The sequence below is a fragment of the Typha angustifolia genome, chromosome 11, assembly GCF_048772165.1.
Source record: "Typha angustifolia cultivar Huaian chromosome 11, ASM4877216v1, whole genome shotgun sequence".
Lineage (NCBI taxonomy): Eukaryota > Viridiplantae > Streptophyta > Magnoliopsida > Poales > Typhaceae > Typha > Typha angustifolia.
Genome location: NC_133249.1, coordinates 6,418,921 through 6,563,099, shown reverse-complemented (window position 1 = coordinate 6,563,099; position 144,179 = coordinate 6,418,921). Strand labels below are relative to the sequence as shown.

At 35.3% G+C, this 144,179-nt stretch overlaps 9 protein-coding genes across 12 annotated transcripts in view; 8 read left to right on the top strand and 1 right to left on the bottom strand.

Moving 5' to 3' along the window:
- LOC140770266 (uncharacterized) overlaps positions 1–16,007 on the bottom strand; it is a 21,055-nt gene extending 5,048 nt beyond the window's left edge. The window contains exons 1-8 of the mRNA XM_073111363.1: positions 15,096–16,007; positions 11,370–11,496; positions 11,169–11,271; positions 8,393–8,516; positions 6,601–6,666; positions 6,313–6,351; positions 4,290–4,370; positions 4,110–4,157 (exon numbers count right to left, since the gene is read on the bottom strand). Of these exons, the coding sequence (XP_072967464.1) occupies positions 4,110–4,157; positions 4,290–4,370; positions 6,313–6,351; positions 6,601–6,666; positions 8,393–8,516; positions 11,169–11,271; positions 11,370–11,496; positions 15,096–15,254 (747 nt within the window). The 5' untranslated portion in view covers positions 15,255–16,007. The remainder of the gene's footprint in view (positions 1–4,109; positions 4,158–4,289; positions 4,371–6,312; positions 6,352–6,600; positions 6,667–8,392; positions 8,517–11,168; positions 11,272–11,369; positions 11,497–15,095) is intronic.
- An 11,014-nt stretch (positions 16,008–27,021) lies between these two features.
- On the top strand, positions 27,022–29,306 carry LOC140769480 (aspartyl protease family protein At5g10770-like). Of its 2 annotated transcripts, none has more exons than XM_073110176.1 (2): positions 27,022–27,349; positions 27,862–29,306. In XM_073110176.1, the coding sequence occupies exons 1-2, from the start codon at positions 27,142–27,144 to the stop codon at positions 29,103–29,105; spliced, it is 1,452 nt and encodes a 483-aa protein (XP_072966277.1). In that variant the 5' UTR covers positions 27,022–27,141; the 3' UTR covers positions 29,106–29,306. The 2 variants fall into 2 exon arrangements, with proteins under 2 accessions (XP_072966277.1, XP_072966276.1); XM_073110175.1 differs by having other exon boundaries at positions 27,023–27,349; positions 27,850–29,306.
- A 9,209-nt stretch (positions 29,307–38,515) lies between these two features.
- Positions 38,516–41,628, top strand: LOC140770501 (aspartyl protease family protein At5g10770-like). Its single transcript, XM_073111719.1, has 2 exons — positions 38,516–38,724; positions 40,055–41,628. Exons 1-2 carry the CDS (start codon positions 38,541–38,543, stop codon positions 41,314–41,316), a joined length of 1,446 nt encoding a protein of 481 aa, XP_072967820.1. The 5' UTR covers positions 38,516–38,540; the 3' UTR covers positions 41,317–41,628.
- Positions 41,629–50,246: 8,618 nt separating this feature from the next.
- LOC140769448 (aspartyl protease family protein At5g10770-like) lies at positions 50,247–52,303 on the top strand. The gene is made up of 2 exons (XM_073110127.1): positions 50,247–50,451; positions 50,979–52,303. Exons 1-2 carry the CDS (start codon positions 50,274–50,276, stop codon positions 52,223–52,225), a joined length of 1,425 nt encoding a protein of 474 aa, XP_072966228.1. The 5' UTR covers positions 50,247–50,273; the 3' UTR covers positions 52,226–52,303.
- A 7,139-nt stretch (positions 52,304–59,442) lies between these two features.
- LOC140769871 (aspartyl protease family protein At5g10770-like) lies at positions 59,443–61,269 on the top strand. The gene is made up of 2 exons (XM_073110759.1): positions 59,443–59,629; positions 59,878–61,269. The coding sequence occupies exons 1-2, from the start codon at positions 59,443–59,445 to the stop codon at positions 61,137–61,139; spliced, it is 1,449 nt and encodes a 482-aa protein (XP_072966860.1). The 3' UTR covers positions 61,140–61,269.
- Positions 61,270–79,491: 18,222 nt separating this feature from the next.
- Positions 79,492–81,637, top strand: LOC140771338 (aspartyl protease family protein At5g10770-like). Its single transcript, XM_073112833.1, has 2 exons — positions 79,492–79,712; positions 80,196–81,637. Exons 1-2 carry the CDS (start codon positions 79,532–79,534, stop codon positions 81,449–81,451), a joined length of 1,437 nt encoding a protein of 478 aa, XP_072968934.1. The 5' UTR covers positions 79,492–79,531; the 3' UTR covers positions 81,452–81,637.
- A 1,160-nt stretch (positions 81,638–82,797) lies between these two features.
- LOC140769555 (grpE protein homolog 2, mitochondrial-like) lies at positions 82,798–91,826 on the top strand. 3 transcript variants are annotated; one of them, XR_012105927.1, is made up of 7 exons: positions 82,798–83,085; positions 83,957–84,188; positions 84,276–84,469; positions 84,598–84,765; positions 86,047–86,175; positions 90,730–90,878; positions 91,612–91,826. XR_012105927.1 is itself a non-coding variant. In XM_073110285.1 (6 exons), exons 1-6 carry the CDS (start codon positions 82,942–82,944, stop codon positions 90,823–90,825), a joined length of 963 nt encoding a protein of 320 aa, XP_072966386.1. In that variant the 5' UTR covers positions 82,800–82,941; the 3' UTR covers positions 90,826–91,131. The 3 variants fall into 3 exon arrangements, 2 of the variants coding, with proteins under 2 accessions (XP_072966386.1, XP_072966388.1); XM_073110285.1 differs by lacking the exon at positions 91,612–91,826 and having other exon boundaries at positions 82,800–83,085; positions 90,730–91,131; XM_073110287.1 differs by lacking the exon at positions 91,612–91,826 and having other exon boundaries at positions 82,803–83,085; positions 83,963–84,188; positions 90,730–91,125.
- An 8,214-nt stretch (positions 91,827–100,040) lies between these two features.
- LOC140771460 (65-kDa microtubule-associated protein 1-like) lies at positions 100,041–109,289 on the top strand. Its single transcript, XM_073113028.1, has 11 exons — positions 100,041–100,270; positions 100,793–100,905; positions 100,989–101,074; positions 101,160–101,363; positions 103,058–103,312; positions 103,398–103,613; positions 106,250–106,405; positions 106,510–106,821; positions 107,253–107,340; positions 108,419–108,567; positions 108,654–109,289. Exons 3-11 carry the CDS (start codon positions 101,003–101,005, stop codon positions 108,957–108,959), a joined length of 1,758 nt encoding a protein of 585 aa, XP_072969129.1. The 5' UTR covers positions 100,041–100,270; positions 100,793–100,905; positions 100,989–101,002; the 3' UTR covers positions 108,960–109,289.
- Positions 109,290–115,141: 5,852 nt separating this feature from the next.
- On the top strand, positions 115,142–140,876 carry LOC140769589 (outer envelope protein 80, chloroplastic). Its single transcript, XM_073110340.1, has 16 exons — positions 115,142–115,798; positions 120,067–120,160; positions 120,607–120,689; positions 120,835–120,932; positions 121,032–121,101; positions 121,950–122,043; positions 127,814–127,895; positions 127,979–128,014; positions 133,091–133,244; positions 133,323–133,466; positions 136,610–136,680; positions 136,838–136,916; positions 137,010–137,125; positions 139,236–139,383; positions 139,931–140,000; positions 140,406–140,876. The coding sequence occupies exons 1-16, from the start codon at positions 115,289–115,291 to the stop codon at positions 140,558–140,560; spliced, it is 2,004 nt and encodes a 667-aa protein (XP_072966441.1). The 5' UTR covers positions 115,142–115,288; the 3' UTR covers positions 140,561–140,876.
- Positions 140,877–144,179: the final 3,303 nt, after the last annotated feature.

Genomic DNA, 144,179 nt, shown 5'->3' with positions numbered 1-144,179 from the left:
TAATAGTGTAGGGCTGCTCGGTAGTGGAGTTTGGCGTGGTGCTGATGGTGGAGATGGAGGCTTGGACATGGGTGTTTCTAGTAAGGATTTGCATGTGATAATGAGTGAAGGAAGAGGAGGTAGAAGGTGGTCGACGCCCAAGAAGAGGGGTAGGTCCGATGGAGGAAATGAGGGAGGAACTGACAACCAATAGTGGCTGCGGCTATTTGAAGGAGGGAAGGAATAAGCCTAGGTCGAGAGGGGAAAAGAGAGATAGAACTTGATCAATTCATCAAAATATGACTAATTCAGATTGCAGTTCATAATTTATATTGGAGGCTAACTGGTTAACTCACACCGTAACTATTAACCAAACAACTTTAAGTCCAATAAACCGACTCGACTAACATAAGTTAAAAATAACTTAAACTAAATGCTGAAATTAACTACCTAACTAGATAATTGACTCAACCATGAGCCTAATGTCCACGATGTGGTCTAGTTTGACCTAGATCACATCAATCCATCATGTTTTCACTCACCTTGTCCTCAAAGCAATGGGTAAATTAAACGCTCCTTCAATCTTGCTGACTCAAGTGTGGGTGGATCGAGCGGCTCCGCTAGTCTAACTCGAGTATTCTGTTACCTCTTGGACTCAAGCTCAACTAACTTTGGGTCCTTCAGGCAAGCTTCTCTTAACTCTAAAATTAGAGGAAGGAAAGGGAAACCAAAACTGAAAAAGAGACCAAGTCAACCGAATTGGTTTGGTAAGAGATCAACTTGGGCTAATCTTAGACAAGCTGAATATGGGTTGCATCCAAGGCCTTATGGAGCTCCGAATGCAAGGAACCACCCACCTGGTTGATAGGTGCCTGTGTAGCCTTAGTTGGACCAGTTGGACTAGAGACACGTTCGAATCTTGGAGAAGCACATCTAAGCTAAGTACGTAGTCGATCTAGATGAGGGATGATGTGAAAAAGATCAGGCGAAGTCCTAAGCTAACCAAGGCTCAAATGCAAGAAAAAAATTGGCTCAGTGAGTTCTGTTAGCTCTAGCTCGAATTCAAATGGCTTGGGTGGAATCGTCTCTTTGGGTCCTTTAGTGGCTTGATCCTCCTTCTCGAACTCAAATTCAACCATCTCTAGACCATCCAAGTGGGCTTTCTTTAGCTCTGAATATGAAAGAAAAATTGGATCTCAAATAGGAGCCAAGTCGGGGGTTGATAAATGATCGACTCGGGCCACCATGCTATTGCCTCCACCGTGGCCTCGAGTGGGCGGTAAGTGTCCCCCGCCTCTAGTTCTGTCCTAGTTTGTTGAGGAATAGCTAGGGCCTTTAGGAATGGTTGTCGAGGTGTTGGTTCAACCATCTTGACCCATGGGTCTTCCTCATTGAAGTGATGCATCACTGGCGCACTAAATCGGGTGGGTGCGAGTGGCACGCCGACTCATCTAGGGGCTGATGTGGGTCTTTGGCTTGGGCTCTATGGTTGCTAGTATAGGTACTCCTCCATGTCATCTTCGAAGTCCAACTGTTGGAACGATGGAGGAGTCGTCATACAAACCAGGGCAGCCATGGCTACACTATGGTTTTGGCCTGATCCAACAATAGGCCAAGGATCGGTGCCCATGGACGGTAGAGATCCACCCCTTGGATCTTCTATCCTTAGGTCTACTCGAACATAGTGAGTGATAGCCACGACCCTTTGGTATGGTCGTCTAGGCTATGGATCTTTATGGTAGGCTCGTTGAGGCATAGGCCTATCGAAGTGTACCTACTCCTTGAAGTCATCCACTAACGGCTTGCATGGCTCGCTACGTCTTTATCATGTCCGCGAACATTTTGATCATATCTAAGTTCATGAAAGAATACAAGGGAGAAGCCACCATTGGCGTGTTAGGGCTCGACTCGGATCGAATCAACTCAAATCGGTTCAGATCAGATCTGAACGTCTCCGCTGCTTCCGCTTCAGTTGAGTTGAGGTGCCTTCGTAAGATGTTGATGCCATTGATCTAATAGTAGGCATGGTGTCCGAGGAATAGTGGCTCTGATACCACTTGTTATAACCCAATCTCGGTTGCTGGTTCAAGCTTGGGGCAGGAAGTCTGCATAGTTAGAGAAGAATATTCACTAGATATTCATCCGTAGTAAGAAATTACAAAATTAGATGGGTTCATTCCGTAATCTCCTGATCTACGATTTTGATAATCACGCCCTTCTCAAATTCGAACCATAGCTAGAGCTACAATCGGCAAAGTTCAGGTGGAGGTGTTGGAAGCAGGCAGACGTGATCTCGGGATAGAGGGCTAAAGGTGGAGTTGCAGGTCTCTAATGGAGTTCAAAACGTGGCGGGGCTATGAAGGGTGGTTCAGAGAGCGAACAAGGTGTTCTAGGGTAAGTGAGAGGTAGTGGGATGAAGAAGAGAGATCAGAGATGAAGATGGAGACAACAACAGTGTGGGGTAGCTCGGTGGTGGGGCTTGGTGTGGTGATGATAGTGAAGATGGAGGCTTGGACGTGGGTGCTTCCAAGTAGGGTTTACACGTGATAATAGATGAAGGAATAGGAGGGAGAAGGTCGTTAGTGCCCAAGGAGGCGGTGAGGTTCGATGGAGGAAATGAGGGAGGAACAGACGACCAATGGTGGCTGCTGCTAGAGTTGAATGAGGGGGGAGGGAGAAGCCTAGGTCGAGAGTGGAGAAGAGAGATGGGAGAACTTAATCAATTCATCAAAACATTAATAATTTCAGGTTGTGATCCATAATTTATATTGGAGGCAAACTGGTTAACTTAAACACAATTATTAACCAAACAACTTTAAGTCCATCAATAAACCGACTCGACTAACATAAGCTAAAAATAACTTAAACTAAATGTTAGAAATTAACCCTCTAACTAGATAAGTACTTAAGCCATTAGCCTAATGTCTCATGTCATGAGACTAATATCTACAAGGTGGTTCGGTCTAACCTAGAATACATCAATATAATGACGGGGGGGGGGGGGAGGAGGGAATTGAGCAATCTCAATAATCCCTTATGGCCACTCAGGCCACTCATGCAGGACATGTGCTATTAGGAATTGAGCATATCTTATTTTAAGCAAACCTAAATTGGGGTCTCTTTTATCTCTTTAATATCTCTTTGTATTGTAGGTCATGCTTTAATTCTAGAAATCAAAGGAAAATTTTGATTTTCCATAAGTTATTTGCCCCAACATGGATGATTTAAGAAAAATTAGAAAACATGATAAGATTAGAATCTAATTGCATATGTTACACTAATATCTATTGTTGAAAGACTTCATGTTAACCCTTCAAACATATTTTAACGCCTTAAAAATGTTTAAATTTTCTTCTTTTATGTATCAAAGATTATTTAGTGGCCAACAGCACACTAGCTTGACACAGCACATGTCAGCGATATGTACCGTGTTGAACCAAGGTTGGCATGCCATGTGCTTTTGGCATGAGAATCCTTGATTCCAACATCTGCAGAAGTGACATACTATTTGGCATGGGTTGTCATCCCATGTCAATCATGCAACTAGGCACATATCAGCGAATCGGCACCCCTCAGGCCACTAGCATAGTAGTTTTTGCCTAGCATGTCCTAACATAAGCTAAGTAATGGCAGATGCTGATTGCAATTTTATACCATACTTCCATTTATACTGGTACTGACCATACTAGTATCTTGCCAACACTGGTCATGTTAGGCCATGTTAGGCCATGTTAGGCCATCCATGCCCATGGTACCTTGCCAACTTTCAGGTCATGCTACCTCTCATTTATCCATATCAATGAGTGATCTTACATCAAAGACCTACTTGTAGCAGTTACACATAACCACAATGATAATTGAGGAATCCTAGTTTACTAGGTGTAAATTCTATAGATAAAATTTAAGTCTTCAAATGTATGCACAGCTGTGAATAATGGTCTGGAGACAATGGCACAGAGGCAAGCTCATAGTAAAGGAGACAATTGCATGGAAGAGGTATCACTTTGTTCAGATCAGAAGCAATAAAGTGCATTTAGAAATTAAAAGTAGGAGAAATATCTGATCCCTTTATATACTAACATAAGCAAGTTCACTTATAAAGATAGCGCAAGAGAGAACTATGAATTTACCAGACGAAGCTTTTCAAAGGATTCGACATTGTTTTCTCTCCGTTGCATCTAAAAGAGAAAGAGTTAAAAATAAGCCAATGTAGCGTCATACTGCACACTAATATATCAAAGGAATGATTGCACTAAAAAGAACTTCCATGACAAGTATATCAGCATTCACTATAAGCTGTAAATGCTCACCCTTCTTGTGTGAAGTCGGGCAGCCTTTTCCCTTGGTCTAAACACATTGTATGGGTTTGTATCACTGACTGGTGGAGGAGGCTGCACAAACACAAAATTAGTTAAAATTCCTTATTTTGGACTCCAAAATAAGAGTTAAAAAATCGATGATAAGCTGAGCAGAGTGCATGAGTAGACATGGAAATGAATTAACAACTTCCGGAATCATGCAGCTTGTTGATCTAGAGAAATTAAACTGAAGAGCAAATATCTCTGAAAAGCTGGTTTACAAATAGACAACAAGAAGAGGAGAAACCTGAAAACCATCTACACCACAATAGCATTTCAGGGAGTTAACCGTACATAGATATCAGAACTAATAAGCTGGAAAACTTCAGAGACAAAGAATCTAACTCCATCTAAAGGAAAATATTGCCCCATCAATGAAGCAGGTAAAGGTGGTTTCAGGTAGCACTACCGAGTTTGCATCAACAATTTTCTCACTAACGGAAAAAATGGGTTTTGTCCATGGATCTAAGTTCCAATCAATCTAGATCTGGATTGGCCGAAATGGATCAGTTCGGATCCGTGACCAGTAATATTACTGGTTTTGAGTAGGAATCAGACGGATAAGGCCAAAATGGGTGCATTTCAACCTAAACGACTGAAATACACTTATAATATCAGGTCGGATCCCACCCGGACCCAAAACCCCTCATATATCCCATGCTCTCTTCTCCCTTCAGTCTCCCTCTATCTCCTGATGCATCCCATCGCTTCCAATCCAGTGACGGTAAGCATCGATAACCAACAGCAAGTGACAACAAGTAGTTTTCCACTTTAGCGAGGTGAGGTGTTTTTTCTCTTTCTTTGCTTAGGGTCCTTTTTTCTTTTTCCACCTCCCCTACCCGACCTTTCTCCTCACTGCTATAGTAACCTTTCCACTACTGCAAAGCCCTATTTACTGCTGCTGTGACGGGGGAGAGAGAATTTTCCAGTTTTATTTGTCATTTTTTCTGAATCTTTAGAATTTTTCCTTCATATTATAACAATTTTTAAAAGATAATTTGACATCAAAATGGCCGGTAAATATCATTTTTCCAGACAACCAATCTTGATCCCAGTATCAATTTTCAGAATATTGGTTTTGTCAATGAATTAATCTACCAGCAACTCCAGGACAACATTAGGTTAAGTTACACAGGCTTCAGAAGAGGGCATTGATAAATATGTTACATAAAATTGAACAGAAGTTACAGAACTCTTTCAATATACAGATCACCTAACCAGGTCTACATATGCCAAACTTAGGTGTGTATACATGCACATATCTTAGTTTCTTGTTTCACTTATTGAACACAATAATTTCTTCTGATTCTATTTCAATTTATTTGTACTGATAGTCAGTAGTGTACCATCAACAAAATAGACTCTTGGAACCATCCGTGTGCTGAACTAGTCTTGCTAGCTATAAAGCAAGAGAATCAAAAATCTGCTAATTAAATATTGACCATGGACCAGTTAGATAAGCAGTGTAGGACATGTATTAGCTGTGACATTAGCTCTTTGATCAGAGCAAAGATATATCCTCTAGTGCTGCTGTGCTGCATAATGGCACATGTTTATTTGTTAAAGAATAACGATAGTGATGATCAGCATGTTAGTTACAATTAACAATTTGAATAGTGTGAATCTTTCATACCATCTTAAAGTACTTTATTTATCACACAGATTAAAAGTTCAAAACCTCCCATTTTTAAAGTAAACAGGACTCACATTACATTACTTTTTCAAAAATAATTGCTTATGTTACAAATTTACAAACCAAAAGATCACAGGTATAACCACTTTGATCAAGAGAACAGAACATGTTCTTACCTATTTACCTAGAGCTATTTCATTGAAGCAATCTCAGAAGGGTGCAAATAAGACAAAGAAGATTGAAGAACAACATTTACATACCAACATAAATTCCATTAAAGTTAAGCATCACAATACTAAAGATAAAATGGATAAACTACATGTTCAAGATGATGAAGCCGACCTGTAAGTGCCGAAGAATAGGCTTTTGCCACCTCTCGCGCTGAAAAAAGATAAAAGAGCACAGTTAAGTATGGTAGGATTGCTACAAGAGATAAAGGGGGGAAAATATAAAAGTTGAGTGCAACAATAAAAGCCTCATAAATCAACAGTAAGCTCTTTATCATAAATAAGATTGTTGGCCCTAAAGGAGCACTCTTAGTAGAGAAGGAATTTCAGGAATTTAAAAAAGAAGAAACACAAGTGAGTTTCCAAGATATATATAATTCTGTAGCAGAACTTCTTATATTACCTTTTCTTTCCAGTAGTTATATATAGATTGAAGGGCTGCAGATCTTACAGATAATGACTGCAAAGCCTGAAAATAAGACAACTACAAGAATAAGAGAAAATGATTAAACAGAATTCACTGATTTCTCAATGTGATAATATGTAAAGTAATCTATCAGGCCTTAAAGTCAAGATTCAGCTCCAAAGGACATTTTTCATTGTGATGCATTATATTATTCTTGTAGAGCAACATATTACAAATAACTAGCTGACAGAGGAATCATGGGTACTCTGCGCGGCCAACTTGAAAGGTTACATATACTTTGGATTGCACCCCTTCCCCGAGTATCTAACAAAGCGTAGAAGAGGTCCTTCAACAAAAAAGGCATGACAAAGAGATGGATAATATATTGACTGTAAAACAGAGGTATCTGAGAGAAGGTTCAAATAGGACATGCATGACATGGAAAATATCTAGGAGTTCAACTTCAAGTTCAGAGCAACACAAAGATAGCGAAAAAAAGAACTAAGTCTTATCAAAGTTCAAATATTGCTGGAAGATATAAACCACAGGGTACAAATACCAACAGAGCTCTTCAAAATAAATCATATACTATAAACGCTATCTAGGTTTAGGCTTGTATGTTATCCTTAAGTTCCTTTTAAAAAACGTGCATTTTGATTAACTAGGTGCCCGTTTTAGGCAGGAGCCATCTTGGCGTTGCCTTGGTCAGCCTATGGCCTGTTACCTTTTTGCATCATAGTAGGATACTTAACATATAAATTCTTATTAGATATTTAGATGTTGCAAACCTTATGGATCCACATGACTTCAAATTTCCTTCTTTCTAGAATACAAAAATATATTAATGTTAATGTTGTTCCTAACACCCATGTTTTAGGTACATAATGCATACGAATATTGTTACTACCACTCATGTTTTAGGTTCATAATGCTTCACAGTTCACAATCGTATGCTTTCTGAAACCTGCAATTTTCTTTTAATGCCCCAAAATGTTTGGAGTTAAGTCTAAATTAATAGCACTAATTGGATGACATAAGAGAAAGACCATCTAATTCATACTGTATCTCTTAACAAACAAAAACTAAAAAAATGCAATGCCCTTTCACTTCTTTGGTTATGATATTTACAATAGGCTTGGTTGGTACAGACTATAGGCATTAATTGGTGATGGCTCATTAGGTCATTTTATAACTAAGGTTAAGTTAGCGTGTGTTAATGATTACTTTGTGTCTCAGACTAATGCAAACATACCTTTTGGATATTAAAGGCAAAAATGAAAGGGTTGTAAATTAGTAGGTCCAAAGAGTTGGGTATGAAATATAATAAATGCAAAACTTGTGGCTTTACTTTCATATTAGTTCACACTTTTCTTGCATATAGTAATTTCTCAAAACACTTCTATCATTGATCTAGTATCCTCTATCCAATGTATAGTCATGTTCACAACCTTGCTTATTCACAATGTATCTTAAGAATGACATTTTCAATAACCATAAGTATCAAAAACAAAAAGATGTTTTGAAGTAAACATAATGCCAAAAATTATGTTATGTCTGGAAAGTAAGACTATCATGAAGTAGATAGCATAAACACACAAAAATTATATAATGTGCGCTCAGTCCATTATCTATTGGTTGATGCAAAGTGCATACATCAAGTTACACACATTCTTGCAGGAAAAACATTAAGATGTATGAAAGAAAACACAACCGCTCTATATGTCTAAAAAGTGGGACTATAAACCCTGCATGCCATATGGATGAAAAGAGTCCACTTAATATTTTTCACCTCTGTAGCAGCATCAAACTGCAAAAGAACTGGAATTGGTGATCCAAAAGTAGGGGTTATTACTCCTGCTCTTTCTCGAGCTTTATGATCCAAAACTTCTAACTTGAACAGAAAGGTCTCAAATCTGAATGTAAACACATGTATAAAATAATAAATTAGGAAAAGGACACATTAGAGTATAATAATTTCATCGGAATAATTTTCATCAAGCACAATTTATGCCAACAAATCGATAGCTAACTCAGACAGAAGAACACATTTCTGTACCACGATTTATCAGAAATCAAACATTAATTTATATTTTATGACAATGGAGAGCTACGTCTCAGTAAATCCCTATTCACCAGTAATCTCACAAAGGGCACTCAAAAAAAGCAAATGTAGCCATTATCTGATTTATACAATTAAGACAAGCTGAAGTACACAGGTGATCCTTAAGTGAGAGGGAAACAATGGAGCCATATAAGCGAAGAGTATCTGACAGCACTGTTTCACTAACTTGCATTGTTAGTTTTCAAGTCACAGAGAAGCAGGGATGGTAATTGATGTAGGTAATTAATGAAGCAACAAAGTACATATCTAGAAGGATTTAAAATATGAATGGTATTGTTACAAATAGTGAGGCTCCATATCAAAATAGGTGAAGATGAAGATTTTGGGTTCAACCATATGGATATGTACATAATTACATTTCAAGGATGGCCGTGTTGATTGGCACACTCTTGCGTGCCACTGGCATACATCTAACATATTTTTAATAAAAATTTAGAATATTTAAAGATGTTTTTGATTCTTTGGCACTTCAATGTTTAATTTTTTATTTAAATATATATATTAAAACCTACACTATAATCTTTAATCTTTAGATTATTTTTGTAAATAACCTATTTTGAAAATGATATAGCAATAGTCAAATATAAATATTATTCAACACATAATATGATTAAATACATTCATTAAAATTTATATTAATAATTGAACATTCTATAATATAATTGAACAATATAATAGCATTCAACACATAATATTAATTTATAATAGCTTAATAATTAAAACTAATATCTAGTTAAACATAGAATAACAGTGATGATTAAAAACTTCATTTATCGACACAAAAATAACACGAGAATATTGCATTAAATACAATTAATAATCTTCAATCAAATTGATGACGATGACTTTATTTGCCAACATAAAAATAATACTAAAGTTGTTTGATAATAATCAATGAAAATAAGAAAAAATTTTAAAAAGTAGGTTCCTCATTGATATGGCTCGGTACGGTTTAGTATATAGTTGTGCCGGTCGACACGCACCTGTGCTAGTCAGCACAGCTTGGCAAGGGGGTGTGCCACTGGCATACCCTGTATCAGGTGTCATGCCACCACTGGCATAGCCATCCTTACTTATATCTACTAATATTTATTTTTTGATATTTACTTCTTTCTTTTTCTCTTTGATTCATGTTGCCATAGGCTCAACAAAGTTCTTTCTCATGTTTGTTTTGACTGCAATTCATACTATACTAGATCAACTTGCAGCGAATCAAAATTGAGAAGCTATAGCACAACTTAAAACGACATTTGCTGAAAACACAAATGCCCCTGAACTAAAATAACTGCAAGAAGAGAAATGGACGAACAGAGGTGCAAGGAACAGTAACATTTCCCTTTTTGTACTTCTTGAATCAAAGGGCAAATTTTTCTTTTTTTTGAAAGCTAGATTTGCTGATTTTGCATTTCATAAACTAAATGATAGACCTATTTGTTTAAACTTTATATTCTGATTTCTGGGTCTCTTCTCCACACTTCTAACTTAGTACTTATTCCCATATTAGTTTCAACAAGTAAATAATGTCATCAAAAAAATAAAACACACCATATAACTTCATACAGAGCGTTCTTAGTTATAGTCCGTTTGTCATGATTTACATATTTTTGTGTTTTTATTGTGTTTCTGTTGCCAAAAAGACAAATGTTGAGGCAGAACACTTTCGGTAGTATGATGCATGATGTGTTTACTACTGAATATCAACATAAAGCATTACACAAACTTATGATAGAAAGGAAAACTAAGAAATTGTGAAACGATTACTAAAATGGGCCATATAACTATCAATTATGAGTACAAACATATAAGCACTCAGTATCGACCATTTATCTCACTTCAAGGAAATATTTTCACACTGGTCTGGCTCCAACATACACATAATTGTTGATTACTGAAAGTTCATTTGTTTTCAAAATATATATATATATATAGTATATTTATTCCTATGAGAACTACTTCATTCATTATCAGGAGCTCTCTCAATCTGTCTCTAACTTAAAAAATGCACTACTTTTATTCCTACTTAATGGTGTAGATAGACACACATGCACAGACCTTTTTTTCTGACATGATAAAACAAAGACTAAAAGGTTTATCAACACCAGAGATTGTTAGCAACAAATTTTCTCACATAGTGATGAATGAAAGAATAGAAGATTTTATTACAATCTTAAGCCTCAGAAAAATCCTTTAAGAAATCAAAGGTCTCTAAATGGCTAAACATATAGGCAGTTCCACAATAGAAAGAAAGCATCTCAGCATAGATCCCCAACTATTTCATTTTCCTTATCAAAGCTTGTGTTCTTATAAATGTAAATCTGACAATACATTAGAAGATATAATGAGATTCCCACTTAAAAATTACAAAGAAGATATACATAAAAGTAAAATAAAAATGCTGATAATGCCAAAGCAAGATTGAAATCAAGATTCAGATTTGCATTACTTTTCAGGTGTAAGAATCTTCCTCTGATGGTTGAACTCTTCAAGCCAATCTTCGTCCTCATTGTCCAGGTCATACTCAACAAATTCACCAATCTCAGCCCTGGCTGCAGAAGTAATCAATGCTCAGACATGGCATCATTATTGGTATTAGCAGAATGAAGGGACCGAGTTAAGTAATCTCCAAAATGATAATGACAACAACCTCCTCTTCCACGTAAGTATGACGTAGGTTGCCTGAAAGTGGGAGCATAATCTCTTTCATATGTATCCACATCACTGAATTGTGGAGTAGGTATTTCTTGAGAACTTTTCTTTCCAGAAACTTGTACCTGCAAAATGTGAAAGATTTGATAGAAAACACTTTTTACTATCAAAGGGAAGTTATCTCACTAAAAATGATATGTAATTGCATTATTGACCGAGAATATGATATCACATCTCGATGACAAATAATTAATTCAGACGAGAGAAAAGAAAACATTCCAAATTTCAGAGGTGCCAGTTATTTCAAAAAGTCCTAGGTAATTCCATTCTCACAGTAGTTGTGTAATCAAAATAAAGGACAATATAAATTTTTTTAAAAAAAGATGAAGGACTTGTTATAGAGAGAGAGAGAGAGAGAGAGAGAGAGAGTGAAATTAAAAACTGATGTAGGCATACAAACAAATCTTTTTTAATGAGTTGTTGGCCGGATAAGTTAATTAGGAACATCCTAGGTCTGAGGGTTGTCCACATTGAATAACACTAGCCAGAAGATCAGGAATTAGCTCAACTTTATTTGGTGATAGATTCCTAAGCATAATCTATTGGTCAGGTACCTAGATAGAGGCATCAAACTTGCTAGAGATTCTATTTCCAATTAGATCTCTTAATATTTCCCTTAAGCCCTTGCTTGATTCCTAATTGAGCCATAAAGTTTAGCAATAGCAACTCCAAATTGCATTGGTTTGAATGCCTCAAAGGCTCAAAACTTCGTTGTGGTGGCTTATTCTTTAATTTGAAGAAATAAAACTTAAACTATTTATGCTAAGAATTTGTCACAAACCAAGTCTGATCCATATCTATCCAAATTGAGGCCTAAAAGAGCCTATAAAAGACTCCATAGAGCAGCAATAAGGTGAAGTAAAGTCAAACGGAAAGCAAATATGGACAAAAGGATTTTTATAACTTATCTCCTCTCCTCTCACCCTCTATGCAAGGTTTGCCGGATTGGCCGATCTCGATCAGATTGGGATCAACGGGTTTTGGTAAATCGGGCTAGATCCAATATGGATCTGACCTGGGGAGCCAGATATCTATCTCTCTCTCTACTCTTTTCTTCTCTCTCTTTCTCACTTTACTTTTTTCTTCTCTCTCTCTCTCTCTCTCTTTTACTCTTTCTTTCTCATCTTTTCTCCCTTACCATATAACCATTATTTCTAATGGAGAGATCTAACTCCGACAAACTCCGGTATATAGTTTTTAATTTTATTTCCTTCAGTTTTTAAAGTAGAGAATAGATTATTAATGATTAAGATAACCCACAATTAGATGAGGTATTGGGGGAGACCACGACTAGAACAGAGACAGGTATAAATTGTTCAGCAATGACAGATAATATAACTATCAGTGCTAGCGATTATCATAATGATCCTAATGAAACACTTAGTGGTGAGATTATCCCTTTCACATTTACTGAGGGAAGTCAAAAAGGCATAGGGATTGAAGATAGAAACTGAAAATATATATACAAATTAGTGACGTCGGTGTCATAATGTTGCTTCCTATAACTATAGTTCATTAAATATTTATTTTTTAAAGCTATCACAACATCTATATACTGGTTACTATCATCCTTAGTATTCTTAGTTACCTCAGATACAAAATTCACATATTGATTATTGTCCTTCTCAGAGATGACAAGATCTATTTGACATGAATGATATAATGCAATCACTCTTATTCTTTTATCATGTTTTTTAAAGTTTAAAAAAATGTCTGCATTTTTAAATAATATTTAGAATTTTACGTAATTAAAAAAGTCTAATCTGATCTGGCCAATATATATCATTTCTTCTAAGGTTTCGAAACTCAGTATCGAGATCGAGATCAACCATTAAAAAAACGATATATATCGGCTGTATTGGTCGTATCGGCCGCATTAGCTATATCGATCATATTGGCCGCTCATATCAAATCAAACTATTTTTAATTATGTAAAATTCTAAATATTATTATAATGCAGAAAAATTTCTAAAAGTTTATAAAAAATAATAGAAAAATAAGAAATAAAAGTTAGTCATATATGAACTTTAAATACTAAAGAAAAACTCACTCAAAACTATAATAAATTTTGACTTAAATTAAACAAATTTTTATGCTCATAAATTATTACTACAGAATAACATAAAGATAGAGAACTCATAAGTTATTATTGTAGAACAACATATAGATAGAGATATATTTTCATTATTATTTTATAACAGTAAAAAAAGAGGAGTTAAAAAGTGGGTAAAAAAGAAGAAAAACTCATCCGAATCTACCAAAGTATGGATTAGCTAAAAGGGCTTACTTGAATGGCCGTCAAATGAACTCGATGAAGTGTGAGAGTGAGAGTAGAGTGTATGTGGGAGATAAATAGTAAAAATTAAAAATTTTAAAAAAAAACAATTGATGACATCAATTATTAATATCTCCTAGGTTAGATATATTTTAGATTCGACTTGAATCTTAAAAAAAATTAATTTCAATTGATATTGTTGTTTACAGCTGATACGGCAAGGTTTCAGCTAATACGGTCGAAATTGGCCGATACTAATCGAAACCAAACCAAAGCCAGTCTACTCATGATCGGCCGATTTTGGGATCCATAGTTTTTCCGAAAGGTCGATCCCGATTCCAACCCTGATTTTTCAAACCTTGCCTTTATGTCCTCATTCATTTCTACCTTCTCTCCACTAGCTCAATGGTTAATCTAATAATATTCTTGTTTCCCGTTCTTTCCAATCAACCTTGTAAGAACCAAATAAACCTTCTTATTCTTCTTCTTCTTTATTCTTCTCCTTTATCCCCCATGTGGAAATTTCCCTTCTCTTCACTTCCAACCATAATTTTGTTCTTACAACCCTTTGCTCATAAAAGCTGAAAAACATCCGTTTAACCCTAGATTGCATCATTTTATTCAGTTAAACCCTGTCTATTTGAAAAGCAGATCTGTAGGTGATCTTTACTTTATTTTGAGACCTGTGGTTATTTATGTGCCTGAATAAACTAATGGAACCAGGCTCATCAAGCTAGTAAATAACTTCTCATTTCTCAATGGTCCTTCTGAGAATGCTCAAAATGAGATATGAACTAGTGCCGCTCAATATTTAACTTCTCTTAATTACAAAAATCAACATTAAGAGTTACAAGCTTACTCAGAATACCTATACTCCAATTGGATCCAATAACTAGAAATCTAGAACCTTTTTGAAATTCACTTTTGCAAGTTCTCCATAATGTCATTCGATATTAGACAATAAGAATAGTTCTACAAGACTTGCAATTGATCAATAAACTTGCAAACTTCAAAAGAGAAAAGTCTGCACTTTTAATGTGTGAAGACCAAATTAAATCCAACAGAAGCACCTGAACACTTGCAAAAAATCAAAGTAAGAGCTAATGCCTCTCGTACCTGAATTTGATTTAACTAAACTATTTCTTCCAATGTTTTCTAAAGCAGGACTTAGCTTCTTAAAATAGTATGCCACTGCAATAGGTTCAAGAAGAATAAACAGTTTATGAAGCTTTATCTAGCCTACTGACAGTAAGGAACATTGGCTGATATAACTTCTTACTATGGCAGCAATATTGATGTTGTCCACAACACCAATAAGAGCAAGAAAGCATAAGCACCAAATTCCCACCAATGAAGTGTCTAATATGCCAAAGTTGGAATCAGCATTACCTCATTGTTGGCATCTGCAGAGACCCGCAGAAAGTGGGAGTTGCGTGTGGAAGCTGTAGTACTCGGTGCCTCATCATCCTCAAACTCTTTGATGGATTTAACAATGGGGAGCTTCTTGTGGATGTCAAGGGGACGAGGCCTAAAAGAAAGCCTACTCATATCCACTTCATCGTCCTTCCAACATTAACCTCTCTGCCTTGCTCATGCCCCCACCACCAATTACCAGCACTCAATTCACCACTCAAAACCAACTAAAAAGTTGCACTTTCATCTTCTGAACACTCAAAAGTTCAGAAGTCGCCTTACAAGCACGAGGGGTCGTAATTCACCACATATTCCAACCGGCCACTACCGAATCAACTAAAACTGGAATACCTCCCACTTCCAAAATTGCTTCAAACAACAGAAACCGTAGGTTCCGGGGCTCAAAAGCTCCGAAAGAATTGGCAAAAGTCAGCCCAAGAAGCCCTAAAACCGTGATTTCTCTTCCGTCCGGCGATGCCCTAGCTCCGAACAAGCGGAAAGAGTAGTTACCAAGCTGCCACCTTTCCGAAAATTCTCCACTCCTCTAGCAACGAAAAGACCCTAGAGCTACGAGTAGGCATCTCCCGGACCACTTCGACTGGCAGCTTCGTGTTCGGAGCCGTGGAAGGGATGTGGAGATTTACTGCACAGGAGCGAACGAGGAGAAGGTAGGCGTCAGAGGAAGCAACAAGGGAGTCGAGAAGGACATAAGATTGCAGAAATCGGGAGATGAGAAGCAAAGAAGAGATGGAATTGATAAGGTTTCCGGGTGAAGCTTTCTAGGGTTTGAAAGGGAGTAGAAAAAGGAGGGAAGGGGAACGAGGAGGGGTGTCGAAACTACAAAGGATCCTAACTTCCTCACTCGATGGCTTCCATTTCCATAACGACTACGCTCGACTCTACGGGTTCGAATATAACGACTTATCTTGCTTTAAATTAAATTAAATACAAAATTCTGTACACATTAGTTAGAGGATTATAAAATCATTGTTGTCATTATTAAGGAGAATTTTATCTTGCAATGTCTTAATTTGATCTTATTCTACTATTATTCTACTACTACCGTCAAGTTAACTCCTTATTTTTAAACAACTCAGTCTCCAACGAACTGTCAAGTTAACTCCTTATTTTCAAACAACTTGTCTCTAACGAAGTGAGCACACTGTCACAGATTTAACATTTTGGTAAGTATACACAACACTTTAACTTCTTCGTAAGATGAAGTAAGCAGATAACTAAAGTTAGTATAGAGAGAAAAAAAGAAGCTTCACTAACACTTATAAAAAAACTATTTTGATAAAGTCTCACTTCTTTTTATTTACTCAAAGTTTAGATATCTTATAAGTAGTGGACTCAAACTCTTATATAGGAAAGAAAATTTAGCTACTCAACTCTAACCGGGCTCCAAATTTAGAATTTGGAGCTAGCAACAATACCACGAAAAAAAATGGAGCCCTTTCCTTTAAGGTTTTTAAAATTCCAAATTTGCCTAATAAGTATTGCATTCAATAATTTTAATTTCCTAACAGTTTTAATTTCCTAACAAATTTAATTTCCTCTGTATCATTTATTAAATAATCTAATTAATTAAACTGACTATATAATTAGTTTTACTAATCGGTTTTTAATAAAAATAGTAACATTGGAAAGGTTTTATTGAGACTTTTAAAATGAATTTAATATTAAATTATTTTTGAGAAATTTTTTATTATTTATAAAATTGAGTCTAATATTTTATTTATTTATCAAATAAATATTTTTATTGTTATTTAAAATTAATGTGTCCTAAAGTATAATTACTCAAAATTATTTTCCAATGTAAATATTAAATATTAAAATACATCAGATATGAAATACATCAAATATAAAATAAATCAAATAAAAATTATATTAGAAATTATATTCCTTTGTTCTAGTGCCTCTGTCATAAGTGTTTGCATTTCGAAGCTCAAAATGAGCCTCTCTATTTTGAATCTTTCTATGTCAAGCAAGGAATAGTTGTTCAATCAATACTATAAGTGTTCAATTAGTGATATTTTTAGTTAATGATATAAAATGCTTATTTCGATGTTTATTTCGTATAATATAATTTCGATACGTTTAATTAAAAATTAGTAATTTAAAATTACTTCTAAAACTATTAGATATTAGACTTATTTTAAAAATCTCAATGAAAGTTTTCTAACCATATATTTTTTTTAAAAAAAATAATAACACTAAGATGACATATTAAGTAATTTAAAATAGATAATATAAATATATATATTAAATTATTACTTTAATAAATATGGAGCCCGGTGCAATCTATATTGGCTATATATTTGGAGCCTTTGGGTTGGAGATGCTCTCTAAGTTACTTTAATAAATATTTTTTATAAATATTTAAAAGGGAAATGATAAGATTAAAAAGGTGTCGTCGTTTACTCTTATTAATCTAGCTGTGAATAAGCCTAAGATTTATCGAGCAGCGATAAGTTTTAAGTTTGACCTAAATACTACAGTATCCTTTGAGTAATTATGAGTATTTAATCTAATAGATATATTAAATGAAGAATTATTGTGTCAGTAGATAAGAACATGCATAAAAGTCGCGGCTTTATAATAACTAGCTTTATTGTGTATTACATCTATATTATAATAAAATATGCATCGACCGTACAATATATATACACTTAATTTATATAGTAAATAAATAAAATAATTATAATTAAATTACAAAAGCTTTCCTAAAAAGCTACCAACAAGTTGGGTATTCTAAGATGTACACCCGAGGCACGATTAGCTACTTAGCTTAATAAATATTCTAAAAGAATCTCTATATAAAATGCTAGTTTATAATAAATCCTAAATAATGATACACGTCATCTATCAGCCATATGTGGATGTTGATATCGATTGACAAGTTTTAAACGAATTTCTTCGTCCACGCGGTTGAAAATTGACTTATTAAATGGATCAATTTAAAATCCGAATCTAGTTAAATTATATCTAAATTCATTTAAAAGTCAGATTACTATATTAAATTATCTGATCGGTTCAACTTTTCTCACCCTAATATTTAGCAGGTCAATAGAAATTATACATGCAAAAATAAAGGCTACACGGAACGTAATTGAGCGGAAAAAATAATGTGTATATTCCGTATAGAAATACTATGGTTATAGATGGATATAAGAATGATATGATTCAAGAAATTTTATAAATCAAACTTTATATTTTATCTATTTATGATTCACACTTTGTCTTTAAAGATGTTATAACCTCAATCCTTCTTTTTTTCTATAATTTTTTAGTTAACACTTTGGTGTTATTTTAACTACATAACATTGACCAAATTACTTAAATACTCTCATTGCCCCTCCTCTCCTCCCTACCCCTCTATAATCTTCCCCTAACCATATTCCCTTATTGCCGCTCTCTCCGTTGTCATCACCACCTTCTCTCATCTTTCCCCTCCTCCTTTTCCTCTTCCTCCTCTTCTACTTACTTGCTCCAACCGAGGGTTTGTCCGAGAATATGGAGCGAGCCGAGTATCTTGCTCGACTCTAATTTGGAAATATTTAATTTGGGTATAATAAGGAGGTGAGAATTATAGGAAAGACAGAATTACTTTAGATATTTTATAAATTATTAAGTACGTTATAATAGAATATTCTTTTATTAGTACCATTCAAGTTAACCCAAAATATTAAACAAAAATTATAAAAAAAGAGAGGTCAGATTATAATGTCCTCAGACGAGTTATAATATTCTCAAAGATGATATACGAATCATAAAATAAATAAAATATTAGGTGTGACTCATAAAATTTCCTATAATATATGACCAAGGTTCTTGAAATGTGGCTTTACATAATTGATCATCCGATTGCATTGGGCATGTACTTTTGGGAATTGTGTTGCGCCTTTAGATGTGTACAATGTTATGTTTTGGTGTAGTAAAATATATTACGAGAACTTTTGGTTTACATACCTAATATTTATTTGATGTTGATTATGATTATGCATATTATATATATATATATATAACCTTTGTATTATATGCACATGTTTAGGCATCTTTTTTTCTCTCTGCATCATAACCAAATCCCTAGTAAACTAAACTTCTTAACTAATAGTTCTGCTCATTGCAATCTGATTCAAATATTTCATATCTCTCAGATTGTCCAAATAAAAAGGTGGGCAATTTGAGCAGAAAGCCCATATCGAGCTATTTATTAAAATAAAATTATTCTGTTTTTATGTCAGGATTACTTATTATCAAAATATCTATGCTCATGTGAGTTAAAACTCATATAATTTTCACATAATATATTGATCAATATTTTCTATATAGTACTAAAATAGAAAAGCTATGCATCATGTGTCAAGTATATTTTAGAGCGATACCAAAATAATTTAAAAGCAAAACAAATAACTCAAATATCCAAAGATCACAACAAGCCTCATGTCCATATTTGTACAAATATTCATAACGGGGGCAGAAGGCGAAAAAATAATAATTAATATAATAAATAAATTATATAAAATTATATATATTCCTCCACTATCACAATGATACATGCCCGTAAGCTAGAAGCGTATCTGAGTTCATGTTGTAAGTATTTCTAGTTTATTAAGCTCATCGTCCTCTTCCAATTGTAATGGATATTTTCTTTCTTCTTCCATGCTTCTCATATTTTGTTCAATCTGAGATTGTACGAGGAATCTATGATCAAAATACCATTATACTATCAGATAAGTTATCGAAGATGAATAGATGATCCTACCATTTATTGTATCTCTCTCAATTTTTGAATCATATGTTTAAACACCTATCAGCTGTCAAAGATGACTCAACTCATGGTATATCTTGTTTTTAGAGTTTTGACGACAAAATGAAAGATATAAATTTATTATGTTATTCAGTTAAATACTGGTATAAAGAGTAATGATTATATTTAATGTGATATAAAGTTAATATTAAAGTAATAAAAAATAGTAAATGTGTATTGGAAATTGGTGATATTTTAAACTAAATAACAAAAATTACCCTTAATTAGATATAAAATAGTAGTAGTAATTAGATATTATCTAATTATGTGGGCAAAATAGTAATTTTAGATTATTATTAAATTAATTTTTTAAAAGCTGTATAGGTAAGAGGAGTAAAAATAATGAATTAATATACTAGAAAAAGCTAAGTTGTTTAATTACTGCCACAGAATAATAAGACTTATTTTAAAAGAAGGTTATTCTTATTCCACAAGTGAACGAAGGTTTAAAGCTTAACTAATACTTCAAATCAAGTAAAATTTTGATTCTCTACTTTGATATTTCTTTTATTAGACTCGACATAATTAAACAGATTTGCTGCAACACTTTAATTCCTAAAGAAATAAGGAATTATTGAATAAATTAGGATAAGAGTAATTATACTCTACGTCATTCTCAAAACTTGTAATGCCTATATAAAAATTTATTTTATAGATTAACCTTCATGTTAATTTTTATCTAAATTATGCAATAAATTAAGCTATCACTTAATCACACGACCTAGAATCAATTTAATAAATTATTCATCTCGATCTCTTGCATCAATTCTTTTTCTATTTTCTAATTACTTATTTATTTAAGTTTTTTTGAACCGGGTTTTTTTATGTCAAATATTTGTAGTCACATGTGTGTGCCACTTTCTAAAGTATTAGACTCACTCTATTGTAATTGTGATTTCAAATTGGATGCTCCTGCTAATGGAGTATCTAAATGTGAGTATTATAACAAGTCCTCCATTTATATATTTGTGGTCAGTATTTTTTATATAAAGAAAGAATGTAGAATAATTATTGTATTAATCTTGAAAGTTTGGTTACAACTTGATACACAAAAAGAAACGGAGTTAGGGTAATGTGCTGGACACAAGCTTCATACTCGACTGGTTCACAAACTAAACGTCAATAAAGCAAAGTATCTTATAAATGACAAGAAAAACAAGCTCCCAAGCACAATCAAGATTCAAAGGCGAAGAGGAACTATCTTGAGGATAAACTTTTTACTTGGCCATCATCAGCAGCACCACAGAAGCACAACTAGACGGGCCCAATGATCTTTAACAACCCGACCTATGTAAATTACAAGCATAAAAAGGTTAGAGCCTTATGGTTTTATTAATACCACATAAAAAAGTCTGACACATGAAACCTATAATCCATTGCCAAAGAATCAATAATGAAGGAACTCGGGCAATTCTTGACGCCCCCCAGCCCTACCCTCATAGGCCCTGCACCACCTTTACCGCCACCAACATTGTAGGGGTCATAATGAGGAGGAAAGGGATCAAGCCTAACAAATGATAAACTTAATCCCCACTGATCTAGCGAGAAGCATAAGAAATCACAAGAAGCTATCGAAGATGAGCCACTTACTAGCAGGCAGAGAGGGAGACGATAGCATAGTCAAGGTTATAGATGGGGCAAGTAAAGATAGAGTGAAGGTGGCGATGCAGAGAAGGTGAAAGCGACGATATCAATGATATTGATGGACAATGGTAGTTAGGGGATTAATCATAGTGGTGAGGCAGTAAAGGCAGAAGAGGATAAGAATGATAATCATGAAACACACAATGATAATGAAGATAGAGCTAGCAAATGATGACAACAATATGATAGGGTATAAAAAAGGGAGATTGACAGAGGAGGAAGATCAGAAAGAAGAGGAAGTATATAAGAAAAGGCATCACAAGTGAAGAGAGAAGAAAAATGTTGCTAGCAATGAAAGGAACCCCAAAAGAGCTGTTAATTAATGTTTATATCTTTGTAGACTAAAGTAAACAATGTTGAAGGATTAATTTGCAATTTTGGCATGTGTGGCAGGGTACCTAGTTTGGAATGATGATGATATACTCTTATGTATTGTAGAATATAATTGAGCCTTTTGAAATAATTGAGACTTCATGCAAGATTGTGAGATCGGGTATTAGGTGTGAGACATGCATGATAATTTAGTATGGTTATTATCATTCAGTATTGATATGATAAATATCGAAATACATTAATTTTATCTTATTCTATTATACATAATTATTAAGTGGTTGTCATTCATCATATATTGTTATATTTAAAATTGTTACCCGGTCATTATTGTCAGTTCTCATATGTTGCTATATTTGATAATGTCATGCTCATTCATGATATGATTGTTTTTTTTTTCTGATTCATACTATGTAGTACATAATTTACTTTCTATTTCGTATCTCTATTGTTTTATTTGGTAATGTTATCGTACAATTGAATTTATGAGTTAAATATATTTTACCTCATTATACTTATGCTCAAAATCACTTTACCACTTGCTTCAAAAAGTTTCAAACCAGACTCCATACTTACGACTAAATTAAGATCGTTAACTTTTTCATCCAAATTAATAAAGCACGCCCAAAAAATTTCAAAAATTAAATAGTGGGCTAAATTCCCTTCATTTTTAATTTTTTATAAACAAAATTGACCTTCCTCCTCTTATATAAGCATTTCTTTCTTTTGAAACTATACACATATGTTTTCTTGTCTTACTTTCTAAATTATGCTAACTATATAGTATAAACCTAGTTTTTTTTATGAAGTTTAATAGTTAAATCATTAAAAAATTAAAACTTACGTGAATCCTTATGTCTGCTCTTATACCAGTTGAAAAATATAAGAAGCGTCCTAGGGGATAGAGATCTATCACATGTTATCTATAATAACAAGCAAAAAATAAAATGTGAAAAAGATAATTGCCAACATAAAACTTTTTACGTGAAAAAATCTTAAACCAGGTTAAAAACTACGGATCCAAACTCGGATTGAAACTAATCACTAAAATATATAACAGTTAACAAGAAGCTTACATATCACCCATCGATTTTTACGACTCAATTTGTACTAATCTTGCTCGCTAGACCCTGTGATGCATTGCTTCCCGTGGTAGATTTCTAAACCTCAATGACCTTTAAGGTTGATTCTTCCATCTCAATGACGCTTGAGATGTAGTTCTTACAGATCTGATGTGGATACATTGAGATGAAAAATAATTCAGCATGTTTCGTCTAAAGTAGAGAAAAATGATTTCTAAAAGATGATCTCAATATTGATTGATGATTTCTCTAAAATATGATTTCAAAATTTAATAATTGACGGTCCTCTATCCTAGGATTAGATTAAACCATTTTACATGCTTCTTAGAGATCAGATAAATATTTCGTAGAGATAAAGAAAATATTTCTTATAGATAAGATAAGTATCTCTTAGAGATAAATAAATATCTCTTTAAAGATTCTTCACGGATTCTCTTAGAGATAAAATAAGTACCTCTTAGTAAAACAAACCAAATCTAAGTCAAATCAGATCAGATCTCACGTAACTCCAAAAATTACAAGTTATGTGGGGGCATTCGTACGCGACTTGAGTGCATTTGAAGTGTGAACACACTGCAAATACCCAAGTATGCACATCGATATGTGTAAACACTTGCATGGTGCATTCTAACGGCTAAAACAAGCTCTCTATATGTGCGAATGCAGTGTGATCAATTGCAGAGTGCTTCCGAACGACCTTGGAGTATGTTTGAACGCCCATTCGGATGACATACTAGACTATTGCATATAGAGTTGTTGTTCCTATACACTTGGGTATTTTATATACTATCTTGACTATCATGACACTGGTTGAGTACTTTAATAATGATTCTAAAATCGTTTCGAATACGTTAACTTTAAAATCAATCTTCCATTTCAAATATCTAAACGCTTATCATAACTTATGCATATGCTTATGCATAAAATCTAGACACATTACATAAATAAAAATTATATTCTGAAACATAATTTGCCAACTATATTAGTACAAATAAAATATAATAATCTCTTCTTTTGACAATTTGTGATAAAATAATTTTCAAAAATACAGAGTTTCTACCTATAAATTTATAGGTCATAATATAGTTGAGCACAAGTTTTATTTGCTATCAAAAATCATTCATAAACTTCAACTTTCATACCAAGTGAAATGCATGTGAGACTATAAAAACGAATTAATCAAGCAAACAAAATCGAAATGACTAACTCAATTATATATCACTCTCCATCTTTTTATCATAAATTGACAAAGAATGAAATCAAACACTCATGCTTTCCCTCAAAATCATATACTATTTCACATCATTTTTTATTCAATAAATTTTGGAAATGCACAAAAATATTTAAAGTATCTAATCGAATTTTCAAGTATTCAAAGTTAAAAAAGATTCACAAATCAAAATATTTAACATTTATGTACACATATATATTCAAGTATTTTTGGTTGATGCACTCAAAAATTTTAAATTGACTTATGAAAAAAGTCAGACATATTATAAAAGTCAAGATAAAATAGATGCATAAATATTTAGATTAGCATATTATAGACTAAACCGTTTGATCACCCAAAATTATCAAAATAAAATATCCAACTATAATATCTTAATAATTTGCTCTAGTAAAGCACGAAAACATAGACAATTTTAAGATATCAAACATCAAAAGAAGATAACTAAACTTAAGTCAAACCAAGCTTAGTTCACATTCACTCCTTTCAATTAAAGAATATTTTATTTTTACATTTCATTGTTTTTCTTTTTCTCCAATTTTTTTGTATCAAATATCTATTTTGTACAATAACGGTCTTCACACACGGGTTAAATAGCCCTTTTTTTATAATGCACTATATAAAAAATATAGATAACTCAAAAATGATATAGAGGTACACAGTGTCAAACTGGACACTTTTAAGATGACTTTCACACTAATCACGTGATAACTATTTTCATTAATCTTTTAATAAGAAGAAAATATTAGAAGGGTGAAACTAAGTCAAAAGGTCGAACAATCAATGTCAACCTAATGAAAAAAAATATCTTAAGAACACCTAATATTAAAATGCTCATACAAAGATTGAATCACAATAACTACAATGGATGTGTATAGAAGGTGATAAAGAATATCTAAGAGTAAACAATATTTACTTAGAGATAATATATCAAATATTAACATACATGACTATAACTCCAACAATAATTCTATAATAGGACTCTACTTCATATCATAATAGTCACTATAATAAGTGCATCAAAATTTTTAATTTTCTATTTTTTTATTTTTAAATAAAGCAAACTATAATTCAAAGCAAACACAAAAAATGAGAAACCCAAAATAATTAAACCTAAAAAATTTCCTAAAACACATAAATTATCAACTAGTCTAAAAGTTAATATAAAACTCAAAACTCAAATATATATAAAACATATAACTAGAGAATATAAATAAGCAACTAAACTCTCCCTAACTAACATATCCCACTAAAATATACTTTTAAAGTACAAGATGGTAAAGTAATTTTAAGTATAAGTATAGATAGGTAAAGTATATTTAATTTATATATATATATATATATATATATATATATATATATATATATATATATATATACATGACGCTTCTTTCTTATTCACGTTATATTGTATATCCCTATGTAACATTTTTGATTCGAGATGAGGTCTATTTATTAAGTCCTTTGACTCACGGCTCTCTTTATTTTCTTTTTCTATCCTCAGATATTGATACTTGATAGTAAATTGAGATATTAGGAAGAAACATTGTGTCAAGAATGAGGTGAGCTAGGAGTTACTTTATATAGGTGATGCTTTTTATTGTGATAGAGTTGTATGGATAGTGTATCTTTGTATTACCTTGTACTAGACTATTATTTGTATATTATGTGACATTATATTTGTTAGGTTTTTATTTTTATTCTTGTATCAATTATAAATTTGATGGCTTGTTGTTAGATATGTGAGTTTTACCATATTTTATAGTTGGTTGGAGTTATTCTGACGTATACAAGGATTCTTGTGTAAGAATATCTATTTAGATTATAGTATGCTTTATCTCTAGAATAGATTGTCTCAAGTACATATTTATTTCTATGTTAATGTTCGTTATCGTGTCATGTACGTCGTTTGTGTTGTATGAGCTCGTAGATGATGGACAAGTGTTACACCTTAAATTTAATATCTAAATATATATTTTGGAACACTTCCTACTAGGGCTTTCAAAATAAAAAAGCAACTCGAACTTGGCTTTAGCTTAGCTTAGGCTAAATTTCAGGATCAAAATAAATTTCTCACTAAGCATGAGCAAAAACCAAGCTGAGACGAATTATCATAATTATCACCAAAATTATTGAAATCTTCAATTATATACCAAGTCCTGTTATATTCTTTAATATATCATAATTATCATTAAAATTATTGTACTCTTAAATTATCATAGTTAAATATAACTAAGCATAGTTGAAACTTAATTGATGTGATAAGAAGACTAATTTACCTTTATATAAATCACTTGAAATGGTCAGAAAATATCTAATATTGTCCGATATACCATATGAAAAATGAATTTAAATCACGATCTGCATAATTATCATTCTAAATTGTGAAATGAATATGGAATCTAAAGAATATATTTATAATTATAATTTTTGAATGTAAAAATTCAAGGAGAAAAATCCTACTTGTTAAGACCAGAGGTGGACTAAAAAGTTGTGGGTGGTCCAACGTCGCGCCAAAGACTGAGTACCAAAACAAATTAATGGAGGCTATCTTCCTTCCTTCCACCTTATAAAGAAAACAACTTGCAATAGAGTCCAAGCTACGGATATACAATTGAGAAGTTTTGCTCCACATGAGAAGACTGAAAAGACTTGGAAAGATAACAAACTTAACAAGTCGCCATCCTCCCTCAAATGCATTGGATTCCGTCATCATCTCTCTCACTCTCAGGGCCCTCTTTTTGGTGTCTTCCAAGTTCCAGCCCATCTAATCCGGCCATTTTCATGGAAAACATAAATATCTAATAATCTAGTGAGAGAAAGAGTATGGGTAGCTCGGAAACTTGCACTACTCAAAGACTAGCCGACTTTTCGAATGATTTTATCCCATAAGCGTTCAATCTTTATCTATATATGTAAGAAGGTATGGGAGTAGCAGCACCAAGTTGCAATATGGCTTCTCTTTTGCCCTTATTCTTCTCTCATGACTACCTCCTCCTTTTCCTTCTACTCCTTTTCGCGATTGTACTTCCCAGTCGATGCGCACCTGCGACTCAAAAGGAGTTCTTGAGCAGTCATCATACGGTGGATGTTCGATCTTTGCTACCGAGCGACGCTTGCTCTCCGTCGAAGGGTCTGAGCATACATATACTCCTATACATCTACTTATATTGTTTTCTGGTTTTCAATCATTGAGATATTCAAGTCACTGCTTAAAACAATATTGTGATGTAGTATATTGTAGACAATAATTTTTCCTTGTCGCAAGTGGCAACTTGTAGCTAATAATTTTTTCTCTATGTACGTCCTAAAAAACACGTCGCGCATACCTATGCATGCTTTAAGTACAAGATGAAGTTCTGACATATTTGCTAACACAGGATACCTCTAAATACTTGCAATTTACATTTGAACCCCATATTATAGTCGAAAAGTTGGCTGCATATTGATCCGATCGATTGGGTTGTAAATGGACTTAATCCCACAACCTCAGCTTGAGTTTTTGTTGAATTATTGATAATTAATTTTCTTATAGTTCTCAGAATCATAATATTATGTTGTTTAAATCGTTTTTTCAACTGCGTAATTACTGGCTCTTACTCTAGATCTATTTCTTTCTCTCTCAATTTACAGTACTTCTTGAAGGATCGGATGAACAAAGATTGAACCTCGTTCACCAGCACGGCCCTTGCTCGCCACTACACCGTAAAAAGAATCTATCCCATAAAAAAATCCTCAACAATGATCAATCTAGAGTGGACTGGCTCCATCATCGGATCTCATCATCTACTTCCAAACAGCAAGATAAATTACTGGATTCTTTAGACTCAGCAACGATTCCAGCTCGATCTGGGAATTCTCTCAGCACTGGCAACTACATCGTGTCCATCGGAATTGGGACCCCAAAACGGGACTTCTCTGTAGTCTTCGACACCGGCAGCGATGTGACATGGATCCAATGCAAGCCATGCGTCTCTTATTGCTATCCTCAGCAAGAGCCACTCTTCGATCCACTCCAATCTTCTACTTACGCCAATATATCGTGCGGGTCACCGTACTGCTCGCAGTTGAACTCGTACGGGTGCTCCGGTTCGGGGTGCCTTTACTCCGTGCAGTACGGCGACAAATCCTACACCGTTGGATTCTTCGCGCAAGACACACTCACTCTTACGCCATCAAACGTGATACAGAACTTCCGGTTCGGGTGCGGGGAGAAGAACAAGGGGATCTTCGGGCGGGCGGCAGGGTTGCTAGGCCTTGGTCGTGCAATGACGTCCTTGGTGTCGCAGGCATACCAAATGTACGGTGGGGTGTTCTCATACTGCATCCCGCCGACGGCCAGCTCGATGGGATACTTGTCTTTCGGTAGCAGTTCAGCTATGACTAACGTCAAATATACGCCAATGTTGGCAAAACCGAACACACCAAGTTTCTACTACCTCAATCTAGTTGCAATTAGCGTAGGAGGCCAGCAACTATCGATACCTCCGTCGGTCTTTTCGACCGCCGGGACAATCATAGATTCGGGAACGGTTATCACTAGATTACCGCCGGCCGCCTACTCCGCACTCCGGACGGCCTTCAAGCAGAATATGGCAGGCTACAAGTCGGCGCCGGGAGACTCACTATTAGACACATGCTATGACTTTACTGGTTATAACAACATCACGATTCCGACGGTGGAGTTGCATTTCGACGGCAGCGTGACCGCCAACATGGATGCCTCTGGGATACTATACGTCTATAGCATCTCGCAGGCTTGCCTGGCATTCGCTGGCAATAGCGATCCAGACAGCATAGCAATATTCGGGAACACGCAACAAAGGACGTTCAATGTGGTGTACGATGTCTCCAAAAAAGTGATTGGATTCAGTCCTGGAGGCTGCTAGATGATGCGTCAATTGAGTTCTGCATTGTCATACATAAGTTAAATAAATCAAGTGATTCGGGGTTGAATTGATAATAGAATGAACGGGAGGAGTTAAAATGAAATATATATATTTGTTGGTGTTAAATCCTTTGTCTCACTAAAATTATTGTGATATTTTATTTTCTATTATATTCTCCATGTCACTATTTTAGTTCAGCAACTATTCAGCTGTGTTTGTATACTTCCTGTTCTAAATGAATGTTATTCATATGTTAATCGCTACCCAAATAGGAGTTAAATCGTAGATATCAAAAGAAAGAGAACAACATACCAAGTTTTGCTTATTTGTCCCCTTAACCAGAGAGTAATTATATTATGATGTATATGAAAAGTTGTATTAATTATATTGTGAATAAATAAATGACGGCATGTTAATGAAATTGCATCTACTCTTATTTTGAAAGTTTTGTGCCTTCAATGATTACATGACAAAGTTGTTGGCCGGACCTGCTAATCTATGGGCGACACTGTTGTTAGCATGACTCGTGAAGAATTTATGTGTCAAACTATTGTTGGCACGACTCATGAAGGAGTCTCTATTCTTACGTTACTTTAAAATTCATCTTTTACATTCAAGCACTGTCGAGTTAATAGGCCAATTAACATGATTTCTCCACTTGTTTATTGTCTTAACCATATGGAGAGAGTCACTAAATGTCCAATAGCTTTGGTGTTTTAAGAAATAAGGCCTGGCCTTCCAGTAGGGCTCAAGAGCAAGGCTAGAGCTTCACCTGCTAGAGCATTAGGATGATGCGCAAGATAGATACTTTTGGCTAGACAGAAATGGTCCGAATACCTGAGAAGTAAGATGTCGACACCTCCCAAGCTTTTGCCTCTCCGATAAGCATCCACCCAACACACTAACTCTTCATTTTGCAGCTTCTCCTAGTCCTTATTACTCCCCGGTGAAACACCTGCCATTGATAGGGTTTATCATATGGAGCTTGGGAATTGAATAACATTAAAGTTCCTCATTTAAGTGAGAGAGGAAAGACCACTACTTCGCTCTGAGATGAATTTGACTTCACTATAATCTCCACATAAACACCAGTAAATGTGATTAGAATTGTTAAGAGGAGAGTTCATTCCAAATATTTGCTTTCTCAGCTGAGGAAGTAGGACCATATATATTGGACAACATAAATTCTTTCTTCTTCTTTTTTTAAAATGAATGATGTACCGAAAAAAAATTTAAAAAAAAAAATTAAGGAAGATCTAGCCTGCATGATCAACGAAACAATGACTCACAAACCTAATATGCATGTGAAAAGCATGCTTTAAAATTTTGAAAAGAATCATTGTATAGAGGAGTAAGATCAAAATCATGAAGAAACCCCCCAAAAAATGTAATTGAAAGAGAAAGAGGGGGGATCTTACCTTCTCAAGAATAGCAAGTAGTAAATCACCAAGGATTCGCAAAACAATCTTAGAAATCGGCAAGAAAATGATGAAGGAAAGAAAAATGAAGGGAGATACGTTTAAAACAAATATCTAAACACAAACATAAGTCAAATCAAGGTAAAGCAAAATAAAATATACCCCTCAGGCTCTAAGATTTTTTTTTGTTTTTGTAATCAATATTGGCTTTTACTCAGTGTGAGAGGTAGCCCTTTTCTTGTACAAAAATCGAGAAAAAAATAGAGATTAGTTCTTCCCCTCAAGGGCATCATCATAATAAACAAGACAACTTTCACGCTGTTCACCAAGTAGATTTTTTTATTAATTTACACTGTCAAATTGGATAATGTTTTCTTTTTTTTTAGCAAAACCTAAGGATTAAGAGAGTACAAAATGCATGACTGGCCAAAATAATTCATGTCAATTATGTTTAAATCAATGAACAAATATGAGTAGATCTAAGTATCCAGTAAGTTTTGGAAAGATGATCATGGGTAAAAAGAGTGTATAAGAGAAATCTTGCCCGACATTAATCCAATAATTGTTCAAGATCCCAAATTAACACAAAAAGCAACTCACATGAAGAAATATCCGTCAAATTTTTTTTAAAAAGACCAAAATTTTTAAATAAAAAAGCAAAACAAAAAAATAAAAATAAAATAAAATATGCAAACAGAAATCACGGAAATATGCAAACCCCTAGAGATTTCCCAAGATATTCAAATCTTTGGACATCTAGAGGTTTGTGAAAATATTACTAACCTGTAACTTTGTTTGTATGTATTCTAAAGTAATAATTTTCTTCTCTACCAATTCACGAATAAAATGATGCCTAATATCGATATGTTTTGTTCTAGAGTGCTAGACTGGATTCTTAGAGATATTAATTGCACTCATGTTGTCACAAAACAAGGTCATGGTTCCTTGGTCAATCCCGTAATCTTTGACCATTTGCTTTATCCATAACAACTATATACAACAACTACCGACAGCTATGTACTCGACCTCTATAGTGGATAATGAAATAGCATTATGTTTTTTTACTGTGTCAAGCAACTAAATTATTTCCGACATAAAAACACCCACTAGAAGTGCTTTTTCTGTCAACTGAAAAACCGGCCCTATCTGCATTTGAATAACCAATAATAGAAGAGCTAGTTTCTGAAATGTACCAAATTCCAAAATCTATTTTTTCATTTACATATTTGGTAATATGTTTAACCGCAATCAAATGAGATTCTTGAGGACAAGACTGATGCCTTGCACAAATTTCAATATTGAAAGATATATTTGGCCTACTAGCAGTTAAGTACATGAGATTCCATATCGTACTTCTATACAAGGTTTCATCCACATTTTGAACAGAATTGTTTTTGCAAAGTTTTGTGCTAGTACTCATTAGTGTTCTCGCATGTTTTGAAGAAGTCAATCTATATTTTTTTTATCAATTTTCGAGCATATTTTGATTGGGAGATAAAGATTCTATCATCAGTTTGGACAATCTCAAATCCTAGAAAGAATTTTAATTCTCCCATCATACTCATTTCAAATTTCTTTTGCATCAAAGTGGCAAACTCTTGAACAATATCAATAGTTGTAGCACCAAAAACAATACCATCAATATAGATCTGTGTAACAACAATATTTTTTAAATCCCTCTTAATAAACAAAGTTTTATCAACTCCCCCTCGAGTGAAGCCAGAATCAATCAAACATTCTGTCAATTTTTCATTACAAGCTCTAGGTGCCTATTTCAATCCATAAAGGGCTTTCTTCAATTTGTAAACATGTGAGGGGGTAGTGAGGGTCCTCAAATCCCTTAGGTTGTTCTACAAAGACTTCTTCATTTAGAATACCATTCAAAAAGTCATTTTTGACATCCATTTGAAACAATTTAAATTTCATATGGTAAGCAATAGCAAATAAAATTCGTATAGATTCTAGTCTTACTACGGGTGCAAAAGTTTCATCAAAGTCTATGCCTTCAATTTGAGTATATTCTTGAGCAACTAATCTAGCCTTGTTCCTAATTATTATACCATTCATTCTTACGTTTGAAAATCCACTTGGTACCTATTATGTTCACATCATTAGAATTAGGAACTAGGATCCAAACACCATTACGCACAAATTGTTCAACTTCTTCATGCATAGCATTAACCCAAGAATCATCTAGCAAAGCTTCCTTAACATTCTTGAGTTCAAATGTTGAAATATAACACATAAAAGTTACCTCATTGTGCATTTCATTTCTGATTTTCATAGGTTCCCGAACATTTCTAATTACTTGTGTCAGTGGATGATTGAGCTTCATACGGGCGGATGGCTCTAATTGAATTTGATCTTGATGTACTTCAACTTTGGATGGCTCGACTTCTTTACTTATATCCTCTAACTCCAGCTTAGCCACATCTATACATATAAAATCAAAATCAGAAGAGGAATTAGACAAGTCCATATCTGTATTATCAACAATAATATTAAATGACTCCATAATAGTAGATGTATCTAAATTGAACACTCTATAAACTCTACTGTTAATGGAATAACCTAAATATATCCTCACTACTTCTCAAATTAAACTTAGTTAAGTGTTCACGATCTCGAAGAATATAACACTTACTTCAAAAACTCTAAAATATTTCACATTAGGCTTTTTTCATTTTAAATTTCATAAGCAGTTTGTTTTGTTCCAAGCCTAAAGTAAACTCAATTAATCACATACATAGCAATATTCACGGCCTTGGCCCAAAATTTTTGAGGAATATTTTTTGCATGCATCATAACACGAGCCATCTTTCGCATGACTCAATTTTTTCTTTCTACAATACCATTTTGCTGAGGAGTTTTTGAAGCAAAAAATTCATGTTTAATATCATTGGAATCACAAAGTATGGTGTATTGTTCATTCTCAAATTCTCTTCCATGATCAGAACAAATTCTAACAATCTTGAAGTCTTTTTCATTTTGAAGTTGCAAGCACAAAGACTTAAAAACATTAAAAGTATTAAAATTTTCTCTTAAGAAAGCGACCTGAGTCAATCTAGAAAAATCATCTACCAAAAGAAAAATATACTTCTTTCCACCTATACTTTTAGTTTTAGTTGAGCCCATAAGATCCATATGTAATAACTCCAAAGGTCTTTTGGAAGTGAAAGAGTCAATCTTTTTTATGTGAGGATTTAATCTGTTTTCCTAATTGACAAGGTCCACATACTCCTTTCTTCTTTACAGTCAGTTTCGATATATCTCTAATGGAATCAAACTTTATCAATTTAGATAAATCATTAAAATTCACATGACCTAACCTTTGATGCCATAATTCAGAATCATTCAAAGATACAGAATTGCATTTCATAAGAGTATTTAAACAAACACCATAGCAATTATCCATAGTCCTAACTCCATGAATCACACTTTTTCCTTTTTGATCAACAATCAAACACCGATTTCTTGAAAAGCGCACTTCATAATGATCATCACACATTTGACTAATGCTTAAGAGATTTGCTTTTAAACTCTCAACATAAAGAATATTGTTTAACTTTGGTAAACCGGGAGTGATCACAACACTTATTCCTATGACCTTAATAGTGCTACAATCACCAAAAGTTATCTACCACCTTCAAAATTTTCAAAAGACTACAATAATGATTTATCATCGGACAAATGTTTAGAGCAATTGCTATCTAAATAACACATATCAGAATTCAAGGTTTTGAGAGCAGTATGAACAATATAGCACTTAAGATCATTTTTGTTAATCCGCACTTTTCTAATTTTCACACCAACTTTAAAAAACATTGCATTTTTCAAAGCATAACAATTTCGTCTAATATGCCCTAAAACACTGCAATAATGACAAATGGGCACAAAATTAGATTTTCTTACCTAATCGTTCTTTTTGTAATTTGAAAGTACCTTTTTCATATTTAAGAAGGGTGTAGCTTTCATAACCTTAGGATGTGATGGTCCACTTGAAGTCTTAGGTACATAATTTTTGATCGAACATTCTCAAGTGCTTACAGAAACATAAATTGTATTAGTTTTACAAGTATTTCTAGAATATCCGATACTATACTTTCCTTTTCTTGTAATTTGAGCATTCAAAATCTTGTCCAGCTTGGTTTTTTCTTTTAAAAAAGTAACTTCTTTAGTAAGTCTTTCTGTTTCTAATTTAGACTTCTCAAGAAGATCATTAAACTTTTTTTCTTCTTCTAACTTCATCAATTTTTCTAAGGCTTCATTTAGTTGAACCTATGGTTCATCTTTTTTAGATTCTGGGTGCTTCAGTTTGCCAGAAGTCTTGATAAAATTTTTTCTTTATTCTGTATGTCTCCTGATATAATTTATCATAATATGCCCATGTCATCATTGCCATCTTCGTCTTCACCAGTGCTCACGTTCTCACAAGAATTGTTAGATGAAACAATTGATACAGGAAAAGTTACAAAATTTTCTTGTTCATATTCAGAATCACTGGCATCAGACTTATCTGAATCATCCCATGTAACCTTCATAGTTTTTCCTTTTATTTTTAACCGATTTGACATTCTAGTGCAATATGTCCAAAACCCTTACATTCAAAATATTGAATTCCACCACTAGAGACCTTGCCCTTTTGTTTCAAACTCACAGGTTGAGTAGAAGCACTAGGCCCTTTAGACTTGTCATGAGGTTTTGACTTTTTAAACTATAAAACCTATAACTAGTAAACTTGATGATAAATAAAGAAAGATAAAAAGTAAGCAATGCTAACATACACGATTTCCATGGAAAACTTTAAACTAGGGTAAAAACCACGAATTCTTTACACTAGCATCAAATCAACCATTATCAAGAGCAAGTACAAGAACTACTTACAAATTACCCACTGAAATCCACAACTATATCTAAAGATCTCTTATTCGCTAGACCCCACAATGAGTTGCTTCTAGTCGTTGATAGCTCCAATCTCTTTGACCCTTGAGATCAAACCGAATCTTGTCTCAATAACCCTCAAGACAAGTTGCACAATGCTACAACGATCAAGAATTATCTCTGAATGCTCAAAACCTGTAGCTTCTTGATCAATGAAGAACTTCCAATTGAATTTTGTTTTTCAAAGCTTCAATTCACGTTCTCCTAAAGACTTTATATCTTCTAGGCTCTTAAGGCTAATATAGGTTTCCAAGGACAGATGAGAGACCTAGTTTAAGTCAGCCCAGAATAGATCAACTTCGTAAGTGTGTTCGAGTACAAGAAGAGCCATTCGAACGCACACAACATAAATAGTCCAAACAGCCAAGGCCGTTCAAATGCCAATTAAATCCCACTTCTCTTAGGAACACATGTTCGAACACTTCTCATGTCGTTTGAACGTGTAACACCCCCTTCCGGCACTGGCACGTGCACGCCCACGCACCCACACGGTGAGTTAGGGCACACAACAGGTCGAGCAGGACCTATCATGCATAGATACACTTATGCACATAAAATTCATAACCGAATAAATCATAATATTAACCAAATAAACCTGTTAACATATGAATATTCAAGTCCACAATAACCATACTAGACATTTACATAATTTGACAGAGTTCATACAGACCACAACAAACCATCAAGATATAACTAAAATTACTAATACATGAGTATACTATAATTCGACCTATATTATACAAATCATCATCTATGCAATGTCATACAAATATTAAATAATAGTACAACTCAATATTTAGATAAACTATCTTCTATACTATCTCATGTCTATAGCTCACCTCATCTTTGCTCTAAAATATCTCTTCAGAATATTTCAAGTCGCTATCACGTACCATAATATCTGAGGGGTTAGAAAAAAAATAAAGAGAGTCATGAGCAAAAGACTCAGTGAATAAACCTTATCCTGAATCAGTAACGCCAAATAGAGGATAAATCGTGTAGTGAATAATATAAATCACAAAGAGTATTATGTCATGAATGAGTATTGAACGTGTCCTCAATAATATATATATGAAAAATAGATATCATGTCATAACTAATAAAAGTATATAATTCTCAACAATAAATAAACAAATCTCCATATGATACCATAATCATAACTCTCTCAATATGACACCTATGATGCATGCCGACTATAAACATATTATGATACCAAATGCACTCACATATAATGCATAATGACCACTTGAAAATTAGGTATATCAGATGATAATGAAATTATATGCATTTCTCAATATCATGATCATCATTGATATCTCGGTATAATATCATCATACTAGACCACTATGCACAGTCAATATTCGGTACCCAGCTAGCCGCAGTCGGTTGGCTGCGACAATGGCATTACGGGGTGCGTGGCACCCCCACACACCATGCAATATCATGGGCATGAGGTTGGCCACATTATAGCCGACCATGTCGTGTCCATGTTAATTTTTTGTTGTTGTTATAGAATGCCTGTTAAATGCCACTGCTATTAGCCATGCATTGTCGCAGCCAACCGGCTGTGGTCAGTTAGCTGCGGCGGTCCCCCGTGCCGCCACAGCAACTGCCTCCTTCCCTTACCGCCGTCTTCTCTCTCACTCTCTCTCGTTCTCTTCTCCCTCCAGTGCAGGTAATCTTTATGTTTAATAACATCAAATTTTAAGAACTTTTTTTTTCATATGTAAATGTATTTATTTGGATAATAGTATGATTTATCATAAGATAGATTATGTGAGTATAAACATATTTGCGCGTGGCAGGTTCCACTCGTCTAGTCGTGTGCGCTGCGCATGCCGTGCTTCCACATGCTTGTGCTGGTTGGTGGCATTACAAAAGTGGAAATGGAGGGTATATACCAAAAGAAAGGACAAGCTTAGGGCAACCTCCTAGACCAAAAGCAGTTGACTGATGCCGGATGGCATATTTCATCAGAGGAAGTGAACACGAGAAGGACAAAAAAAAGGGGTTCCTAACAAGAACGCAATTAAAAGCTTGGAGGAATTGAACACTCATCGAGAGATTGGATGATGAAGTAGATAGGGACTAACAATGCTCAAACGACTTGTAGACTCCGAGGAATGAACAATGAACACCTTCAATGAGAGGTATGGGTAGGAGCAAAGAAACAAAAAGGATGGTAAAGAGTGTACGGTAAGGGGCAAAGAAAAAACAGATGGTAAAGATGTATGGGTAGGAGCAAAGAAGAAAAAAAGATGGTAAAGAGGTATGGGTAGGAACAAAGAAAAAAAAATATGGTAAAGACGTATGGCTAGGAGCAAAGAAAAAAAAAAGAATAGAATATGGGGGAGAAAGAGAGAACGATAGAAAATAAACTCCACCCGCTAAATTCTACATCACGAGCAGTCGAAGAGATTAGAGAAATGGGGGAACCTCCAGTGTGGATTTGGAAGATAGACGTGTCGACCGTAAGAAGTTTTGGTCTACATGGGAAGACTGCAAAGACTTGGAAAGATTACAAAATTAACATGTTGGTCATCCTAGCTATGATAAGACTGCAAAGACTTGGACGGTTTACAAATTAAGAAGATTCGGTCTACATGGGAAGACTGCAAAGACTTGGAAAGATTACAAAATTAACAAGTTGGCCACGGCTAGCTATGAGAAGACTGCAAAGACTTGGAAAGATTACAAATTAACCAGTCGCCATCCTTCCTCTTACTAACATGTGATGCGTTGGATCTAATCCTATTTCCATGAAAAAGACTAACAAATCGCCATCCCCCTCTTTCTCTCTAATAATCTAGAGAGAGAAAGAGTGTGGATTGGAATCTTCCCCTCAAAGATTAGCCAAAGAAGCAAGCATCTACCTAAATAATCCTAACTCCATGAAAAATATACATGCCTAATAATTTACAGAAAGAAAAAGTGTGGGTTGCTTGGAATTCCACGAGTCGAAGACTAACCAAAGAAACATGTCTTTTTAAATGATTTTATTCAATAAGCCTTCGATCTTCATACATATATATATATAAGAAGATATAGGGAGGCAGTAGCAGCACCAAGTTACAATATGACTTCTCTTTTGCCTACTTCCTTCTCTCATGACCATCTTCTTCTTCTTCTATTACTACTCATTTTCGTATTTGTAGTTCCCAGTCAATGCACCGATGCGGCTCAAAAAGAGTTCTTGAGTAGTCATCACACCGTCGACGTTCGATCTTTGCTACCGAGTGACACTTGCTCGTCGTCGAAAGGTCTGAGCATACATATTAATTCTCCTATTTATCTATTTATATTGTTGGCTGGTATTTCAGACGTTGAGATATTCAATTCTTCACTTAAAACATTTGTGTGGTGCAGTATATCGTATACAACAATTTTCCTTGTCGCAAGTGTCAACTTTTAGCTAATAATATAACTTTTCTTTCTTTCTTTCGTCCTGAAAAGGCATGACACTGACTCTGCATACTTTATATAAGTGCAAGATGAAGTTTTGACGTATTCGTTAACGCAGGCTATGCTACCAAATGTTATATTATATATTTAAAGTCTTAAATAGTGCTTCTTCCATGCCGTAATAGTAAATGTTTATCGATCTACTAATAACATCCTTAAGAATATAATAAGACTGTAAAAAATTTAAAAGGTACCGGTTGAATAAGTAATTATTTATTTTTAAAATATATTACCCGTATATTATTTTTTTATTATTATATTATCTTAATAATTTATTAATAAAAAATATATATCCTTAACCGAGAGTAACGTGTGTGTATATATATATATATATATATATATCAGGGTATTGATACTTTTTTATAATTAACTTGATGCAAGCTTAATTAAATTTTATCTCTTCAATAATTTTTTAATTATTTACATATATCTCTCATGAGTTTAAGATTAATTTAAACTAAAATTTGATTATAGATAGAGACAAAGAATCAAAGTTAAGTTGCAGTATGTCTCATCAAATTTAATTATTTACTATTAAATGATTTTCTATAATTAAGGCTTAATTATCTATTATAATTATATCTAAGAGAGAAAAATCTTAATAGAAGAAAAGAATGTGTAATCTAAAAGTCACGCGCATCTAATCTAATTTTCTTGACTAATATACGTTTTATGTTGTTTTGGAACTGGTACTAGATAGTTATGAAAAATGATTATTATAGCTATTAGATTATGATTAAAAATTTTAGAAGGATATTAAAGTATTTGCGTTGTCTACATCTTGAGCAATGATTTGATATTAAAAAACTTCCACACCTTGATAAATGAAGGGGTATATAAGATACTTTACATATTTAATTAAATTAATTGGTAAGTAATTTAGAATTTAATGTATTTTTTATTACTTATCTTTATAACTTCTAAGAGAGAAATAAAATATGACTAATTTATCTTGACTATTTAAAAGTTTGATTAGTATTTTGATTAATTTTATTTAGTATTATTTAATTTTAATTGTTGAATTAGGAAAAAGAAATTAGTAATTCTTATTGAAACATTTGTCATAAATCTTTTTCATTTATTATGTAATAATTTGGTTTATCTATTTCTTTCTCTCTCAATATACAGTGCTTCGTGAAGGATCTCATGAACAAAGATTAAACCTCGTTCACCAGCACGGCCCTTGCTCGCCGCTACACCATAAAAAGAATCTATCCCACAAACAAATGCTAAAAAACGATCAATCTAGAGTCGACTGGATCCATCGTCGGATCTCATCATCTGCTTCCAAACAGCAAGATAAATTACAGGATTCTTTAGCCTCTGCAACAATCCCAGCTCAATCTGGCAGCTCTCTCAACGTTGGCAACTACATCGTATCCATCGGAATTGGGACCCCAAGACGGGACTTCTCCGTAGCCTTCGACACCGGCAGCGATGTGACATGGATCCAATGCAAGCCATGCGTCGCTTATTGCCACCCTCAGCAAGACCAACTCTTCGATCCACTCCAATCTTCTACTTACGCCAATATATCGTGCGGGTCACCGTACTGCTCACAGTTGAACTCGTACGGCTGCTCCGATTCGGGGTGCCTGTACTCCGTAAACTACGGCGATGGTTCCTACACCGTTGGGTTCTTCGCACAGGACACGCTCACTCTTACGCCGTCGAACGTGATACCGAACTTTCGGTTCGGGTGCGGGGAGAATAACAACGGGCTCTGGGGGCAGACAGCGGGGCTGCTGGGCCTTGGTCGTGCGATGACGTCCTTGGTGTCGCAGGCATACCAAATGTACGGTGGGGTGTTCTCATACTGCCTCCCGCCAACGGCCAGCTCGACGGGATACTTAGCGTTCGGTAGCAGTTCAGCAATGGCTAACGTCAAATATACACCAATGTTGAGAGACCCGAACGCACCAACTTTTTACTTCCTCAATCTGGTAGCAATCACCGTTGGAGGCCAGAATTTACCGATACCTTCGGCGGTCTTTTCGACTGCTGGGACGATCATCGATTCCGGGACTGTTATCACTAGATTACCGCCGGACGCCTACTCCGCACTACGGTCGGAGTTCCGGCAAAAGATGTCGGGCTACAATTCGGCGCCGGCGATGGAACCATTCGACACATGCTATGACTTTACAGGTTATAACAACATCACGGTTCCGCCGGTGGCATTGCAATTCGACGGCGGCGTGACCATCAACTTGGATACCTCGGGGATACTGTACTTCCCGAGCATCTCGCAGTCGCAGGCCTGCCTCGCATTCGCGGGCAATAGCGATCCGAACAGCATTGCAATCCTTGGGAACACGCAACAAAGGACGTTCAATGTAGTGTATGATATCCCAAGAAAAGTGATTGGGTTCAGTCCTGGAGGTTGCTAGATGGTACGTACATTGAGTTATATGTTGCGATACGTAAGTTAATCGAATCAAGTGACTGGGGTTGAAAGGGCAATAAAATAAACGGAAGGAATTATAAGGAAAGAAACAGATATGATATATTTATATATGTTGGTATTAAATCTTTTGTCTTATTAAAAGTACTGTGAAATTTTACTTTCTATTATATACTGCATGTAACAGGAGATTGAAGTTTCACCATTTTATTTCGGCAACTATTCAACTGTGTATTCATATGAAAGTTTTACAATTATATTCTACCGAATGTGATTCATACGTGAATCGCTAGCCAAATTGGAGACTTATCTGATCAGTCATTCCAAGTCACTTTCATTACTTTACCTTACCTGATTAACGTACTCTTATGCTATATGTCTATATCCATGATACTAATAGCAATGGATACTCCTGACAAAGTTTTTATTTTTGACTAATGACTTAGACTTGTTTTTATCCTAAGTGATATTTTTAGAATTCTTAAAAAACTTTTTGAACTTTTTAACAAACAATGTCATAATTTAAGAATCTAGTTCACACCCGTCATCACTATCATCGTGAAAGCTACCCCCTCTGGATTTTTAATGCTGACGAGGGTAGCTAAAAATCGTGTAGGTCCCTTACCAATTATTCAATTATAATTGTGTCAATGTCCTTGTTCTCTTCTTTTATTGTCTCCTTGAAATCTCTTAGAAATCTTACCAATAATTCTACTTTCAAGAATCTTCTCATTTTAAAACTAGAGCTAGGCAACATCAATAGGATTAACATAAGAATTATTAAAAATCTCAGTTTACTCCACATGGAGGGTTTCAAAGTTAGTCGTAAACATTTGAAGCTTAGACAATTTGACGGTAGGAGTTGCCTCATATGTAGTCTCAAGAGTGTCCCAGACATTCTTTAACAACTTCACATGTACAAATTCGACAAAATTTGTCGAGAGTCTGATCACTAAATATAACATTTTATGGCTTTATTGCTGCAACCAGATTTAATTATCATAATCAATTTTCTCCCATTTATCTATTGGTTTATCAACTTTTTCTTTGTCAACAGTTGTAATAAGGGATGTCCATCGATTAACAATAGATAACCAAACACATTCATGTGTCTATTGAAAGAATGCTTGGGTTGTGTTCTAGCTTTCTAGCTTGGATAATTTGATCCATCAAGTAATAGTGGCCTAATTGTAGATTGCTCTTCTCTAAAAAAATATAGTTCCTAGTATATCTCTCTAAAGCAACAAAAACATGCTCTGATATCAACTGAAAGATGGTGAATCCAAGGTACGCTTTAATACTAATTGAAAATTTTAGGCTATCCCTAATCTAGGAGATAATGGCCTATCAAGAAAACATAAATATAGAAAAATAACTAGAAATAGAGATTAACGCCAAGCAAAAGTATTTTTTTTGTGTGGAAAACCCCAAACCTGGCTAAAAACCATAGATCTATTTTACAAGGATCAAATCAATCACTAATATCATACAAATATAAGAACTACTTACAAATCACCTACTAAATCTCATGGCTATATCTGAAGTTCTTTTACTCGCTAGAATTTGTAATGAATTACTTCTCATGATTGATCAATCCAATTTTAGTCATCCTCAAGATTAGATAGACCTATCTCAGTGCCTCTTAAGACAGTTACTTATTTCAAAGATGGACGTGTAGTAATGATTAAAATATTTTAGAAAAAGCTCAAATCTTTTATCTTCCCTAATTACCAAAAAAAAACACCACAAACTTCATATAGGGCTTTAAAATATGTTCTCTCATCATCCTCCACGAATTAGGGCTTAGTGACCTATATATCTGTGAGAAAAACTACTAGAAAATTGCTTTAGGTTAGAATCAGATATTTCTCCTACTCGAGCATTCAAATGTCATATAATTTTATGCTCTTTGCTAAAAGCGTTCTAATGCCCGAGGGTCCGTTTGAACGGTCAAATGGTCAGTTGCATGCAAAGTGGCCGTTGTAAATATCATAACACTAGTTGAACACTTTAAAGATAACCTGCATACTGCTTGAAATGTTATAAAATCACTCAAACACCATTCTAGTGATCGTAAAGATATCTATAACTCATCCAAACCCTTGTAAAATATATGTTAAATATAAATTCAAACTTTTTATAATCATATGCTAAATTTCCTATCGTCAAATAAAATGAGTTAGTTACAATAAAAAGTAAGCAAGTAAACTAGAATCAAAGCCAAGCAATTTAAGTTTTAAACATCCAATATGAGATAAAAATCATAGGACCCAAGTTTATCCCAAATCTCCACTATAATCAATAATAATGAGTACATAAAATTCTTCATTAGACAAAACTAGAGAATCACAATAAATAAGAATCACTTCCTTATACCACAACCAAAGAAAAGTAATCAAATAAGAGGACTAATGCTTCACAATTGAATCAGAACGATCTCATCAAAGATGATAAATTTCATAAAATGCATCTTCACTTACTTTTTTGAGATGGATTACATAATCTCTTCAAGAAGATCATTCTCATTCTCTTTCAAAAGCTCTTTTTTTAAAAATAAAAAAATCTCGAATCTCATTTAATTTGAATGAGCTGTAGGCCTCTTTTCTGTTTCTCTATTTTTCCTTCTAATTTGCATTTATGTGTATGCTATCCCTTGGTGTCCCTACAAGGACAATCTACACGAGAGATTGAGCATAATTCAACTAAGCCCCGGTGATACTATTGTGATACTTCTTGGACTAATTTTCCCGATCTAGATCTTACTCAAGGATTTTCTTTATATCAAGTCACTTTTATTGGCTTTTGTAGCAAAGCTTCATTGAAGAGATTAAAAATTGTACTGTTAAATACATTGCACTCTCCGATACTTAAAAAATTCTAAACTAATCCCTATATTTATAACCAAAGTGAGATTGTTAGATTTTTCATCTAACTCAAGTGAGCATGCCTAAATAATATCCAAAATTAATTAGCAGCTATATTCGCTCCTTTTTCTTATATTTTATGGATAAAAATGCCATCTCCCTCTTATAATATAAGGAAGCTTATTTTAGAATAAGCCTATTCCCATTCCACAAGTGAATCTTTCTCCTTTCTATTTCTTATTATCATAACTTGCAAATGTCCACCTATACTTTATTTTTTTTTCTTTTTTGAAAGAAAGGCATTCTCCCGGTTTCATTTAAAACCCTAATTTCCCCTTAGACTGTAAAGCTAGTTCGAGAGCTACTACCCCCCACAAACTACATCTAGGGGTGGCAATCGAGTCAGGTTAGTCGGGTTCGGGTCGAGTCAAAATAGCACTAACATGAACATGACCCGTTTAATAAACGGGTCAATTTTTTTAAACACAAACAAGACCCGTTTATTAAACGGGTAACACGATACGACCCGTTTAACCGATTTAATAAACAAATTATATTTTTTATACATCCCGTTTAACCCAAAACGACCCATTTAACCCATTTAATAAACATATTATATTTTTTTATTCAACCAGTTTAACTCATCAATATAACTCGTTTAACCCATTTAATTAATTTGGGTAAAATTTTCATTTAAAACCCTGCATTAAGTGAATTTTCTGTTAGAATAATATTGCATAAAAATAGGGTAGCTAATGAAAAATAATTATTCTTTCATTTAGCACCCCATATATTACTAACAACTCGTTTAACTAGTTTACATCCATTTAACACAACGCCCATTTAACAAAACTATCACACATTTACACAAATCCATTAGATTTATAATATTACAAGAATATTTAGTAAAAATAAATTCATTAGCAGCTTTTCGCGGGGGAGGCATCGCCGAAGTTGGCAAAGCAACGGCGGCAGAGGCAATGCTCTAGGAGCTAGCTCCCATGGCGATGAGCCCCGGATCTGCCGAGGAAGACAAGGCGGGAGAGTTCAGAGGTGGTCGTGCTACAATCTGACCACATGGGTTAAGTTGAATCAAATCGAGTCGAATCGAGTCTATTTATCTTTTAATTTTTTCATGATGTAAGCCTTTTAGGCAAGTCTAATTTAGTCATCTGAGCCATTAAGGCAAATCGAAATAAGTCAGAATAGCTCTTAAGGTAAATATAGTTAAGTCAAGTCCAAATAAGTTACGATAGCCCTTAAAGTAAGTCTAATCAAATCCTAATTAAAATCGTGTCAGCTTTTAGGGCTAAGTCCGAGTAGGACTCATTGTACCCCACCTCTATATATTGGTATTTTTTGTTATCCATCTAAGAATCCAAGTATCTAAGCATCCAAGCATTGAGAATTAATTAAGTTTAATTATTTTCTTATTACCATATTTACCAATTTATCGTAGCCGTTAGATAGTCTTTACCTTTCTAGGGGTTAATTATAGTCTTAGATCCTCCAAAGCTTTCAAACCTTAGCCACCTCCTACTTCCAGCAGCCACCCTACAATACGGCCGTCCACCATCATCCTTGGCCATCCGCCACTCTCCGACCACCGCCACAACGTTGCATATTTACCATGTTGCCCTCTTTGACCTATCTCTACTATTTTATTCTTAATTTTTTATCCCAACCTCCTATTTATATGAAATTAGAGCCAATAGAACCCTAACTCATGAGGCTATTTTCACTTAAATTTTTATAATTTTCTTACATCCGAATCGATCCAAATCTGGTTCATAATAGGTCGGTGTGGCCGGAGACGGAGAGGCGATGGCAGGCGAAGATGGGGACGAAGGCACCACGACATGCGGAGACAAACATGGAGGCACCGCGGTAGGCAGAGACAAGGATGGAGGCACAGTAGCAAATGGTCACGATAGGCGGAGACGTGGAGTTGGGATGGCAGGCAAATACGGGAAGCAGAGACGCGGGAGGCAGAAACGTGGGAGGCGGCAGGTGAGGGAGGCAGCAGGTGCGACGGCAGGTGCAGGAGGAGGCGGCAAGCGGTAGGCAAAAGGCGTGACGGCGCTAAAGAGAGAGATGGGGCAAATTTTTTCTTTCGAAATGCTGAGGTGGCTGGAGAAGGGGAAGTGGAGAGATTGAGATTTGAGAAAGAGGGTTAGGTTAGAGTTTATTTTATATATATATACGGGTTAGCGGGTTGACATGACCCGACCAAATATACTTAAATACGGGTCAGTTGTGTAAACTTGAACACGATCCGTTTATTAAATGGGTTAGGCAGATTAACCCGTTTATGACCCGAACTCAATTATATTGAACTCAGACTCGATTATATTAAACTCAAACCCGATTATATTAAACTCAAATCCAATTAAAAACCAGATTATCGGATTGAGTCAAATTTTGCCACATCAAGCTACGTCCACAAGAGACATAGATCCAATAGCAAATCCATAATCAACGTAACAACAAAACATCACATCACAACCAGGCTACCACACAGCTAAGCAGCCACGATCAAAATAATACCAATAATCAAAGAAAACAACCATATCACGGCAACCTAGAGCATACAATCCCCACAGTCTACTAACAAATACGAAGTTTCAATACACAGCTACAACCAGGATGACATCAGTCCATAAAACAAGCAAAAACTCTTATTTCTTTCCAACCAAATACTCCATAATCCACACCACGGGGAACATTAAATTTGCCACCACTTTTTATTTTCTTTGGTCAACTTCAAATCAAAAAATAAATCTCTCAACTGTTTTGATTTCTTTATAAACCTCTTTAGAATATAAATCTAATGAATAGATAAGTCCTTGATTCTTTCTTCCCACATAAGACACACTCTAAACTTTCCCTCTAACTTTTCTAAGCAAACTATCTCTACTGAAAATTCTGCTGTTACACACCTGCCACAAATAAGCTTTTCTCATAGTGGGAATCTTCAATTTCTATGTACTAGACAAACTTTTAGCAATCTATCCCCCACTATTTAAAAAACTATACAATAATTTAACAATATAAATTCTATTGCTATTAAACCTCCAACTAGCCATATCAGGCATGCCATCTAGATTAATCTCATTATTTTGCACCATATTGATCATCTAGTGCTCTTCTACCAATAAGGTATTAGTCAGATTTCTTCTATACTACATATTTCATGATCATCTAAAACTTTTTAGATAAACCTCTTTATTTCAAATAATGCTAAACATGTTAGAAAACATAGTACATTCCCCTACCCAAATATCTATCCAGAACTACACCTTATTCTAACCGATATTTTTCTATCTGAAAGATTCTAACTGATATTTCTTATAGTATCTTTCCATCACCATATTAACTCATAATTGCTTATCAGAATTCAATAGCTACCACCACCGCTTAGCCAATAAAACCATATTCATATCCTGCAGATTTGTTAGCTCCAGCCTGCCGAATTCTTCCTTTCTACGTACCTTGTGCGAATTGACAAGGAAGTAACCCTTTCTTCCTCGCCAGTCCCTTTTCACAGGAAAGTTGATCTTATCTTATCAATTCTTTTAGGAATCGACACTGACATCTGAAAAAAGATTAGTAGTACAAAGGCACAGTACTTAATACATAATTGGTAAGAATAATTCTGCCCCCAATGAAAGCATTTCCCTTTTCTAGCCTGCTAATTGTTCTTCCACTTTCTTAATAACTAGATATCAGTTCTGTTTCCTCAACTTCATATCATGCAAGGGCAATCCATTATATTTGTTAGGCAGTCCTTCCGCAGCAATTCAACATCTTAGGAAGTTGCTTTTCTTTTTCAGAATTTTTTTCTCCAAATAAATCAAGAAATTCTTGTTAAGTTAATTTTTAAATCAGAGGCAGCCTCGAAACAATACAAGAAGTACTTTAATATCATAATACCTCTGTTGTCGGTCTGCAAAAAGATGAGTTTCATCTGTATACTACAAACTCATCACGCTAGTTTCAACATCCCCTATACTAGTGATCCACCGTATCTCCTCAGCTTTACAAATTATTGAGTAGCCCAGCTGCTACTAACAAAAGAATAGAATACTAATCTATTCTAATAGAGTTAGTAGGTACTATTTTCGTAAACAAAGAGTTTATAGGATCGACTCCAGCTTTAAATAATTATTATGGAGAAAATAGTTTAGTGATTGGTGGTGGCTTGATTCAATGACTTAACTTGGTTGATGGCTTGACGGTGCGATTGGCTTGGAGGAGCAACTCGACAACATAATAGCTTAGAGCAATGTCTCAGTGATGTTTAGTCCGAAACAATTGTTTAACGATACACACAGCTTAAAGCCTAAACTAGACGACTTAGTATATTGGCTAAAGTTTGACGAGATCTTAGTGCCTTTATATCTAGAGAGGATTGACTTTTTATCCAGCTCATATCTACTCTTTAATTTTTTGAATGATCAGAAAAACAAAACAAAAGAATGGGGATAAAGGGTCACCATATATGAGTCATTTCCTACATTTGAAATATCTCTCCATTAAACATCATTGCATAAAAGACCGTTGAAACATTTTACATAACCCAGTGAACCCACTGCCAGTCAAAACCTCTCCAGCTAAGCACATTATGGCCTTATCATAAGTCTTTTTAAAGTTCAGCTTCAACAAAACACCTTCTCCTTTGGTTGTGTTCCTTACTCTAGAAATTATATCATAACTAGTAACCATATTATCTAGAATAACTCTATTTTTTTTAGCAAAAGCACTTTAGTACACCTCAATCAAACTATACGCAATCCGTTAGTTAGAACCTTTGTAACCAACTTGTAATTATAGTTAAGTAAGTTGACGGGTCTATACCATGGTTCATTAGATTGGCCGTACCCAATCTTAATCCACGCCCGATCCAAACTCTTTCTCTCTTTTACCTTTTCACTCTTTCGTCTTACTTTTTCTGTTACTCTCTTTCTTTCTTTCACTCTTTTTTTATTTTTATTTTTCTCCTTACCATATAAACATTGTTTTTCTTATATAGAGATCTAGCTTCGGTGAACTCCGACAAATACCCGTAAATAATTTTTTAATTTAGTTTGTATTTTCTCTCTCAATTCTATTTTTTTTTCCACTCTCTTTTTTTTTCTCTTTTCTTCTTCTTTTCTTTTTCTTTACTATATTATAAATTTTTCTTCTTTTGTTTAATTTTCTCCTGATCACTCTTTTACTAATCTCTTCGATCTTCTTTTCAATTTTTATTACATCATAATTTTATTTTCTTATTTTTGGTAAATTTATTTTCTGACTTTTCAAAAGTTTTTTTATATTTTTAAATAATATTTAAAATTTTACATGTAAATTTTCTTTATATAAATCACTTGAAGTGGTCAGAAAATATCTAATGTTGTCCGATACCATAAAAAATGGATTTAAATAATGATCTGCACAATTATCATTCTAAACTCTGAAATGATTATGGTATTTAAAGAATATATTGATAATTATGATATTTATGAAGATTTGAATGGCAATATTTATGTAAAATTCAAGAAAAAAAATCCTATTTGTTAATTAGTCATGACTAGAGCTGGACTAAAAAGTTGTAGGTGGTCCCAACTTCACGGCAACGATTGAGGATCAAAACAAATGGAGGTTATCTTCCTTCTTTCAACCTTATAAAGAAAACAACTTATAACAGTGAGTCCATGCTACGGATATGGAAAATAGAGGTGATGACCGTAAGATGTTTTGGTCTACATGAGAAGAGTGCAAAGACTTGGAAAGATAACAGACTTAAGCTTTTAGCTGAGAAATACCTCTCCTGTCTGTCTTCCTTGACTAGGAATCTCTCTCTTTCAGTGTGAGCCCTTTAGTTGGTGTCTTCCTGCCCATCTAATCCATTTCCATGAAACAGATAGATATCTAATAATCTAGTGAGAGAAAGACTATGGGTTGCATGGAAATTTCCACTACTCAGTGACTAACCAAAGAAACATTTCTTTTAGAATGATTTTATCCAATAAACGTTCAATTAATCTTCATCTATATATATGGGAAGATATAGGGAGTAGCAGCACCAAGTTGCAATATGGCTTCTCTTTTAACCACATTCTTCTCCCACTACCTCCTTCTTTTCCTTCTACTCATTTTCGCAATTGTACTTCCCAGTCGATGCGCAAATGCGACTCAAAAGGAGTTCTTGAGCAGTTATCATACCGTGGATGTTCGATCTTTGCTACCAAGCGACGCTTGCTCTTCGTCGAAGGGTCTGAGCATACTTATACTCCTATATATATCTACTTATACTCTTTGCTGGTTTTCAATCATTGAGATATTCAATATTACTTATAAAACAATTGAATGATGTAGTACATTGTAGACAATAATTAATTAATTTCCTTGTCGCAAGTGGCAACTTGTATTGTAGCTAATAATTTTTCTCTATATACGTCCTAAAAAACACGTGACCCAAACCTATTCATGCTTTAAGTGCAAGATGAAGTTTTGACGTATTTGCTAACACAGGATATACTATGAAACAGGAAACCTCGATATAGTTGCAAAATAGATTTGAACCCCATATTATAGTCGAAAAGTTGGCTGCATATTGATCCGATCGATTGGGTTGTAAATGGACTTAATTCCACAACCTCAGCTTGAGCTTTTGTTGAATTATTGATAATTAATTTTCTTATAGTTCTCAGAATCAGAATATTATATTGTTTAAATCATTTTCAACTACGTAATAAGTTGCGATTAATCTAGATCTATTTCTTTCTCTCTCAATGCACAGCACTTCTTGAAGGATCGGATGAACAAAGATTAAACCTCGTTCACCAGCACGGCCCTTGCTCGCCACTACACCGTAAAAAGAATCTATCCCACGAACAAATCCTCAGCAATGATCAATCTAGAGTGGACTGGCTCCATCAACGGATCTCATCATCTACTTCCAAACAGCAAGATAAATTACTGGATTCTTTAGGCTCAGCAACGATTCCAGCTCGATCTGGGAATTCTCTCAGCACTGGCAACTACATCGTGTCCATCGGAATTGGGACCCCCAAACGGGACTTCTCTGTAGTCTTCGACACTGGCAGCGATGTGACGTGGATCCAATGCAAGCCATGCGTCTCTCATTGCTATCCTCAGCAAGACCCACTCTTTGATCCACTCCAATCTTCTACTTACGCCAATATATCGTGCAAGTCACCGTACTGCTCGCAGCGCCGTTGCTCCGGTTCGGGGTGCCTTTACTCCGTGCAGTACGGCGATGGTTCCTACACCGTTGGATTCTACGCGCAGGACACGCTCACTCTTACGCCATCGAACGTGATACCGAACTTTCGGTTCGGGTGCGGGGAGAATAACAGTGGGCTCTTCGGGCTGGCGGCAGGGCTGCTAGGCCTTGGTCGTGCGATGACGTCCTTGGTGTCGCAGTCATACCAAATGTACGGTGGGGTGTTCTCATACTGCATCCCGCCGTCGGCCAGCTCGATGGGATACTTGTCTTTCGGTAGCAGTTCAGCTATGACTAACGTCAAATATACACCAATGTTGGCAAAACCGAACACACCAAGTTTCTACTACCTCAATCTAGTTGCAATTAGCGTAGGAGGCCAGCAACTATCGATACCTCCGTCGGTCTTTTCGACCGCCGGGACAATCATAGATTCGGGAACGGTTATCACTAGATTACCGCCGGACGCCTACTCCGCACTCCGGACGGCCTTCAAGCAGAATATGGCAGGCTACAAGTCGGCGCCGGGAGGCTCACTATTAGACACATGCTATGACTTTACAGGTAATAAAAGCATCACGATTCCGACGGTGGAGTTGCATTTCGACGGCAGCGTGACCGCCAAGATGGATGCCTCTGGGATACTATACTTCATTAGCATCTCGCAGGCTTGCCTGGCATTCGCTGGCAATAACGATACAAACAGGATGGCTATCCTTGGGAATACGCAACAAAGGACGTTCAATGTGGTGTACGATGTCTCCAAAAAAATGATTGGATTCAGTCCTGGAGGCTGCTAGATGATACGTCAATTGAGTTCTATGTTGTCCTACGTAAGTTAAATAAATCAAGTGTTGGGGGTTGAATGGATAATAGAATGTACGGAAGGAGTTAAAAGGATATATATATATATATATATATATATATATATATATATATATATATATTATGTGTTGGTGTTAAATCTTTTGTCTTACTAAAATTATTGTGAAATTTTACTTTCGATTATATACTCCATGTTAATAGGACTCCATGAAAGTTTTACTATTTTATTTCAGCAACTATTCAGCAGTGTTTGTACCCTTTATATTCTAAATTAATGTGATTCATATGTTAATCGCTACCCAAATAGGAATTAAATCGTAGCATTTAAGAAAGGGAAGAACAACCAAGTTTTGTTCATTTGTCTCCTTAACTAGAGAGTAATTATATTGCCATGTATATATAGAAGTTGTATTAATTACATACTGTTCGGAATGCAAATGGGAAGGTTGCATATTGATTGAATGCTAACTATTGTGAATAAATGACTGCACGTTAGCGTTTGTGAAATTGCATCTACTCTTATGTTGAAAGTTTGTTGCCGTCGACGATCACATGACAGCAGACTATGGTTTCTCCTTTGTTTTGAGTCTTCATTGTTGCTGAAATGATTTCAATCGATAAGCATTAATAGGAGTAATTGTTCCATCAGAACTATGATCATAACAAATCTACAATTGGATATAAATAGTGCGATTTAATTCAAACTAAAATCTTAAACTAACAATACTAGATCCATGATATATTAGTATTTTTATAACCATTTTATAACCATTCTTAATCCTATATGAAACTAAACACTAAAACATTTTACCCCCAGTTATTAGACTTAAATTCACTTCACCTCACTATAATTTCATTTGTAGCACTTTATTTCTTGTAGTTATATTCAAATTACATTGTGTCGCAAGTGCTCTAATGGAGAGTATGTACAACTTCTATTTGAGGAGGGGAAAGTGATCGACTGGAGAGGTGCGAGCATGAGTGGCCGTGGTAGTTAGGGACATAGCCAAATTTTGATGTCGGGTTGCTACATTGTGTAGCCACTACAGTTGGTGTAATCATAGCGGGTAACCTCATCGGCCTAACATGAGGTCAGCTGAGGGTCATCGGATGGCATATCTCGTTGGAGGAAGTGATACACGAGATGGGCAAAATAAGGGGTTCCTTAGGTGAAAAAAAAATGCAATTAAAAGCGTGGAGGAACTGAACACTCATCGAGATATTGGACGATGAAGTAGATAGGGACAGATGACTCGTAGACTCCGTCAAACACCTTCGATAAAAGGTAAGGGTAAGAGCAAAGAAAAAAAAAAGATGGTGAAGTATAGAATAAGGAGAGAGAGAGGGAGGAGTGCCGTCTTAAAATATAGGAGATGATCTCGCTGAAATGATACATGTGGTTCCAGAGTCGTTGCAGTCGAAAAGGGAAAGATATGATATTAGGCTAGCACGTTGTCATGGACTTAACCTTTTTGATCGGTTTATTAGTCCGCACAACACTCCACATTTTTCGCAAGATAAAGTAAGTATCAAAGTAAAAGTAGTATAGTAGCAAGAAATGGAAAAAAGTATTCAATAAGTTAGAGAAATAATATTTCTTTATAAAATTCTTGTTTTTACTTAGATCTATTTTACAAGTAAAATACTTAGGTATTTATATAGAGGCCAAAAGAAAACTTAGCTACTAAGATTAAACATCTTCTTTAAGATATTTAGAAGGCTAGGAATAGACCAAGGATCCTAAATACTTCATCTAACTAGATAAGGCCACAAGTGAGGTTTTGAGTTTTCCCAAAGTCAACAAAAGCGACTACCACTTATCCGTTTAATAATATAGCAGCGGATAAATATCAGTCTTGCCTATTTACCATAGTGTCCCTTAAGTCTAGCTTCACTATGATGTCACTTTGGCCTTTGGACATCCTTGGCACTTCGATTTTAACTAAAATTTTGATAAGGCATCACATTCTTCTCCACCTAATGTGCGACCGTCCCGGTCCTAGGCGCACAATTTTTCAACTGCACCTTTATTGCTTCTTGCCATTGGTGTCTTGTCCCTTTTGACATTTGTTGGTATGCACCACACATGGCCATTGCCTTATCCAAGATACTCAATGCTCCAAGATGTGGCATTGGCATGATTTTGGAGTAGCTAGGGCTCTAAAACTGATGATGAGTTGGAAGTCATCAAGGTTTGTCACAGTTATGTCAATTTGCCCTCTCCACCCGCCAAGTTTGATTTCAACGTTTTTGGCCATGCCTAAAATTGAGTAAGCAACTAGAGTTTACCGCTTTCAGGGCATGGTTGTCCTCATTTTCTAGCTTAAGGCAAAAATAAACAGCATGAAGTTGTGGGTTGCGCCGATATTGATTATTGCTAGAGTGGCTTCACTATTTATCATCATGTCAATGTATATAAGTCCTTTCTACTTAAGAGGGTTGCCATCCCAGGTCTATCCCGAGATAGCATTGATATGTCGAATGGATCCAACTATCATCTCTTCTTCGCTGTCATCTTCTTCCACAATTTGGATAGCTTGCAATTATTTTTATTTGGGCAAGTGCACACCCAATGTTTTTTCCTACAAATATAGCAAGAAATCTTTGGGTTTTAGGGCTGAGACGTTGACCCTCAATCACGTCCTTTGAAGGCTCCCTTAGCACCTTCCTTGTGGACTTCTTCACTCCTATTGTCATTGTTAAACATTGACGATTTTGGCTTGGCTACGTGGTCATTTCTTCGCTCATACTCGAACAGTTTTCAGCAATGGAGATGGTGGTGTTAAGGTCATCAACACCTCTAGCCACCAACTATTTTGACGCCAATGATTGCAATCTATCAAGGAAGAAGAACACACGATCGTCTTCCGACATATTTGAGATAAATAACATTAAATGGGTGAACTTCTTAACATAGTTGACAAGAGTTCTGCTATGTTTTAGCCTTCGTAAATCTTTTAGGCTCAGAACTTGACGTTTTCGGGACAGAATTATGCATTTAGCTCATGCTTTAACTCCACCTTGAGTCGATATGGCAAAGGTCATTCTAGATCTCCGCTAATGTCAATGCCACCACAGCATGGCATCATTAGTAAAGTACATGGATGTAGTTCGAATCTCCTCACCCTTATCTTCAAGTCGCAAAATCTTAAGGTATCGTTCCATGCCTTAAAGGAAGTTCTCAATCTCCTTTGCATTGCGTGTCTCTGAACCCTTGCAGCTCTAAGATACGCGGCTTAGGTGTGCTCTTCGTGACATCACAATCATGTGCGACAGCCCTCTTAAGAAGACTTACTCTCAACTTGAGATTGTTGACCTCATCGTTTTTCAATTGAAGCTCTTCATAGGTAGTGTCTTCACAACTTTCTCATTATTTCGTCAATCAAGATCTATCTTAAACTTGTGAAATTGAGATTTGAAAGCAACCGTTGCAACTTGGACGCTTTCTTTCATTGCTCGCATGTTTTCTTCAAAGCCAATATTGAGATTCTCCAACAACTCTAATTGATTGTCGAAGTGCCCAAAGCAATCTTGAAGTGTAGACATGAGATTCTCTACAGGTACAAACCCCCTTAGAGGCTCCTTGCTTTTGTGTTGTTTAGGGTGCTTCTTCTCGGGCACATCGTTAATGATGGCAGCTTCGGAAGAATACATTACAACAACACTTTAGAAGATGGCTCTGATACCACTTGTCACAAATTTAATATTTTTTTATCAATTTGCTAGTTCGTGCGGCACTCTACCTTCTTTGCAAGATAAAATCTCGAAATAAAAAGTGTAGAAGCAAGAAAAAGGAAAAAAGACTTTAATAAGTTAGAGAAGACAATCTTTATTTGTAAAATTCTCACTTCTATTTTAATTCTCTCTCTTTAGATCCCTTTTACAAGTAAAGTGCTTAAGCATTTATATAGAGGTGAAAGAAAACTTAGCAACTAAGATTCCTAAATATCTTCTCTAAGATATTTAGAAGGCTAGGGATAAGACCAAGGGACATAAATATCTCATCTAACTAGATAAAGTCACAAGTGAGGCTTTGATTTTCCCTAAAGTCAACAAAAACATCTACCACTTATCATTTTAACAATATAGCAGCGGATAAGTATTAGTCTTGCCTATTTACTATAGTGTCTCTCGAGTCTAGCTTCGTTCTGATGTCGTTTCGGCCTTTAGACATTTTTGGCACTTTAGTTAGACCAAAATTTCAATAAACAAAGACAGCTACCACTTATTAATTTAACAATATAGCAGTAGAAAAGTAATAGTCTTGTCTATTTACTATAGTGTCCCTCGAGTCTAGCTTCGTTGTGACGTTGCTTTAGCCCTTAGACATCTTGGCCCTTCAGTTTCAGCCAAAATTGGTATTATTATTATTATTATTATTATTATTATTATTATTATTATTATTATTATTATTATTATCTTAGTGTTATACCTTAAGTGCAACTAGGGCTATCAAAGTAAATGAGCAGTTTAAGCTCGACTTGGCCTCCACTCGATATAAATGAGCAAAGCCTAAGCCAAATTTTGGGCTCAAAGTGAATTTCTCGATGAACCTAAGCCTGAGCCGAGCTATCATAATTATCATTAAAATTATTGGACTCTTACATTATCAAGTCCCATTATATTCTTAAAATATCATACTTATCATTAAAAATTATTAGACTCTTAAGTGATATGATAAAAGGACCATTTTACCTTTATATAAATCACTTATAATGGTCAGAAAATATCTAATATTGTCCAATATCATAATAAAAATGGATTTAAATCATGATTCGCATAATTATCATTCTAAATTGTGAAATGATTATGGTATTTAAAAAATATGTTGAAAATTATGATATTTGAGAAGATTTCAACGACAATATTTACGTAAAAAATTCAAGAAAAAAATATCCTATGTGTTTGTTAGTCATGACTAGAGGTTGATTAAAAAGTTAAAGGTCCTTCCGCCACTGCAACAATTGAGGATCAAAACAAATGGAGACTTCTGTCTATCTAAGGGTGCAAAATTAAAAATGGATCAGATACAAGTTGAAAAACCTAGCCCCACTCAAATAGCATATGGATAAAGATCCGAGTCATATAGATTTTGTCAGATAGATACACATATGGATATAAGATATCTGTTTACCGCTAAATTCTACATGATGAGCGGTCAAATATATTAATGAAATTAGCGAACCTCTATGTTGGATTCTGTTAAGTGGAGGTGGTAGAAAACTAAAGACAATAAGATTGTTCTTTTGATACTTAATACAAAATTAAGTGAATAAAAACTTTAAACTTTTTTAATTTACTTACTTGCCGTTACATAAAATAAGACCACATTTATATAGTGATTTATATAACTCTTAGTTATCCTATATAATTTTTTGATTTCCACCATCTAGAGAACTCAAAAGGTTACTATAATTTAAAGTAGTAGAGAAGACTAAAAGTCAAAGAATAAATATTAAATTATTCTTAAATTCTATACTAGCCAATTAATCAAATTGACTAGTCAAATGGGCTAGCTTAACATACTAACAGGGTCTGGATCTGCTTCATAGTCTTCTTCTCCTTGAGCTCACAGATCTTTTGCATCTAGAGTATGTGCTCCATGATGAGCGCGTACTCACACTTCTCGTACTAGTTGCAGTATGGAATCGGAACCCTAGCTTTCGCAATCTCCACTTGCGTCACTATCATCAGCTTCGACGATCCAAACTTCACCTCCTCCTCCACCATTATGACGTTCTCTCTCTCTCTCTCTCCTCTCTTCTTGTTCGTCTTCTCTATCTTCTCTTGATTAGTTTCCTTTTCAACTTGGTGGGGATTTGCTATTATGGTAAGTGGTTTTCTATCTAGCCTGAGATGGGCTTTCATTGACATTTTTAAGGCCCAACCCAGTGGAAAATCCATTTTGGAGTGATGAATGGCTAACAAGTCGCCACATGTAATAATACAATGACTCTTGTGGCTTTTATCTAACACGTTATTAAATTAACATAATTTATCGTATTGAAATGGATAGAATTAATTAAGAAAAGGTGGAATAATTAAGAAATTTCAAACACACTACTGTTTAAGATTCAGTCCATATAGTTTGAATATAGTTTTAAATTTTCTGTCCATCCAACATTTATATATGGATAAAAATATAATAGGCTGAGCAGATCCGTTTTCATCCCAATATCCACCCTATAAAACAGAAGAACTCATACGAGAGAGCACGGGATTTGGAAGATGGAGGTACTGTTACCTAATAAGAAGTTTAGGTCTACATGAGAAAGACTGCAGAGACTTGGAAAGATTACAAACTAACCTGTTGCCATCCTCAAGCTTTCTCTCTCTAATAATCTAGAGAGAGAGAGCTTGGAATCTTCCCCTCAAAGATTGACCAAAGAAACATATATCTTTTAGAATGATTTTATCCAATAAGCCCCCAATCTTCGTTTAAATCCATATCTTTAACATTCTAAAATTTGAAATGATTTTATGGTCTTTAAATCTGATATTTGAGAAGATTTCAACGGCAATATTTATGTAAAATTTCAAGCAAAGTAATGTCTATTTGTTAATTAGTCAAGACTAGAGGTAGACCAAAAAGTTTGGGTCATTAAAAAGAAAATGTTGTAGTCTCATACCTTTGAGCTGAGATATATTTTATAAGCCTAAGGCATGAATTTAATTTAAATTGGTAGAGTTTTATAATTTTTAAGTAAAGATAGATATAATAAAATTTGATTTTATAATTTTTAGTTTTGATACCATATTAACTCACTATTACTCTAAAGCCATTAGATAGCGATAATGTTTATATTTTATATGCTAATAATATGAATTTTGAGATGGTAACAAGTTTTGGTCTACATGACAAGACTGGGAAGACTTTGGAAAGATAGCATGCATCCTCCCTCAACCTAATGTGCGAACGCCTTCTTTCCGTTAACTCTCTCTCTCTCACACACACATAAACGCACGCCTCCTCTTTTTGGTCTCTCCTACCTAAATAATCCCATCTCCATGAAAAAAGATAGATATCTAACAATATACAGAGAGAAAGAGTGTGGGTTGCTTGGAAACTTCCACTACTCAAAGACTAACAAAAGAAACATATCTTTTTGAATGATTTTATTCAATAAGCCTTCAATCTTTATACATATATATAAGGAGATATAGAGAGACGGTAGCAGCACCAAGTTACAATATGACTTTTCTTTTGCCTACATCCTTCTCTCATGACTATCTTCTTCTTCTTCTTCTATTATTACTCATTTTCGTATTTGTACTTCCCAGTCAAAGCACAGATGCGACACAAAAAGAGTTCTTGAGTAGTCATCATACCGTCGAAGTTCGATCTTTGCTACCGAGTGATACTTGCTCATCGTCGAAAGGTTTGAGCATAACGATTTTCCTTGTCGCAAGTGTCATTTTTAAGCTGATAATATCATTTTCTTTCTTTCGCCCTATAAAGACATGACGATGACCTCTGCATACTTTATATAAGTGCAAGATGAAGTTTTGACGTATTTATTAACACAGGCTGTATATACTACAAAATGTTATATTGGTTAAATCTTTTTCAAGTACGTAATAATTTGGTTCTAAATCTAGATCATTTCTTTTCTCTGTCAATATACAGTACTTCTTGAAGGATCTGATGAACAAAGATTAAACCTCGTTCACCAGCACGGCCCTTGCTCGCCACTACACCATAAAAAGAATCTATCCCACAAACAAATCCTCAACAACGATCAATCTAGAGTGGACTGGATCCATCGTCAGATCTCATCATCTACTTCCAAACAGCAAGGTAAATTACAGGATTCTTTAGCCTCTGCAACAATCCCAGCTCGATCTGGCAGCTCTCTCAATGTTGGCAACTACATCGTATCCATCGGAATTGGGACCCCAAGACGGGACTTCTCCGTAGCCTTCGACACCGGCAGCGATGTAACATGGATCCAATGCAAGCCATGCGTCGCTTATTGCCACCCTCAGGAAGACCAACTCTTCGATCCACTCCAATCTTCTACTTACGCCAATATATCGTGCGGGTCACCGTACTGCTCGCAGCTATCCTCAGACGGCTGCTCCGCCTCGGGATGCCTTTACTCCGTGCGGTACGGCGACGGCTCCTACACCGTTGGGTTCTTCGCACAGGACACGCTCACTCTTACGCCGTCGAACGTGGTACCAAACTTCCGGTTCGGGTGCGGGGAAAATAACAAGGGGCTCTTCGGGGGGACGGCAGGGCTGCTAGGCCTTGGTGGTGATACGACGTCTCTGGTGTCGCAGGCGTACCAAAAGTTCGGGGGCGTTTTCTCATACTGCATCCCACCGACGATCAGCTCGACAGGATACTTAGCGTTCGGTAGCAGTTCAACTACAACTAATGTCAAATATACACCAATGCTGACAAACCCGGACACACCAACTTTCTATTTCCTCAATCTGGTTGCAATCAGCGTAGGAGGCCAGAATCTACCGATACCTCCGGCGGTCTTTTCGACCGCCGGGACAATCATAGATTCGGGGACGGTTATCACTAGATTACCGCCGGACGCCTACTCCGCACTCCGGTCGGCGTTCCGGCAGAAGATGTCTGGCTACAAGTCGGCGCCGGCAATGGAACTATTCGACACATGCTATGACTTTACAGGTTATAACAACATCACGATTCCGCCGGTGGCATTGCAATTCGACGGCGGCGTGACCGTCAAGTTGGATTTGTCGGGAATACTGTACTTCCCGAGCATGTCGCAGTCGCAAGCTTGCCTGGCATTCGCTGGTAATAACGATTCGAACAGCATTGCAATCCTTGGGAACACACAACAAAGGACGTTCAATGTAGTGTATGATATCTCAAGAGAAGTGATTGGGTTCAGTCCTGGAGGTTGTTAGAAGATACGTACATTGAGTTCTATGTAGTCATACGTATGTTAATCGAATCAAGTGACTGAGGGTTGAATGGATACTAATATGAATGGAAGGAGTTAAAAAGGAAAATTTCGTGAAATTTTCCTTTCTATTATATACTCCATATAACAGGACTAAACTGCATGAAAGCTTTACCATTTTATTTCGGCAACTATTCAACTGTGTAACCATCAAATGACTGGGGGTTGAATAGATCTCTCTCTAGAATAAGACAAACATGCTTTGATGCCAATTAATTAAAATATGAATTCAATATATGATCTGATACTAATTGGAAATTTATAAGATAACAAGTCTATCATAGAAACACAAATATAGTCGGACAATTAGAAAAGTAGACATAAACGATTTTGGTGTGGAAAACCCTAAACCCAGGTAAAAACCATAACTCTTTTTCACTTGAATCAAATCAATTACAAATAATATATAAATATAAAAATTACTTACAAACAGCCCACTAAATCCTACAGCTACATCAGAAATTTTCTTACTTGCTAGAACCCATGATCATTTACTTTCCATGATTGATCAATATAATCTCAATAATCCTTAAGATTAGATAAATCTGTCTCTATGGTGCTAGAGACAGTCACTTGTTTTAAAGATAGATATAATAGCAACAATTATGAAATCTTAGAAGAAGCTCAAATCTTTAATGTTATTTGATCACTAAAGAACCCCACAAACTCTCTTCTAGAATTTTTAAATATACTCTCATCATCCTCCATGAACTAAAGGTTAATGACTTATATATTTATGAGAAAAATTACAAAAAAGTTGCTTTAAGTTAGACTTGAATAGGTGTTCTTCCGCTCGGGCATTCGATGACGTACAATTTTATACTCTATGCCAAAAGTGTTCTAAAGTCTGAGACTTCGTTCAAACGGTTTAGTAGTTAGTTAAATATATAGTGGCCATTCCAACGCATATGATTATTTTTTTTCCGAACTGTTCCAAATGTCATAATACTATTTGAACACTTCAAATATAGCATTTATATTAGCTGAAGCATTACAAAATCATTCAAACACCCCTTCAAATGATTCTAAATATATATTTAACTTATCCTAACTCTTGTAAAATATGTATTACATATAAATTCAAGCCTTCTATAATCATGCTCACACAATATATTCTGAATACATCCACAGTTTTTTTGTACATGAATTGCCAATATAAAAATCTAACACATTGTAAGCACAAACTTTGCTCTAACACCACTTATTAGGAACCCATATTAATATGCTAACTTTCTTATCTTTGAATAAAATATGTTAGCTACAATAGAAAGTAGGCAAGTAAACAACAATCAAAGGTAAGCAATTTAAATGATAAACATCCAATCTGAGATTAAAAAAACATAGTATCTAAGTTTACCTCAAACCTCCATTATAATCAACAATAATGAGTATACACAATTTTTCATTAGACAAAACTAAAGAATCACAAACCACAAGGATCACTTTCTTGGATCACAACCAAAGATAAGTAATCAAATAGGAGAAATGATGCTTCACATTGAATATTGAATGAGAACAATCTCACTAAACATGATAAATTTCAAAAAATGTTTCTTCCTCTTAAGAATGGCTTAGGCAAAATCTTCGCCAGCTTCTTTGAGATTACATTAGCTCTTAGAAGACCACCCTCGTTCTCTTTTAATAGCTCTCTTTTTCTCTAATCTCATTTAATTCGAATAAGCTGTAGCCCTCTTTTCTATTTCTCTACTAATTATTTTCTGTAATATACATTTATGTTCTTGTAACTACAATTAAGTAAGCTGACGAGCCTATACTCCAATTTATCTGCATCGTTTCTTTTTTGAATAGGACAAATCAAAGTAAAATTGAGCCACTGAATATTATCATGCCCCTAATAAAAAGCAGTAAATACTTGCATAAGCTTCTTATTAATTAAGTCTCAATAGTTCTGATAGAAGTTCATACTAAAACCTTCACAAACCACAGCCTTGTTTACAGCCATTCCAGACACTACATCTCACTTTCTATTCAGAAAATGGGTGCACCAATCTAACAGCATCTTTACTTTTAATTCTGTGTAGTTCCTAAATTTCTACCCTCATTTTCTGAAATAAATCTCCCCACACGGTGCATTACATGACCTATCAGTATAAGGATTTCACAAGGCACAAAACAGCATAAAATTCATCATAAATAAACTCAACCATAAGAGTCCGGATACAAGTTCCACAGGCCACAACAAGCCTTCTAAATACACATTCAAAATACAATGCTAACGTCCAAAATACATCATCAATCATAACACCCTCGCAGTGGCTTTTAATACAACTAATAGACATACTGAAAAAAGGCAGCTACTCCTCGCTACCCGTACCTGCGTCCCCTAGCTCTGAAATAATGCCACCTAGAGGTGGTGAGCTTACAGCCCAACGAGTAGGATCCATACAATCTAAAATAATGAAATCACATGTGTATATCTATTATATGCCTATATTTGCTAGCAATAACAATATGCTTGTTTAAATGATTTATCATGAGTTACTAAATCAATGCAATCGATAAAGATTATTAGTCACTATCCTAAAACATGCTAGTTTCTCACGTATCAAGATAAGTCCACACATATATAAAATTTGATACAATCTCTTATTTGTACACATCTCAATCATAGTGTTTACATATTATGTATAGCAATAAAAGAGTAGTTTAGTCATCTCATGCCTATCAAGGTATTAATCATATTTATCATAGCTCACCGAGCTATTCACCATAGAGGGTAAATACTCTCAAGAAACAATCATCCATCACATAACCATCCATCATCTCATACATCGAGGGGGGATATATACACATCTAGTGGTAATGCCATGTGACCGGGTTGTCTGTAGCCATCAGACTAAGGACCCCGGTCGAAAGCCTATATCTCACTCTCTCTAAATCATCACCGCCCTCAGCGGGAGAATCGGGAGCCCTTAGCTCATCAACAGACGCCCTAACCCTGTGTCGTTAGGTATCGCTAGAGTTATATTCCCGCCTCACAATCATATTCTTTTATCATCGTAATCTATTCCTTACTATGCAGTATAACTACCTGAATGCCACACAGGCTCCTGACCTCAATTGTAGGCCGTTAATAGTATAGTCATATAAGATACACTCTACCCTTAATCCTGGGCTAAGTGAGTAAGGGCATTGCATAGTCAGAAACACCCTGGGCTAAGTGAGTAAGGGCGCTGCATAATCAGAAACCGACTACTAATGATAGGTGAAAGTGGTGCAGTGTCTATAAATGTATAAAGCATGTCATAGTCATCATGATCGTTACATTCTATATTCACAACATATATATATATATATATGCAAGGGTATATCATACAGGATACATGTAGAGCATCATCACCCTAATGCCTATGCTACATTAACATTCTCATAATATCATAATGAGGAAATTATCAATAACTATATATATAAAGATATAACATGGTACACTAAATGCATGTATTAATACTGGCATTTTCTATAGTGTCATGACAGGTATAATGACTAAAACTACATTATTCTAGACTTGTGTAACTCTACTTGTTTGGGGAGTCTTCATAGTACACTAAATCTCGTCAGCTAGCTAGCTCCTCCGGAATCCCAAAATCCTCCTCAAACAGTGTCAATCCTATTAATTCACGCAAGTAAAGCCATACGTAAGATTAGCGAACTAATAGAATTAATTATCTTATTAGAGAATTTATGTTTAAGGATATACATAGTCACGGGTCTCCTAGAGTGAGTGTTATGTTATCCTAAAATTCACATTATAATAAATTATCATTATGGGGTTAGGCTAATTAATCAGGTGAAAATAGATAAACAGGGTTATAGGGTCCAAATGGCCCCAAATGGGCTAGGCTAGAGATATTGGGTTAAACTCAAACATAACCCAATAAGCAAGAGGGCCTTGGTGGGAATTGCAGCCCACAATGTTGGCTGAAGTGGGCTGGGTCCAACCACAGCCTACTAAAGGCTTGGTTGGTGGGCTGTGGTCTGCAGCCCACTCAACCCAAGCCTAGTGGGTTGCGGTCTGGATTGCAGCCCACCCAGGGAGGGCTCGTGGGCTGCAGTCTGATCGCAGCCCACGAGGGCTCAATGGGCTGCGGTCATCGCAGCCCACGAGGGGCCCAGTGGGTTGCGCAGCCCACCAAGTGGGGTATGGGGGGTTTAACAGCCCCCACCCTCCACCATCCCCTTCCGAGGGAGGAGATAGAGGGGGAGAGGGAAGAGGCCCATGAGGTCGTGGCGTCGGAGGCGCAGCCACGAGGCCCCAACGGAGCACGAGGTCGGCGGCACAGCATGAGGCCCACGGGTAAGTGAAAGGAAAGAAAAAAAAGGAAAAGGGGAGGAGGGCTCAACAGCGGCGAGGGAGGGGGAAATTAAACTACTGAAATTAATGGCAAGGGGTAAGAGGCTTACCGAAGGGGGGTTGGTCGGCAAGCTCAACTGCTCTCAATCTGGGGCTCCATCGGCTCCGGCGTCGGCAACCCGAGAGAGAGAAGAGGGAGAGAGGTAGTGAGGTGGGGGAGAAGATAGGGGTTGGGATGGTTGCGGTGAGGGGAAAAAGGATTAATGGAGGTGGGGAAGGTGGCGTGCACGGCAAGGGAAAAGGAAGAAGAAGAAGGGAGAAGAGAGGACGGGGTGCAGGCATCTGTTGGCGCGTGCGTCAGGGAATTTTTTTTTTTTAAGTCTACGGGTGTTACATTTTCAACCTCCAACTATATCCACATAAGCAAATAGATTTTATAATCAGTCGGATGCTCCTTGAGCTTCTCAAGATCGTAGAACAACTCCTCATCAATTCTTAAAGATAGAATATTATTTTTCCTCTTCTTACCATTCGCCACGTTGTGAAAGGAGGTATTTAAGTTCTCTCAAGCCACACCATACAAGATCTTTGCTGTCGTCTAATCTTCTCCTCCTTGTATAGCTTATCAAGGGACACAATAACCTCATCCCTGATATTAATCTCCTCACCAAATAACATTCTCGTTTCTTCTTTGAGATCTAACTCCATGAGTTTCAGCAGCTGTTCATTTTTTACATCCTAACCCTTTTATTTTATATTTCTATTCCACCCTCTTAATTCTTCCTCATAGTTTTGATTTTGGAATTCTAATTATCCATATATAGCACCATCATATTTCCTTTTATCCTGCCACCATCTATTATCCAAATCATCAAACCTAGCTTTCTGAAACCAATACAACTCCAGTTTGAAAATAGATTAATCTTTTTCATAATCCCAAACTCCAAAAGCAACAAAGGAACATGATATGAGCCATAACTAGGTAAAGCCAGAAAACTAACAGGATTGTAACAAGTTTCCTACTAGAAGTGAAAACTCTATTTAGTAAAAGCTAAGATAGGCTCCTCTCTCATATTATAGACCAAATGAATCTTCTGCTAGTCATCTAAATCATCCTCAACTATCATCATTAAGCTTGTTAAATAATTCTCTCTTTATCATTTATGATTCTGCCATTCTTATCAGCCACACATCTGATAGAATTAAAATCTCCACCAATTATCCGCATATCATTCTTCCACCCTTTTACTGTTAATTTCCTTGTAGAAAATAATTTTTCATTCAATTCTTGATTCCCATACATATTTATCAAAGTCCACTATTTATCCAACTTCCTATCATTCACATGAGTTGAAACACATGGTTGCCCTTATTACAGTCTCTGAGCGACAACAAGTCCTCATTCAGTCTAATGAGCATCCCCCTAGATAGGCCAACAGAAGGCAGAATAAATCAGCTGTTTATTCCATACAATTCAGCCACCATTCACTTAAATCAACATACTTCGTTTCTTGAACAAAAGTAAAGTCCATCATTAGCTACACAATCAAATCACTAACCCTTTTCTCTTATCAGGATCCCCCAACCCCCAGCATTCTCCACCTTCGTTAGGACTATTATTTTATTGAATGCATATCTTCTTATGTTTGTGTCCATTAATTTTTCTCATAATCCCTCCTTAGTATGACTGTCGAGTTAACTTGTTGATTACAAGCAGCTTGAAGTTTGTTCAAGATCAACTCGCTCCATTAGGAGATGAACTGAACAAGAGCAGAAGTTGAGTTTGAAAGCAAACCCAAATGAGCACATGCATGACTCAGCTCGTTGGTGCTTAATTTGAGTCGGTAAAGCATTCAATTAGCTTTGTAATATTATATTCATATGTATATAGTTTATATATATTTTTGTCGTAGTTTATTTTAGCTGTTAGATCTTGATCTAACATTTAGAATTCTTAGTGTAGATTACAATCCAATTTAAAATTTTGATCTAGCAACACGACAACCCTTAGTTTACAATATCTACTATGTTTAATACTCATGCGTAATTAGGTATCGATCGATCTTAATTAAGAAAAAGTAACTATAAGTTGGGAAAAATCATAACTACGTGTTGTTTATACTCTATAAATTTCGTGCCACGGTAATCAAAATATGTATATATGCCCACTTGCCCACATTTCACTGTATGCACCGCCTCAACTCATGATGTGTAGGGCCTATATTTGAAGTACAACTATGAGAATCCTAACCTAGACAATCATGCATGTAGAGATTAATTGGACCGAGCTCTCGTGAAGCTTAAATTGAAACTAACTTTCAACCTTATTATATAATCAAATTTGCCTTGAAATAACTTCAATTTGAACTAATTTTGATTTCGAGTTGAGCTCGACCCTAAATAAACCGATCAATAAGCAATTAAAGCTCGAATCAGTTCAACACTAAATCAAGTCTAATCAAGCTTGAATCAAGGTTGAAATAATGCCTTATTCAATAATGAAGGTATAATTAGTTTGATGTCAACAAAAGTTTTCTTTCTCTCTTTGGCAACTTAGTTGTGATTCTCTTTTCTTGGTTCCTTGCTAATGGCGCAAAGAGAAGATGCTTTTGAGAGGCCCTCTCCCACTTTGCCTCCTCCCACTAATGTCCCTCTCAGAGGTTTCCTTCTTCTTTTCACTATGTTGGATCCTCTTTTTGTCTTTCATGGTAATGTTTTTAACTAATTCCTTTCTTCTATTCCCCCTTACGATCCGGAGTATGGACCCCCTATTACAGCACCGCTATTTTTTGGCCTCTCTCCTATCTCCTCAAATCCTAGCTTGACCCACTCATGGGTCAAAGCTGCCACGGGTACTCTGTCGAGAATAGCTAGCGCTAACATCATCTCTGATGAGCAGCTTGCCAAGTTCAAGGCTTCGACTACTAATGTCGTCATCATAAACTTGAGATCCTTGTTGGTAAAACTCCTCATCTTCATCTTACTAGATTTAAACTTATAAAATAATGTGGGCTTGGTAGCTCTGTCCCATCGTTGTTAAATTAAAAAATTTCTTCCTCTTTCAGTTCAACAGTTAGGAGCACACCTTATTAAACGTATGTGGCATGTTCGAGAATCTATTCTCAATTTGATTAAATGGAATCTCAACTTAGATCTAGAGAGGAACACATCTTCAAAGCTACTATGTTGGCTTATTTTATAGACTTTCCGAAGGAGTACTAAAAGCCCCATATCCTAGTTAATATAGCGCCATAGTTAGTAGATTGTTACGCATTGATGATACTACTATATTATTGGGTAGAGGTTGCTATGCTAGGGTTTGTGCGGAATTAGACCTAACAAAGCCTGTTAAGCATAGTTTTCTTCTCAAATATAACCAAAATTATCATGAGGTAGCTTATGAAAATATCTTTTATTTGCTTCATTTGTGATATTAGTGACAAAATTTTGGAATGCTCAATAAAGATAAAGATGATGCAAAAATGTTCGCTTCAAGTGGTTACCTCTCCCTCGAGGGAGGAATGTGCCCCCATAGATATCTCAAGTGCTTTGTCACAAACAAATGAAAAAGGTATTGGCTGACAGCCTCCCTATGCCTTCATTGGTGACATCGGATCTTGACGCTCAAGCCTTGAGTGCCTTAAATGAGGATCAAGCCTATGGGCCATGGGTACTTATCACTATGCGCTTAGCCAGAGACAATCAAGGTGGTCGTAGACCAAGATAAGGCTATTGGCATAATGCTAGTGGCAAAGGCAGTGTTCATGTCCATGGTAAAATCTTAGCTGGCATGGGTGAGACTCGAGTTAGCTCTCAAGCTAACTCATGTTGGACCCAAGTCGCCCACTCTGACATGATGCATCATGATTAAGTTCCTTCAGTCAAATTGAATTCCTACGTGGCTTCCTTGAGCCATGCAATAATGATGGACCATACCTCAAGCCTCTCCATGCTCCAGTTGTCAAATGCATCGAGCTAGGTGGCATCCTCTTCTTGATTTACTAATAATGTGAATCCCTCGAACGTGGTGTCATCACATGTTATCAAGACTCCCACATACTGATCTTTCAAAATCCCATCAAATTAGGAAATAAGCAAATCTAGTTAATGCTTCAACCTTGCATCCAACACATGACAATCCTATTGGCACACGACAAGCTACTAAGTTCATGATTGTTGGTGGCTTTTACGTGGCTTATCCTGAGTCAGTGGATTAGCCAGTTTAGGAAGGTATTATAACGGTTGATCCATCCACTTCTAGAGACATGGACCATGATTCTAATTTGTAGGCTCCTAGCATAGTCAACCATGTGAACCCTAAGGCGATGGTAACACATATTACTACGGTAAGGAAGGTCACATCCTCTATTTTTACAATGCCTTCTTTATTGACTATGAGCTTGGCTTGGACTTGGAGATGGACATTGGTAATGGTAAGGGGGTCAAAATCCTTGATGAAGCATGGAAATTAAGGAAGCATATGAAACCTTCAAACATTGAACAAAATTATTCAAAAAATAAAAATTCCAAAATCAAGGACCAACCCCAAGAAACTCAAGCTTCGATGAGTAATAAAACCACCTCTAATGCTTGAGGAAGGAAGTACCCCTCCTGTTTAATTAATGAATGCAATTTTTTGGAATTATCGAAGAGCTCTTAAAAGGGCTACCCATAATAGAGGCTCTGATCTTGTTCATATCTTTAAATTTTTGGTTATTTTTCTTACGAAAACTACAATTAATGGTTCCAATGTTAATTTGATTGCCCGCAAACCTATCAAAAGCTAGGATTTCTCGACATTGTCACTCAGGGCTTGCCAGAGGAATTATTATACTGTGAAATTCTAAAGAGATTATTTTGCTAATAATAATGATAAAAAAGGTGGTAAACGTTTTATCATGAAAAGGGGTAATAAGGATTTGCTAAGAAGTATTGAGTCTACTAATTTGGTGAATCCAAACTTTTCTAGTGCCCTTTTAACCTGGATGAATAACCATCCCAATAAAGGTAATTTTTGATGTATATTAGAGACAGAGTCTTTGCTAATGCTAAGTGGCTTCACCCATTCCCATACTTATATCTCTCATGATCTAATCATGCCTCTATTTATGTCTAAGTTTGTTAGAAGATATCTTAAGTTTCAACATTTCTTGTTGCATACTTGGATGTGGAGCAACTTGTCAAGGACTCCTTTTTAAAGAACCAAGCTTCCATGCCTACTCTTTTTTATTCCAAGTTTGATGCTGTCAACCATAAGCTACAATTCTAGAACCTTTACTTGGCAAGTTTGAAAACCATATTGATGTTTCAAATGCTAAAATTGTTGATCTTGATTAACTTTGCTGGTGAGCCTCTCCCTTTCTTAACCTATAACATTGCCTGCCTCTATCATAAGTATTCTTCTCTTCTTCATCAACTTGAAACTAAGTGATGGACTAAGTCTAGAGATTGATGGATCTGTCAAAGGGACAAAAACTTTTATTATTTTTACCTGTCCACCTTGATTAAGCCCAAATGTAATACCATTCATTCTTTATTGCTAGATTTCGATGAAAAAGTTAATGATTTTGAAGCTATTAAGCAAGTCAATTATGATAATGTTAATATAACTAATTGAAACTGGGATGATTTATCTCTTATTCTCATGTAATTTGATTGTACATTTTCTGATAATGAAATTAAAAATATTGGAGTATGCCCCTGACAAATCTTTTAGCCCCGATAACTACCATGTGGAGTTTTATGGAAAGTATTGGAACCACATTGGTGATCATTTGTGTATGGCCTTGAGAGAATTCCAGATTAATTGCTCTTATTCCTAAAGGCCTAGTCCTACTAGGGTTTTCAAATTCTGCCCTATCTCTTTACACAATGTAACTTATCTCTTTCTTACAAAGATTTTGGCCAATGGGCTGAAACCTTTGTTTGCTAATCATTACCTATGAGCAATCTGCCTTTGTGATATGGAGGTATATAGGAGATTATATCATTTTAGTCTATGAAATTATGCATTCTATTGAGCATGATAAATCATATATAATTATTAAATTTTAAATGGAAAAAACTTATGATCGTATCAATTGGTTTGCTATTCTTACTGCTCTTAAGAAATGAATTTCCCTTCATAATGGTTTGAGTGGATTAAAAGTGATATTTCTATTGTTAAATATGTGTTTCTAGTTAATAGGGCACAAGCTAATTAGATTAAGGGGCATTGTGGTATCAGATAAGGTGATTCCCTATTAGATTATATCTATCATGTTGAATGCAAAAAAGCATGAGGGTAGTATAATGGGTTTTTCTCTGTACTACTAGAATTTGTCACCTTATGTATGATGATGATCTTCAAATTATGACTAAAGCTTCTGCCATTAACTATGAGATAATTAAGGAGGTTGATGCGAAAATGCATGAGGGTAGTATAATGGGTTTGTCTCTGAGTAGTACTACTAGAATTTGTCACCTTATGTATAATGATGATCTTTAAATTATGACTAAAGCTTCTACCGTTAACTATGAGATAATTAAGGAGGTTGATGCGAATCGGGTCAGATCTAATTGCATCATCAGAGTATTGGGCTCGATAGATCAAGCATGTTTATCTTTTAATTGATTCATGCTTATGTAAGATAAGTCTAGTTAAGTTATGTAAGCTATTAAGGCAAGTTCAATTAAGTCATGTAAGCTACTAAGGTAAGTTCAATTAAGTTATGTAAGCTACTAAGGCAAGTTCAATTAAGTCATGTAAGCCTCTAAGGTAAGTCCTAGTTCGAGTCGTATAAGCCTTTAAGGCTAAGTCCTAGTTTGAGTCCTATAAGCCTTTAAGTCTAAGTCCGAGTAGCATTCAATTATATCCGACCTCTATATATAAAGAGGTAGGCTTCTTTGTTTAAGCATCCGAGCATTGAGAATTAATTAAGTTTAGTTTTTTTTATTACCACATTTATCATTTTATCGTAGCCATTAGGTCGTCTTTATTTTTCTAAGAGTGGATCTAAGTTAGAAATCTTAATTCAACCTTCAACCCATAGGCACCATCACCTTTAGTAGCCACCCAACCCTACGGCTGTCTACCACCACTCTTGGCCGTTCGCTACCCTCTGACGACCGCCGCAACATCAGATATTTACCGTTCTACCCTATTCTGACCTATTTCCACTATTTTACTTTAACTTTTCATCCCGACTTCTAATTTAAGTGAAACAAGAGCTATTAGAACCCTAACTCATGAGGCTACCATCACCTAAAGTTTTTTAATTTTTTTACGTCTAGATCAATCCATATCTGGCTCATAACAGAGGTGTTTACAATGTATGGTGCTATAAGTAATCAAAAAGTTAATCCTTCCGAGATTGCTTCCTGTGTTCCTACTTGGATTAGTCTTACTATTGTCAAAGTACTAAAAACTCCCTTAGCATTATTATGGGTTACTTTCTTTTTCACTTCCTTGGTACTCTTTTGACTTTTAAGCTTCTTATTAGGGACTACAAAGATGTGATTAATAGGGTCAATGCCAAGTTGACAGAATAGAGACCTATCAATGATTTTGCTTAGCAGTCTAAATCCCCTTTCATGGGCTAATAAGGATAAAAATAAGGAATCACTTGATCAATTGGAACACTATCAATCTGCCCAAATATAGAGGGGCCCTTAGTGTAAGAAACCTCAAGCTGGCTTGTCTAGCTTTTATGAACCTAGAATTTTTAAATTATTCAATAAGCAAAATGTTTTAATGAAACAGTTGTTTTAACATGTGAGTTAAAAATACCAAGCGGAGAGGCTTATAAATTCATCTTCCTCTCTTCCCTACGAAGGACTTTTAGGTCAAAAATTTTCTTGTTGTAAACTTCAATCATAAGACAAAGTTGGATCCCAAGTGAACTTTGATTTGGAAGTTGCCTATAGCCCTGAGAACTCACTCTTTCTTATGGAAACTCAGTTGGAACCGATTGACTACCAAAGCTAGGATTCTCAGCCAGGGTCTGCTTATCAATCCTCCTTGTAACATTTGTAGCAACTATATTCAAACTACTGAGTATATACTTTTAAATTGTCATGCTGCTAGACAAATCTGGGATATTAACATTTATCTCAAGCCTAATCTAGGCTCTAATCTTTTAGAAAAGCAAGCTACTCCATATTCAATTTGTTGAATACCACCTATGAGCACTATGGCTAACACCCAATTGTGATGGGTCTTTTGACCAATTCACCAGCAAGAGTGTAGGAGGATGGCTTTCTAGAGATATTGACTCTAGTTAATATTTTGCTAGTAGCTGGTGCTCTTGTCAATTGTGATGGCTCTAAGGGAGGCTTTGGAGCAGGTTAAAACTTGCATGTCGTGACTTATTCCCCAAGTTCTCATCAAAACTTTTCACCATGGATGAGAGACACTTGAAACCTAAAGAATATCTTAGAAGATATAAAACAATTTAAAACTACTTTTAACAATTTTACTCTTAATCATACTAGATTAACTTCCTCTCTTTTTATTTGTAGGATAGATCACGTATGCCTGAGTTTATATCCATTTTATGTAGAGATGTAGCTAGCATCTTGTATGAGCATAGTTGCAAGTTGTAATTTTTTTTGGAGTTCCTTACCTTTTGATTAACTAGTGTTAATTAACTAAGAATATAGTAATAATATTTGAATTTTGATTACTCATTTAGTTAGGATTTCTAAGTCCCAAAACCCCCCTAGGGGTATGAAAGTGCAAAATATTATTCATACTGCAGTGTTAAACTATAATTCAAAAATAAAAATTAACGTTAATAATAATATTTTAAATTTATTTTTATTTTTATTATGTCAAATGTCAGTACATCAGTGATTAATATATTGGTCACGGAGATGGTGTGCAATATTTCCTTCAATTGTTTTTTATATCACCCTTTGAGCTGTCCAGCTATTCTACCGGTCATTATATTAAATATGGATCACTCCAAGGATGTGATCGTTCACCAAGGTGACAGTATTAATCAAATTGTCACTTGGTGGTCACACCATTCACCACCAATGTGATTATATTAATCAATTATAGGGCAAGTTTCCATTTCATTAACCTTTTCCTTGCAAGCTACACACAAATAGACTATCAACACCCATGATAATATCCATTTCATTAACGATGTTAATTATGAGAGAACACCAGATGATTATTATTTGGGAGTCCAATAATGGAACACAATGCATTGCTTCCACGTCTCTCACTCCTAAGAAAGTTTTGGGAGATGCTTAGGAGGTTCTAACCTAACTAAACCTTTTTAAATAATTAAATATCTAAATAGGACTTCTCAAACTTAATACCTAAATAATTTAGACGTGTGAATTACCAACTCATCCGTTCGTAAAATATTAACCTAGTTAGCATTTTATTCCTAACATAAATAATAGAAATATAATGTTATAATTAGATGAACTAGAACGAGATATCAAATTGAGATTTGAATTAGATTAAGGAGGTGAAAATTTATTAATTCTTGGGAGTAAAGTGAGCGAAGTCGGCGTTTTTATATGTGTGATAAAAGTTAACTTAGCATTTTATATGGTTGGGTAGATATTATATTAATAGAAACACTAAATTTATAAAAAAAATATTTTGAAAAATGAATTAAAGTGTAGTTGTTTTGGTATCCACTTAATCAAAGTCATTTTTCAATTATTAAGTTTAATTGGGAGTGGATTAGTCTGTTAGTCAACTCTGTAAAGGGGCCTAGTTAATTAATGCCAGTCAAAAACTCAATGCTTCAGTGCCTAACCCAATAAGCAACCGAAGATACGTCGTCAATGGTGTGGTCAACTCATGAGAAGAATAGTTCATGAATCTTGTGAAAATAAATATGATCATCACGTCATGCCAGAATCAAGACAAATCATGCCAGACAAGAATGGGATCAGGATCAAATGGCCATCATCACGATGATAAGATGTGAACCTATATGGTTCCACACCCACCTAAATTTAGGACTAAATGACTTTTAGTCAGTATATGTGTGGCGGTGACAATCTAATTTTAAATTGTCATAAAAAAATTGGATCAAAAATAAATAAATTAATTAAATAAACTTATGTTTGGTATCGAAAGGAATCAGCTAACCTGAACCGTGTAGACTCAGACTTAAGTCTCGACCCAAATTAACACGTTGTTCGACGCAGGTTCATCCAACCAATTAATCCAAACCAGACTAGATTTGAAATTAATTAGACTTGACCCGTGTGTACGAACCGAACCGAATGGCACGCACGTGTGAGTTAAAAAGTTTGTTACTTATATACCATACTAACATTTTTTAAATATCCAATATGATACTAAACTCGCTTTTCTTTATTTTATATTACCATGATATCCACTTTAGAGCCAATTTTCATTTACTTCTTTTCATAAATTTGACTAAGTGAATATATGACAATAAAATATTTTTTGAGCTAAATTAATTCCATCATTAAACTATCATTAATAATATGTGGGCTCTACTAAAAACTTAGCTCAAAGTTAATAAAAAATTCATGTCAAATACATGAAATTACCAACAATAAGTATCATGTAAGTTACGGAGTATGTCAAAACAATGAGCTTTTTAAATAAAGTAATTTGGTTCAACAAAAGTTACGAACTTGATTAACGATTTTAAGTACCTTTAGCAATTTATAAGGTGGTTGGTTAAATCGTTTGATTCACGTTTTATATATTATAATGACTTCTTATCTATGCATAACTAAATTCGCTCAAAAGAGATTTATGTTAACTAAATTGCTGATATAGATTGTGATTTTTGTATATGTAATAAATTATCTTATGTGGCATTTACGTGGACCGAAAATTATATTTTGAATCTCATAAATAAGAGTATATTGTCTGACGTGCAATCTTAAAATACACAAAAACTCCTTATAAATGTCCTCCATTTTGCATGGAAATGTTTACAAGAATATATATATATAATATATATCCGAAAACTATTTCTCATGAATGATATATGAGGAGCTAGTTTTTCAAACAAGGGTGGTTTTGAAATTTTATATAATTATCACTAACAGTGGCGATGAGTTTAACATAAGCTAGCTTGGCATTGGCTTGAAATTAAACTTATCAAACTCGAACACAATCTAAGCTAAAATTTTAATTGAAATTCTAGCTCGTTTATGACTTGACAAAAAAAAAATTTAAGTTGGTATGTGTTCCACTCGTTTGAGTTTAACGAGCTAAGTCTAGCTAGTTCAAGACACAACTTATTTAGTTCATTTAGAGCTCAATTAGATGCTATATAACTCATAAGTCATATTATTATCATATTATACATATACTAATATATATATATAATTGAGCTATATCTCATCTGAAAAACACATAGGCACACGTATGTATCTAAACTCTAAGTAATGATATTACCTCTTTGCTTAAATAAAAATAAAATAAATATTTAAAAAAATAAAAGCAAAGATAAACACCAAGATTTTAACGTAGAAAAACTCAAACGGGAAAAATCACGGATCCAAACTCGGATCAAAACCAATTACTAAAATAGTATCAGTTATAAGACTGACTCACAAAACAACCCGTCAATCCCCACGACTTTGTTCCTTTCAGTCTTGCTTGCTAGAACTCACGATTCACCGTTTCCTGTGTTAATATCCAACCTCAGTAGACTTTGAGATTGATCCTTCGTCCGGATGGCCCTTAAGACGAAAGCTTAATTCGATGTAAAAGACAAGGACCTTATTGGTTAAAAAAAACGATGTAGCCTCAAGATCTCTCTTTTAATTGTCTTCACCAATCACCCTAGAGTTAGGATATCACAACGCTTATATATATAACCAAGATAGAGTCAAATCCAAGTCATATCCGAAATCATGTAAGTCCAAAATTTGCATATTACGCAAGTGCGTTCGAACGGGCTGACTTGTTCCCAGGTGCGTTCGAACGGGCCCAAGTGCATTCGAACGCGATAACTTGATTTCACTAGCTGAGTTCAAACGCGCAAATACACTCCTCTACATATGTGAACGTATGCAGGGTGCATTTGAACAGCCCTTGACTGCATTCGAACGGCGAAAAAATATTCTTTATATTTGCGAACGCTTGTACACATGTTCGAATGGCCCGAACATGTTCTCTGTATGTGCAAACGCCTGTGCTCACGTTCGAACGGCCCGAGCGCGTTCTCTATATGTGCGAACACCTATGCTCACGTTCGAACAACCCAAATGCGTTCTTTATATGTGCGAATGCCTATGCACACGTTCAAACACCCCAAACGCATTCTCTATATATGTGAACCCCTAAGAATGCGTTCAAACGTGGTGCGAATGCAGTGCGAACACAGAAATCTTTCTCTTTTGATCTTGCAATTATTCAATCTAAATACTTTTAGAACTTGTATAAATATTTATGTACATGTATAAAAATACTTAGAATATTTTATGCACAATTGTCAATACTAAAAACGTAACATCATCGAACACAAGCGAGCTATGTCTCGCTCATATTGAGCTTGTTTATATTCTAAGTTCAAATTTGGCTTGTGTCTGATAAATAAGTTATTCACGAACAACGAGCTTTAATGGTCGTAATTACCACTAAAACTTTTTTCATGAACATCGATTCTCATTATATTCTTTAAAATATTATAATAAGTATTAATTTGATTGAATTCTTTAAAAGTTATAATTATTAAATAGGAATTTTATAAATCATACCATATATTTTGCCAACTTGTGATATGCACCCCATCTTTGAGAATTTTGTAATCCGACTCCTTTTTCTGTAATTCTTATTTAACTCCCTAGATTAACTTAAATTGTACCAACAAAATAATATTATCTTATAATATACAAAATAATTTATAAATACATAAGTGACACATGTCTTCTTCATCCTCTCTTTAATAATCATCTAATAAATTAGCCAAGAACTAAGTAGATGATTATTAAATAGAGTTAGAGGAGGAGGATTTAAAGGGAGGGAGAAAAGGATTGAGGACTAAAAGCTCCAACTTCTCTAACGAATCTTTAGTCGAAGGAAGGATAGGTAGAAGAGGAAGAGAAGGACGAGGAGGCGGAGGAGGAAGAGGAGGAAAGAGAAGACGAGAGAAAGTGGTGACGACAACAACTGTAGGAGGAGGTGGTTGGGGATGGTGAAAAGATGGTGAAGAGGTATTTTAGTAATTTGATCGACATCAATTAGTCAAAATAACACCAATATATTAAATAAAATAATAGAGAAAAAGATGGGTCAAAAATTATAAAATAAATTAAATGTACTGTATAATTTATAAAATTCTCTTCTTAAATAAAATTAAGCATAACTAAACCTTAAACGAGATGATAGAAAGAACATTTTACCATTATATAAATCCCTTGAAATGGTCGGAAAATATTTAATATTGTCCTATATCACAATGCGAGTTAATTTAAATCATGAAGCAGATATCTTTATATTTTTTAAAATAAAAAGTAGTGATACATTTAACATTCTAAACTTCCAAAAGAAGGAATTTTGATAATTTAATTAGTTCTTTTAAAGAATATAGTAACAATTATGAGAATCAATAAGATATCAACGACAGTTGTGTCGATGTCCAAGATTAAAAAGGGAAATTCCATTTTATAAAGTTAGAAGAAGTTTTGGGTCTACACGAGAAGACTACGAGTATAGACTTGCAAAAATGAATATAATTAATTAATTAATTAATTAGTCGCCATCCTCCCTCTAACTAACGCGTGAACGCCTTCTTTCTATGCGCATGGGTTGGATTCCATTATCTTCTCTCTCTCTCTCTCTCTCTGGACCCCCTCTTTGGTTTTTTCTTATTGCCGGAAAGAAAGAAAGAAAGAAAGAAAGAAAGAAAGAAATCTAGAGAGAGAAAGCGAAGTGAGTTGCTTGCAAACTTCCACTACTCAAAGACTAACCAAAGAAACATGCCTTTTGGAATGATTTTATCCAATAAGCCTTCATCTATATATATATATATATATATTAGAAGATACAGGGAAGTGGCAGCAGCCCAGCACTAAGTTGCAATATGGCTTCTCTTTTGCCTACATTCTTCTCCCATGCCTGTCTTCTTCTCCTTCTCCTTCTCCTTTTCGTATTTGTACTTCCCAGTCGATCCTCGCATGCGACTCAAAAGGAGTACTTGAGCAGTCATCACACCGTCGACGTTCGATCTTTGCTACCGAGCACCAGTTGCTCCTCGTCCAAAGGTCTGAGCATGCATTCTTTTATGTCTACTTCTATCACTTCTCTTGACTGGTAATTTACTGGTTGAGATATTCGATTCTTCACTTAAAATAATAGTACGGTCTACTATATTATATACAATAATTTTCCTTGCTGCAACTTGTAGCTAATAATTTTTCTTTCTTATATTACGCCCTAAAACCAACCCCGTGACGCTACCGTCTGTTGCTTTTTGTCGAAAGAAGAGACACAGGATCTACTATAAAAGAGAAAACCTCTATAGTTGCAAATTAAATACTTTTGAACCTCACATTGTATATAGTGAAAAAATTGGCTGCATAATGATCCGATTGGGTTGTAAATGGACGTCAATTCCGCAATCTCAGCTTGAGTTTTTGTTGAATTATTGATAATTAATTATTTTTCTTATAGTTCTCAGTGTCAGAACATTATATTGTTTAAATCTTTTTCAGTACGTAATAATTTGCTTCTCTCTCAATATACAGTACTTCATGAAGGATACGATGAACAAAGATTAAACCTCGTTCACCAGCATGGCCCTTGCTCGCCACTACACCGTAAAAAGAATCTATCCCACAAACAAATCCTCAACAACGATCAAGCTAGAGTCGACTGGATCCATCGTCGGATCTCATCATCTGCTTCCAAACAAGAAGATAAATTACGGGATTCTTTAGACTCAGCAACGATTCCAGCTCGATCTGGAAGATCTCTCAGCACCGGCAACTACATCGTGTCCATCGGAATTGGGACCCCAAAACGGGACTTCTCTGTAGTCTTCGACACCGGTAGCGATGTGACGTGGATCCAATGCAAGCCATGCGTCTCTTATTGCTATCCTCAGCAAGAGTCACTCTTCGATCCACTCCAATCTTCTACTTACGCCAATATATCGTGCGGGTCATCGTACTGCTCGCAGTTGAACTCGTACGGATGCTCCGGTTCGGGGTGCCTTTACTCTGTGCAGTACGGCGACAACTCCTACACCGTTGGATTCTACGCGCAGGACACGCTCACTCTTACGCCATCGAACGTGATACCGAACTTCCGGTTCGGGTGCGGGGAGAAGAACCGTGGGCTCTTCGGGCGGGCGGCAGGGCTGCTAGGCCTCGGTGGCGACAAAACGTCATTGGTGTCACAGGCATACCAAAAGTATGGCGGGGTGTTCGCGTACTGCATCCCGCCGACGACCAGCTCAACGGGATACTTAGCTTTCGGTGGCAGTTCACCTACGACTAACGTACAATATACACCAATGTTAACAGACACAGACGTGCCGACGTTTTACTTCCTCAATCTGGTCGCAATCATTGTAGGAGGCCAGAAACTATCGATATCTCCGACGGTCTTTTCGACCGCCGGGACGATCATCGATTCAGGGACAGTTATCACTAGATTACCGCCGGACGCCTACTCAGCACTCCGGTCGGCATTCCAGCGGAAGATGTCAGGCTACAAGTCGGCGTCGGCGTTTTCAATACTCGACACATGCTATGACTTCACAGGTTACAACAACATCAAAATTCCGACGGTGGCGTTGCAATTCGACGGCAGCGTGACAGCCAACTTGGATGTGTCAGGGATTCTGTACGTCCAGAGCATTTCGCAGGCTTGCCTAGCATTCGCCGGCAATAGCGATCCGACGGACACGGCGATCTTTGGAAACATGCAACAGAAGACGTTCAATGTAGTGTATGATCTGTCAAAAAAAGTGATTGGGTTCAGTCCGGGAGGTTGCTAGATGACATCATGATACGTACGTTAAGTTCTTTGCTGTCATACATATGTTGTCATACGTACGTTCATTAATCGAATGATTGGGGGTTGAATGGATAATAGAATAAACCAAAGGAGTTAATATCAAATCTTGTCTTACTAAAAGCACTGTGAAGTTTTACTTTCTATTATATACTCCATGTTAATTGGACTTGAGTTGACTGCATGATAGTTTTACCTTTTTATTCATTCGTGTTTGTATAATTTATATTCTAAACAAATGTGATTCATATGCTAAATTGCTAATCGCTAAAATTAATAGGAGTAACTAAGTGTTCCATCAGAACTATGATCATAACAAATCTACAACTAGATGTAAATAATGCAATTTAGTTCGACCAAAAAGCTTAAACCAACAACATTAGATCCATGATCTATTAATACTTTTATAACTATCTTTTATCCTATTTGGAACTAAACCCTAAAACATTCCTTCTCTTGCATATTCTAACACTCTTAACTACTGCAAAAATTTCTCAGCTCAAGTTGATAAAGTGCTTACTATAGTTGGGCCCAGGGCTCTGTATCTAGTCTGGGGCTCTTCATAGAGGCTAATTATCAATAGAGCCTACATGATATAGTTAAAAATCCTCTTCAACTCATATGCTCCAGAAAAATCCTGTCTACATGATATAGTTAAGGAAAAATTACACCTAGACTTTTAATTCATTTTTCATATAGATTTTCTTATTCATTTTTTGTGGCATGCTAACCACCTTAACTATGTAGAATATTTAATTAGTTTAGAAAACATTGAGGGATCAATTTTATGGATGCGCTCTAAAATAGAAAGAGAAGAATAAGATAGTCATGATTTAATATTTCTCATTGGCATCATCAAAAAGTGTGACATATTAGATAATTAATATCTTCTTTTTTAAACTATCAAAAACTCTGACGGTGTTAAGAAAAAATGTTAACGATCATTTTACCTTGAATTTTCCTCCTTTTTTTTTTATCTAAAATGAGAGTAAAATGATTCCAATAGAATATAGAATTAATCACGTCATACTCACATGTCAATTTAACTGAAAAAATCTAATGGATAACTAATAAAAGAGGGCGCTTTGGATGCTTTTATTTTAATAGTTAAGAGTTCAGGTCCAAATGTAATATCCTTTAATTTTAAAAAAAAGGGTCTTAAAACCAAGCAAAATTAAAACCCGAAGCTATAAAAGCGATCCGATCCCATCTTAAACCCTTTCACCATAAAGCCCTTGTCTATGGACAATTAGACCCTCCATTCTTGCTCGAATGTACATCCTTTTATTCATTACCTCCCATCGTGTGAGGGGTATAATTGTCCTTTTGTGATTAATTCCCACCGCATGCCGTATCGGTGTCCTCTTCTAGCCTGTTCTCCCCTCTCTTTTACGGCTTCTCCCCACCGCTGAACTCTAGGTTCGATTTGTTTTGCTTAATTTTAACCAATTTGGCTTCGAATCGGAGAAGGTGATGGCTTCTAGGGTCCTATCACGGATTTCGAGAAGAAGTGTCGACCATTGTCTAATCTCGACTTCTCCTCGGCCGGAGTCGCTCAAGATTCTCTCGAGCGGTTTCCGTTCGCTTGGGGGATCCGCTTCATGTTCTTACACCAAGGTGAAGTTTGATTATTATTTTTGGGTTTTAACACGAAACTGCTACCCCGGTATTGATCAAAATCTGATCTTGGTTGTGCTTTTACCAACTTCCGGTTTTCTGGTTGTTTACGTTTGGCTTTGTATGAGATTTTTTTGGGCTTGACGGTTTTAGTTTTTAATTATTTAGTATTTGTATCGTGGACTGTAATGTTGGCGAAGAATATGTTCTACCTGGGTTTATATGAGAATTAATCAATTTATCATTCAACTCTATTTTGCTGGTTACATTGTTCTAATCTCTAAAATGCCATAGACAATTCGCCTACGCCGCTGCATATGTGTATGCAATCTGGCGTCCCTGCAAGGACCATCTACATAAGAGACTGAACATATTTAATTTAAGTCCTTTTGTTACTATTGTGATACTTCTTGAACTAATTTTTCGAATCTGGACCTTAATCAAGGATTTTCTTTATATGAAGTCACTTTTATTGGCTTTTGCAGCAATGCTTCATTCAATAGATTGATAATTATATTTTACTCTTGCAATTGGCAGCCTCTATTTTGTTTAAATAATCTTTGGACGTGTGATGCATGTTATTAGTGATGATCTGTAGACTTTAATTAATTTGATTTTGTAAGACATGCTGGTATGCACTTTTGATAGGTGTGTTGACGACATGTCAGGAATTCAGGGTGACTGGTTGGTTTTTTATGATTGTATGTATGTTAAGTCGCGTCCCTATGGTACTAGTTAAGATCTTCTGCTCTGTTGTTTAATACTATATGTTGCTTTTTTATTCACACTGTAATAGATCATTTACTAAAAGATGCAATAGAATGGTGACACTTTTTTCGTGGTGTTGTTCATTTATTTATTCCTGTTGTAGCACCAGGTACCTTTCCAGTCAAACCAGATGTTGAGGCACTCAACTCTAGCAAATGCAATACTTCGAACATTTGGGTTCTCATCTTCTGCATCCTCTGAAGCTACAGAAAAGGAGGTGAAACAATCTGCAGACAAGGCCGAAGCTGCGAAAGCAGTGCCAAAGAATGCAACTGATGCTGGCTCTACCAAGAGTATGAATGACTCTACTGGTGCAGAGCAAGCACCGGATGCAGGTCATAGTTCAGAATCCAAAGATTCCAAGTCCCACTCTCATAAGAGGTGTTGGAAGAGTACTAAATGAATTGCATTTTATGATTCAGATTCAGATACAGAGGATGAGCTATCTATGGATGATCTAGTCAAGCTAGTTTCTGAGAAGGAAGAGTTACTCAAGGTAAAGCACAAGGAGATTGAGAAAATGCAAGATAAGGTTCTCCGCAGTTATGCAGAAATGGAGAATGTTATAGACAGGACAAAACGTGAGGCAGAGAACTCAAAGAAATATGCTGTCCAGGTTTCTTAATTGATATTTCCCTTTTCTATTTCTTATTATCCTGATTTGCACATTTCCACCTTTATCAGGATTATTCTTCTATTGAATGCATATCTCATCCTATTCTGGTTGTCTGTAATTGAAATCAGAATTTTGCCAAGAGCTTGTTAGATGTAGCTGATAACTTGGGAAGAGCATCATCTGTTGTCAAAGAGAGCTTTTCTAAAGTAGATGTATCTAAAGACTCTGCTGGTGCCGTGCCACTCTTGAAAACCCTGCTTGAGGGTGTCAGGATGACTGAAAAGCAGCTTTCGGAGGTAGTATTTCTTTTGTAGTCTCAAATTATCTTTTGCTTCTTTGCAGATTGACTAAAGGGTAGTTAGTAGCACAAGATGAAAATAATTTCAGCACTTCTTGAAAATAAAGTCTGCCGACAAATCTTTTGTAAAATTATGATGTTGAGGTATAATGTGATGTATATTTCTTTTGTTGTCATGTTGTTTGTTATAACTAAAATATTAGATTATGAAAATGAGTGCTTCTGAATGTTTTTCACTTAAGCATGAAGTAAACACAAAATGAACACTATTAGTTTTGTTGAAGATTATATGGTCCCTTCTGAAACAATGCTATTTGCTATGTGACAGTTGAGAGAGATTTAGTGCTATTTCCTACTTGGTTCTGATTAGGTAGGTCCTTTCTCTTGATGAACTTTCTGGGCTACAATATATCAGATCCTCTTTTTATTGATCATAGTTTTACAAATCCTATAATGGTGTGTATTAACTTGGGCAAAAGAGAGGCTACTTGTTATATTATATCGTTGAATGTTATTATCATTTTACCGTCTTTTGGAATTGCAAATTAGTTCAAAGTTTTGGTTTCAGCTGGTCTCGAATTTGAACCCTAGAAAAAGTGAAAATTTTAGACGGAAATAGAATGGTTTTAGCCTATTGTGGTCCAAAATAAATGTCAAAACTAGAAAGTTTGATGGTTCCGGCCTTAACAAATGGGTTTCAGCTTTAGTTTTTATTAAAATTCCAGCCATAATTGTTCCGTCTAGGGTGAAACTTCAAACCATAATAAAAATATCACTGACTTTTGTTCATGCATAGGGAGATAGCGATCCTATGCATAGAGACTTTTTACCACCTTGAAAACTTTATGCTTGATGCCTGAGTAGCATCTTGGCACCTTAGGCATGGCCCACCTTGAAAACCTTACTGCTTTGGCACGAAACTACTTTTCGGAACAATACCGTACGAGGGAAGGGTGGACGGGAAGAAGAAGTGGGAAGCAGTTTGGGTAGGCTTAAACATGACCCAATATGTACTAATGTTAATAATGATATTCTGAAAATTTCAATTAGCCTTTTATTATTTCCTATAAGCCTTCATAACTGTTGCTTTTGGCCTCCATATCTCTCTGCATTGTCAATAACTATGTTGTCAGTTTCTGTATTCAGTAAACCTTAAGCCCTAACAAAGAAGGGATTGTTGTTGATTTAAATTCTAATTTTATCTTGCCGAACTACAATTTGTTGCCACAGATTAGTTTTTCAAAATTTTATTTTTTTTTATCTTCTTTGGTTGTTCCAGGTGTTTGGGAAATTTGGAGTGGAAAAGTTTGACCCTATGAACGAGCATTTTGATCCACATAGACATCATGCACTTTTCCAAATCCCTGATGGTTCAAAACCAGCTGGTACAGTTGCTGTTGTTTTAAAGGTATTTCTCTAATAAGCTTTGGTTGACTTGAAAGCTAAATTTGAATCAATTTTCTTTTTCTGGGTCCCTTTTTTCTACCTTAAATTAATGTTTCAGGCTTTAGCAGTTTTAGGTTTGTATCTAGAAGTGTCGGTATTAGGTAAAACAACATAATAGACACACCAACAAACATGGATGGCCATGCTGGTGGTGTACCGACACGTGGCACAAGAGGTGCGACACGGCACCCCTCCTAGTAGCTTTGTCGTGACCTTGTCGTCGGGCTTGTCGTCGTCCAAGTTCGCACACTCGTCGGGTGCCCTAGCCCGAGGGGGGGAGAAAGAAAGGGAGGAAGAGAGAATAAGAGAGAGAGCAATGACAGTGACTGCGAAGGTGAGTAGTTTCTTAACTTTTTCTCTCCCTCTCTTACGGCACGTGTTGTGCCGATCGGTGGTCGATACAGTCCCTGTCTATAGCACGGCCATCATTGCTCACAAATAATTCTTTTATTCTAATGTATATAGAAAATACTGAAAAATTGGAAAAGTACTTGAAAGAAAATTTTAGAAAACGTTATTGGGTGTGGATTGTCTTGCATGTGTTGACTAATGCCTGAGGCCATCCGTGGAATTCTGATTCGTCAAATTTCGACAATCTCACTCTAATCTAGGCTAGGTTTGAGATAGAGAAGGGGGAAGGGACCGGCCAGCACGATCCGTGCCTGTGGCACAGCCATCGTTGCCCACAAATAATTCTTTTATTCTAATGTATATAAGAAATATTGAAAAATTGGAAAAGCACTTGAAAGAAAATTTTAGAAAGCATTATCGGGTGTGAATTGTCTTGCATGTGTTGACTGATGCCTGAGGCCATCTGTGGAATTCTGATTCGTCAAATTCCGACAATCTCACTCTGATCTAGGCCAGGTTTGATATAGAGAAGGGGAAGGGACCGGTCGGCACGATCCGTGCTTGTGGCATGGCCATCGTTGCCCACAAATAATTATTTTATTCTGATGTATATAAGAAATACTAAAAAATTGGAAGAGTACTTGAAAGAAAATTTTGGAAAACATTATCGGGTTTGGATTGTCTTGCATGTGTTGACTGATGCTTGAGGCCATCTGTGAAATTCTAATTTGTCAAATTCCGACAATCTCACTTTGATCTAGGCCAAGTTTGAGATACATAAGAGGGAAGGACCGGCCGGCACGGTCCGTGCCTGTGGCACGGCAATCGTTGCCCACAAATAATTCTTTTATTCTAATGTATATAGGAAATACTAAAAAATTGGAAAAGTACTTGAAAGAAAATTTTAGAAAACATTACCGGGTGTGGATTGTCTTGCATGTGTTGACCGATGCTTGAGGCCATCTGTGGAATTCTCATTCGTCAAATTCTGACAATCTCACTTTGATCTAGGCCAGGCTTGAGATAGAGGAGGAAGGGCTATGAATTGATTAAGATTGGAGGTAGATGGATATTCCTTTGAACTAACAGATCTGGTACATGTCAGATATAAGCCAAATTGGGCCTGAATTCCTCTAATAGATCAATTAGCTAGCTTCTTAATGACTCATATTTGACAAGACTGGGTAAAATTAAGTGCTGTTCTAGTTCTGTGCTTGTTTTCTAATCGATCTTTTGCTGAAATCAATTTATTTGTTGCAGAAACTTCAAACCTTGCTTAAACCTTGTTCCTTGTACAAGTTATGAGGTATATAGGTATGAGGTAGGTAGAAAGTGAAAAACATTTGGTGGTCTGAAATGCCTGAGCTATATGTATTTTGTACATTCATGCTAGAATTGGTTTGGAATGACAGAAAATTAGTGTCAACTATATTTGATATTTTATTTTGAGTAATATTATAAACATGCAAAAGCTGAAGTCATTAGACTCATAGAAGTTACTGATTTGGTGCCTGGGTCAGCACTGAAAAGCTTGGGTTGCTAGATCTTTCTAAAACTGATATAAAATCAATAAGTTTAACAAGCTCAATACATTTAAGAATTCAATCATGAAATTATTTGGTCACAGTAATTCAGAACCCCGTCACTAAGAATTCTGTAATTCATCAGATTCATACTCCAGATCTAATGATTCACTTAATAGACTTGGGTTTGTTTTCTTTTGATCTTGCTTTGTTGTTTAATCTACATAAGGCAGCAATTATTGTACTTAATGGTAATGAGATATCTTAGCTGTTTATTTACATGCTCTCTGCAATCATCTGGAGAGGATGAGGGATTCTACTAAGGTTCTAGCTTGAGTGACCTCTTTGTTTGTTCAAAAGTTGTTCTATTGTTGCAACCTGATCTTAAATCAATATCGAACTCAAAAGGAGAAAGGATAGATAGGCTTGGGTAGTTATTTTGGTTGAGATTAATCTATTTTTTATCTGTAGATCAAAGGTTAGAGTAGTTCAAATGGAAGTGGAGATTGTTGTGGAGGTGATGATAGTGTAGTGGAGCTTTATATGGGGCGAAAGAGAGGAAGATGTCTTGGGAAAGTTGTGGGGTAGTTATGCAAAAGATTAGGTTAATGGAGGTTAACCTTGGTTGCTAGAGGATTGAATGGCTTAGGAATTGGTTAAGGTTGTAGAAGAGGAGAGGGAATGGGGCTACCTACTAGTAGGAGGATCACCAGAGTGAGGAGAAAGAAGCGACGGAGGTGTAGCCTCGGCCGTGAGAGGAATCTCGGCATGGGTACCGAGGGGAAGAGAAGAGGAAGGAAAAGGATGGCTCACACTTAGTTTCAAATAAGTGCCTAAATATTCAACAGTGTCAAAATGACTGTCATTACATATTTAGAGATTAGCCATACGTCAAAAAACAATAAATAAACTTTAATACGAAATAGCCCAACCATCGGGCATTTGGACAGTCGTCCAGCGTTCAAACGCTTAAACTGCTCTTTTGCTCTCGGGCTACGACATTCGAACGCCAGGCTAGATCGTTCGAATGCTTGAACTGCTCTCCTACGAACAGTCGTTCGAATGCTTAAGCTGCTCTTCTGCTCTCAGGCGACGGCATTGAACGTTGTGTTGGGCCGTTCGAATGTCTAATCTGCTCTTTAGCTATTGGACTACAGTATTCGAACGTCGATTTAGGTTGTTCAAACGCCTAAACTATTCTTCTGCACTTGGGCTACGGCGTTCGAATGCCTAAACTTGAGACTTGAATTCTGTAGGCTTACTCCAACAAAAAGCTAATTACTTAACAATTCATAATTAAGAAAATTACTTCTAATCACAAACTGCAAAATCTATACCCACTGAAAATTTCACATTCTTTAAATGTTTTCTTGCTTATGTAGTAGAGGATGGCTGCTGCAACTCAAACGAGAAGGAGAATATCACAGGGGAGCAACATATTTATCATGTTCTGTTGTGTTAAAAGCACATAGTCCAATCCTACAGGACTCCATGGGTCAAGAAAAGATTTCTTTCTACATGTGCTAGATTAGCAATATGTTCCTGACGGAGAAGGTCTTTATCGGATTTCATTTGTGTTGAGAACAAGGACAAGTAAACAAGTCATCCTTAGCTCCTTCCGTCTTTTAGCAGTGGTCCTATATTTGTGTACTAGATTTGAATGACGCAGTTATAGCTTAGAATTTGGAGAATTGATTTGGAGGAATACTGGATGTTTCATTTAGTGGACTTGGGCTAATTTTCTCTTGACCATTAGTGAATAAGAGAAAGAAAAAGAATCATTGTCCCAGTAGACTTTGCAGGCAACAAAGTAACTATGCTAGACATAGATTAGCTTGAATATTTGAAGGATCCAAGAAGACAGATGGATTTAACCAAGGTAATCCTGATAAAATTTGGTCACGCTCACAATGCTGCAATTACAGTCCTCTATCCTTTGTTCCATGAAGGTCTAGTGAGTGAGAAAGAAGATTTAGATATATGAGAAATACTGGAGTTATAGAGGATCCCCTGAAGCTTGCTCTAGCTAGGGTTCAACTCCTTTGCAATGATACTGCACATTTTTTTAATCCTCTCTCTGCAGTCGTCAGCATCAAAAGTAAACATTAAAAAAGAATGTAGTTGTCTTCTGGAACATTTATGCAGAACACGAACTTCTAGATGATGTTTGTCCTCAGAGAAGTTCATCTGAAGATTGCTATACATATAGGAATTATCTTTTCGTAGACCAGAAAGCTAGGTTTCGTCGGGGTTTAAATCTCCTACTTAATCAAGAGGTGATTGCATGCTTCTGTTATTTTGGCATGTTCTGAGGTAACAATTTACTTCACTTTTTTTACTTTATGCCTGCTGTGTTATATAAACACAAGGATGTTGTTATTCAAGGTGAGAAATGTCCATTCCCCCACACGGTGAAACTGGATTCTAACACAAATGAGTCAGTATTTGATTTTTGATGATTGAAATTGCCATGCCAATTTTTTTTAATGATGATTGTACTTTCTCTGCCTCTGTTATGTAGCACCACAGTTATTCTATTTGCATTGCCTTGGTTGGCAGCCTTTGTCTTTATAATTGATTATTTCCAACTTCATTTCTTTATCTTTTGTCTATCTGATCATTATAATCTCCTTGTGTGACAGAATGGTTACATGCTATATGACCGCGTTCTTCGTCCGGCCGAAGTCGGTGTAACTGAAGCTTTGAATGATGAGACAGATCAAAGTTCCAGTGCATGATTTGTAGGTTGACCTTTCAGTTTTCTTGGCACATTTTGTTAGTTGTATATCAGGTAAAGTTAATCATATATTACAGCAGGGTAATAATTTACTGTGACCTAGAAAGAATTTTGACAGAGTGTTCTTTTCATTGAACACGTGATATCATATTAGAATTTTATTTACAAGATAACTCTGCTCTTATTTTAATTCTTGTAACATGCTCCCTTGTGGTGCTAATTCGAGTCTCATGGGAATAACCTATATTGATTTTGTGTCCCTAAACACTACTAAGAAGCTATCACAGAATTAGTTCATTGCAATTGTTCCAGCTATAATTGTTTGTGGATCAACTTAGATTGGGACTAGGAGGGATGTTAAGCAATGTAAAAAGGGCTTGATAGCTTTGACTGCAGCATATATGATTAGTTAATATGAGAGGCAAAAAATGATAACTTCTGATTTAGGAATTTGTCTGTCTGTTCGGTATAATTAGCTCCGAAGAAGCTAAGTGAAACTTCATCCAATCTTATTCGTGGGACAGTAGGCTATTGTAGAATTCTCAGTTTCTCTTTGAAGAGTTAATGTTATGATCTTAGTGACAAAATTGAGAACTTTTCCTTGTACAAATTTGACCCTCCTCCATCTCTCTCAGTCAAATTGCCTTAAATTCTCACAGAATTTCCATTACTGCTTGGTGTGCTGAAGCTGTGGTTGTTTGAAATAGCAAAGATGCCGAAGTAATTGGTCAAAAATGTATTTATACATGAATAAAGTGAGTTGCCTGAGATTGTTATTTTTTAACAGGTCTGGTGGTTGGTAACCACCATGAGAAGCTCTTCTGCTAAAGATGGTAGAAAGATGCGTGTGCATACGTAGTTGGATTTGACTCCGCTTGATTGGTTTTGCTGCTTCAGTTATCCTCCTGCTTGAATTCTGATCTATAATTACATTTATTTATGTTTAAAACAGTCCAAGGACTGAATATATTAAAAGAGAATTCGGAGTACAGTCATAGTCGGGGGGATGGGTTTAACCCAATCCTTACGGATACGATAATTGAAAGGATAGTTTGCTGGGTTACGAGTGATGGTATTATTGCATTTCCTCGTGTAGCAAACTGTTACAGAAGGATATTTGACGATCCAATTAGAATGTTAGTGAATTATAGGGTTCGCCGGAAGCTTGTTAACAGCTAATACAAGTTTCTTGCAGTCATTGTAGACCCTTCCCGTTTACAAAAGCGATAGCTTCTCTAAGAGCTAACCGAAGCTATTGAGCCACACCATGCAGCACTTATGGGCAATGCTCGAGGAAGACGATCGGACGACGGGATACTCAATACCAATTTGGCCCCACTCTCGAAATCTCCTTACCAAGATGCATTAACCTGACTGGCCACGTCACCTTCGTGGGAACCCCTTCAATTGAAGAAGTCTCGTGTATATTGAATTGCAACGATACTAATATTGTGATCCAAGGAGTCCCCTTGTGTCGTTTTAGCGGCTAAGAAGGCTACAAAAGAGACAAAGTAGCTTTCGGGACAAGCTTTTTCACTTCTTGGAAGGCTTGATAGCAACGAGTGGGTCAACACTAAAAGCACTGCAAAGTTCATCGTAGCCAAGGGAAGGGTACAACACCTTCTCATTTCTTGAAACACATTATTTTTACATTACATGTTAATTAATGCTTCTACATAATATGCGAAATAAAAACCCAACATTTTCAAAATAAATATTAAAAAAATAAACCCAAAATACCATACGCCACAATAAGTTTTAAAATACATATTAATATACATCATCAAAAGCAAATGCCTATGCGGAAGCTATAATAGATCTAACTTATTTTACAATAATAAAATAAAAAATTATAAAACAAATATTTGCTAGCTTCTCCGTAAACTCGGGGTTATCTACTAATATGAAAATATTCTCACCAAAAGATAATAAGAATAAAGCTCAACAAGTATATATCTCTACAATTTAAAATGTAGTATAAAAACCTATATATATATATATATATATATATATATGCGTTCATGCAATATGCTCATCATGTCCATATTTACAACTTATATATACTAACAATATAATACATGATATGCATCATCCCACTCCCAACTTTATTATCTTAGGCTCACGTAGAGTCATAATTATAAAATATCATTATATGTTTATAGAGCTATAAATCACATAATAAACATATGCTCACACAAAATCTCACAAATCAAAGGAGGGATAAATATCTAGCTCAAACATGTCTAGCAACGTTACATATGATTAGTTGTCTGTAGCCATTAGACTTAGAACTCTAGCCGTAAGCCCACACTCTCACCTCTATTGTCATCATCATCATCATCACATACAGCAAAATCAAGAGCATACAACTCATAGATGCCCCGACTCTATATCATCGAGTATCGCTAGGTCTATAATCTCTACTTCTTAATCATAGTTTAAGATCATTTAGTGTTTAGTTTTCGTTCTCAACAGCGTTATGTCTGCTTAAACCAATGCATACGGTGCCTGATAGTCCCCTCACGATCTCACGACATTAGATATTAACCGAGATAAATATATGTATTATATATACTCTGCCTCTTACGCTAGATTGAGAGGGTAAACGGGTCAACATGAGACTTAACTACGTGGTGATACGTATAAGTGGTACAGTGATTAACAACAATAATCATATAACATGCATATCGAAATTATTGTACCTACAAATACATCAATAAATCATATATAATTATAAAGCAGTAAATAAATATAATTATGTTAACTAGTAAATAAATATATGAATATGTATAATATGAATGTGATGAAATTATAACGTAAACATCACTTCAGTACTACAATTCTTAGACTACGAATGATTCACTTATTTAACATCGATTTTTAGTTATCTAACTTCAACTGCACTATGGGATCATCCTCACACAGTATGAAATTTATCTCAATAATTAAAGTAATAAACATAAGTACTAACTTACCTAAAATTAATTAATTAAATAATCCTACAGATAACTATTGTAGGTTTGGGTAGGTCCACTTAGGAATATTTAGTTTTATTAAATCAAATAGAATTGATATATTACTTATCATGGTCTCACGCATTATTAAGAGTTACTAAAATAATTATCATTTTATTTACGGATCCACTAACTACAATCGATTTAAAGTAAAATAAAATAGATAATATTTATTTAACTTACTTATTGAATATTAAATCACATTTAATATGATTGCTATTCTACAAAAAGAAATATTTTCTCATTAGGAGCAAAATTAGTAGAAGTACTATCACACTAGTGCCTTATTTATTAAAATTAATTAATAATAGTTATTATAACTAACAAACCTATCCTCTAAAGACTATTGATATTTAAGGCTCAAGTTGACAAGGATAAATAAATAAAAATAATTAAAATAAATTAAAATAAATTAAAATAAATTAGAAAGTAACTAATCCACTTGGATTGGCACAAAGCACAAAGCAATGGGCTGGATTGCAATGAATCCAAAGATCATAACACTAACCCACTAGTATGGGTGTAAATAAGCTGAGCCTGAGCGAGCCAACTCCAGCTCAAGCTCAGTTGGAAATTAATTTTGAGCCTATTTTGAGAATCAGACTTGGCTCATCTCAATTTAATAAGCCAAATTGAGTCCGAGCTAAGCTTGAGCATGAATGAAGCTTGTTATCAAACTATACATTAACCTAGTTGGATCGAATCGGAGTTGAGTCCAAGCTTGAAACCAATCAATTACGATGGGGTGGAGGAGGCCACGCCCACTTGAGGAGGAGGCAGTGGAGGAGACTGCAATGGCTTGAGGAGAAGGAGGAGGAGGTGGTGGCGGAGGCTTGCCGACAAAGGAGACAGTGACGACTTGAGGAGGAGTGTGGAGGAGGTGGAAGCAACTTGAGGAGAAAGAGCAAGAGGAGGTGGTGGAGGCTTGCCTACTGAGGAGGAGATAGTGGAGGCTTGCCTACCGAGGAGGAGATAGTGGAGGCTTGTCGATGGTGAAGGAGGAGGCTACGGCTTAAGGAGGAGGTAGCAGTGGCTTAAGGAGGCTTGCTGATGGAGGAGGAGGTGGTGGATGATGCTTGTTGACGGAAGAGGAGGCAGTGTTGACTTAACAACGGAGGAGGAGGAAGTGTTGACTTAGCAATGGAGGAGGAGAAAAAAGAAGAAGAGGAAAAGGAAAAGGTGGGCCGATGGTTGGAAAAGGAGAAACGGATCGATTTGGAGATGGATTTTGTCAATGTTCTATGAATATTTAGGGTTTGGATTTTGGAAGATGATTATATTAAGCCAATTGAGCCAAGCCTGAGTGAGCTGACTCCAGCTCAGGTTCAGCTTGAGCCAAACTCGAGCTTTGGCCGAGCTAAGCTTGGGCCGCTCATTTATTTTGACACCCCTACCCACCAAGATTGGACTCAAAGCCATAAACCAACAAAGCCTACCACTTAGGTTAGGCTACAGCCTAATTCACCCCACTTTGGGCTAAACTACCTATAGACTAACCCACCAAGATGGTTTCGAATGTACATAACCCAGCCCACCACAAGCTAAATTAGGTTGGCAACCTAACCTAGCTCACCTACTTCCCTCCTCTCCCTCTACTCATCGACAGCCAAGGCCAACCAAGTTAAGACCCTATTGTTGCCAAAACCTATAATCACGCCACAAGAGACCCAAAGACAACACCGAAGGGCTTGCCTCGCAGAGAGGAATGTTCCCGACTGGATAGGGGGGGTGGAGAAGGTGATGACAATGGACGGCATCGCCAAGTAGCAAATGGTGCGAGGCTATAAGGTGTAGCCTCCAATGAGAGCTTAGAGTACTTATGACGGGTACCAAGGAGAAAGCATGTTGAGGCAAAGCTCCCCGAATTGGCACAACATCGACACAAGGTTACCGGCTGACAGATTTTCTAACGAGGCCGAAAAAAGAAGAGAAAATGGGAAATATACTAACAAAGTATTTAAACTAAAATTAACTCCTCAAGGTAGTGGACTTATCGATGGTTAGGATTGCAAGGTCGGCGTGCTCTGGCAGCACTCTAATGCGGCGAGAAGGAAAAGGGAGACGACGACAGCTGTGGGAGAGAAAAGAGAAGAAAGAAAAGTGAGCTCAATTTTTTCTTGTTATAGCATGTTATTTTTCTACATCTCTAAATACTCTACCCCCACATTGAAAAACAGTGTGCAACGGAGTCCAAAAAGAGTGAGGAAACCAGGCGGACGATCCAAACATCAAACTTCAACGCATCACAATCTAGCTTTGGACCCAACCTATAATGGAATCACACTGCTCTTGCAAAGTGGCATGTGCAGCAGTCCTAATCAGGAGGAGATAATTGCGCACCTCCAAATGAACGTCCCAATCTTGAGATATACAACTTTACAACCCTAGATGGCTTTCCACAAGCAACTAGCCAATCCAGACGAGGAGGAGCTCAATCATCCTCCATTTGAAAGGGTACAATTGGCTGATTTGGGTGTGAAAAAAATCAATACCGGAGGGGTTCCCGACGAGCGGTCCTTCTATCTATAGTTACATTTAGATTAACCTTTTCAGATACAGATATGTTAAAAAAAATTATCTGAACTCACATTTGTAGATCAGTATATGAAACTGGCATGTTAATATTACTCGAAGAGGACAAGGCAAAGAGAATATTACATTAGTTACATTAGTCCTTCTCATGGCGTTAGTATGGGTACTGACGTGTTCTTATTACCACTGGAACTTTGGCATGTAGATAGTCCTGGACAAAAGAATTGTACCTATTTTTGTCCCACTAAACCTTAGCTAATGAAGGCCTGCATTTGTGTCCTATTGTTCTTGTCTAGGAAACAGGTAAACCATAAAAAGGAGTTTATATATATATATATATATATAAATGCCACTATTTCCTTTTAAAAGAATCATAAATGATCCTATTTATCTTTTTTAAAAAAAGCATTATTATTATTATTATTTTTATTATTTATTATTTTGACTCTTTTAGAATTTGCCAGTTAGTTGCAGAATATTCATTCATAGCAAACCTCTCCTCTCATTTCTTTGTCGGTGTGAGTCTGTCGTACAGGAAACTTCCATGTTGAGTTGGATTTACATGTGATGTGGTGTTTGTTCCCAGTTGACCCCACCACACGGTTATTCTCTGTGGTAACTTGACAGCCAGACTAGACAAATGAAATGGTACTTAATAATGAACTATGGACCACACATTGGTGTACAATATATGGTGACAAACAGTCGAACATTTTGCCAATGTACACCACCAACTTGGTGCGTAATAATCCATCCATACACTTCTCATGACTAGATTAATTAATCAAACTTAGATTGCAACTTAACTTTGATGTGATTGTTAATTATCTCGGAGTACTACTAATTACCAACTACGTCCGGCCATCATATGCATTATCTTATTTGAGATAATATGAGAGTGACTTGACGATGAGTTTGATCTCCAAATGGATAGCAAAATGAAGCTTCGCATCCTGGAGGAAGAGAGACGTTGAGGGTAAATGATGAATAAATTTGTTCTCTTTTAATTGTTTGACGTAGCCCCTCGTGAAGGTTTTATATTTATTAAATGATTCTTGTCCGACTCCACCTATTATTTACTCAGGAGGTAGGTTTTTATTTTATTTTATTTTATTCCAGAGGTAGGATAAATTGTAAATTACCTCTATAAATTTTTATTTGTATCACTTAATTTCTTTATAGTTTTAATCTAGTTAAAATTAATGATGAAGTTAATTTTCTGTTAAAAATGTTATTAATGACCAAGGTAATTTATCATTTATATTATCTCTTTTTAAAATATTTATAATATTAAAAAATGTAAAACTGGAAAAACTTAATATATATGAGCAAACTTAGAGGTTAAGTAGGAGCGATTGGTATTAGCAGTTCCGGCTACTTAGATTTTGAATAAGAAATATGAGTTCTTTTATTGAAAGCGTACATTTAGATGTGTATCTTAGCAAAATAAAAGTTTACTTTTTGCATACTTTTTGTGTTTAATTTATATAAGTAATGTATATTATTCTTTTACTAGATTTAGTTGCATAGCTTGGTAAAATTAAAAGCATATTTTTTGTATAGTCGATATATAGCAAGTTGAGGAGATCATAATTAATGAGTTTGAATAAAATACTCATTGTTATAGTTTGTAACTAAACAATGAAAAAGGGATTTACTTTCGCTTCATCTATCATTTTACATCTTCTAATTTTAAAATAGGTCTAGAGTTTTGTTTCATCATTCATCTTTTCCCTAGATATCTCTTCTAGGGTTTAATAAAAAGTTGTTTTACCAGGATGCAATACCTTCCTTTGGGATCCATAGGGGACCTCTCTTGTTGGACTAGCTTATCTTTCATTTCTGCATTCTTACATTCTAACGATCGGTATAAGGTATAATTCACTTATTTAGCAGTGTTAATCTATTTATTAGAGTGGTAACATATGTATTAGGGTGTTAATCTTAAAATTTTGCAGTTAGCAATGTTTTGCATTGTTTAATTTGTTTTTCCCCTATGTTTTCTTTCACAATTCATTATTTTTTTTGTATTTTATAGTTAAGATAAGGAATAAAGTAATATATTATATATATCTTACTTTGTAAGAATTTGCGAGATCATTTACTCAAGATTGTCCTCTTAATTTCGTGTGACCATTACTGGGACCTTTTTATTTATTGTAAGGATTCTTTTTCTATAGTTAATATTTGAACCACTAATTTGTATATACAAGTCAACGGTTATTTTTGCATATACTAATATGTAGTTCGTGATTATTGTACTGAATTTATAGTTATTAGTGAATGTAAATAACATTCATAGTTGCAATTTTTGTTGCGCAATTCAAATATAAAATTCATAGTCATAAATTTTATTTCACGTTGAAGTTCAAAAACATGAATCAAACAAAATTAGAACGAGCAAATGGGTGGAAAAGGATAGAGACTTTGATCAGAAACTTTAATCAAATCAAGCCCCTTCATCACAGAGAAAAATAATTAGGCCTCAGGCCATGTATAATGTATTTAAGTCACATCTTAAGTTAATGTAATTACGAACTGTGTAAATAATATGTTAAGGATATAATGAGGAAGAATGATGACTTACCATAATAAGTCATTTTGTCTCTTCATCTCGAATAATTGTATAACTCCACAAAGAGAGCAATTATACTTTGCTAGAACAGCACTATTTTTTAAGATATCGATATATATATATATATTATGGTTGTCCAAAAGGAATATATACTTCCAATTAACTTCAAAGTCATCTAGAAGAACTTAGGCTTCAATTCTAATAAATGCGTCGTTTGCTTATGCTCCTGCGAATGATACTATCACTCTTGTATTATACAAATCTCTACTTATCGTTCAAAATAATAACACTACTAAGAATATTCACATTACAGATAGTTGTTCAATTCTTAACGATATATGAACGAGAGAGAGAGACAAAAAGAGAACCTAACATGAAATAATTGAGATATGAAAAAAAAATGAAAGAAGAAAATAAAAACATGTAGCTTTCTCTATGTCCCTACAATGTCCAATCCTTTTCTCTTTATGTAAACAAATTGTTTTCTCTGCCTACAACATTTAATGAGATTATTGAGTAACAAAAGGGTAAATTAGCACTAAAAATATCTTGGTTGCAAGGGAAAATGACAAGGAGCCAAATATGTATTCAGTGCAATTGCACATTATAAAATAAGAAAATATCTCTACAAGAGGTTTGGAGAAACAAATGGAAGAGCTAATTATACTGTAGTTAATTTTCTTTCTCCTTGTAGCAGCGATGAAGCTCGGTTTTGGACTTCTAATGAAAAGAAAAGGAACCAAAAATGTTTAAACATTATATGCTTTACAATAGCTAGAGTCCAAAGTGTATTATTAGTTCAAACTGGATATCTCGAAGGTCTAATTATATCACTAGACTCAGTCAAAGGAATGGAGAATTCCATTATTTTATTTTATTTTATTTTATTTTATTTTTGAGAAACCCAGCCATTTCCTATCATGTTGTTTTAATAAAAGAAAAGCAAGTTCCTTCATTGGTCTCCAATCCAAACGCAGTTAAAGTACTTTTCCCCTAATCCCTGGAGAAGCTAACCTCGGACCTAAAGTGACAATTGAAATTAATTTGAATTTAAAGTCAAATTTCTTTTTAGTCATTCTATTTTGGATAGTTGTGGGCCTTGTGGCGAACATTAGTAGTGCTACCATAGCAGCTTGTTCTTAAATTTTACTTCTTTTCTACTCTTTGGTCTTTCTTCTTGACTCCCTTCGAACACTGAGCTCTCCTCTCTCTCTCTCTCTCTCTCTCTCTCTCTCTCTCTCTCTCTCGTACACACAGGAAGAACAGTGGAGCACTCAGATCTCATCCAAAGATCCGCGAAACCCTAGATTTTCTCAAACCCAAAGGTAATTTCTCTTCCCCCCATTAATCTTTTTTGAGCGTTCTGGAGATCTCCGTTGAGATCAGGGTATCACTGTTTCGAAGACTTGGGTAAGTGATCTCGTGGGCAATGTGGGTTTTCTTGGTCTTAATTCGGCAAGTTGAAGTAGGATTTTAAGTTGATCTGCTGTATTTCTTGTTCTTCTCTTCTTCTCTTTTTCTCTTTTTGTTGAAATTTCTTGGTGGGTCTTACTGGTTTTATGACGGAAGGTGCAAGATTCTTTTTTGATCTTGTTTTGTGCGGAAAGCTCTGGTTTTTAGCGTTTTGACATAGAAAAATGTGGGAGTTTTAACGTAAAGTAATTGGCATTGCAGATCATCATAACAACTTATCAATGTAAGACTCCGTGTTATACTAAGTCTAGATCTAATTGACTTGAAAATTTACATCAAGTTGTGCCTCATGCAGTTGTCCATTGCCATGCAATATCGCTAAATTTGTTTAACTCACGTTACGGCAATGTTCACTGGATTCTTACTTGTTGCAGCATCTGGCAGCCTCGGGTTTGCTTCATTTAGCCAAATTAACCTCAAAACAAGTATTAGAAACTGTGAATGCTTCATCAATCTGCTGCCGTGTACTACCTCTTGATTTTATAAGGTAGAATTGATGCATTATGTTGATTCCCTCAAATTGGAGCTGTGATGTGCTGCTGATGTACTCACTGAGCCTTTTGTGTGCAGGTTATTGAGCTACCATGGCAGCCACAGGTTTTGATAATCCATTGTTAGGAGAAATCACTTGTGGGTCTTTGCTGCAGCAGTTGCAGGTAGTTAATTTATGCCAAACAATTTTACTTTTGTTATGAGGAGGAATATGAATGTGGGGTGAGTGACTGAATCTTCTTTTTCCAGCTAATATGGGATGAGGTTGGCGAGAATGACGAGGAACGTGACAAGATGCTGCTTCAGTTAGAACAAGAGTGCCTTGATGTTTACAAGAGGAAAGTTGATCAGGCTGCAAATTCTAGGGCTTTCCTTCTTCAGGCCTTGGCTGATTCCAATGCTGAGCTTGCCAGACTTCTTTCTGCTCTTGGAGAAAAGTCGTTTTCTGGCATAGTGAGTTGTCAGTCAATTAATTGGACTATTGTCTATAAGACCAACACATGATGCATCAGACACCTTCTGGTTTGACAAGACTTTTCATTTCATTCTGCATCCCGAAGAAATTTCATATGATGCTACTGTGTGTTTATGAGATAGAACTCTGTAGCATCGAGGAAACTAATGACAAGAATAATAATCTAGTTTTAACATTTGGTTCATAAAGACATAAAAGATTAGTTTGATTTGTCTTGTCCTAAGAAAGTTTGCATGAGGATGCTGAAGGGAAAATTATTGACAATAAAACATGGAGCCTCCTTTATGCACAAGTGAGTGGTACTTAATCTATAAAATTGACTAATGGTTCTCCAAGTAATGGCATCACAAAGAGTATAGATAACTTTGAAAATTGATTGGATTTGTTTTAGTAAAGGCAACACTAGCAAATTGGGGATAATAAGTTTCATCATTGAGATGAAATGAGTTTAAATTTCGGACTGGATATAGCAGGACTTTCTGAGCTGAATAAAATGACTTAAATGGTACATAATCAGTTGTTAGAAAGAAAAAGTTACATCCCAATGATACTGTCTGTATGGTGTAAAATGGTGGATTGTGGCTGCACCTTTGAGCAGACCAATCAAGTGAGAAGGATGGTAGTATTATTGGTAACAGCTGTTAGGTGGGATGAAATCTAGTAAAACGGAATGGACTTGTTAAAGAAAAACTAATCTTAGTGCATAAATTAATATATTAACATTTGCATGCTCTTAACATTTGAAACATTGATATATTAACAGAATAAGGAGGCTCACATTCTTATGGAGTAAGTTTTCTGCTATTACAAAGTGTTCATCAGTATAGGAACTTAATATTCGTTTTAACTATAACATGGTTTGATTTTCCGTATCTCTACCACTTTTCTTGAATTCATTTTTTGGGTCTTTTGGAGTCTGAAATGTAAAGATCTCTGCACATTTGTCAATTTGGCAGCACAATTTTTTTTTCTTGAAGTGCATAAAGATGGTGGGATAATTCAATCATTCTTACTATACCCGCTTCTATATCAAAAGTCAAAACACATGGAAATTCAAATACTATCTTCTTTGTAATGTCAAATTGTCAATATTACTCAACAAACTCACTTGGTAAAATTCCTCTCTAATAAAAGTTGTCGGTCGTCATACATGCCTAATTAACAAAATATTAATATCCTCCTTGTGAAGCATATAATCGGAAGAGGAAATTTCGAACCCTCATGCCAACACTTGGATTGTATGATAAAATCCTGTGTTATTTCTGACCATATCATATGCATCTTTTACAATCCTCAAAAGGGTTTTGGAGTCTGCTATACTGAAATCTCTCAATATTTGAGCAGATGACAATTTCTGAGGTGTATCCTGACAGTTTTGTTAGTTATCACTGTTACAAAATGATTTCTGCTTGTCCTTTCCTTTTTTGCGTTAGATGAAAAAAAATCAGTTTTCCTTTCCATGCAAACTCATGCTTGAAGCAGATTGAGTTTGTCCAAGATAGGCACTTTTTAATGATATTTCATAATACCACTTCTGCTCTCAACTTACAGGGTATCTCACTGAATGTGATAATTTATACATGGAAATAATGAACTATTTTGAAATGGATAAAAGTACATAATGTCATTTTTTGTAGTCATTGAATAATACATTGGTCTTTGTGTTTAACAGCCAGATAAATCCTCTGGAACTATCAAGGAGCAGCTAGCAGCTGTTGCACCAGTGTTAGAACAGCTATGTAAGCAGAAAGAGGAGAGAGTAAAGGAGTTTGCTGCAGTACAATTGCAAATTCAGAAGATACGCGGAGAAATTTCAGGAAACCTGAAAAACAGTGAGATAGGCACACCAAGAGTTGATGAGGAGGATTTATCATTGAACAAGTTGGAGGAATATCACTCTCAACTTCAAGAACTACAGAAAGAGAAGGTTCTTGCTATTGCTATAATTTCTGGAAATATTACAAAATCTTCAAACATACATTTGATATCTAGTCTATTTGCTGATTTTGCAGAGTGATCGACTGCACAAGGTTCTTGACTTTGTTAGCACCGTGCATGATCTCTGTGCTGTCTTAGGGATGGACTTCTTCTGTACCATTAATGAAGTTCATCCTAGCCTTAATGACTCTGTTGGCGTTCAATCCAAGAGCATTAGCAATGACACTTTATCCAAGCTTTCTAAAATGGTCATTGCACTTAAAGAAGAGAAAACGAAGAGGCTTGAAAAGGTAATTCTTGCAGTGTACCATCATATATTTAACTCTTCAACTAGTTGTATACATCCGATTTCCTGTTTGTAGAATTTCTTTTATAAGCTAAACTAGAATATGCTGTTATATTTTAGTTATTGTTTATGCATCATGCTTTTTGGCTTCTTGGGTACATTATTTTCTTAGGCAAACTCAAGATTGTTGGTGCATTAAGGATTGCTAGTGTTCTTGCTGTAAGTTAATTTTGTGCTTCCATCCTAAGGAAGATAAACAACAGTTCGTGTCGACATCCCATGCCATAAACTCATTGATGTAATAATTACAAAAAAGTTGTTTCATTGATCTTCTGTACTTTGTTGGTTACTTGAGTTTCTTCTATTGTTATCCTTGCTAATTATAGTTACTCTCGAGGGCATATGTCCACACACAATTGTATGTACACATGATATCTTTTTTTTGTGTTTATCCTGTTATATTAACTTCTATAAATGATTACAGAGAAGGGCTGATAATATATAATCATATGTGGCCATCACCAAGGATAACAAAACCATCCATGGCGAGATAATAGTGGATCTAATTTCTATTAGCAACAGATTAAACATATCTTCAATAGACCAAGTAGACACCATCATATTTACTTACAGAAGATTAAGCAAAACAATATCAAGAAAAGGAAATATAAAGGAACAAAATCACTTCTTAGTAATTAGTATGAATCCACAGACCATCACATAAAGGAACAAAGGTATGGAAGTAAACCTAGATCAGATCATTTGATAAGAGAAACAAGTTAAGCAAAGTGTATGAAGATATCTGATTGGATGCAAATTTGATCCTTAGAGGCATCTAAGAGGGAGAAGTTACATGAATAAAGAAACAATTATTATAATCACATTGTAGCTCAAAAATAGAAAAGAAAACGAAAAAAGGGTAATGGATCAAAGAGACTAAAGGCCTTGTTAAATAGGCTTACATCTTGAAAAGGATATATCTAAACTGAATAAAAAATTTGTCAATAACGTTGAAAGAGTAGGAACAGTGCAAACCAAATATCTCAAAAGTAGGTTTTACAATGACGAAAAAGAAAAAAAATCTACGGAGTACCATAAAATGGGAACAATAACATGAAGGAAACATAAGCTATTGAGGATGGAGGAATCAGATTAAAGCATAACAAAAGAAGACATAATACATCATGAGGCAAGTTTCCATTTGCAGAAAACTACAATATTATATTTTGCAAGCAATAAAATTTATACAGTGATGTTAATCAGAGATTCAGAATAGATTTAATGTTTCAACAGTAGAAAAGCCATTATTACATGATATATAGAGTACATTTATTAATGAAAGAAGTATTTTTGGGTGTTAGCTCGCCAACTAATTTAAAAGCTTAAACTGTTAAAGAACGGTGAATTTTATTTTTTATATTTGAACACTTCTCCTTCTGAGTTAAGAAGATGGGCCTGTCAGAATTGAAACTGAGGGCCTCCTACTCTGGTACAATGTTAAATTTTTTACTTTTTTTTTCTATAGTTAAATTGTTAATTCATCTGTACAAACTTAAGTTGTTAGAAAATTATAGTTATTGTTTTACATTTTAACACCAAAACTGAATTTTTCAAGAAGCCGCAGAAGGTTGCTAGAATTTATTGATCAAGAAAGTTGGGCTCCCGATCTTCCATTCTGTCTTGTATGTTGAGGTGCTCTAGTGGAGCTTTCAAGAAGTTGAGACAGCAGATGGCTCTAAAGCTCACTAGAACCCGATCTTATGATCCAAATCTTGAGGAACAATGAAAGATGGGGTTGTATAACAGGAGGGTGGACAATAAATCTAGAGGAGATAGATAGACATGTGAAGATTATTGATAGAAGTTAAAAAAGGAGGCTGATTGGAGATTGCGCTTAGTAAACAAAAGAGCAGGCAAAAGTTGATAGGCAGTGTAATGAAGAAGCATGAGAGTGAAAATGAGAGGTCATAATAGAGGAATCAAAGAGAGAAGAAGGAAATAGATGCCATAGACATGAGGTCAGTAATAGATTCCCCATTGTACACGGAAAGGGATGAGACAACAAGATATTTAATATTTGATCTACCATCTGGAACTTTTGTTCCAATGATAAATTTTTTAAAGACATGTTTGAATAGGATAAATAACCTGATTCAAGCAAGCCTTTTAGGCTGAGTATTGAAGATAACTTCTTATTGATGCTGAACGACTGTAGGAGAAGAAGAATGAAATAACAAATCCGTTTAATCCACCAACATGATCTTAGAATCCACCAATGAAAAGAAAGTAGATGATCTCAAAATCTCAAAATATTCATTAACCTCAAATAAAAAGATAGCAAGGCTTAATATAGGCAAACCCTAAAAAGATAAGTAGACTAAAATACTTAAAACAGAAAAAAGATTAAATACCCTCAACATCAAAGTCTTTCTCATTATCAGTCACCCAACCAAAGTGTCACTAGATGGCTTGGGACTGCACACATGTCTGATCGATGATCGGGGACTAGCGTGCGCACTACGTATCCTATCTTTTTTCTTCTGTCTGACGCCTAAATCTTTGCCAACCCTGAGATGTTATCTTCTAAACAATATTCATAGTGGATTGTCATTTCAAATTCACTTGTGGTCTCTTTTTCAGCTGCAAGAGCTGGCTTCTCAGCTAACTGATCTTTGGAATCTAATGGATACCCCTACGGAGGAGCGCAGTTTGTTTGATCACGTTACGTGTAATATCTCTGTTACAGTTGATGAGGTCACAATTCCTGGAGCTCTTGCCCTTGATTTAATCGAACAGGTTGGTACTTAGCAGCTACTTTTTCTTTTTTTTTTGGTTGTCCAGGTCATTAACTTGATTTACTTGCACTACTTTCTTACTAATTTGTGCTCTTGAATACATAGGCTGAGGTGGAAGTTGAAAGGTTGGATCAGCTGAAGGCTAGTAGGATGAAGGAAATAGCAATTAAGAGACAAACTGGACTCGAGGAAATCTATGCTCATGCCCATATTGAGATAGATTCTGCTTCTGCAAGAGAGAAAATAATGGCTCTTATTGAGTCTGGGAATGTTGATCCCTCAGAATTACTCGCGGATATGGATATTCAGATACTTAAAGCCAAAGAGGAAGCCCAAAGCAGAAAGGAGATACTGGAAAAGGTTGAGAAGTGGATGTCAGCATGTGAAGAAGAAAGTTGGCTTGAAGACTACAATCGGGTACTGCAATCATTTCCTTGAAGACTACAATCTGGTTCACTTTCCACTCAATCAACATTACTGACTAATCTTTTGTTTTCTTTTTCTTTTTCACAAATACAACCTACTAGTAATGTTATACTAGACTAGAGTATTCAATGGAGTTTACAAAACTATGCTTACCACAAAACTGTGGGATTTGGCAGTTTCACATGTACATTAATTATAGAGTACATAGGGCAGTTCTGAAAATTAAACTTAGCAAAGACCAATGGGGTTTAGCAGTTTCAGATGTACTTGTTTTAACTGACCCTTAATTTGTCACTGAAATGGAATCATCTATTTTATCTTTTTCCTGAAATTACAGAAAGTTATTTGAACGTAGGAGAATAATGTAATAGCTAATGCGAGCGGTAAATATAACATCTTTGATTGTGAAAATTTTCTTTCAGGATGATAGCAGATATAGCTCAAGCCGAGGTGCACATTTAAACCTCAAACGAGCAGAGAAAGCTCGTATATTGGTTAATAAAATTCCAGGTATTATGGATGATTCTGTTGAAGTTTCTTCTTTTTTTCTTCCTTTAGTTTCCAAACAAAACAGATTTGCCAAATTGCCTAAATTAACTGCCCTGGCTGATGATCTTCTCAAGCAACTGATTTGATATGAAACAAACAATTAATCTTTCTACACGAAATATATTGTAGAACATGCAGTGCATTACCATTATTCGTGTTTCCACCTAGCTTGTGATATAGAAAAAATTATTTATTTGTTTATTTGGGTTGAAGGCCAGTTTTATTCTAAGAAAATGAGATTTCTTGGCACAATTTGCCTCCTTTTGTTATTTCATTTCTGTCTAGAAGTGCCTTCCCTGTCTTAAGTATTGTTTCTGACTTTTCACATAAAACAACTTGACTATTAGACATACATGTACAGGCACTATCATACTTATGTGTGGCGACCTACCATGCCCACTTAGTTACAAGATGACAAACTGCTGGATCAAATTTAAAGCTTAGAAGGGAAGGCAGCATTTAATATTCCTAAAACCATTTAGGTTTTACTATTTAGGCTGAACTTTATTTTCTCTCCGAATGGAGTATCACTTACTCCCCGTGAAGTATAAGGCGTATGCTCCTGCTGCCACCCTTGACCCTGCAAAACTATTTGAAACTAAATAATATGCGTTGATGGTGACATGTGATGACAACAGTTTATCAGTTTCCATTACGGTAGGTTTTTGTCATCCCTCGCAGAAGACTAAAGAATAAGGCAAGCTTCTTAGTTTCCAATAGTTCAAGCGTTCAAGGGACATTATGTCCCTATTCTTCAGGGGTTTAAAGAGTGAGTTACAATTCATAGGGTGAGAATGTAATGTCGCCTACTCATTAGATGTACATCTCGTGCATATGCATATATTTTTTAAATTGATCTCTATAAGCCCTGCATTTAATAAATGGCATATTGAAATTGTGCCTTTTCTTGATCTGTATCTAGTAGTTAAGATACTTGCCAGAATCGTTGAATCCAAATCTTGTAGTGTTTGATGCCGACAGATGATACATTCTATTTTTTTTTTTAAATGGCTAACTATATTCTGAATGATTGTTATAGTTCTTGTCGATACGTTGGTGGCCAAAACCCGGGCATGGGAAGAGGATCATAATATGTCATTTAGCTACGACGGTGTTCCTCTTCTTGCAATGCTAGATGAATATACTATGCTAAGGCAGGATAGAGAAGAAGAAAAGCGAAGACTAAGGGTAACAATCCTGATAACAGTTTATATCTAACCCCTCTGTCAATCCGATACCTCAAAGTTTTCTCTTAACGGTTTCAAATCATTCAGGATCAGAAGCGGTTTCATGAGCAACTAGCTACGGAACAAGAAGCCCTTTTCGGATCGAAGCCTAGCCCAGCTAGACCACTTGGTCCAAAGAAGGTGGTGGGACCTCGAACAAATGGAGGTGCATCAAATGGTACCCCAAACCGAAGATTATCTCTTAGTACACATCAAAATGGTGTCAGATCTGCAAGCAGGGATGGGAAGAGAGACAACAGTCGGCCCGCAGCTCCAATAAATTATGTTGCCATCTCTAAAGAAGATGCAGCCTCCCATGTGTCTGGCAATGACCAAGCATGTGCTTCACCATGACATACTACCTATTGTTGGATAAATATAGCAGCTGTTTCCTATATCAATGTTGTCAGTTCATTGTTAGGTTGGAAGAAATTGTCTAGAGTACTGTTTAGGTTGTAATTTGCTTGAGCAAGTTCTCTTGATGGGTTGATCTTATTTGGCTAGTGGCATTTTGACCATTAAGAACATAACTGCTACATAGCTTTTATAATGATAATGCTTGTAGATGATTAAGACTGGCCTCTAGTATGATTAACTTAGCTTGTGCGCATGCGCACAATGTGTTACTGTTTAGAGTGTGTGTTAGATTCTTAATGTGATGAGAGAACTGTTAGTTGGTATATGAATTGTCATAATGGTGCATTCCGCATGCCGATCTCATTTATATTCTTCATTTGAACAAGGGAAATCTTAGACATGGGACTTTTAGATGTCATTGACTTAGAATAAAATGTTTTATTGCAATAGGTGGAAAGTTAGAAGCCAGGATTTTTAGTGAGCTATTTTTATACAGCCAGGATGAAATCACAAAGGCTGATTCCACTGTTATTTTATTTTTTTCAGACCAATAATGTAAGTGAATCACCGGAGGACCTTAGATCCATTCGTGATAGATGGTTTGTCGAGCTTGTTCTTAGGGCTTTTCTGTTGACTAATGTTGATGTAATTTGCTTGTATTGCTTTGTTGTCATTCAAAAGATGCTGCAATTGTGAAGTGGACAACTTACTTGATTTTGAAAATTGGAAATCAAATTTCATGCAGTTTTTATCTATCTCAAAGACTTAGTTGGCGAAGCAAGCATAAGTTAAATCGTAAATGCACAACATTTAGGCAAAGGTGCTACAATAGTGCTGATTACAAAGCCGTATATGAGCGAGGCATCGAAATAACAAAGAACGACTAGATTATATGGAAATACAAATTTCATATTTAATGCTAGTGTTGCATAAAATTACACTCTTAGCTAGCCATAAGATGGATCGCTTAAAGAATTATCAATATCATCTGGATGATAAAGTTAAAACTTTGTGAGATAATACAAAGAAAGTTGTCTAACATTTGAAAGAGAAGTTAGCAAATCTATTTATAAGGGTGACGGTACTCGTTAGTGCCATGAATAATATGTAATATGTTGTACAAGTAGAGGGCTATTTTAGAAGAATTAAAATACTAGAACTGCAATGCTACAAAAGCGCAATGGCTGCTAAAGAGTTAGGAAAACTTTGTTTTTAATACTGAGCAATATGTTCGAGTGGTGCAACCAGACTTATAAGAAATCAAAGTCACGTTCGTAACAATGCAAAAAAAATTTGATGTTGAGCAATAGATGAATCACATAACTATATCTAAAGTTATTTTGCTCTCTAGAACCCGTGATAAATTACTTTCCGTGGTTGATCATTCCAATCTCAATGACTATCGAGATCAAATAAATCTGTCCCAGTGCCCCTCGAAATAGTTACTTATTTCAAAGATGGACTTAAGTAGCAATAATATAAAAAATCACAAAAGAAATTCAAATCTTTGCTAGTTTCTAATCACCGCAGAACCTCAAAAACTCTCCTTTAGATTTTAAAATATGTTCTCTTGTCATCCTCTACAAACTACGATTTATTCACTTAAATATCTATGAAAAAAAAAACACTAGAAAATTACTTTATATTAGATTCTGATAGGCCATCTCTTGCTCGAGCATTTGAATGTCTAAAAGGCCGTTTGAACTCCTTACAATCTTCGTGCTCTTCGTCAAAAGTATTTGAGCGCATAAGGGTTTGTTTGAATGGCCGAGTAGTTTAACACAGAGTGACCATTCTTACGCTCATGAATATTTTTTTTCGTACTGCTCCAAATATTATGATACCGTTTGAATACTTCAAAGGCGACATTTATACTACCTAAAATATTATAAAATAGTTTAAACTCCATTACAATGATCCAAAAGATATCTTTCATTCATCAACTCTTATGAAATGTGTGTTTAATATAAATTGTAGCATTTTATAATTATGCTCATATAAAATACTTTAATAACAATAAGATAAGTTTTTTTTAGACAATCGTCCATACAAAAAATCTAATAATCTCTCTCTTTGACATTTTGATGATAAAAACCGACAATCTAATACAAATATCTAAATTACAAATTTGCCTCATGAGCATGATATGAATATCTAGAATTATTTAATAAATTTAAAATAATTATAAACACTAGATACCACTATCGAGCAAAAATCACTTACACCCTATAAATTTTATTATCTATCTTTAAACCATCTTAAGTTTTATTTTCGAATAAATATTTATTTGAGATAAGGTTAGTTATTTTCTTATTTTTATTAATAGTGTTTACATCTATAGTTTAGTCAAATTAAATTTAACCTTTATAATTAAAGGGTGACCGTAACCCGTGTTTTATTGAACTTAAAAAAATCATTAACCTCCGACGAAATTAATTCAAACATCTATCAAATTTGTTGTAGCCTAGGAACCTCACCATAATTAAGAAAATTCAACATTAGAATACTAAGAGTTTTAACACTAACCACACACCAAAACAAACCAACCATATAACCACAATATATCTAAATCCTCGCAAGAACACCATCGAACTACAACTCCTCATACTGGAGCGAAACAAACAACAAAACAATATAATAAAACAAAACTTTGTTCCACTCCCGACAAGATACGACGATGAGTTTAAAAGTAGTGAAAACTAAACATCATTAGTAACACCAAGAAGTCAATCCAAATCAATAGGATCTGCTGGCTCTTCTTTTTGCATTTGCTGACAAGCTCACTTCACTGCCTCTACACTTTAAATTCCTGCTCAACACAAAAATAGAGTTGAACAACTTTGTGAAGTAAAACCTCCCAAATTTTAGAATAATTGTTAAAAGTTATATTTTTCCATCCTTACCAAATTGACTTGAATAAGACACTTATTTAAATCAATCACCACTTAACTTCCTATTTGCCATGTTTGCATTTTTCTTTTCAAATCGGTCTTTAAAATGTTTTATTTTACTAGTTATTCTCTAAGTTATTTTCATCTTTTTCATAACTTGCTTCACATTAGCCACATTTTATAAACAAATGATACATTATTTACTCATGCGTACAATAAACATATTGTACAACATCGGACTAACCTTTCTTTCTCAAATTATTTCTACCAAAAACCTATTATTGCAAGCCAGCCAAATAAAAGCTCTAACCTTTAAAGGAATTTTTGCTTGCCAAATCCTGGCAAGTCCTTTTGAAATAATCCCACAATTATTCAAAAATCAATAACGAGACTTCACCGTAAAGATGCCATTTTCTTAAATAGCCAAATAATCTTATTTTTTCTTGCATTGATTTACATTGCTATTACCAATCAAATTTATCATATTTTGTTTTTCTATAATTAGTTGCTCTATTAAATTTCTTAGGTATTTAAAACATCAATTATGTTTATCCCAGACCTCCTAAACATAAACTTTCTCATCCCAAGTAATGTCAAATAGTTGAGAAAAGTATTTAGCCCAAGGGCAATCTCCAATCCAAATATCAGTCCAAAATTTAACATTCCTACTCTCATTAACTTACTATTATAAGCCATGTTCGAACTGAAAATTTTTAAGTTTTAGAGAAGATAAATCACCGCGTTCGAATGCGAAATCGGATATTCGCACATACAGAGAACACATTTTGGCCGTTTGAACGCATTCAGGCCACGTTCGAATGCACCCACGTAACATGCAAGCTTTTGGAGTTCCAAGAGTTTTATTTTGACTTAGATTTGACTTTATCTTATTAACCTATATAAAGGTTGGGATGCCCTAACCCTAGGAGGGTTGGTGATTGCTTTTGAAAAAGAGTTCTTGGAGTTACAATACTTTTCTACCAACAAGATCCGTCTCTTCTTTAACATATCAAGATTTTCGTCTTAAGGGTCATCTAGACGAATGATCAATTTCGGAGATTAGAGATCAATCACAGGAAGTAGTGAATCGTGGGCTTTAGCGATGCAGATTGAGGAAAAACAAAGTCATGGGATCGACGGGTTGTTTTGTAAATCAATTTTATAACTGCTACAAGTTTAGTGATTGGTTTTGATTAGAGTTTGGATTCGTGGTTTTTTTTCGTTTAATTTTTTTCATGTAAAAATCTTAGTTTTCATCTTTACTTTACTCTTTGATATTTATTCCTCATTTATTTAAGCAAATGGTTGATATCATTGCCTAAGATTTAAATACATATATGTGTCTAAGTAATATTTTTTCAAGTTGGCCTTAAAAATTAATACAAATAATTAAGAAAAATATTTAGCCAAAGGGCAATCTCCGGTTCAAAATTTAACTTTTCTGTCCTTATTAACTTGTTATTATAAGCCAACTTTAAAGTTAGGCCTTTGGTGCAAGACAACTCTCCAAAAAAGAGAAATTCTTAGGGAGTTCATCAATTTAAATGATTATACTTTAACTTTCTTATAGTACCTTTGCATCACAATCGAGGATCACATTTAATTATTCGAATTTAGTAATCTCCACCACCATTTTGCTAATAATGCTAATAAAGTCTCATTTAATTCTTTCATATTAAGAATACACATACAATCATATTCTTTTCTCCTACAAATTTTATCCCAATTGATCAAAGCATAACTTTTCTTATATATTCGAGTTCTATGCTATAAAAAATTCATTCTCAGCTTGTCAATCCTTTTTCTTATCCACATAGACATATTGAAAAAGACCAAATAGTATAAAGGTAATACACTTAAAATTAAGTTAATGAGAGTTAATGAGAATAATTCACATATGTATCTTCTCCTAAGAAGAACTATTATGCAATCTTTTTGAAAGATGCATTTTGAGATTCTTTTTTTAGAGAAATGAAAACTCTCTTCATAGGTTACTGAAGCTAATACACGAAAGCAAACAAATATACCAAACAATACATGAATAGGTCAAATGTGCTATGACAATGGAATTGTTAAGTTTTCCGTCCTAATTAACAATGTACTAAAACGTTCAAAAAGGTTGACTGGCTGTCACCCTTTTTTTTTTAACTTAATGAACTAAAAATACTTTTTTTCATCACATATAAAGTGAAAAATGAGTTGAAACCCACATCTAAATAAGTGTAGAAAAAAGAGAGAGGGGATATCGATGCTAAATTTTCTATCCTAATAAATTATTATCTAACAAAAATAATATGGGTATTTTGATAATTAAAAATTAAATTAGTGGTGTTATTAATTTCACATTATTCATAAGTAGAGAAGGATTAAATGATAGTAGGAGTGTAATCAAATCAAATTCAGTCGGAGATGTATTAAATATTGGATTCATATCCATTTAATTTTGTTGAATTTAGATTCAAATCATATTTTTAATGGATAGATAATTTAATGTCTAATTTGGTCCATTTATTATCGGATTTTATTAGACTTGAATCTAATTCAAATTCAATGGAATAATAAGCCAAATTTAGAGTTTAAAAGAATAATCAAATGCACTATAAAATAGGGCACACTGCAGAAGCATGTCTATCTTTATCAAATTAGAGTTGATTTTATAAAAAAATTAAAATACTGTATATTATAATTTTAGAAAAAAAAGGAGATTACGATTTCTTTATATTTCTAACTGATAATTGTCTATGGATCATCTGAACAATTATTCAACGGTTCAACAATTTATTTTCTTCTTTCCATATTTGTAAAACTTGTTCATATCTAATAAAACAATAGACTATGATGATATCTTCTTCTTTTTTTCTGACTTAGGGGATGAGCCTTCAACTCTTCCACTTGATTTAAACCGTATATTTGACCTTGATACCTCAGGACTCTAGACTCTTAGCCTCGTCTGCTTTTAGTTCAGGACTTTCTGGTTTATAAACTTCTAATCTGATTCATTAACTAAATATTTTTTTTTTATATCTAACTAAGTTTACTTTCTAAAAAAATAAGATTAAAAAAATGAGACTAACTAATTTGGGCTTAGTCTCAAACCAAATAAGACCTAAAAGGTTTAATAATATTTACCAGTTCAATGGCTAACAAACGCTGTCTAACCCAAACAGTGATGAGAATCATCTGTATAACTCTTTCTACGTATTAGTTGCGAACTAGTGATTACAAAAGAGTTCCACGTGTTGAGTGTTAGCGATTCAGTTCAACTTAAAGCGGTTCCACCTATTTTGCAAAAATGTCGCCTATTCCACCTATTTTGCCGGCTCAAGTGGCGAGCCGCTATGCCTGAAACAGCTCGACAATGGCGGCCCTCTAAACCCTGGCTGTAAAAACCCTAGTCTTTCGATCCCTTCTCTTCCCATCCTCTTTTGCTCGGCCATGGCGAGGAACGATGGCGTCCGCTTCATATCCTCCTCCGTCAAGATCCACTCCTCCTTCTTGATCTCCCGCCCTGCCCCCTTCCTCTCCGCCCTCCCCTTCGCCCGCCACGCCCTCTCCTCCCACCTCGATCGCGCCAAGGAAGCAATCCAAGGATTCCTCTCCTCTCCCCCGAACCAGTGGCGTCCTAAACTCCTATGCTCCTCGGCTCTCGCCCTTGCCCGGCCGGAGTCGGAGCCGTCGCCGCCCCCGCCGCGGTGGCACGGGAAGGAGGACGAGGAGAGGGTGCTCATTAGCGAGGTGCTGATTCGGAATAAGGATGGGGAGCCTCTCGAGCGGGCCGACCTCGAGGTCGCAGCGGCCGCAGCACTCAAGTCGTGCCGGCCCAACTCGGCGCTCACCGTACGGGAGGTGCAGGAGGACGTTCACCGCATCATCGAGAGCGGGTACTTTGGGTCATGCATGCCCGTCGCTGTCGATACCCGCGACGGCATCAGGCTGGTTTTCCAGGTTTGGGGCTTCATCTTCTTGCGAATATTTTGATGAGATTGAAAGAAAGGAAAGAGCTTTGGGTAATTTTGGCTTTTGATGCTTCGTGGCTTGCTATTTTCTTGTCCCTATTGATTGTAAGATCATGCCAGATAGTATTTGGAAATGAAGAAATTTTAAGAAGCATTATTTTTATCACCCAAATTATGACAATAAATCAAATTTGGATCGGTTATTGCATCAATTGGGAGTAGTGCTGTCTCACTGCTCGTCTGTTCATTTTGATTGTTCCTCAAGGATCTGATGGACACAGCTTAAAATAGTTATGCTTTTTTATCAATAAAATGTGTTATTTATCATAAATGTTTTCTCATGCATCTTGTTAGGGCCGATGACTGATGCAAAAGGCTCGTTTTCTCATTAATATGCATGAATCTTCTTGGAAACCAGAGTTTTCCTTCGGTACCTCATTAACAGTTGACGGATTTAGTTGGAGGTTGTTGCAGGCGAAGAGTTACTTCCTTTTGCAGCTGTAGAATGACTATTGCTAGGTTATATATTTAGTCAAAACTCAAGTGTCCTATTTTCTCTTATGCACCAAGTATACGGGCTATTATCAGAGTATGTAGTATTTGTTGTCCATGTTTTATGGTACAGTTTCAGGCACCATTTTTCTCCTAATTCCTAATAGACATCTTTCTCCCTAGTTACTGTCAATTTAGGCTTAAATGTCTCAGTACACTATTCTTATTTGTGCACCAGAGGTGACACGCGCATAAGTTTCTTTCAGCCAAGATTTCTTAAGCCTGGCATGGACCACCAATATTGATCAAAAGCAAATGACTTACAAATTAGAATTATATTAAAATCTTATTTGTTAATAGAAAGAACTTCATGGATGTATAAACCAATCACATTTTTAGTGGGTGCTTTCTTAGTTTCTTCCTTCTCTATTCTTTCTATTTTTAGTGTTCTCACTTTCATTTCTTTCTATTCCATCTTATTGGCCTCATGTATTTTTCCTTCTTTAAGGGAATCGGACCTGAAGGACTCTTTCATGGATAATTGATAAGCCCTTTGGAATTTTGTAAAGGAGCCCTTAGTCCAAACTCCAAACTAAGCCAAGACCCCAATTTAGAGAAATAAAAGGACTTTAAGGAATTAAGAAATAAAAGGACTTCAAGGAATTTAAACACAATCTGAGATAATAGGGCTAGTGTGAAAGATGATTAAAAGTTAATACTTTGCTGGTTTGCTTTTACCTGATGGTAGAATTCCTTGTAAACTAGGCTGTAACACTAGTTAGTATGGTCATCCAACACTACAGTCTAATTCACCCTCTGTAGTGACTTTCAAGATTTTGAATATCAATATCAGTATTGGTATTGGCTAGTGGAGAAAACGTCAGTGTCGACCATATAGGCATTTGTAGGATTCTATCAGCTGTATAGGCCTTATTAGCCGCTGTATTAATTGTCTATTTATGGGGCTATCTTTAAATAACATAAACTTCTGACAGAAATTTATATGATGCAGTAAAATTCTAAAAGTTTAGTAGAAGTGGCAAAAGTAAGAAAACTTAGATTACTAACATATACTCATAAAGAGTTTATTGAACTCTAGAGTGGATCCCATAAATATCTGTTCTCATCAATGCCATCACTATGAGGATAGTCATAACAATGCCCTAGCGATCTGAAGATAGATGCCATCAATCATCATGTCAGCATGTCATAAAAATAATCTGGTCCGGTTTGAGCCAATAATATACCCAATGAGTATCAACTTGTTCAGGTAACTTGACCCTGTGTTGGCCAATGCCCGCCCTAAACGAGGAAGGAACACACTTATTTCTGCTAGTTTTGCATTGGCTTCGGTCAGTACTTTTACCAGTAAGGATCAGTAATGACTAAATATTCAATCCATTCTTCCATATTTTTGTACTTGGATGGCTTTATTTTGTAATTTCTTCTTATGGTAGAAAATTGCATTGCTATTAGAACCATTAGGATGTCTTTTATTTGCCTCATCTGTTTGATATGTAGCTCCCTGTAGAAGAATGCTTGCTTATATTAATGGATCCCAAAATCGGCTGAACTTGAGTCGGATTGGACAATTCGGACCCGAAACCGGTTCGGAGGCTGGTTACAGTCTAGGATCGGTTTATTTTAACCGTATCAGCCATATTGGGTTGAAATCAGCAATATTGGCTGAAACTAATTTTTCTTAAGATACAGGTTGAATCTAAAATGTATTTAACCTAGGAGACATTAGTAATTGATGTCATAAACTGTTTTCTTTTTAAATTTTAAATTTTTATCTTTTATATTTTGCACTCTTATCTCACTCACATACTTAACCGAGCTCATTCGGCAGCAGCCCCTCTAGCTAGTGCACACTTTGGTAAACTCGGATGAGTTTTTTTTTTCTTCTCATTTTTTCATTTTTTTAATCCTCTTTTCTTACTGCTGTAGAACAATAGTGAAGAGCTCTCTTCACTATTGTTCTGCAGTAAAATGTATGAGTATACAAATTTATTAAATTCAAGTCGAAATTTATTACAGTTTTAAGTGAGTTTTTTTTTTAATACTTCATATGTGACTAATTTTTATTTTCTTATTTTATTTTATTTGATTTTCAATGTTTAAAAATTTTCTTGCATTTTAAATAATATTTAGAACAAAGTTCTAAGTATCAGAATTAGGATTAGGATCGGTTCTATCGGCTTGTTATTTAAAACAAATTTTAAAATACCAAAAAATTCTAAATTTTCAGAAAAAAATAATAACAAGATAGAAATACAAATTATTTATATATAAAGTCTAAAAGTTAAAAAATAAATACTATTTTCTCAATCTCTATCTCTCCCCTTTTCTACCACTCACACTTTTTACCTTCTCTTCTACCAACTCTCTCTCTTATCAAATTCTTTCTTTCACTAATTTTCTTTTATCAAACTTTCCCCCACTAACTCTTTCTTATTAAACTCTTTCCTACTACCTCTCTCTCTCCCACTAATTCTCTCTCTTATTAACTCTCTCCCTTAAAAAAAATTCTCCCTCTTCCTCACCCTTATCGACTACCAGCTCTCTTTCTCTCTAACATAGTTTTTTATCCTTTTTTTTTCTTCACGTCTCTCTTTCCCTTCTCTTCCCCTCTCTTTTTTCTTCCCTCTACCTCTCAGTGCTGCAAGCCAACAACTCACAACTCTCTTTATCTCTCTTTCCCTCTATCTCCCTCTCTCTTGCTCCTTCTCTTTCTCTCCCTTTCTCTCCCTTTCTCTCTCTCTCTCTTGCTCCCCCTTTTTCTCTCTTACCCATACCCGTCTTAGACGGAATTAGTGAAAAAACTAGTCAATAGACGGGTTTTGGCCATGGATCGGTCGAAATTAGGATCCATGATTTAGAATTCTACGTAATTACAGATCCTAGTTTTGGTCGATACAATCGATACAGCCAATACGTATTATTTTTTTTGAACGGCCTATCTGGATCATGATGCCGAGTTTCAGAATCTTGCTTATAATATTTTTTGCTTTGTCTTAGATCTTTCCTATTCTAGAAGAAATTGGTGTTTCTTATAATAGTTTCGATCAGGTTTCCTACCTAACTACTAGCTTATTAACTTATATTGCTAAGTTCACTTTTGCCAACTCTTTCCTGATGAGGCAGCTAGATATTGGTTGGTAGTATAGTTGATTAAGCCCTCTTCAAACCTTCTCAGGTTAGAGATTTATATATATCTGACACGATATAGATGGAATATGCTTGTGTGGTGATTGCAGTAATTTGGAAGCGAAGAGGATAATGTTATCAACAGCCATTGCCAAATAAGCTTGAACTACTCTCTATGTTTGTAATATAACTGCCAGAGAATTTATGAAGTCAATTAAGAAGCAACTTTTGGACGACCAATCTAAAATAATTTAACAGTTACAAGGTGCAACCCTTTTGCAACTAAATAGATGATTATAATTTTATGTGAGGATGTAAATAATTTTTCTTGATAGTGCTTATTTGATTAGAAGTTTAGAACAGCTGCTAACTTACAGTATTTGCACAGTTGATTTTTGTTTCTAATTGTATAGTTGTTCTCCAACTGAAAGAGAGTGATGAAATGATTGTAGAGAATTATTGCTTGTAAGCTCTTTCAATGTGTTCAACTTCTGTTTGAGAGGATTCCAGAGAATTCCTTTCAACCTTTGAAGTTTGAAGTTTCCAGTTAGATTACCTTCTTTAATTACTACTGCAGGGTAGACAAGTTCATGAGATTGTCCTATGTTCTTGCAGGTGGAACCTAATCAGGACTTTCATGGCTTTATTTGTGAGGGTGCAAACCTTCTTCCTTCAAAGTTCTTGGAAGATGCATTTCATGATCGATATGGTAGGTCCTTTTGGTGCATACCATTCACCTTTTCTTTGGGTTGGGTGGAGGATATACTTCTCTTTTCCTCCTTGATTATTTCTCTATGTTGCAATCTCTTTGAGGAGAAAAGCTGTCTATGATTTTTTTTTTCAGAGGACATTATCAATTGCTTATATAATATATTTGCAAGTATTATAGTAGCAATGTGGCTTAGAATTAGTTTTCCTTGTCTCTTTTCTCAGTTATTGTTAGAGAGGTTATTCCTTTGAGCACCGAAAAGGATGATAGTGCTGTTATTCTTGATGTAAATGGATGATTTGTCATATAATATACAGGGGTGAAACTAGAGTATTCTTCTACTTTAGAAAATCTTGATTCAGAGTGAAGGTGATACTATCTGAGCTAGATAGATGCATCTGCTATAAGATGCCACTTACTTCAGTTTTTGGTGTCAAGTTCTGCAGGGAAAATAGTCAATATAAGGCATTTGGATCGAGTTGTCAAATCCATCAACGGATGGTATCAAGATCGTGGGTTGACTGGCTTGGTTTGTCATATTGCACTTGCTTTTGTACATCTTATTTTCATTATGCTATTGGATTCATAGGTTTACATTCTCCTTTTCAGTCACTTAATATCTTCTTGAGTGATTCTAAACTCAGGTACTCTTTTTATCTTTTTCTTTGCCCCAGGTTTCATATGCTGAGATGCTATCAGGAGGAATCCTTAGGTTACAAGTTTCTGAAGCTGAGGTCAATAACATCACCATCCGTTTTCTTGATAGAAAGACGTGAGAACCATATCTAGATTCTTTTAAATTCACAAGAGCCTGGTTGAGATCTGCTGACTACTTTCTTTTTCTTGTTTTAAATTGGGGCTGTATCTTCAGTGGTGAACCAACTGTTGGGAAAACTAGACCTGAGACCATATTCCAACAACTTACCACAAAGAAGGGACAGGTCAAAGCTTGAGACTACACCTTTTGTTTCAGACACCATTTTTGTATTTCATTTGCATTACTGAGGAAGTTAGTTTTCTACATTTTATTGCTCTTTAGTTATCTTGTATTTTTTACTTAATAAAATTTGTAGGGTGGAACAACTGATTTCTTATTTATTATGTCTAATCGATTCAATTGAACATTTCTTTTGTCTTCTTTGAGGTTGAATAGTAGTTACTTTAAAGCTGTTTGCAGAGAATTTATAAGATCAAGTTTGGTTATTTATGTCATTTTAGAAAATGTTGAATTGTATAATTTATTGATTTTATTTTAAGATAATAAGAAGATGAAAACCATTTTTTTCGGATGTGCATTCTGGCATGTCATCAGGAAAGACAAAGGAGCTGGTTTCTTTGTTGACTTGCATAATGCTCTATGCTTTGTAGAAGTTTGCTGCTAGATGAAGGTTGGCCCACTCTTTGTGCAATTACTCCATCTCATTGGGGCATGGCACCTTACTTTGCCTGATTAAGGTTTTTATAGACATACTCTTTTTAGAGATCCATTAATATATGCACTCGATTGCCAAAACATTGAAAAATTTTTTTTTAGACATTTGAACATATCTGAATCACTTAAATTAGTAGATAATAGGGTATTATTTGAGCATATGGGGTTCGCATTGTCTTTCTTCTTGTGTTATGTTTATCAAAGTTGGGTATTTAAATATTTTTGATTTAATTTGGAACTATGCCAAACTGATTGGATGTTGCACATCTACTCTAAATATATTATTTTTCTTTGAACTTGTGGTTTCTTTGTGATTGTTGACTAAGGATGTTGTCAATCTGTCTTGTTCCTAAATAGGCCTACAGTAGAGCTCAAGTTAAAAGAGATGTTGAAACAATACTGACTATGGGAATAATGGAAGATGTTACAATAATTCCACAGCCTGTTGGAGGTAAATAACCTTTAATTATTGCTCTTTTATTCCTTCTCACTTTCATGTATCATATTCATCATTCACTATTACCTTTTCTGTTCTTCTCTTCCAATTAGTTGCCTTTTATAGTTTTATGTTTAATTTGCATATATCAAATATCAAAATCAATTTCTTAATCCATTTGATCATTATTATTTGCATTTATTATGCTATAGTTTGATAGGAATTTATTTTTGGATTTTCCCTAGTTCAATGATTGTCATGCTAGTAGCACATGCCGTGTCTTGTTAATACCTTGTCAGTACGATACGTGTAGCTCAGCATGCCCTAGAGTCCACACTGGCATGATGGTGCGCTTACTGACACATCTCTAATACATTTTTATGGTTTTTATACATATTTTAGATTCTAAGATTTGTGTTAAAGCCAATGTTTTAAAAGGCGGCCGCAGGTGGCGGGCAGTCACCCCACCGCCTAGCGCCTAGGCAGAAGACGGACGACAAGGCGGTCTAGCATTTTTAATATAAAAAATAAATAAAAAAATAAATAACATATATAATATAGATATATAATATACATAATTACAATTCACAACTATAATAACATAAATACATTATTAAATATTTAAAATTATCACAACCATAAGTTCCTAGCAACAAGTTCACAATCATAACAAATAATATGATAAAAAATATCAAAATCATAAGGTTCATAACAAATAACATGTAATTAAAATTATCAAGTTCATAATAAGTTTCACAACTATAACATAAATGCCATCTTCTAATCTTCTTCACAATCTATGGGAGGAGCTTTATCTGTCAAAAGGTTATCATCGAAATCATCATCTAACTCTAACTCAACATCATCCTCATCATCTATTTCTTTATCCAACTCAATTAATTGCTCATCTAGAGAAGTTGAAAGAGTGCTACTAGTAGTAGCTTAAGTAGATCTGGTGCTCCTCCTTGATCTTAAATATTCTTCAGCTCCTGATGTTTCTATCACCATATCTCAAGTTAATCTTTCACCTGGAAAGACCTCTTGCTCTACATGATCATTATCCAACCGTTTCCTTGCATTATTTCTTTCTTTTGAAATGACTGGATCATTCTCTTTTGCTATCTTTCGATCCTTTATTCTTACATTAAATTGTACATCAACAAGATTATTCAGCCTCTTCACTTCCAATCTATTTCTCTTCTTTGAATGAATCTGAAATCAAAAACCAAATCAATTTGATAATACAATTAATCAATTTAGCTTAGTTAATACAATAATTAATGATATATTACCTATTCAAAGGAGCTCTAATTTCTTTCACATCCTAAAGAGCTACATGTTAAAGTAAAAATCTTAACCGTTATGCATTTCAAGTAGGGGGAGCCGGCTTCATATACACTTCACCAATGAGCTATAATCATAAAAATTAAAAAGTAACTTAGTGACATACAAAGAGTAAAATTGTAAAAGACATATGTTTTACACTTTTACTACATATGCTAATTAATAATTATTACTTGGGTTGAATTCATCATTGTTAACTTCTCATGTTAATCTTGTTAGCGGTCTCCCAAATAGTTGTCAGCTTGAACCTTGGACCATACTGACCAATTGCTTCCATCAATACATGAAATGATTTATTAGTAACAACGTTAAAGGGAATGCCACACTTATAAACCCAATGAGCTAAGTACATTGGCATTCTATCTCTTTGTTCTTTTGCAAAAGTATCTTTTATATTTGTCTGTATCATCTTCCCCTGCTCTCTAATTGAAACTTTTGGATCAATAGAGGTGTATTTGTCTAAATGACATCTACTTCTTGGCCTTTTACTTCCAACTTCTAAATTTTTTGGATTTTCCTTTTTTCCAAATATGTTTACTTCTGCTCTCAATTTTACTTCTTTTGATTTATCCTCCTTTCTCCTTTTGTTCCCCTCTATATGTTCTTTAATAACTTTTTTTGTCTCATCTGTAGCCTTTGGGCAAGGCGCAACATCACCTCCAACATGAGTAATATGTTTCTTGAATCTACTAATTCCTCTCTTAGTAACATTTCCACAAAATTTACATTTTACCGTGTTGGCATCAGTTTTATTTGGAAGGTATCTATATTGCCACCCTAGATTATTGGAGTCAATAGGCACAAAAAATTTAGATGAAGATACCCCAACCACAAACGTTGTTTGAGAGGAATTAGTAGTCATATCTGACTATTTGTATTTTGTAATGAAATTAGGCACAAAAAAAAAAGATTGATAATTCACATTTCAGATTTAAAAACAGTAATTAATTACTGTTTTACCTCATTTAGTAAAACAGATAGTCAGATATTCACTAATTATTGATTACTGATTTACTTTTCTCTAATTAATACTTAATAACTTAATCCAGTAATTCACTAATTCAGGAGAAATTTTAGAAATAGATTAACACTAAAAGTTAACCCACTGTTAAATATTAATCAAGAATCTTAATTTCTGAATTAATTAGAGGAATTAAGTAATAAGAAACAGAGAAAAATATATTATCAGATAATTACTGAATTAATTTCTGAATTAAGTAATTAACAATCTTAATTAACAGAATCAGAGAAAAAATAGAGGAAATGAGGAATTAAGTAATAAGAAACAGAGAAAAATATATTATCAGATAATTACTGAATTAATTTCTGAATCAAGTAATTAACAATCTTAATTAACAGGATCAGAGAAAAAATAGAGGAAATGAGAAACAGAGAAAAACTGAAAAATATATTATCAGCTAATTATCAAATTAATTTCTGAATTAAGTAATTAACAATCATTAACGGATTAACTAATTAACATTCAAGTATTCAACAGATTAGCAAAATAGCAGAAAACTACTTCAATTAGTTTCTAAATTAACTAGAGGAATTAAGTAATAAGAAACATTGAAACAAAGAAAAACTAAAAAACATATTATCAGATAATTACTAAATTAATTTTTTAATTAAGTAATTAACAATCATTAATAGATTAAGTGATTAACTAATTAACGAACATATTATGCTTATTATCAGATAATCACTAAGTTCCTAACAAATTAAGATTTAACTACTTTAGGCAGAATTGAAAATAAAAAAAGTAAAAAATTTAAAAACCCTTCAGTGTGAGACAGTGAAATTGTGAGAAAGGAGTGAGAGAGAGAGGGAGAGAGAGAGAGTGAAAGAGAGTGAGAGAGAGAGAGAGAGAGCCCATACCTCTACAGTCGGCCGTGTAAGAGAGAGTCGGAGAGAATGTTGCCGCAAGCCAGAGAGAGAGGTGCAGCGAGAAAGCACGCGCAGCGAGAGAGAGGGCGTAGCGAAGAGAGAGAGAGGGTGCAGTAAGAGAGGGATTAGGGATTGAGAGATTTTAGCGAGAGAGAGCATTTTACATTAATGGTTAATGGTTAATTTTTTAGTGGATATTGGATAATCTGATTCGCTATAGAAAAATTCAACAAGTCAGTTTGGTGGGCTGAACCGCCAACCCGCATTATCGGGCCACGCGGCTCGCCATGGCTGCAGATTGCCTTCTACAAGCGCCAAGTGGAATGGCGGGGCGGCCGCCTTTTCCGCTTTTCAATACACTGATTAAAGCCTACATTAAAGTCTTTTATTTCTAGATAACGTTGCGACCCATCTTGTTAAAAATATAGCAATTATCAAGTAGAAATATAATTGAATTCATAGTATGATTGAACATATTCATTAAAGGACAATTGCTCCGTAATTTGGGGACAAAAAATATTATAAATAAATTTCTAATTATGCTGAAATTCTAGCTCAAAATTATAAATTTTGATTTCAAATCAACTTATATGAAGTTAATCTAACATGTTCCTATACTAATTTTGGCTTAATTTGAAATGAATTTGATATATTAATTTAAAATGTCTAAAATCTAGGGCAAGATTTGGGGGAAATCAAATTTCCCCTTTGATTCTTATATTTTTGAAGAGTAATTTTCTTAGATCTATGTAAATTAACTCCTATAAATGATAGATCTAGCAAAATTATGTTGATATATCATTTTGGGTCTCTTCGATTTAATTTGATAGATTTCTGGCAGAATATAATGGATGCCACCCAATACTATACTCATCGGATGATACAAGCACAGCATGGGGCTGTGCGGTTGGAACACCCCATGCCAAATCCCAGAAGTCCATCGGCACGGCAATCCTTACCCTAATTTCTTTATAGTGATTTTTCAGATGATTTCCATTTGAGAAATATTATTCTCTTGTAGATCATTTTTGTCAATTTTTCTGTTCTTTTTATCCACAATTAATATTGTTGTACAAGATGCTTGACACATCTTTTTCTTTCCCTATATGTGGCGTCCTTGCCCTGGTTTCTTTATAGCAATTTTTTGGATGACTTCCATTTGAGAAACATTATTCTCTTGTAGATCATCTTTGTCAACTATTATGTTCTTTTTATCCACAATTAATATTGTTGTACGAGATGCTTGACACATATCCTTTTCTTTTCCCTTTATGTGGCGGAATCTTTATAAGTTGGTCTTTCTGGAGGATTGAAGCTATGCACTAGCTTTGCAGTTACATAACCTGCAAAATAGGGGAGAGGAATCCGGTGGGCTAGTTAACTAAAACATATTATTAGCCAACAATTTTGCTGCCAAACATGTTTCTTCATAGAATTCTGAGGTTTTGAAAATAGAAAGGCAGAAAATTAAGAACAACGGCAACAACAACAATAATGCCAAGCCCATCCGTTTACTAAAGGGACATTTGCCCAATGATCTACACCAAGTCATTTGCAATAGATCAAAACCTTGTTTTGTCATGGGAGACAGCTTATAAGCAAAGTATGAATTGCGTGGGAAATTCTAGGAAATGCAAACTGTAATCTAGGGCATTCATTCTATCCATGGTTCTTACCTGCTAAATATTGGAGTCCCCAAAGTAGAAGTCAAGTGGTTGAAGTGCACAGTTTATCCAAACTCTAGCTTAAACGGGAAGCAAAGTGGTCTGTGAGAACTAAGAAGTAAGAAGTTCTCATTGTACTTGTTTGATAATTTCATTAGAAAAGTTAGTTGATCCTATATATACTCACCAATATCTATATCCTGCGTTAGCAACACTTCATATATAATAGCAACTTAAAGTGAAATCTTAATACTTAATATTTTCTCTAGTCCTTGCAAAGAAAAGATATAAACAACAATCTCAGTATGCATTGTTTGCGTTTGCTATTAAAACTTGGTATGCGGCAAGGATGGTCGTGCCACAGGCACAGCCCGTGTTGACTATCGGCTAGCACAGCACGTGCTGCAAGAGGGAGAGAAAGATAGGGTTCATGGGGAGACTACCCATCTTTACCTTTTGTTGCTTGTTCGCTATCAACCTCGTCGTCGTCGTTGCTTACCGCCGTCCTTGCAGCTCCACGAGCTTGAGGAGCTGCTTGCACACATCGGGTGCCCTAGCGCGAGGAGGAAGAAACGATTGGTTGGTTGAGTCGGGTTGACTAAGAACTTAAGTTGTGGATCTGGATCTTGTTTTTAAGTTCTTATTTGTCCCGACCCAACCCACCAATCGTTTCTTCCTCCTCATGCTAGGGCATTCGATATGCGCTTGCGATTTCTCAAGCTCATGGGGTAGCCAGCGGCAAAGCTGTTAGAAGGGGTGTCGTGCAACACCCCCCTCGTGCCACGTGTTAGTACGCCGTTGGCACGGTAAGTGCCGACTGGTACGCTCCATGCCAGTTAGCACAACCATCGTTGGTATGCGGACTGTGGACTAATTTGTGAGCATTGCAGACTCAGGTAAAGTTGATCTAGTCATGAATCTTGTTGAGCGTCCTAGTGGTGGTTTCTCTGCAGGTGGTGGAATTTCAAGTGGGTAAGTGATATCTTTATTGATTTATTTTCGTATTCTTTCACTTTGACATTACTGCTAGTAATTATCTCATCTAATTTGTGTAGGATCACAAATGGACCTCTTTCAGGATTGATTGGAAGGTAATATAGAAGTTCTTTTGTTTGGTCAATTTTGCTCATTTTATCATGTGTTGGTTCAATATTGGGAATTTTATTCATATCATCACATGCGTCATATAGTTTGCCAACAGTTTGCCAACCATTGCAATATGATATGAGTTCTAATCTAGTGATATATGAGGAGTTTCACTCCAATCCATACTCATCTAATAATCTTTTCGAGATAATTTTTGTTGCCAATTTGTAGATGAAGCTAGCTATTCTTTTCTTTGCAATGGAATATTCTTACATCTATGGAAGTGCCTAAATCCATAGATCTTTAACTAATCCTATATAGAGTGCATGCTAATTTATATTAGCTTGCTTAAGTTTCATAACTTAGTGAACAGATATTGATTATGATATCACTTGTTTGCTAGGTTATATTTATTCTAAGGGACTCAAATTGCATTGGTTCTTATAAATTGCCTTTAGGCATGCTGCTCATGGGCATGGATCCAAATATCGATCGATCCTGATCTAAGCCTGATATTGGTCAATTGGGTCAAATGGGTTATGGATCTAACCTGCCTGCGACCTAGTGACATTAATAATTAAGTCCCCATTGTCCTCTTCCTCTCTCTCCCCAGCCAAAGTTGATGCTTCTCGGATGTAGAATGTAGCTCCGACGAGGTTTTTTGAACTCCGGAACTCTGACGAACTCGGATATATGGTTTTTTCCTCTCTTTTTTTCTCACTCTTTTTCTTCTCTTATTCACTGCAGAAACAGATAAATGAGTTTTTTTTTCTTCTTTTTTTCTTTCAGATCTTCCATTCTCTCTTTTTCTTCCTATTCTTCACCACACAAGCAGTAGAGTGTTTTTTTTTCTTTTTTTCTTTTTAGTTCTTCCACTCTCTCTTTCTTTTCTTATTTTTCACTAATGAAGCATAAGTTCTTTTTCTTATCAGTTTTTCTACTCTCTTTCCTCTTCTTCTTCATTACAGAAGAAGCAAAATAATGATTTTAATTTTTTTATTTTTTTTCTTTTGGTTCTTCCACTCTCTCATAATTTTTTTTTAAAGTTTTGGGGTTTCATATGTGAGTAATTATTATTTTTTAATTTACTATCATTTTGCAAATTGAGAGATTGTCTGCATTTTTAGATAATATTTAGAATTTTACATACTTAAAAAATAATTTGATCCAATACGGTAAAATATTTCCTTCCGGTTAGTGATCTAAAAATATATTTCAACCCTCAAGATCAAGGAGAGTCCGAATATGCCTTGGGATCTAAGTTTTGACTTTTGTGGCGAAAGTTGGTACTTACTGTGGATACTTGAGATGGCGAGATTTTAAGATCTGACAGTTAGAACGACTTAGGATTTTGAGGGTTGGTGGACCGAGGCGAAGGTCACGGATCTACAGGAGTAGATGGTGGAATGGAGGCTGAGAAGGCGATGGTGGTCGACCATGGTAGTGCAGCAATAATGGTGGTGGTGGTAGCAATGGAAGGTTAGGGCTTTTGATGGTAGAGAAGGTGATAAAAAGAAGTAGGGGCCATCTCTCCAGGTCAAGATACGTCGGTCGGGATGTCAGGGGAGGCAACAATGGTCAACCCTAGGTGGTGTTAGGGTTGGCCAAGGTTGGTAGGGTTGAACAAGAGGAAGGAGACGATCTCAGCAATTTGATTAATCCAAGATAAGTGAATTAGATGCACACCACAAGTTTATATAATGGCTATCTAATTGGACTTGGCTTACACCAAATAGAAGGTTTTTGCTACCCTAGTAGCACGCAAGATACTTTGGTTGAAAGAGCATATTTCATATGTGTAACATAGATAAGCTGAGCAATGTTGCCAACCACGATCTGTTTTGTGGCAAGAATTTTGTTTACGGGTCCCTACAGAAGTTTTATCTAATAGCTCATTATGAAAGTTTTGTTGGCATGGAAGTAAAGAGGGGAGAGATTTATTTAATTCCTACGTAGTGTTAGTGTTCTATCTCATATGTTGCATTCATAGTTCTATTTTGTTGTACTTTCTTTTGTTAATGACTAGAAGATGATCTGCTCGAGCTCGAGACAGATGCGATGGACAGATTTTCTAATTTCACACCTTGAGGACAAGGACAGGAAGCATGGTGGGCTGATACGGTTCAACTAGAGCGAGCCAAATCAAGATTGAGGAGAACATTAGGTACATCGCCCAAGGCAAAATCCAGAAAATGTAATAAAGAACATTGAATTCTCTGTTTGCCTTCAGCTTTGAATTTTCTTGTTTAAGTTGTAATTCAATATCGTCGGATGGCTTACCAAGCCACTCAACGAGTTTCTCCATCTCAGTCAACACATGGACCATATCGACGAAGCTATCTAGCCAACACATGGACTGACTCAATCGTCTCAATCTCCTCCTTAGCTTGGGGCAAAACCACACCCACAATCTAGAACACCAAGTGCACTCGAATCTCATCAAGCAGATCCAAATGAAAGGTGACGGGTCTGATCCTCTTTACCTACCTAAATGGACCAAAGAAACAGTGTGATAACCACTCTACTTATGATGGTAAATTCTCTAACTAGTGCCTAAGACGGTTTTCCATGAAGCACCAAAGGTATTGCTTGATCCCTCGGTTCACCACCTTCATTTAGCCGTCGGTTTGTGGATGATATGCCGAATTCAAACCAAAATGGGTCCATGGCAACATTAGATAATCTATCCAAACTTCACTAATGAAGACACGATCGTAATCTAAAATGATAGTGCATGGCATGCCATGAAGTTTGATGACATTTTGGACAAATGATTCAGCCACTGTCTTTATTGATAATGGATGTGCTAAGGTTGAAAAATGGGCGTATGCGTGCAATGATATCTCCACTTGCATGTCCTCGTACTCGTTTATGATTTGCTCATGGGTCTCTTTAGCACTCTCCTCCTCTGCAGCAAGGTCCTCCTCAACATCATCATGGCTATCTATCACCATCACTCTTCGTCATCTTCGTACACTGGTGACCGAGCGTGAAGTGCTCTATCATATCGGAAGCAAAGTACTTTTACCCATCGCTCCACTTGTGCAGGTATGAGAGTCCGGACAGCAGGTCAATTGCGTCCCCTCACGTCAGCTAAAGGCTGAGTGGAGTTTTCAACCCCCAAAAAGCTGCTGCTAGTCTCAGTATTGCAGCAAAATTGTCTGTTGTTGCAATCGACCAAGTTGGGTAGCGGCTGTCCCATCTAGGCCATGGTGCCTTATTTTTATTCCTTAGGTCTCTATGCTTCCTCTTCATTAAGATGGCATACTGAAAAGCATTGTCCGACGTTACTAATCGAAGTACCTTGACGTTCACTTAGATGTCTCCTCATAGCTCGGATACAAACATACTTCGTAATAGTGGATTTGGCCATGTTGGGTTGCAACGGCTACTTATTTTCTCAAATTCTTCTTGATATGCTACTATTGTAATCCACTGCTCTGATACTAGTTGATATGGCTCGTCCAGGCCAAGCCAAATCAAGGGCGATGAGAGCATTGCCAAGGCAAAATCTAGAAAATTCAATAAAGACCCTGGAATTCTGCTATTTGCTTTCAACTTTGAATTTGCTTATTTAAGTTGTAATTCAGATTAGATTCTAGAGTCTAATCATTTAATTTTTGCTCCTATTTATTTATTAGTGTTAGTTGGACCCAAGCTCATCAAGCTAGGCCAATAGAGTCCGATTGGGTAGCCACTATAAACTTGTGGTACGCACCTAATTCACTTATCTTAGATTAATCAAATTGCTAAGATCATCTCCTTCCTCCTCTTGGTCGACCCTAGCACCACCTAAGGCCAATCATTGTTGCCTACTAGTTATCTCATTAGTGCCTCTTGACCTGGAGAGACGATCCCTACTTCTTTCTGTCACATTCTCTACCATAAAAAAAAACCCTAAACTTCCTTGGCCACCACCTCCACCATTATTATCTAACCACCAAGGTCGACCATCACCACCTTCTCGGCATTCACTCCACCATCCACTTCAATAGATCTATACCTTCGCCCCTGATCTACCCACCCTCAAAATCCAAAGTTGTTCTAACTATCAGATCTTAAGATCTCGCCATCTCAAGTATCTATAGTAAGTCCCGGCTTTCGCCACGAACATCGAAACTTAGATCCGGAGGTATGTTTGGATTCTTCTAGATCTTGGGAGTTGGAATATATTTTTAGATGAAGGAGTTATATCATACAGATTGCCAATATGACCGATACATATTATTTTTATGAGCAGTCGATCCTGATCCCAAATTTTGGAACCTTGCTCATGAGTGCTGATTTGCCATCATGAAGTACCAAGAGTATCGCTGAAGTATCAAGTTCTTTTGAATGGATGTTTGCTCTTTCATTGAAGACCTTATTCATAATCACTATAATCAATGACCTCAAAGATCGAAACTTAATGCTAGAAACTAATGATTGCAACATTTACTGCTAGAAATTATCTTTCACATCAGGTAAAATAACACTACTTCTGCTCTGTTTTGCATTGGTTCTTGGTCCTTTTCATGTTCCACCTGAATTTCTGCAGCCACCTATGTTTTCTTGAAACTTAGGCCTAGCTTTGGCTGGCTGTTGAGTGCTAGACACAGCATGACACTGGAAGTGTACGGATGGTATGGATCTTCATGGCACAGCCCCATTCTCATTGTTGGCAGCCTTTATGAGTTATGACATTGGCACAGGCTGCATGGCAATCCATGTTTTCAGTAGCTACTAGCACTAAAATATGTAAGAAAGATGTATTAGAACTCAATAGGAGGGTTTCTTGGTTGTTAGTTAATATGCTGACCTTGTACTCATGCTCTTTATTTTTTATGTTCTTATTCCTGTATCTGTTTAACCCTATTGTGCCATCTAGCACTGGTACAACTGATGTTATATTTGCTATGTTAGTGAAAGCTTGCTCAAAAATCTTAGCTAATATCTTCTACTAGCATGGATGTGCTTGCCAAGTAACTCGATGTAATGTTGATGAATGATCAGTACATGCTAATTTCTTTTCTCCAGTATCCATGGTTTGTCAATGTTCTTGTGTGATATGCTGTTTTTCTCATCTCTGAATGCAATTGCAGCTTTGCGTATTCCCATCGAAATGTTTTTGGGAGGAATAAGAAGCTAAATCTTTCACTAGAAAGGGGTCAAATCGATTCCATATTCCGCATAAATTATACTGACCCATGGATTGACGGAGACAATAAGAGGACTTCTAGAACAATCATGATTCAGGTAATTTTTCTTCATTCTAATGATGAACTATGATGTCGTGATAATAACTATTTTGGCAATAAATTTTTCTTGTTCTAGAATTCTAGGACTCCTGGAACACTAGTTCATGGGAATGACCAATTTCGTCATGGTGGTCTAGTAATTGGACGAGTGACTGCTGGAATTGAATATAGTCGACCTTTTAGGCCAAAGTGGAGTGGAACACTTGGCATGATTTTTCAGGTATTTAAGTAGAATAACATGTTACAATTTTGTGCTAATACCTTTTATTATTTGATTGTTGCAATTCTGTTATTCATCAATTATCAGTATATTTATTGTATAATAGAATAGACATTTCTTTTGTGGAAATTTTAGGCCTTGTTTGTTTTGAGTTGGTAGTCCCTGAACTTGGTAAGGACTCTTTAGTAACCAAACTCTTTTTAACTTTTTTTACCTAATAAAGTTGGGTCTTGAATAAATAAATGAATAATACATAAAATCTGATATTCTTTCAAATTGATCTTAATTTTAACCTTGGCATGACTGAAATCTATTAATTTTATGTATTGTCAATCTTCTCTATTCTCCTCTCTCCGTGTCCTCTCCTCTCTTCCAAAAGAATATATTATTGTTTATTGTAAAAGAGCTCCTCTTTTACCATGGCTCATAAAAATAATATTTATACATAGATAAAAAAAATTATTTAATACAATTTTTTGATAGGTTAAATATGAGTTTAAAATGGCTAATTTACATTTATATATTTTTTAATTTAATAATAATATTTTATTATATTTGCATGACATTCAATTTTCTTAAAAATATAAATATTTGCATTGTTTCATGTCAAATCAAACTAATAATTACACCCCTATTTTAAATCTTCTCTTATCTATCTATAATTGCTTAATTTCCTTCCAATCTTTTTTTTTTAAAATTTACTAAGTCGACAACAATTTGTAACTTGCTTCTTTATTTAATAAAAGTTTGCAATACGATAAATTCTTAAAAATATTAAAATTTTAAATTTTAAAAATAATTTGTTAAAAAAATAAATTATTAGAAAATATTTAAAAAACTAAAAATAATATTAGAAAAAATTTACAATTATTATGAAATGTTAAAATAATAATATAGCCTTGCATGTGGGCTTAAAACCAAAACAAGAGAAAATGAAAATAGTAATTTTATATTATTATTTAAAATAAAATATTAACCTTAGATTGTTTTAGGAAAAAATAAAAATAATAATAATATGTAAGCCCATTTGCGGGCATATAAGCCTAGACGTGATTGGGCGGCCCGGGCCAAGTTTAGGTCAGGTTTTTCAAGTCAATCGGGGTTCAATATTTGTTTACAATCCGACCCACCAATCATTTGGGTTCAGGCCTGGTTTGGGCCGGGCTAGAATATTCTAGCCCGTTATCGTCCACTAGCCCATTAGATATTGGACTTGGGTTGGTATAATAGTTTTAACATAATGGAATATAAGAAATATTATATTTTATTGGGCCGAGTTTAATGGGCTTATGTGAAGATATTTTAGTTATCTTTCATGGAAACATACTTATATATTGATATATAGTTTATTAAATATTTAATGTAAGACTAAAAAAATTATAAAAAATTGCATGCATTATGGGTTAGACTATAGATGAGAGTAGTAGATTGTGCTTTTGGGCTAGGCAGGATGGGCAAAGGTTTAGCCCATGCCGTCTATTACCATCTCAGGCTCAGGTCAGACTAGGCTTAGCCTGGTTAAAACCAGGTTGGTTCGGGCAGGGTTTGGGCGGGTCGGGCTTAATGATCATGTCTATATAAGCTTGTTTATGGGCATGTGCAAATCAGTATTAAAAATTTTAATTGATTAAAAAATTATATTTTTAGATTTCATCATTAAAATTAAAGGACATTTTGGTCCACAAATGTATATATCATTTATTTTCTCTAAAAAACCAATTCTTTTTTATTTTTTCACGTCACATCAAAAATAATTATTACACTTTAATTTAGCTCACAATCAAATACCATATTTTCTTATCCTAATTCAAGGTATTTAAATCAAAACTAAGAAATGGGACCAGCTAATTAAGTTTAAGGCTTAACCTCAAACCAAACAAGGCCTAAATATTAGTTTTTATAAGAGATGTAATCACAATTGATTATAGTCATAATTGAAAATTATACATGTGCACTCCAAAGATTGATTTCATTTGATCATTTGATGAGTCAGTCCACTCTGAATTATGTTAGTTGGTGATTGTGTTGATGGCATTGAAATCAATCAAAATTCAAAACCTTTGATTTTGTTGTTATTCCTTTATATAAGTATTAACGCTTTCCAACTTGAATCTTTATTTCCTTCTCATTTGTGTATAAACTCGATTAAATCTAAAGAGGATGTCTTTACTTTATATTCTTAAAACAATTAAACGGCTCTGCTCTACCTCTTCTATCTGATTTGCCACCTGAACTAAGAAATAGTTGACCAATATTATTTTTTGTTGTCATATTGGATCATTCTGTTCTACTAGTTGCAGAAGTCTGTCTACCTTGTTTATTTTCTTATTTTCATTTGAAATCAATGTGGAGTGGCTACATTTTCAGCTTGCTAAAAATTGCTTCCCTTTCTTATTTTATTAGTTGTAGATGACTTTTTCTGTACTTTAGTTGCTTCAAGTGATGTTTCTATAATAATTTTGAAAACTGAAAGTGATGTGCTACTCTAGTTTAACTTGCAACATTAGTAGTAGATTTTCAACTATTTACGTTCCTACTATTGCCTAGTTATTGTTTTTCTGTATATATTCTCTTTGCCCTTGTTTGCTTTAGAATTATCTTTTTTTATTCTAGTTTAGGGAACACTACTACAGGTTAGAAAGCAAAATCAAACTATTTTTACTCTAGATTAGAAACACTATTCAAGTTATTACACACATAAGATCAATTATAATTTACCCTTGATTTGACTCAAGTTATTTAAAAAGTCCTCTCTCCTCTCTCCTACATTTATCCATCTCATTCCACAAACAAAGAAATTCCCGCTCAATTGTCCCATCTATCTTGTCAATTCTTACTCAAGTATGCATTGCATACGAATGCATACCTACAAGAAATTAGAATGCTTTAATTTAAATCTATATATCAAATTAAGGGTATTTGAGTCCATTTTTACTTCTTATTTATACCTTTAAATTTCATATCATATTAAAAGTAATTATTACACTATTATTCTAAATTACAAGCAAATATTAGAATACCCAACTCTAAATTAGAGATATAATTTTAAGAGTACAAATCTAGAATATTTACTCTAGATTTTCCCTTAATCTCAAAGCAAACAAGGCGTTTGATAACTCAAAGTTAACCTTCATTACTTTTAGCATGCTGGTGCTCGTGATGATAAAGGCAATCCCATCATCAGAGATTTCTATAACAGCCAATTAACTGCTAGGTATGCAATTATTCATTTACCTTTGCTGGATATCAGATATAATCAGTTCATTATATCATTTTATTTTATATTAATCTAGTTATTGTTCTACGAGGTCATTTTTCGGGGGTTTTAATGTAGTCATAGCTTTGTGGATTTCCTTTTTGGCCTATTATAGTGGAAATGCTTATGATGACACACTACTTGCAAAATTTGAAAGCATCTATACAGATTCTGCTGATCATAGCTCCACAATGGTTAGCGCTTTATCTTATCCCTTTGGTATGGCCAAGATTGTTATTACATGGTTTCTTTGCCATTTTCTTAGACTTCCATTACCATACTTGCAGTTTGTATTCAGCATGGAACAAGGACTTCCTTTACTTCCTGAGTGGTTGTGTTTCAACAGAGTGACTGCTCGTGTTAGGCAAGGTTACGAAGTTGGGCCTGCTCGATTTCTCTTAAGGTATGATATCTGGTCTCAGTTAGTTACTTTCTTCATCAAAGAAAATCTGATCCTGAGTATTATGGAAATAGTTGGAATGGGCATTTCTTTGATGCAAATGGAAAGGGAAGTTCTGATTCTGCTGTTACAATTTGAAGGCATTTTGTTGGATATTATAATAATGCATTACAACTTGTCAAAGCTGAGATTTAGTCTTCCAACCTTGGAAGTAAGTTGCAGAGTTATCTGATGGAGACAAATCAGTATATCGTAATGCAATCGGGGCGGCTGCCCTGCAAACAAAGAAGGCGGGTGGCTGCTTTGGTGGTTCTGGCTGCCCGCCTTAGCAGTTTTGTTATAATTTATAAAAAAAATTAGTTTTTTATTCAGCAGAATGTGTTATTTTTAATATTTTTTCGCATGTTTGTTAGCTAATTACTATTCTGCTGAGAAATTGAGAGAGATTGCTATTTGTTTCTGCAAGTATGTGATTAGTATTAATGTTTGTGATATTGTTTGCTGATTATTGTTTGTAATTGTGATTACTGTTTATTAAAATAGTTGCTATTCTGCTAGAGGAATTATTGTTAATTTTTTATATGGTATATATTACATATCATATATAATTTTTTTAAAGTTTTTATATATTAAAATGCTAAACTGCTTTAGCGACCACATACCGTCTAGACGCTATGCGGTGGGTTGGCCACCCGCAAACCGCGGCTGTCTTTTAAAATATTGAGGCAAATAATTTCTTAAGACTATCATAACTATTTTTACCTCTTACTGTTGTCTATATAATCTACAGATGAAATACTTTCAGTGATCTAAGCCTCATAAGACATTGAAGATGTTTTGTCTGACTGCCTCTCTTTGGAATTACTGTTTCTATTTCACTAGTGCATTTAAGTATTAGTAAGAATGCAAAACCATGCTATAATTTGTGAAGATTATGGGAAGAGTTTATGAATGGGTTATTTGGTTGCTCTTACTATAAGTGGGGAAACTCATTTGACACTTTGCATTTTAATGATACTAGGTGCACCTTATGTTTTTATATTGCCAAATTGGGTCAATAGTTTCGAGTCGTTAACCAAAACTCCCTTTGAATAACTGGTCATAAAGTGCACCAGACTCAATACTAGGCAAAGTGGTCAGATCAGTGGCTGTATTTGTTGGTTTGGGCAATTGTTTGGATTGGTAGTTGTGTCAAAATGGGAGAGACACCTTCTCTTATAGAAGATAGATAGTATCTTTGGTAATCAAAGTGAAAAATTCCAAAGAAAATTATGTCATTTTATCATAAACATCTGCTTAGATCTAACATAGGGTGCTTTTTAGTTAAAAAATCAGTAGTGTAGGACTGGATTTGGAACTAACAAAATCATAGCTTGCAAAGTGGAATGTTCGGCTTGAAATGTAATATTTATTATGAATTTCGATAATAGAGGTCTTGAGATCTTAGAAAGGAATAAATAAGTAATATTGGTGATTTTTCATGAATGCTAATATCTTATATATGTGCCCTTTAATAGAAGATCTCGTATATGTTTTGCTCAATTTATGTAAAACTTCAGATAAAATTGGAGGAATAATGAGAGAAAAAATAGTTAAAATTGATTGACATCACATTTTTATGCGAAATTTTCTCTAGTATTTGAATTCATTATTACAAGTCAAAATTGGTCGTAGAATACTTAAACAGAGAAGCCAGTTCAGAAACACTTTTATTCAATCTGGCATAGCAGGATCATCATAACTTAATTGTTCTATTTAAATGGTGTCTTATGGTGTTTCTCCATTATTCTTTTGTGCTCCCTAGAGACTTGTACGAGTGCCAAAGTAGACTCCTAGATCCCATGTATATATGCATAAACCTTTACTTTGTAAGTCTTTCCTCTTGTGATTCGAAGTATACATATTGTTGTATACCTGCTAATCTTGGTTACATTCTTTTAAATAGAAATATTCATTGTTGCACTATTTTGGTGTTTTTTATGTATTATATATTTAAACCTATTTCTATATCTTCTCTTATGTTCAATTTGTTCCACCTTCTCAGCCACTTCAATGTACGAATATTTCTTCCTTTATTATTTGCTATATTTACTTTCTTTTTGGTGTTGTTTAGTGCATCAGGAGGTCATGTGGAGGGAAACTTTTCACCTCATGAAGCATTTGCCATTGGTGGGACAAACAGTGTTAGAGGCTATGAGGAAGGTGCAGTGGGTTCTGGACGATCATATGCAGTTGGTAGTGGGGAAGTCTCTTTTCGCCTGGTAGGTGTTGATTTCTTTCTTTTGCATTATGTAGGACATGCTATTACTTTCTTACCTATATTTATTGCAATAATTTAGTGTTAAATTGCTTCTTATTGTACGATGATCATCATCATCATCATAAGTTCTAAGCTTCTCTTAAGGTTAAACAGTGCTTATTAATTCATGTTTGGCGATGCTCAGAAAGATTATCTAAGAATCATTAAGTTTCTTACTTGCAAATTGGCCAAATGTGAACCTGTTTCGTGATGATAAAGAGTTCGTGTATCTCATTTTTCCAAAGAAGGTTTCTGCTACTTTGTTTAGACAAGTGAAATGTCAGAGATAAAATGGTTGTTAAGCTAGCTGTGAATTATATCCTAAAGATTATTTCAGACGTATATTTGGCAAGTCGAACATTGCATGGTTATTTTGTCAGAGGTATATAGATTCAGAGACAACCACGAGGAAATTTGCTTGTCCAAGAGTCCCATGTGTTGATTGATGTAATGAACATTTGATGGCATCTTTCTTGATTATGTATTCATCTAAAATCCTTGTTTTGTAGTTTGCACCACTGGAAGGTGTGGTATTTGTGGACTATGGAAGTGATCTAGGCTCTGGACCTAAAGTGCCTGGTAAGTCTATTTTCCATTCTTAAGTTATTCTTAGCTAGCTTTTACATTTCCAGTGTACTAAGTAAAAAGAAGATAAGCAGCAGGTAAGAAGCAGGCAATGGTTATTGAAAATGGCGTCTTTCGGGGCTTACAATTTTAGATATCATTTGTTATTGTCTTTCTGGAACTCAGCACATGGGAAATCTGAACTGGATTTTAGTATTTGGTCAATTTTAGCTGACACCTATTATTTTGAACAAAATGCTCCATTATTTCTTTTTCTGTTTATCAATGAACTTTGCTTAGAAAATTCCTTCAATATCTCTAAATTGTAGACATGAGATCTTCTAACAAGGAGATAGTACTCAAAAGTAGGCTATGCATGGGTGTTATCCTCACGCATAAACTTTTTTGTTGTTTGATCAGGTGACCCAGCTGGAGCAAGAGGAAAACCTGGGAATGGTTGCGGGTACGGCGTTGGCATTCGAGTGGACTCCCCACTGGGACCTCTACGCCTCGAATATGCATTTAATGATAGACAGGCAAGGAGGTTTCACTTTGGTGTTGGCTATCGGAACTAATTTATTTTTCCAAGCTCACCTCTGCTGAAATCTTCAACATCTTTTGCCTCTTCTAACCCACCAATTCTGCTTTGGTATCATGTCACCAATGGGATATATAATGCCTTCATTCTTTTTCCTTTATTTTTATTTTTAAAGAGGTCAAGACTATTTCTTCAGGCTATTTCCTATTGCCTTTTTTATGTATATGAAACTGTTGGAAGATTTTTGAGCTCTACTTTATGGCTATAGGGCCATTTGTATAGATTTTGAATTTTTCCTGTAATTTAGTAATGTTGTGAAAGTCTCCAGTTTGAAAAAAGTAGTTTGCGTTCAAGTTCTGCCTCTTCAGTAATGTTTCTTCTTAATCAGAATTAGTAATTGAAGCTAATCAGTGTGCAGCCTGATTGGACCGAAAAATGCTGAGATTTAGTAATTGAGGCTAATTACTGTGCATTCTAATTGGCCTCACCAAAGGTGTGGGAAACAGAGATTACATTTGAATTAATATGCTAGGGTTCGTGTGGTTGCTAGAAAATAAAAGTGTCTATTCTTTCAAAAATAAAAAGAGAATTGAAAAAAGAAAAAGAAAAAAAGTGAAGCTATTTTTAGTAGATAAGAAATTTGATTCTTTAATTTAATCTTTGTAACTAAATTTTTTTAATTGAGAAATTCTTGAAAGTGAGTATTTTTCTTTTGTTTCATCACTTTTTAGCAACCAAAATTAGCTTGGGTAGAATATCTAATGTCAATCAACTCTTGAATGTATCAGAAGTCTACCTTGGTCAACTACCCAAACTATAGGTAGTATAATTCAGCTCATAGATTTGGCGATTTGTGCCCAAGATTTCTGTGAATTTTGCCCCTTGAGCCTCCTAATTTTCTCTTGGATACCATAAAAAAATTGTTTTTGGTGCATTAGTAGCTGTTAAATTTCTTTCTTGCTAGGAGTCAAATATACTTACAGTTTAAAAATGAAAAAAATAAAAGAAAGATGAAAATATCATTATACTTCACTTTTAGGGGGCAATCTCTTGGTGGAATAACTTTCATACTAGTTTAGTTATGCTTATTTTTTAAACTTACATAAGAGAATTTATGCTGATTTTAATTATCATGTTATATGTGTCTGGATTGAATTCCTGACTGAAGTGGAACACTCTAATCACTCGGGATCAATACTTACTGAAGTGGAACACTCTAATCACTTGGGATCCCACTAGATTTGAGAGTAATTAGCCTGGATTTCGGTGGAAGACTCTCCCCTCAAGTGAGTATGAGAGCCCAATTCATTTCTCTCCTTAGTATTGAAAAAAATGGCTTACAATGGAATTGGGGATTTCTGATTTTATATTAGATTTCCTTTTTCTCTTTTCCCAAGAACCTGAAGTCGGACACCCATTTTCTTTTAACCGACAACACATACACAACATGTTTTAACTAAGGGTATTTTGATGAAGTAGTGATAGATATAGGACTCCATTGAAAAATAACAGCCCCTGTATCACTGATACAAGGCTTATTCGTAAAATGCCTCAGTCTTCTTCCCCAGCCAGTTGCGCGCGGCTACTTTGGTCACTACAGTCACCCGACCTTAAGAGCCTTGTCCTCGAAGGTCCAAGAGGGGAACTAGCCGACAATAGTATGGTAATCTTCCCACATTGCCCCCTCCGGTCTCGAGTTGCACCATTGCACTAGAATTTGTGTGACGGCGTAGTTGTCATGTTTGATCATCCTCCGAGCCAAAATCTTTTTAGGATGAATAAATGATTCCACCTTAGCATCAACCTATGGGAATGGAGAGCTGACTGTCTTGCTAGAACGCAGATGCGATTTTAGCTGAGAAACATGGAAGACAGGGGTGGATCTTTGAATCTAGCGGCAGTTGGAGGCTGTACATAATTACGTTTAGCTTGGCTACTATTTGATAAAGCCCATAGAACTTCACTACTAACATGAAGTTCAGCCTAATGTGCACTGATGACTGTTTGTAAGGTTGCAGTTTAAGATAGACCATATTACCTACTTGATATTGCTGCTCGATCGGTGTTTGTCTGCAAACTGCTTCATCCTTGCTTGAGCCTTGGTGAGATCAACTTGCAAAAGCTGGATCATCTGCTGCCTCTCTTGTAAGTAAGTTCTAACTGAAGTTATTGACGATGAGATATCTTTATTGAGGACTAGTTGAGGAGGAGCGTACCCATATAAAGCTTGGAAAGGAGTGATGCCCAAACTGCTATGGAAGTTGGTGTTGTACCACCACTCGACCAAAAACAACTAGTTAGCCTACTTTTTTTTTTGGCTTACAGCTAGTCATGAACCTCAAGTAAGACTCCAAACAGTGGTTCACCCACTTGGTTTAATCGTCAGTTTATGGGTGGTAGGTCATACTGAATTGAAGTGAGGTTCCAAGGTGTTTAAATAACTCCCTCTAGAATTTGCTAAGAAAAATGGATCCTCGATCACTGATAATGGTGGATGGCAGCCCATGTAGTTTGTATATGTGGTTAAGGAAAAGGTTGGCCACCTACTAAGCTGTGTATGGATGAGAAAAGATTAGGAAATGTGCATACTTACTTAGTTGGTCCACGACCACCCACACAACATCTTTCCCTTCTGATTTTGGAAGACCCTCCACAAAATCCATGGTAATATCAATCCACAGCTGGTTCGACACGGGTAAGAGCTGCCAAAGTCTATTGGGATGTGTGGTGGCATGCTTATGCCTCTAACATATGTCACAACTTTGGATAAATTCAGTGATGTTTTGTTTCATTCCATTCTAATAGAAAATTTATTTTACCCTCTTGTAAGTTGCTTGGATGGCGAAATGTCCACCAACGAGTGAGGCACGGAGGGCTTCAATTTAGTTAAGGGTTTGGCAATTAACTCATAATTCCTCACAAATTTGCGATAGTAACCATGAGGCCTAAAAATCTTCTTAACTGTTTGAGTGATGTAGGTATTGGCCAATCGGTTATATATTGCACTTTGTTAGGATCCACTATTGCTCTTTTTTTAGAGATAATGCGTCTCAAGTATTCTATTTCTCTTATCGAAATGACGCATTTGGAATACTTTGCAAAGAGAGAATTTTCTTTCAGAATTGAAAGTACTTGCTCCTAGTGTTGTCGATGTGCCTCCAAGGTAGAGCTATAAATTAGTATGTCATCGAAGAAGACAAAAACAAGTCTTTGTATCAAGGGCTGAAAAAGTATGTTCATCAAGGATTGGAAGGTGGCCGGTGCATTACAAAGTCCAAAAAGCATCACTCTAAACTCATAATGGCTGAAATGAGTTCGAAAGGCTTCAATATCCGATGGGTGAATTTTAATTTGATGGTATCCCAACTAGAGATCAAGCTTTGAAAAGACTTTAGCGTTATGTAATTCATCCAATAACTCTTCAATCACCGATATGGGGTATTTATCCTTGATCATGAGGTCGTCAAGCTTCCGATAATCGACACATATTCTCCAACTACTATCCTTTTTTTTAACTAAAAGTATAAGTGAAGAAAAAGGGCTGTGGCTTGGCTGAATTATACTATTTTTCAACATTTCCTGCACAATACCCTCCATTAGATTTCTGTACAAATGGAACTCAATACAGCAGCAAGTTTGGTGTAGTAGCTTTAGAT

Coding starts and splice junctions, on each gene's coding strand:
- LOC140771338 (XM_073112833.1), top strand. CDS start 79,532: ATGGCTTCTCTTTTGCCTACATTCTTCTCCCATGCCTGTCTTCTTCTC. Junction 79,713..80,195: donor CAGTTGCTCCTCGTCCAAAG/GTCTGAGCATGC, acceptor CTCAATATACAG/TACTTCATGAAGGATACGAT.
- LOC140769480 (XM_073110175.1), top strand. CDS start 27,142: ATGGGAGTAGCAGCACCAAGTTGCAATATGGCTTCTCTTTTGCCCTTA. Junction 27,350..27,849: donor CGCTTGCTCTCCGTCGAAGG/GTCTGAGCATAC, acceptor CTCAATTTACAG/TACTTCTTGAAGGATCGGAT.
- LOC140769555 (XM_073110285.1), top strand. CDS start 82,942: ATGGCTTCTAGGGTCCTATCACGGATTTCGAGAAGAAGTGTCGACCAT. Junction 84,470..84,597: donor CAAAGAAATATGCTGTCCAG/GTTTCTTAATTG, acceptor AATTGAAATCAG/AATTTTGCCAAGAGCTTGTT. Junction 86,176..90,729: donor CAGTTGCTGTTGTTTTAAAG/GTATTTCTCTAA, acceptor CTTGTGTGACAG/AATGGTTACATGCTATATGA.
- LOC140770501 (XM_073111719.1), top strand. CDS start 38,541: ATGACTTCTCTTTTGCCTACTTCCTTCTCTCATGACCATCTTCTTCTT. Junction 38,725..40,054: donor CACTTGCTCGTCGTCGAAAG/GTCTGAGCATAC, acceptor CTCAATATACAG/TGCTTCGTGAAGGATCTCAT.
- LOC140769448 (XM_073110127.1), top strand. CDS start 50,274: ATGGCTTCTCTTTTAACCACATTCTTCTCCCACTACCTCCTTCTTTTC. Junction 50,452..50,978: donor CGCTTGCTCTTCGTCGAAGG/GTCTGAGCATAC, acceptor CTCAATGCACAG/CACTTCTTGAAGGATCGGAT.
- LOC140771460 (XM_073113028.1), top strand. CDS start 101,003: ATGGCAGCCACAGGTTTTGATAATCCATTGTTAGGAGAAATCACTTGT. Junction 101,075..101,159: donor CTTTGCTGCAGCAGTTGCAG/GTAGTTAATTTA, acceptor TTCTTTTTCCAG/CTAATATGGGATGAGGTTGG. Junction 108,568..108,653: donor AAGAAAAGCGAAGACTAAGG/GTAACAATCCTG, acceptor CAAATCATTCAG/GATCAGAAGCGGTTTCATGA.
- LOC140769589 (XM_073110340.1), top strand. CDS start 115,289: ATGGCGAGGAACGATGGCGTCCGCTTCATATCCTCCTCCGTCAAGATC. Junction 120,161..120,606: donor TGCATTTCATGATCGATATG/GTAGGTCCTTTT, acceptor CAAGTTCTGCAG/GGAAAATAGTCAATATAAGG. Junction 128,015..133,090: donor CTTTCAGGATTGATTGGAAG/GTAATATAGAAG, acceptor ATGCAATTGCAG/CTTTGCGTATTCCCATCGAA.
- LOC140769871 (XM_073110759.1), top strand. CDS start 59,443: ATGACTTTTCTTTTGCCTACATCCTTCTCTCATGACTATCTTCTTCTT. Junction 59,630..59,877: donor TACTTGCTCATCGTCGAAAG/GTTTGAGCATAA, acceptor GTCAATATACAG/TACTTCTTGAAGGATCTGAT.